Genomic DNA, 131,732 nt, shown 5'->3' with positions numbered 1-131,732 from the left:
AGCTGCTGGCTGCGAGCCTGCGCTCGGGACAGGAATCGGGGCAGGCGGGGCTGCCGGGGGCTGCCAGCCCGTGCTGGGGGTGGGTGGGGCTGAAATGGGACCCGGGACAGGGGCCTCGGCCACGGACGGCGGGAGCGTGAGCAGGAATGTAGGGGGCAAAGCCTGCAAAGGATCCCACTCTTTTTCCTTCTTTTCTTCTTGTTCCCTTCCCTTTTCTTTCCCCTTTTTCTTTTCTTGTTTCGTCTCGGGCATTTCTGATATGTTAAAGATTTTTATTCTCCTAAAATCTCCTGTCCAACATGTGGCATATTCTCTTTCTTCAGGATTAAACGGTTCTTTTGAATTTACAAATATATTTAGAGCCTGACAAATCCAGTTCTCAAAAGAGCCATATCTGAGCCAATAAACGTGGTCAGATCTTATTTCCTTCTCTGCCCATTCTATCATGCAAAATTGTATCATCTTTTCCTTTTCCTTTTTTTTTTTGTACAAGGGTTTTTATCCCAGTTAGCTAACATAATGCCGAGAGGGCTATCTTGAGGTATGTCCGTTGGTAATTTTTTACACCCTTTTTTCTTCCTTGTATCCAACTTACTGTTTTTCTGTCCCATTTTTCAAGATTTTATCTATTCGTCCCCCACCTCTGTTTTTCACTTTCTCTTACAGCCTAAAGACCACTTACTTCTATCTATGCACACACACAAAAATCCCTTCTATCCCACACAAATACAATACACCTCCCTCTAAGGAGATATAACAGTCAACATTACATGTGCTTTCTTCCATCTACTCTTACTTCATTCCTCCTTCACTTTTACACACTCTTTCACACCCTTAGGACATGAAGCCGATCCCTGTCGCCAGAGAATCGTGGCTCTGTGTGGCCCCCCCTCGCCTTGGGTTTGGTCTCTGGGTTCCAGTATAGCTGGGCCTCTGAGGAAGGCCCAGAATCTGGTCGCCTCTGGTGCCGATCCACCTATGAGGCTAATTTGCGTGTCACTTACACTCTTACTCTACGACCCCCCCTCCACACGCCCGGAGGAAAAGGGCTGAATTGCAGGTCACACACCCACGTTTTGCCACAGCCCCCACCCGCCCGGGGAAACTGAGGCAGATTTTTGTGTGACTCTCTCTCACACAACAAAACAACAATAAGGTACCTTTTACTCTCAAATCACCTATTACAAGTTTTAGGTGCTATTGGCCAGTCCTGGTGCTCTTGGATATCCCTTCAATCCAGCTGTGTTGTTCAACCCCAGATGCTCTTGGGCATAACCTCAATCTGGCAGAACCCTGGGTGCTCTTGGACATCAATCCCTCAACCCAGCAGGTTTCAGTCCTGGATGATCTTGGGGCAATAACCCCTCAATCCAGCAGACTTTTTTTGACTTCCTAGGGGTCCCACCCCTTCTCTAAAACTCAGTCTCAGTTTCCCTGGGGGGGTTCTCTCACTCTTCTTATCACTCGCTTCGTCTCTTTACTGGCCGTCTTTCTCGCGAAAGAACGGAAACGCAGCATAGGAGACTCCGCACTCGCTTAGCAGGTCTGGGGTAACCAGCTGCCTCTCATTCACACACATTCATCCCCCCCCTTAACCGCCCCTCCAAACCAATACTTACCTGTCCTTTGGCCTTGGGTCTTTGTCTTCGTGTACACTTTAGTCTTATGGGCTAACTATCGCGGTTTTAGGGAATCTTTTCCCTTTTCTTTGTTTTATTGCCTCCTTTTGTCCATTGATCGTAACCTGCATCTGTCGGTCACAGCAGGGGAACACAGAGCGAATCAGCCAAACTGGGCAGGGCGCGCCGTCCTCACCCTGATTCCACTGAGGCACCGTCAGTGAGGTGTTTTAACCATCCTCTGCTACCATAATTGTGAAAAATGCCAATCATTTGTTTTTAAAATTTTAAAAGTTTAATAGTAAATAAGATGGTTATAAAAATAGAATTAGAGTAAAAAAATTTGAACAATTAGGGTTAGGACAATACGAGACAATAAAAAACAAAGTTACAGAAGTCTGGGTGCCTCTCTGAGCAAAAAAGCTCCGAAGAAGGACCCCTGTTAACAAAGGATTATCTCTTAAAAGCAATAGCCTGTTGAATATTCATACATGATGCATAAATTCCATTCAAACAAAGAATTGTCTCTGGTCAATATCACTTTCTTCTTTTAATCTCCATGGCGTCAACAGGGCTGAGCAAGGCAGGAGAAATTGGTCTCTTGTGTCCGGTTGTGTCCCCGCTCCGGGTGGGAGCTGACCCCCAGCTAGCTCGGGTCAACACAGACACAAAGTTTCCAGTTTGTTTTGGCTTCTCGGCTTAGCAGCTGGACCCAAAGGTGACAGTCAACAGCAGCAGAAGAGAAAAGGCTGGCTCTCAGCTTAGCAGGTTAAAAGATGTTTATTAGCAGAGATCTCCAAGCTCTGAGGCGAGCGGCTGAGAGCTTCCAGGCTGAGAACCCAGCGGCTGAGAGCTTCCAGGCTGAGAACCCAGCGGCTGAGAGAGCCTCTTCCTCCCTCCTACCCCCTATAAGCAGGGGAGGGTCCCAGGGAGGATACAACAAGACAACAAATCAGGGGATTCAGGGGGTAACAAGGTGTGCCCACCCCCAAGCTTCAGACCACTAAAATCCAGAGCCAAAGGAATTTCCCCCAGGCTACCTATCACCTGAAGCCCTCTCCCGGAGATTTCACAATCCGGGAGGGACCCCGGGAGTGATAGGCAAGCTGCCCCAGAGAGGGGGGTTGGGGCAGAGGGGATGTTATATGTCATGTGAGGTATGGGATGATTGACACAAAACACCTTATTATACAGACAACACAAAAGGGATACAGAATTGGGGATACAGTGAAACGAACCATAACATAAACTTCTTACAAAAATCTAATAAAACAGTTCTGCACCACCACAGTCTCGTCTGATAAGGAAGTAGTAATTTTTTTTTCTCTGAAAGATTTATGTTTTCCTTTGGTTGGTACATAAAAACTACATTTTAACTACAATCTTTATCTTTACTATCTTTATCTTTAGCTACCTTTACAGAGCATTGGCTACTATCCACGAATCAGTGTAGAGGTAGAGCTTTGGCTACTTTTCTCTTTTAGCAATGTCTAGGGCCAGTTGAACAGCTTTGAGCTCAGCGAGTTGGCTTGACTCACTTTTTCCTTCAGTGGCTTGTGCAACCTGTCGTGTCGGGCTCTATACGGCTGCTTCCTACTTCTGGTTCATCCTTACGACGCGGCAGGAACTGTCAGTGAAAAGAGCATAGCATGTTTCTTCTGCTGGCAGTTGGTTGTATGGTGGAGCTTCTTCAGCACGTGTCACTTGTTTCTGCTCTTCTTCATCTGTGAGACTAAAGTTTTTACCTTCCGGCCAGTTTGTAATTATTTCCAAAATCCCAGGGCAATTTGGGTTTCCAATGCGGGCGCGCTGAGTGATGAGGGCAATCCATTTGCTCCATGTGGCATTGGTGGCATGGTGGGTAGAGGGAACTTCTGCTTTGAACATCTATCTCAGCACTGGTAGTCGAGGTGCTAGCAGGAGTTGTGTTTCAGTGCTTACTACTTCTGAGGCAGCTTGAACTCTTTCATAGGTGGCTAAGATTTCTTTTTCTGTTGGAGTGTAGTTGGCTTCGGGCCTTCTGTAGCTTTGGCTCCAGAATCCCAGTGGTCAGCCTCGAGTCTCCTTAGGCACTTTCTGCTAAAGGCTCTAGGACAGGCCATTGTTTCTGGCTGCAGAGTAGAGCACGTTCTTCACCTCTGGTCCCGTCTTGACTGGGCTAAGGGCCACTGCATGAGCGATCTCCTGCTTGATCTGGGCAAAGGCTTGTTGCTGTTCAGGGCCCCAGTAGAAATCATTCTTCTTGCGGGTGACTAGGTAGAGAGGGCTCACAATCTGGCTGTACTCAGGAATGTGCATCCTCTAGAAACGTATGGCGCCTAGGAAAGCTTGTGTTTCTTTTTTGTTAGTTGGTGGACACATTGCTGTGATTTTGTTGATGACTTCAGTGGGAATCTGACACTTTCCATCGTGCTACGTTACTCCCAGAAACTAGATCTCTCGAGCAGGTCCCTTAACTTTGCTCTTCTTGATAGCAAAGCTAGCCTTCAGGAGAATCTGGATGATCTTTTCTCCCTTCTCAAACACTTCTATTGCTGTGTTTCCCCACACAATGATGTCATCGATATACTGTAGATTTTCCGGAGTCTCACCCTGTCCTAGGGTAACTTCATGATGCTTGTATCCCCAATCGTCTGTTCTGTTTGTGCTGTATATTGAGTCCTGTGCCTTTAAGACTGGTTCTAAGAGCAAGGAGAAGCGCGGAGTTTGTTTTGAGAAAACTGCCCGACTCCTCCACATTCTTCTCCGGACGGGGTGTTCGGCGGAGGCTTGGAGAGACTGCAGGACAGAGATCTTTTTTTGCTTTTAGTTAGTTTCAGCTAGCTAGGGCAGAGAATTTCCCTGGACTGTTTTTTTTTTTTTTTCCTTTTTCTTGGAACTGTTTAAACCCGCTCTGGACTGAAAACCCAGGGGAGCACTGGGGGCTGCACCTGCGGCCCACCGGGGCCTGGACCTCGGCATTTTCCAGCAGCGCCGGAAAGACTGGGACTGAGGAGACGCTGAGAGAGAGCCGAGCTACACCCACGGCAAGGACTTTCTCAGTTTGCCATCTCACTTCAGAAGGAGAGGATTTATTGTTTCATACTATTCATTCTTTATACTTGTATGCACTTCATTTGTTTAGTAAAATAGTTTTTTCCACTTTTCTCCAAAGAGGGTTTTGGTTTTTTTTTCCGGACCGGTTGGAGGGAGGGGCCACGTGGGTTTGCTTCCTTGGAGGGATCCTATACAGGGGTTTTCTCCCAAATTTGTCCCAAACCAGGACATATTTCGAACTGGTGCCCAACGTGGGGCACGAGAGAGTGGAAAAAACTTGTATTGACTATTATTAACTGCATTTTTTGGTTGTCCTTTGGGTGGGGATTAAACAGTCAGTGGCCATGTTGCTTCTTGAATTCCTAATGTCTCTTAAAATAGAGTCTTTTCTACATTTCTGTTCCCTAAACTTTTTTAAAGTTTTAATACCTTTCTAGTCCCTAAGTTTATTTTCTTACCCAGAAATAGCTCCAATATTGTCCCTAACATACAGCTTTTACACTAAAAATGCACAAATTAGAATAGTTATTTTGCTAAGTTCAGTGATTATAGTTTACAAGAAGCTTATAAAAATACTAGAGTTTGTTCTAAGTATGTTCAGTTTATAGTTTTTTCGTCCTACCCTGCATCCTAGTTCCAGCAACATGTTTTAAAGATTTATCAACAATTGCACCCAGTTTGTTAAAAGAAAAGTAAGAGATGAGGCTCTTCAGCCTCTTCTTTCCTTCTTCTCTTTTGAGTCAGTTACATCACTTTTAAAAAATGTTCAAAGTCTCCTAAATGTTAAAAACACCACCTTCCTAGTATTTCACCTAATGACTTTCCTCTATATAGTTTATAGCTTTTCTAGAATAAGTCACACACCGCTAAACACTGTAAGGCAGCAGATAGAAGCAAAGAAGCAGAGAGATAAATCAGTCACTCAAGCTGCAGCTAAACCAGACAGTAAAGCTAAGACACCAGCAGTTGCTGCAGTAAAAAAAAAAAAAGAAGCACACAGACAAAACCAATCAACCAGTAAACAATGATTCAAGTAAAAAATCCTCAATGCCTCCTGACACCCAGTCAGGAGTCAAACCACCTGACACACCATCAGAAGCTGAAGCAACTGATAATACACAGTCAAAAGCCAAATCAACTAGCACAAGATCAAGAATCCAGCCAACTAGCACACGATCAAGAGCCCAACCAGCTGCTACAACATCAAGAGCCCAACCAACTGCTGCAAGAGCAAGAGCCCAACCAACTGCTGCAAGAGCAGGAGATACTATTGAGTCCTTTTCCCTGAAGGACCTTCGTAGCCTAAAAAAAGATTATACTCAACAACCTAATAAATCTATAATTAGTTAGTTAGTCCGTCTTTGAGATACTGCAGGCAAGGCAACAATACTAGATAGCACTGAAGCAAAGCATCTAAGATCCCTGTCACATGATCCAGTCATCAACCAGGAGATGATGAGAGAGGCTAGTCCTTACAGTCTCTAGGAACAAGTCCTAAAAAGTGTGGCACAAAAATATCTCTGTGCCGACAATCTCTATATGCAGCAAACCCAGTAGAAAACCATTAAACAAGAGATCCAGCGCTTGAGGGAAATAGCAATAGCAGAGATTGTCTTCTCAGATGACATAAACACTAAAAACCCCGACTTAGTACCATGTACACCTATGATGTAGCAAAAACTTGTACGACTTAAACCACAAAAATACTCCTCTGCTTTAGCAATAATAAAGCAAGATAAGACAGAAAAAACCGTGCTTGATATAGCAAAGAAGCTACAAACATATGCAGATGCTGTGCATAGTCCAACACATGCAAGAATTGCAGCTCTAGAAACACAAGTGCAAAGATTAGCAAACAAAATAAAGAAGAATCACAAAAAACTCAAGCAAGACATTCTCCAGATCTCTGCAGTACAAGTTAAGAGCTCTAGCACCACACGCAAACGTTCCCTAGATAGAGAGGGAAAAAGCATCCCACAGGCTAAACTGTAGTCCTTCCTGCGTAATTATAAAGAAAACATAAAAAGATGAAATTAAAAATCTACTAATGCTATAACACAACAGCTGCATAAATTGTTAGATAGCAAGACTATGAGAGAAAGTTCCAGCAAGAAAGAAGCAGCTCCAGTTACCCAGAGAAATAAAAATAATCAGGCTTAAAAGAGCCCTGCCTCTAGCCAAGTAGAGGCTAGAGAAAACCGTGTTTTTTAAACTGTGTAAATTCGTTAGCCTAGCACACCAGAACCACAAAAATATAAGGCCTTAGTTAACACTAGTGCACAGTGCACATTACTTCCATCAAGACATATGAGAGAAAAATCTGTTTCCATTGCTAAAGTAACAAAGAGTTCACAAGATTTTACTTTAGTAGAAGCTGATGTGAGCCTAACTAGAAATGAGTAAAAGAGACACCCTATTGTGACTAGCCCAGAAGCTCCATGCATTTTAAGCATAGACTTCCTCCAAAATAAGTATTTCAAAGACCCAAAGAGATTTAAGTAAGCATTCAAGATAGCAGCTGTAGAGACAGAAAGTGTTAAGCAGTTGAATACCTTGCCTAGACTATCAGAAAACCCATCTGCTGTAAGTCTTCTAAGAGTAGAAGAGCAACAAGTGCCAATTGCCACTTCAACAGTGCATCGCCGACAGTACAGAACAACTCAAAATGCTGTAATCCCCATCCACAAGATGATCCGTGAGCTAGAAAGCCAAAGAGTAGTCAGCAAAACCCACTCACCCTTCAACAGCCCCATCTGGCCTGTGCGCAAGTCTGACAAAAAATAGAAATTAACTGTAGACTACCGTGCCTTAAACAAAGTAACTCCACCATTGAGCGCTGCTATGCCAGACATGCTAGAACTCCAGTACGAGCTGGAGTCCAAGGCAGCAAAGTAGTACACCACAATTGACATTGCTAATGCATTTTTCTCCATTCCTCTAGCTGCAAAATGCAGGCCTCAGTTTGCTTTCACCTAAAGGGGAGTGCAATACACCTAGAACCGACTGCCCCAAGAGCAGAAACATAGCCCCACCATCTTCCATAGACTAATCCAAGCTGCACTAAAAAAAAGTGAAGCTCCAGAACATCTACAGTACATCAATGATATCATTGTGTAAAGAAACACAGCAATAAAAGTGTTTGAGAAAAAAAAAAATCATCCAGATTCTCCTAAAAGCTAGCTTTGCTATCAAGAAGAGCAAAGTTAAAAGACCTGCTCAAAAAATCCAGTTTCTAAGAGTAAAGTAGCACGATAGAAAGCATCAAATTCCCACTGAAGTCATCAACAAGATCACAGCAATGTGCCCACCAACTAACAAAAAAGAAACACAAGCTTTCCTAAGCGCCATAAGTTTCTAAAAGATGCACATTCCTGAGTACAGCCAGATTGTGAGCCCTCTCTACCTAGTCACCCGCAAAAAGAATAACTTCCACTAGAGCCCTAAACAGCAACAAGCCTTTGCCCAGATCAAGCAGAAGATCGCTCATGCAGTAGCCCTTAGCCCAGTCAAGACAAGACCAAAAGTAAAGAACGTGCTCTACTCAGCAGCCGAAAACAATAGCCTGTCCTAGAACCTTTAGCAGAAAGAGCCTAAAGAGACTCAGAGCCGACCACTAAGATTCTAAAGCCGAAGCTACAAAGAGTCCGAAGCCAACTACACTCCAACAGAGAAAGAAATCTTAGCCGCCTATGAAAGAGTTCAAGCTGCCTCAAAAGTAGTAAGCACTAAAATACAACTCCTGCTAGCACCTCAACTACCAGTGCTGGGATAGATGTTCAAAGCAGAAGTTCCCTCTACCCACCATGCCACCAATGCCACATGGAGCAAATGGATTACCCTCATCACTCAGCGCGCCCGCATTAGAAACCCAAATCACCCTGAAATTTTAGAGATAATTACAAACTAGCCAAAAAATGAAAACTTTAATCTCATAGATAAAAAAGAGCAAGAACAAGTAACACGTGCTAAAGAAGCTCCACCATACAACCAACTGCCAGCAGAAGAAACACGCTATGCTCTTTTCACTGACAGTTCCTGCCACATCATTAAAATAAAACAAAAGTAGAAAGCAGCTGTATAGAGTCCCACAAGACAAGTTGCACAAGCCACTAAAGAAAAAAGTAAGTCAAGCCAACTCACTGAGCTCAAAGCTGTTCAACTAGCTCTAGACATTGCTAAAAAAGAGAAATAGCCAAAGCTCTACCTCTACACTAATTCGTAGATAGTAGCCAATGCTCTGTAGAGATAGCTAAAAAAGTAGAAAAAAGCCAATTAGCAGCGTAAAAAAAAACCAATCTAAGCTGCAAATAAGTAGAAAGACATTGCCACTCAAGTAGAAAGGCTACCTGTCAAAGTCCGTCATATAAATGCCCATGTCCCCAAGAGTCAAGCTAATGAAGAGCACCAAAACAACGAGCAAGTAGATCAAACTGCAAAAATAAAAGTATCAAAGATAAACTTAAATTAGCAACACAAAGAAAAGTTGTTTCTAGCTCAATAAGCCCAAGACCAAGAAGTAGATCTAACCATAGACAGTATTTCTCAAGTTATCCATGACTGTGAGACGTGTGCTGCCATCAAGCAAGCCAAGCGAGTAAAGCCCCTGTAGTATAGCGAGCGATAGTCCAAGTATAAGTATAAAGAAGCCTAGCAGATTAACTACATCACCCTTCCCCAAACCCGCCAAGGCAAGCGCTACGTGCTCACAATAGTAGAAGCCACCACAAGATAGCTGCACCTGCGGCCCACCGGGGCCTGGACCTCGGCATTTTCCAGCAGCGCCGGAAAGACTGGGACTGAGGAGACGCTGAGAGAGAGCCGAGCTACACCCACGGCAAGGACTTTCTCAGTTTGCCATCTCACTTCAGAAAAAGAGGTTTTATTGTTTCATACTATTCATTCTTTATACTTGTATGCACTTCATTTGTTTAGTAAAATAGTTTTTTCCACTTTTCTCCAAAGAGAGTTTTGGTTTTTTTTTCCAGACCGGTTGGAGGGAGAGGCCACATGCGTTTGCTTCCTTGGAGGGATCCTATACAGGGGTTTTCTCCCAAATTTGTCCCAAACCAGGACACACCCTTTTCCAGGGCAGCCCGGATCAGTCCATGGCAGATGGTGGGGCTGTGTTTCTACCCCTGGGGCAGTCGGTTCCAGGTGTACTGCACGCTCCTCCAGGTGAAAGCAAACTGAGGCCTGCATTCTGCAGCCAGAGGAATGGAGAAAAATGCATTAGCAATGTCAATTGTGGCGTACCACTTTGCTGCCTTGGACTCCAGCTCATACTGGAGTTCCAGCATGTCCGGCACAGCAGCACTCAATGGTGGAGTCACTTCATTCTAGAAAAGCTATAAACCATATAGAGGAAGCTCACCAGGTGAAATACCAGGAAGGTGGTGTCTTTAACATTCAGGAGACCCTGAACATTCTCCAAAAGTGATGTAACTGACTCAAAAGAGAAGAAGGAAAGAAGAGGCTGAAGAGCCTCATCTCTTACTCCTCCTCTAACAAACTGGGTGCAATTGTTGATAAATCCCCAAAACATGCTGCTGGAACTAGGACGCAGGGTAGGATGAAAAAACTATAAACTGAACATACTCAGAACAAACTCCAGTATCTTTATAAGCTTCTTGTAAACTATAATCACCGAACCCAGCAAAATAACTATTCTAATTTGTGCATCCCTAGTGTAAAAGCTGTATGTTAGGGATAATATTGGAGCTATTTCTGGGTAAGAGAACAAACTTAGGGACCAGAAAGGTATTAAGACCTCAAAAAAGCCTAGGGAACAGAAATGCAGAAAAGACTCCATTCTAAGAGACATTAGGAATTCAAGAAGAAACATGGCCACTGACTGTTTAATCCCCACCCAAAGGACAACCAAAAAATGCAGTTAATAATAATCAATACAAGTTTTTTCCACTCTCTCGTGCCCCGCAGTGGGCACCAGTTAGAAGTATGTCCTGGTTTGGGACAAATTTGGGAGAAAACCCCTGTAGAGGATCCCTCTAAGGAAGCAAGCCCAAGTGGCCCCTCCCTCCAACCGGTCTGGTAAAAAAAAAACCTCTTTGGAGAAAAGTGGAAAAAACTATTTTACTAAACAAATGAAGTGCATACAAGTATAAAGAAGGAATAATATGAAACAATAAAACCTCTCCTTCTGAAGTGAGATGGCAAATTGAGAAAGTCCTTGCCGTGGGTGTAGCTCGGCTCTCTCTCGGACTCTCCTCAGTCCCAGTCCCTCCGGCGCTGCTGGAAAATGCTGAGGTCCAGGCCCCGGTGGGCCGCAGGTGCAGCCCCCAGGGCTCCCCTGGGTTTTCAGTCCAGAGCAGGTTTAAACAGTTCCAAGAAAAAGGAAAAAAAACAGTCCAGGGAACTTCTCTGCCCTAGCTAGCTGAAACTAACTAAAAGCAAAAAAAAAAATCTCTGTCCTGCCGTCTCTCCAAGCCTCTGCCGAACACCCCGTCCGCAGAAGAATGTGGAGGAGTCAGGCAGTTTTCTCAAAACAAACTCCGCGCTTCTCCTTGCTCTTAGAACCAGTCTTAAAGGCACAGGACTCAATATACAGCACAAACAGAACAGACGATTGGGGATACAAGCATCATTAAGTTACCCTAGGACATGTACTATGCATGGAAGGGGGGGTGTAAGGGCTAATCAGATGAGAGCTTGGGTAGCAAGCTAGATTTATGCCACCAGTTAAGGTATTTGGGCTACAGTCTTGCTAAACTCAGCTGCACTGAAATATAAGTGCAGTGTAGGAAGGTGAAAGTTCTCTCACAGACAAGGTTGGAGCTCTGATTACTACAATTGAGTTTCAAATGAAAAACTTTAGTTAATAAATTTGCTCTTGACCCCACATCCAGAGATATCCTGTAGCAAAAGCCATTTAATTAATACACTGATAGTCTTTCTCAAGAGGCACTTTCTCCTTATAGTGTGAAATAACTTTTCAAATATGCAGCAACTTACAGAGTGATAATTTATGAAAGAGAATACCAAAATGTCCCTTTTGAAAAAGAAGGCTTTTTCTTTCTCAAAGGAAGAAAACCCAGCAAATATATTTGGTACATGATGTGACAAATCTATATACCTCAGACTCCAGCATATTTCCTGGTGCCCCAAGACAAACACATCTAAATAAATTTGATTATACCCTTCTTCCAGCAACAATGTCTCCAACAAGGCTCATTTAACCCAGAAAGGGAAAGTTTTCATAGTTTCTCATTTTCCAGTCCATTGTCTTCTCCTTTCTTACAAAGTCTTAATAGGCTCTTCCATGACAATCAAAAGAAGCTTAGGGAGTTACTCTCAACAAATTCAGCCTTGTTTTTTCTAACACTTTTCAGCATAAATGACAGCAAACACTCCAGATCTCATTTTTAGCATAACACAACAGAGGGTCTACAACAGATAACAAAACCTCCAAAAGAAACACTGTTCATGATTACTCATTATTCAGCATGTTGAGAGCTGCCTGCTATCACACATATTGCAATATTTTGAATAATCTTTTGAAAATCACCTGGACTCTGGTGTGCTCATCTAAAAAAAAATTGAGCAACTTTCCAACACTCACCTTTTCAGCTGGGAAACTTCCACAAGAGCATGCTGGCACCCAGCCCACCCAAGTTAGTCAGAGGGTAGAACCTGCAAGCAGGAGAAAGTGTACATAACAACCAGCTTCTCAAGTTCAAAAAAACACCCACCCCAGGCTTTTATCAACCCTGACACCCATTCCAAGGTTTAAAATCCATTTACCTTTTTTATACATGTTTAAGTCTGTACATACTACAGGCAGCTTTCAGACAACAGCATAACATTGGAAAGAGCCCCACACCTCAGAAGTGCCTCCCAAGACACAGCAAAGCCAAGGAGCAGTGGCTGCTCACCTTTCCCCCACAGCCACTGCTGTGGTGGGGTAAGAGACTTATTTTAATTAATTTTTGTACCTTTGTCACAAAGCAGAGAGGGGAGAGCTCCATGTGAAAGCCCCTCACCAGCCCAAACCCTAGGTTCTATACCCCCCAGGAAACCCCCCATCGTCTCTGGCTGCTTATATGCCCCAGGACAGGTGATGGGATTTACAGATGAGTTGGTGGGGAATGAGAATCACCTGCAGGCACCCCACAGGATGTGATCCATTCCATTTGCCTTGTGAAACACCCATTAACCTGGATCACTTGCAATTAATTCCCCTTACTTCCCTAAATCAGTGTTCAAATTCCAATGTGAGATGCTCTCAAAAACCACTTGCTGGCTCCTTCTTCTATAAGTTTGGGTTAGTGTAGAACAAAGAGCTGCCATGTTTTTCATACATCACAAATCTCTGTCTCTTGTTTAAGTTATTTTCCTTTGTCAGGCCTGGTTGCTGATGGGTTTTGCCACCCCACAGCTCCCTGATGTACGTAGCACCCCAGGACCAGACTCACCTTCCCTGTCCTGTCCCTCGGAGCATGGGGCATCCTCACTGCAGGTGCTGGGAAGGCTGCTTCCCAAAGGGTGTCTCCATCAGAATCCTGGAAATGATTATGAAATCCACAATGGTTCCCACTCCCCTGGAAACACTAATGTATATAGGGAAGACACGCAGTTTAGGTTTTATTAATAAAACACAACAGTGGATGTGCAGCAGCAGAGATGCCTGTACATCTCAACAACAGCTTGGTGTGGAAAACCTCCTGCCCTGCCCATGAATGTGGGGCAATTCAAGGGCTCTCAGGGGATTTGAGTCAACATCACCCTCCCCATCCTCTTCTGGGAGTAGAGTGGAGCCAGGAGGGGCTATAATATAGAGTGTAGTTGCTGGCTAACCCCAGCCAGTGTGCAGAAAGTGAAATTTGACATTGGAGAAAGCACAGCAGAGCCATGGATGGAACTAGAGGGGCTGACAGCCTCAGCACATGGACCCATCTTACAGGCTCTGCTCCAGGTCTTCCTGCTGCCTGGATAGATTGATGGTGTCCTGTACACAGGAGGACTTGGCAGTGTTTTTAACACTGACCAAGTAGTGCTCCTCACAAAAGAGCAGTAGGCTCACTCTTCAACTTCCACCCCACACATGTAAATTTTGGTAGTGATAACAGGCATCAGGAAACCAATTGTGCAAAGCAACATCAGTGTGAGGAGGTGGAAGGTGTGTTCCCACAGGCACTTGCTGAAACATCTCTTCATCTCCTCCTGACAGCATACAAACAATCGTCAGCTTTGGCAAAGCTCAGCCAAGTGCAGACTCCCTCCCTCCCCCCATCTCTTTCTCTCTCCACCCTTCAGGCTCAGAAGGACCCAGGCTGTGGAGAGAGCTGCTGGTGACCATGGTGGCAGATGTGGGTGTCTGAGTGAACAACATCAAGAGCTGCAGAAATGCAGAACTCACATGCCACTCTACAGCAATGCAGCCACAGCCCAGGCTGAGGAACCACAACAGTGCTGGTGGGACCAGGCACAACATTTTGCCTACCCTGACACTCCTGAGTCAGCTTCTCTGGAAACTGGAAAAGAAGGACATGCTAGATAATATCCAAATGCTGAAATGCAAAGCAGGGTTGTGTCACTCAGCTGGCTCCCTGTAGAAAATGCTGTTGATACTACACACAGGAGATAGAAAATATGTCTCTCCAGAGCAGTTGCTGAGGCACTGCTTCCTGCTTCTCAGCACATTTGGGGCTCCAGCACTTTCCAACAAACCCGAAATTCATGGGAGGGTACCACATCACCACCATCTTGGTTTTGGTCCCCACTTTACCCTCTACACCACAGAACCCACATCACAGGGAACTCCACCAGACTGAGACAAGGGGTTACTGAAAGTGCTGTATTTACGGGGCAGTATTAACTTCTGCTGTTGCTATTTACAATTTATTTACAAATAATCCTTGTAGTCACCAACAGTTGAATATGGCAGTTAGACAGAACTTTATGTCAGGCTGGCAAGGTAGAGTAGCCAGTTTCTCTTCTTTTCCTGAAAAGGCCCTGCCAAGGGAAGGGTTTTCGTGATTTGCCTTCCCCTGGACCACAAAGGCAGTGCCTATCAGTAATCACAGGAACAGAGGTGACTAACGTACAGTTCAAGTTCTAACACTGTTGCAGGTGTCACAAGAAAACCACCCCGCTACTGACTTCATGTGAAGTGTTTCCAGGGCTCAGGGCTGCTTTCCCGGCCCATGCACCTTGCAGAGCTGGGCAGCACGAGCCCGCTGGCACGGCTCGGTCCCAGGACAGCACAGCTCTGACACACGCTGTGTCACAGGCAGGGTGTACTGGGATGCAGATGTGCTGCTGCTTGTGTCTCAGAGCTGAGCTGAGCACACATCAGGGACTACCTGGGGCAGCAGAGTGCCAGGCTGCCAGTGACAATGTCCCTCCTGGAAGGATGGCAGGATCAGGAGGAACGATCCTGGGGAAGGAGCCTCCAGCAGCCTCCGCCACCAGCTGCCATTGAACTGAAATTTTCACTGACAGGCTGCAGGATGCATAAACACAGGCATCACCTTCCTCCAGTGTGTGAAGAAGGTCCTGACAGCCCTCACAGATGTGGCTGAGGGTTCAACAGGGCTCCTCTGCAGACCACCTGGGACTGCTCTCCCACCTTCACCAGAATGGAACAAGACTGTTCCAGGCAGTGATTGACGGGCCAGGTCAGCCCCTGACCTGCAAAGACAGCTTTCCCAGTGCACAGGTCAATTCAAGAGACAAGCTTTCCCCCTGGGATGTTTGCTCAGATTGTTGGAGTCCAGGGCTCGTGGAAAATCCCTCAAACTGCCCTGGGGGGTCCGAGACCCTGGCTGGGACCCCAGGAAAGCATTGCCTTTGACCTTAGTCCATGGGAAAAACTTCCAACACTTAGAGATTAATTAAAAGCAACAAAGATTTGAAATAAATAGTAGTTTAGTTTGTCACAGGGTGAAAATTTGTAGTTTTGGGTTGTCTTGGTTTGAAAAGACAGGTATCTGCTAGAGAGAGGCAGGGCCTCTCTAGGAATGGGGAATTCCAATCCCTTCCCTCCGTGTTATTATAATTTGGAAGATTAAAAAAAACTTTTCAGTCAGAGCTATGGGGAAAGGAATAACAGTCCTTTACCAGTAAATATAACAGGACAGACAAACAACAACAGCAATTATAATAATAATAAAACAGAACCAAGAACCCCGAGGGGCTTTGTCTCACAAGTCCCGGGCAGTCTGATCTCTTGGGACCCCAAGAGCACTAAGCCAAAACGGTGGAAACTTGGGGCTGATGGCTGAAAATGGTGGGTTGTCCCGGCAGGCAGGGTGGTATCCCAGCAGGCAAAGTGAGCAGTGCTGAAGAAGCTACGGTGGCTGGACCCAGACTGACCCAGATCCAGCAGGGCAGGCGAAGAGCTCTGAACTCCCGGGTGCTCCAGCAGATGATAGAATTCTCAGGACTGAACCCCTCCGTTAACCATGGACTACACGCAGCCAGCTGTCGCTCGACCGTCCTCCCCGGAAAACCGAGAGCAGCGAAAACCACCACCCTCAGCTCCCGGTGTTGCCCAACGAAGAGAAACACAAACCACAAAGTAGTTTATGCGGTGCTTTATTCGGGCCTGGGGACCCGGGGACTAGCGTCCCAAATCAGAATCCCACCGACCCTCATTTTCTTACAGGTTTTATACTATTTCTTACACATTACATCATCAACGTACGTGCTATACATGACATTTCAGTTTAACATTAATCTTCTAATTTCTATAGGCTATACTTCTCCTTATCCCGTTCCCACAACACCTGCTTCCCTATCTTTATTTACACAAAAGGCTCCCACTATAAATTCTATTCTTCTTTGACCACCGTGATCACCTAACCGCGACGTCTTGGTCCGTTCCTCATGCTTCGTTTGTCAGCACATTCTTTCCTTGTACTTCTCCTAGCAACATGGTTAATTTCCAACAAGTCCCCCCTCTTGAGCATTCTTCAATTCCGTTGCAAGGATGCTCAATTTCTTAGGTTTGAGTCTCAGCTACACGAGGTTGTATCACTTCTCTTCGGGAAACTGCTTGTATTACCTTTTTGGTATGAGCCCCTTCTTTCAGAATCATTCCTAAAAGACATCTATATACAATGATCACTACAATTATCACGATTACAAACATTATTACATATTGTACTATAGATGATACCCAACCGGAAACCTGGATCCCTAAGGAGCTCAACAGGGCTCCTACTCAATTATGCTCAGCATCTTTTTGTATCTCCCTTATGGGTATAATTCCCCACGGGATTGGGTCTCCAGCCGCTTGGGGAAGAGGCAGGCAGGCTGTTATTGAAGTTGTATTTTGCATTCTTCTGAAGTCTCGAATTAGTCCTACTATTAAATTTTCCTGTCCTTCTCTTATTTTTAGGGTTTGATTTTTCTCTGGGACTTGTCTGGTAACTCGTATGTCCCTTACTCTTAACGTTACCTGACTGTGACCCCACCAATTATCTCGGGCTATCGAACACCAATATTCTCCTTCGTCATCCTCTTTCTGTACATTAGTAATTTGCAATGCTATTTCCTTTCTCCCTGCTGTGATTTTATACTTTGATCCCGGCCTAATCCTTGTTTCATGCCACCACCCATTCTCAGTGTAATTTTGGGATATTGTACAATGTAAAGCAATATTTTCCTTTTCTACTGCTAAGATTGTTCTTTCAGTTGCTCCTATTCCCTGATCCGGGTTTGTTCTAGCGACCACTTCCCGAAGTCCAAATCCTCCATCTAATCCACACTTAACTATACACAGATAATTCCCTGCCATAGTTGTTGAAGCAAAAGATGTGATATTATACCACCCGACCCCTTTAGACTCTTTCTTCTACTCACTACTTCTTTCTTTCAATTGTTCCCATTCCATCTCTCTCTCTTTCCACCAGCTAATCCTTATTCCTCTTTTGCAATTATTCTTCAAGGTGTATTGACAACTAATTCTCAATGGCGGGCCCAACCAAATATCCTGGCTTGTTCTCAAGGGTGCTACTATTACCGAACCTGCACTGGTATAGTTTTCATTCATAATTTCCAACTCGAAATCCCCATAATCAAAACTATCTTTTATCCATACTATACAGGTGTATCTACCTTCTCCAGAAGTTGTGATTTTAGGAATCCTTAAGGTAGTGTTTCCTGATTGCTGATGGTCATCCCAAAGTGTCATTATTCCTTTACTTACAATGTCAAGGCCTTTTCTCCATCTCACATTAATTTCATGGGATCCAGCTTTCTGGTTGTCAGAAAACAAACAGGTTAATTCAACATTTCCACTTTCTGGTACTAAGACTAAAGGGTCTGGTACATGAATTATAACTGCTGAGGCTACTAACTGAAAAACAATCAGTATCAAGATGATCAGGGCTTTGTTCGGAATGCCATCCGGGTGTCCGTTATTGGCTGCACCTCCCATCTCGTCGGTACTTTCTTCACCCTGGTGTAGTGTATCCAGTTATCAATCCCAGCGACCTTGACGGCGGTATACGTGGTCATCAGCACTTGGTAGGGGCCATTCCATGACTCCTTTAGAGGCTCCATGCTCCAATTTTTCACGTACACATGGTCTCCCGGCGAGATGTCATGAACTGGGTTCTCTGGTGGTAGCGGGCGGTTCCACTGCAAGGCTCCCCGTACAGCTGCAAGAGTCTTATTCAAAGATAACACATAATTTAATAATACCTGGTCTCCTGTTAAATGGGGGTCCCCCTGATAGGTGGCAGCATGATAAGCTTTACCATACAATACTTCATACGGACTGACTCCTATCCTCTCCCTGGGTTTTATTCGGATGCGCAATAATGCTATTGGCAGAGCTTGGGGCCACTGAACTTTGGCTTCCTGGCAAATCTTTTTCAATTGATTTTTCAATGTCTGATTCATCCTTTCTACCTGGCCACTAGACTGTGGTCTCCACGGAGTGTGTAAATCCCATCTAATCCCTAATGCCTTGGCTACACCTTGAATGATTCCTGCCACAAAATGCGGTCCCCTATCTGATGACATTCCTAACGGGATTCCAAACCGGGGGATTATCTCTTTCAAAAGGGTTTTAACCACTTCCTTTGCCTGATTCGTGCGACAGGGAAACGCCTCCGGCCATCCTGAAAAAGTACATACATACACTAAAAGGTATTTATTACCTTGGGCTTTAGGCAGCTCCGAAAAGTCTATTTGCCAGTAGTCTCCAGGCTGTGGGCCTACCTTTAACCCTCCCATTTGAACCTGTTTTCGCACTAGGGGATTATTTTTCACACAAGTGGGACACGTTGCATTAACCCGCTTTGCCATTGTTAACATCTGATTAGAGATTACCTCATTCTTTAAAAATTTTACCAAGGCCTCCGCTCCCCAGTGGCACTTGTAATGTTCAGTCTCCAAGATTTCTCGCATTATCTTTGCAGGTACTACCACCTGCCCGGTTGCTGTTACATACCACCCTTTGTTATTCTTCTGAGCTTTCACCAGGTGGGCCAACTTCACGTCATCTGGTAGGTATGGAGGCTCATCTTTCATGTAGGAATCTGCCGGATTTCCCTTAGCTGGAATAAGAGCTGATTGAATCCTTATTTCCTTCGCTACTCTTTTAGCCGTTTTATCTGCCAATCGATTACCTTGGTATATCTTTCCATCTTCTCTTTGGTGTCCTGGCACATGCATTACTGCTACTGCCTCGGGTTCTCTTACAGCCTCTAACAGGAGTAGGATCTCGTCCCTATGTTTTATTGTTGACCCTTGAGACGTTAACAATCCCCGCTCTTTCCACAGAGCTCCATGTACATGCACCACCCCAAAGGCATATTTTGAATCAGTCCAAACATTGACCCTCTTTCCTTTGCTCAATTCGAGGGCTCGAGTTAAGGCTCTAATTTCTGCTTTTTGAGCCGAGGTTCCAGGGGGAAGAGCCTTTGCTTCTATTACTTGAAGAGTTGTGACTACCGCATAACCTGCATACCTGGTGCCGTTCTCGACAAAACTGGACCCGTCGGTGAACAACTCCCAGTCTGGGCTATCGATCGGTGCATCCTTCAAATCTTCTCTGCTTGCATAGACCTGCTCAATTATCTCCACACAGTCATGGACGAGTTCCCCTTCCTCTCGGTTCGACCTGAGGAATTCTGCTGGGTTTAAATGGGGTGTTATTTTCAGTTCTATATCATCTTGTTCCCGCAGCAACGCCTGATATTGCAACAGGCGGCTGGATGAGAGCCAGTGACCTCCCTTTTGCTCTAAGACTGCAATTACCATATGGGGCACATATACTTCCAGCTTCCTTCCCAAAGTCAGCTTCCTTGCTTCTTGTATTAGCAGCACCGTTGCCGCTACCGCTCGCAGGCATCCTGGCCAGCCGGCACTAACGGTGTCCAATTGTTTAGAGAAATACCCCACAGGCCGCTTTCATGGCCCTATTTTCTGTGTTAGTACCCCTAATGCCAATCTGTGTCTTTCAGTAACATATAACTGGAAATCTTTGCTCAAATCTGGCAATCCCAGCGCAGGGGCTTCCTTTAAGGCCTGCTTTAGTTCTAGGAAGGCTTTTTCCTGTGCACGTCCCCAAGTCCAATGCACTTCTTTGAGGGCCTCATATAGGGGCCATGCCAGCAGTCCAAAGTTCAGAATCCACAGCCGACACCACCCCACCATTCCGAGGAAAGATCGGAGTTCCTGATGGTTTCGGGGGACAGGTATGGCGCAGATAGCCGCTATGCGGTTAGTCCCCAATTTCCGTACCCCCTTAGAGATTTCACACCCCAAATAGACAACCTCTGTTCTTACCAGCTGTGCTTTGTCTCGCCAAACTCGATATCCTCCTTGTCCCAGCATGTTCAGAAGGCTTATGGTTAATTGGGAGCAGATGTCTCGTTCCGTAGCTGCTAGGAAAATATCATCCACATATTGGAGAACCACATAGAACATGCTTGGTACTGTTACCTGGGTTGTCTTCCACTCTTCTAGTTCCCAAGCTAATTGGTTTCCAAAAATGGTAGGGGAGTTCTTGAATCCCTGTGGTAGTCGGCTCCAAGTCAGCTGCCTTCTTCGTCCTGTGTCTGGATTTTCCCATTCGAATGCAAAATATTTCCTACTTTCAAGTGCCAGTGGGATGCAGAAAAAGGCATCTTTTAAATCAATCACGGTAAACCATTCAAATTTCTCTGATACAGATGTCAACAAGGTATAAGGATTAGCAACTACGGGATGAATATCTTTGGTTATCTCATTTATTGCTCTTAAATCCTGCACTAACCTATACTTTCCATTAGGCTTTTTAACTGGAAAAATAGGAGTATTATATTCGGATTCACACTCCTGCAAAATGCCTAAATTTAGGTATTGATCAATAATTGGGGCTATCTCTCGCCTGACTTCAGGTTTGATTGCATACTGCTTTAGTCGTACTGGTTCTTTCCACTCTTTTAGTTCTACTCCTACTGGCTGTGCTGCCTTTGACTTTCCGGGGGTCCCAGTTTCCCATACCCAGGGAACTACAGCTTGCTCAATTTCTTCTCTAATGGGTTGGGGCTCTACCTCCTTAATAATGAACATTTTAGCAATATTTTCTTCCGGAATTTCTAACTTGACCCTACCTCCTTCAAAAATAATTCTGGCCTGTAACATCGACAATAGGTCTCGTCCTATCAATGATTCAGGGCTATTTGGCATGTACAAAAATTGATGATCAAATTCCTTTCCCCCAAACTTTATATCTACTGGCCAAAGAAATTCTCTTTCTTCAATTTTTCCAGTAACCCCCACTACTTGTATCTTTGTGTCACTTAATGACCCTACCCGTGTATTCATTGCAGAATATGTGGCACCTGTATCTATTCTAAATTCTAACGGTTCTCCCTCTACTTCCATAATAACCTTGAGATCCCGGTCTAGTCAGCTCTGATTCTGATATTCCCCCATTACCAGCGCCTGGGCGACCTCTGCCGACGAATTCCCAAACTGCCTCGGAATTCCAATCCCACTATTCAATGGGCACTCATTTTTCCAATGTCCCTTATTTTTACAAAGGGCGCATTGGTCATATCCCAATCTCACCTGGCCCCCGCCACGACCCCTACCAAATCCTCCTCTGCCTCGAGCACGCCCCCTTCCATTACCTCTCCCCACAGCTTGCTGGAGTACTGCCAACATGCTAGCTTGTTGCTTCCTAACCAATTCCTTTTCCCCATTGTTATAGACCTTCCAGGCAACTTCTAACAATTTTTCTAAATTACGGGTATCCTCACCTTCTAACTTCTGCAATTTCTTTCTAATATCCTCCTGGGACTGCCCCATAAAGATTAATGCCAATTGTAACCTTCCCGCTTCCCCCTCTACTTCTAAACTAGTATACTGTCTCGCAGTTTCCTTCAATCGTTCTAAGAAAGCAGAAGGGGAGTCATTCTTTTCTTGTTTCACTGAATAAAGTTTGGACCAATTTACCGTCTTTGGAATGCCTGTTCTAACTCCTTCAATTAACAATTCCTGGTATCCCTTCAATGCTTGGTGTCCCCGTGCTGTATTGGGGTCCCATTCAGGGTCTTCCCTTGGTACTAATTCATTCAGAGTTCCATCCGCCACCCACAACCTTATCATTTCTCTCGCCTTTTCCGTCATAGCCCGCAACACCATTTCCTTTTCAGTAGAGTCCATCAAAGTATCTAATAAAACCTGTAAATCATTCCAATCAGGGTTCTGAGTTTTTATTACCATTTTTACTACCCTGGCCATACAGTCGGGATCCTCCCTATAAGATCCTGCAGATTGCTTCCAGATTATCAGGTCATTCGGGGAAAACGGAACTTTCACCATTACTCGATCTCCCTGGGGTCCCACCGCCTCTCTCAGCGGGGCCATTACGTGTGTTCCCCCCTCCCGGCCCCCTTTCTTAGAGACTAGGTGACCCCTTGTTCATTTAGATATCGGGGTATGCCGTTTATTCTTGCCATCCCCTTTTTCCCTTGTTTCCCCACCCTCTTCTCCCTCTTCTTCCGAAGCGGTTTCAGGTGGGGGAGCACTAGGGGAAACCAGTAGGCATACATCCTCTTCAGGGTCTTTATATTTAACTAGATAGTCCGCCTTTTGATCCCGATTCTCGCAACCCCGACACTTCTCATTTGCCACAGTTAGAACCATTATTCCACATTCCTTCTGCCAATCCGTCCTCCGTCCCAAGTAATAAAACAGATCCAAATATGGTATCTCTTCCCATTTACCATTATCCTGTAAATAATGCATCATTGGAGTAATAATATCATGATTCAGCGTCCCATTCCTAGGCCACTGCATTCCCGCGGTGTCATATTGTGGCCAAACATGATTACAAAAATCAATCAACTTATCTTTAGCTAATTCTTGACCAAAATTCCCTTCTTTCCATTTCCTTATTAAACAACCTAGTGGTGAGTCCTCCGGGATTTCAATCCCTGTCGAGGACATTTTAAACTCTTTAAATGGCATCTTTTGCCACCTTATGTCCTTTACCACCTTATATCCTGCTAGCAGGTATGATCCTACTCAACTTTCGTCAAGATTTACGGTCAATTTTTTTCCACCAACCTGGGACGTCCAAGCCCAACCGTGCGGAGCGTAGGTCCGTCTTAATCGGCAGGCGTCTAATATCCTTTAAGAATAAAGCACCTTTGGGCTTACCTCATAGTTGTCCAACAGGTGCGGGGTCGGGCACGGGTTGATGTCTCCCCAGAAATCACCTGGTGCCGGCGTGGAGTAGATCACCTCGCGAACCACCCCAGCAACCTTCGGAGTCCTGCCGCGGTCGCCAGAAAACTGTTGCCCAACGAAGAGAAACACAAACCACAAAGTAGTTTATGCGGTGCTTTATTCGGGCCCGGGGACCCGGGGACTAGTGTCCCAAATCAGAATCCCACCGACCTTCATTTTCTTACAGGTTTTATACTGTTTCTTACAGATTACATCATCAACGTACGTGCTATACATGACATTTCAGTTTAACATTAATCTTCTAATTTCTATAGGCTATACTTCTCCTTATCCCGTTCCCACAACACCTGCTTCCCTATCTTTATTTACACAAAAGGCTCCCACCATAAATTCTATTCTTCTTTGACCACCGTGATCACCTAACCGCGACGTCTTGGTCCGTTCCTCATGCTTCGTTTGTCAGCACATTCTTTCCTTGTACTTCTCCTAGCAACATGGTTAATTTCCAACACCGAGAGCCTTTCCCTCCCCCACTAAACTAAGTGATCCACTTCTTTTGTACGGGGCAAGCACCCTTTAAGCATCAGTATTTAGTCTCCTAGCAACTTATGGGGGGAAAAATTCCACAGGAAAACTTAACCCCCAACATGGGTTTTTAGTATGGAGATGGATGAGAGCAAGATGGAGGATTTTGGGCAGCGTCTCATCTTCCTTCTTCTTCTTCCTCTTCTTCTTCTTCTTCTTCTTCTTCTTCTTCTACTCCATTTTCTGCTGTAATGGTGGCACAGAGACATTGGTAGAATGGGTTTGATGCAGTGTTGTGATGCATTAATTGGGTTTATATTTCATCGGATTTGTAATGTTTTTCCTATGTATCATGTGATCTGTCCTTGCCCATCAGTGCCCATCCCCCACACTGAAATATAACCTAACTGTTCCCCTCCCATGTATCCCTTATTGGGTGGTGCCTCTGGGCCCTGCCCCCTGGGGAGAAAAGCCACGGCGGGGGAGGGGCCAGCTCTCTCTGGCATCGGCGAGTCACTGGGAAAGGTCTCCAGCAAGCAGAGCAGGACTTGAGAATAAAAGCTGTCATATCCCACCTGGTGCTAGAGAGCCAGACTCTTGCTTTTGCCATCGGCGGCTGTCTAGTCTCATGGGGAATTCTACAATGCAGAAATTGCGTGTTTAAAATAGGTAGCGATTATTGGCACAAAACTGTAAATATAGTACATTTTAAGAGTTAATTGGACTAGAAACCTTTAAAAGACCTTGGAATTCTCTGGCTGGCATTCTTACCAGCTGTGTTTTCCAGCATGGTTAAGCTAGGTGCGGATCTTGAGATAAGAAAACTGAATAAACATCTCTAAAGACCAAAAAGCTGCAAGTTCTGCTCATCTTTTAACCCCAGTACAGGACTTTGTGTGAGAAAAAACTCACAACTCTCACATTTGGCGTCCCTGGGTGGGCACCCAACGGCCAAACTACCACCAACAGCCCACCAAAAGATGAACAAGAGACCATCAAAAGACCTTCAAAAGCAAAGTACCGGGACACTCTCTCTGAAGCTCGAGCAAAAACATAGGAAGACCTCTGGAGCTGCCAAGCTCCAGGTTCTGAGACGGAAGGAGACGAGGACCTAAGGCCCAGGAAATTGTCTGCCATGACCTGCTGGCCAACGAACGGAACAGACTGGAATGAACCTGAGGGCGGCAGAGACCTATATAGGTCAGGGTAAGCTGTCAGATATAGAAACATGGGGGGATCCCTTTCACAGACACAGTTAGACACTTTTTCTGCTCTGGAAAATTTAATTTCGGCCCACCCAGTCGCTGTTTCCAGACAGGAACTGGAGTCCTTGTTAATCTGGGTCCATAATTTATACCCAGATGTCGAGACCCAGGATTTGTTTAAGCCATATTTATGGTGGGATATAAATAAGCAGTTATATCACCGCGCAATGCTCAAAGAGCGCGCTAAAGCTTTTATCTGCAGGTCGAGTATTACTCAAGATAATGTCCCAGAGATTCCCAGAAAACCCTCAAATGCTGCAGGACACGAAGTGGGGGTCAGCTACCCTTCCACCTTCTGGCGCTGAGCCAAGGCACTTGACCACACCCACTGCACTGTTAAGGGAAGGTTTTATCCCGACAGAAGCAGGGGAGGGCCCTCACCAAGGGGCTCAAACAGAATTAGAGCAATCCCAATCTCCAACTCCTGGAAAATTGAAATTACTTATACATCCTTCACATCAAGAAGAATGGGACATGGCATACTTTGAGGCTCGTCCCACTGCGCCTGCGCAGACGCTCCGGGAAGGGGGGGGGGGGGGGGGGGGGACTGGGGAGGCGGGGTCTGGCGGAACGGATCTCCTAACTCCACCTTCCTCCCCTCTCCAATCTCCACCTCAGGGGCAGTCTCAGATGCCTTAATCTACCCCGAGACACACAATCCCTAAATCTACATCACTGGCGCCCCTCGACCCCCTCCATCCAACAGGGGCGGGTCCGAAGCCACGGCTCGGGAGCTCTGTACCATCCTCTTCACCCTGCGTCATGGAGAAGGCGGCGGAGGGGGGAGCGGCACGCCCGAGGGGGCAGAGCCACCGTGCGGCGGGGCAGCGGTAAGAGTCAGCGCGGGGGGAGGCAATGAAGGCGGGGTGGTTCCAACCCGAGCTCAGCGGGACGGGGGTTGGGCTGAAGGAGGAGGAGGGGGACCGTGCCGTGCGGAGACCTGCGAGGTTTCTGGGACACGCTGGTTTGACGGCGGCAGACGCTGGCACGGGGCCAGGAGGGGCGGGAACGGGGCAGGAACAGGGCGGAGGTTTCCCTCTGGGCGCCTCCCTCTCACAGTAAGCGGCGCCTCACCCGTCCCCTCCCATGAGCGCCCGAGGCAGCGGCAGCGGCAGCGGCGCTGATTCCCAGTGTTCGCCCAAAGCAGCGAGCAGACTCAAAGCTGCTTTCAGAAACAACAGCCAGGGCAGAAAATTTTTTCCAGAAACACCAGGCAGTTTCAACCGCGACCGCGGAAATTCCCATTCGATTCCGCTCGGAGCGAAGCTTCGATCCATCGCAACAGATCGATCTAGCTCCAGCGCACCTAGTGACAGAACAGCACAATTGCAGCAGTTTTACCCTACGATTTACAAAAAAATATTTCAAGTCAGGACAATCTCCAAAGCAATTTAACACCGCAGAACAAAGATTTTTGCCAATTTCTGAGGAACACGGAGCTCAAAATATTTGTGCTTTAGAACAGCAGCAGACATATTGCTGATGAAAACATCATTAGAATCGCAGCCTCACAAGGCATTCCTATATCATCTCAAGCCTCATCTCATTTCTGGACCACAGCAACTGGTGCTACAGATCCTCGCATGCCTGGTCCAAGGCTCAGGTTTCCAGAACAACCAGAGCAGAAAGCCAATTCCTCAAGTCATCCACACTCCTTTCCATTTTTGAAAGACTTTATGAGGCAATTTCTCCTTCAGTTAAAAGACTGCGCTTTGGAATTTTACCCACATCTGGCAGCACACTTTCCTCAATTATCCCTTTCAGCACAAGGTGGCCTCTCCTTTCCCACGTCCTCTGTACATACTCCCACATGTCTATGCCGAGGTTACCTGCTGGGTCCACGGCAGTTTCAGCCATGGTTTCCCCTGAGTGTGCTCCAGATGAACTGTACCTCCCATGCCTCAAACAGGAGGGGGAGGGGTGCCTGGGGTGCAAGTAACTCTCGGGTCAGAAAGGACTGCATCAGGGCAAAATGCGCAGCAATTGACTGCACTTTATAGACATATTCCTACAGGTTCATCCAGTATAACAGTTGGGCAGATATTAGGAAGAAAGCATTAAAGGAGAAAGATTTTGAAATAGCAGATACAGAAAGTATCGCATTGCCAGTAGCTTATGGCCCACAGAATGTACACCATAGATAGGAATGTTTAGACCATGAAGTGATCAAAGACCTCATGAAAGCAGTGAAAGACAATGGTTTGGGATCTCCATATTTTAAACAGCTTCTGAAAGGTACATTTAATACTTATGATTTAACACCATATGACTGCAGAGCCATCACTTCAATGATTCTTACAGATTCACAGCTCCTCATATGGGAAGCGAAATGGAGAAGAGCTCTTGGAGAACTAAGGAAGAGATATCAGGGAGGACCACATGCAGCTTTCAACATACCTCAGTTGGCAGGAGACCCACTTTATGACAGACCTGAGGATCAAGCAGAACATCTGCCTTGAGATGTGCTTTCAGATATCAAAGAAGCAGCATGAAAAGCAATTTTACAAATTCCACCAGCTGGAACTCCTGAAGGCATTTATACAGAGATCAAGCAAGGTCTTTTTGAACCTTTTACTTCATTCCTCGATTGTCTCACACAAGCAGTGGACAGGCAAGTAAGCGACGAAGCAGCAAAGCCACACCGGCTTTGGAGCCTTGCATTTGCAAACGCCAGTGTGGAATGCAAACGCATTATCAGTGCCATGCCTGGTCAACCCACTGTGACTGAGATGGTAGAGGCATGCAGTAAGGTGGGCACACCTCAGCATGTTGCAACAATTCAAGCAAGTATTTGGGGAGAACAAGTGGAAAAAATCCTCAAAGCCCAGGATGAAAAATTTTCAAAAACTCTTGCAGCACTGCAACCAGCACTCCAACAAATCAATCTTGCAGAAATAATGGTGACAAAATCTGTAGGAGGATCATGCTACAAATGTAGTAAACATGGGCATGTCAGGAAAAATTGTCCAGAACTTGAAAAAAACCACGAAATCACCAGACCTTTGTCCAAGATGTCGAAGAGGAAAACACCATGCAAGTCAATGTTATTCCAAAAGGGATGTGGATGGAAGACCTCTACCTCTTCCGGGAAACTCGAACAAGAGCGTGAATCGTCAACGCGCGATGACATAAGTGATGGGGATGACTCAAACCCAGATTCCACTGGGGGCGCAACCATCGGGGAGCATCAATTAGACTCCCTCAGCAGGACCATCTGCAGATTCTTCAGCGATCCAGAATTATTGTCACCAGGAGAGCAATGTGATTTGGCAGCTTCCAAAATAATATGCTTCATGGATGAGAATCATGCAGTGATACCCACAGGGGTCACTGGAGCATCATGGAAAAGGCAAGATTTTTTAAACTATAGACAAAGAAAGAAGCAGTATTTTAGGGGTCATTATTTATCCATCAATCATTTCAGCAGACCGCAATGAAGAACTAACAGTTTTAGCTCAACCTCTACGTCCTCCATTGACCATTCCTGAAAATACTTTAATAGCCAAAGCCATTGCTTTGCCATCTCATGCAACAGAACAAGTTATGCCAGTGCTGGATCAGCAAATTTCTCCTTGTAGTGAACATGTTGAAATTCACGCCACATGGGTGATACAAATAGGTCGGGATTGACCCATCATTGTCTGCGACTTGAGTTGTGGTGAGAAGACAATCTCAATCAAAGGCATTGGGGGAAATTCCCTGTGCCTGCAGAGTGAGAACACAATTATTGCCTCAGGGCCAGTAGGAAAGACAGCAGTCATTTGTCCTTTTATTGTGCAGAAGCCTATCACAGTGTGGGGAAGAGACACTCTATCACAATGGGGAATGAAAATAGAAGTGGATTTTTAATTGGAGTAATTTACTATATTTGGGTCTGAGTTATGTTTTAGTGTTCGGTTGATATCAAGAGTAATTTCTGTATGGTTTAAGTTTAGGCCCTGTTAAGTCTCAGATTAAGATTTATAAAGTTTAAGTGATAATAGATTTATATCTTATTAAAGTTTTATTCCACATAGGTTTTAAATTATCCAAAGTTTTGTTAAATTATGCTTACCTAATTTGCAGAGTTTAATTGTTTTTTCTTAGAAATAAGATGGCTTCGACTGAGACAGCTGTGATGTGTTGTAATGCATTAATTTGGTTTATATTGTGTTTCATCAGATTTGTAATGTTTTCCCTGTTCCCCTTGGAAACTGTATCACATGGTTTGTCCCTGCTCGGCTGTACCCATCCCCCACACTGGAATGAAACCCAACTCTGTTCCACTCCCACCTTATCCCTGATTGGGTAGTGGCTCGTCCCTGCCTCTAGGCCCTTCCCCCCTGGGGAAAAAGCCCTGGCACTGGCAGGGGGGTGGTCTCTCTGGCACCAGCGTCCATGGGGAAAGAACTCCAGCCAGCAGGAGCAGGACTCCAGAATAAAGCTGTGATATTCCACCCGGTGAGGGAGCAGGCTCTTTCCTTTTGCCATTGGCGGTCATCTGGGTCTCTCTAAAGAAATACAACAACTGGCACCTAATCGTGGGGCTCGAAGCCACAAGGGGCTCCCAGAAAGCTGGAAGAACCACTCGGAGAGCACGTGGCCAAGGAATCTCACGCAGGCACATGAGTCCCGAAACATAGCCCACCCACGCTGAGACAGACCCGTCAGGCTTTGTGTTCGCTGTGGAGTCTCTGAAACACAGGATTCCACAGGCAGGGCTGTAGTTTTCTCCTTTGGACACAAAAGACCCATCGGAGTGCTGCAAAGAAGCCCCCCGAACAGCAGGCTGCTCCCAGAGAAAGTGACCACATGTTCATGGAAAGCCGACCCTGGGAACCGAGACTGGAAGCTCCTTTTGCACCAAAAAGGGTCTGTCTCAGGCAAAAGGAGTAATTGGGAAAGAAAGGAAAGATTCGTCTGAACGCTGGATTTTTGGTGAGTACCACTTTGGGTTATCTAAGGGAAAATCTTTTTAAGAGGCAGTGATCCTCAGGGAAAAGGGTTTTTTCCTTTGAGGGAAGGTTTTTGCTTTCAGAGTAAACCTTCAGGGTGCTTTAATAGCACATTCCATTTCGGCTGCGTGGGAGGGGGGGGGTGGAAAAGGTAGCTGTTTCCCCTTTGGCTCCTTTTTTTTCTCTCCAGGGAGGGTTTTTTAACTTTCGGTTTCCCAGCCACAGTTAAAGAGGACACAGAAACTTAAAATCTGAGCCAAAAATGGGTGCTAGGCTGTCTGTGTCTCAAAAAATAGTCTATTATCAAATTTTAGGTGCCTTAGATGATAGGAAAACCCATTGTCAAAAGAAACAGTTAAAAAAATTAATCTGGTATTTGTTTTCTCAATTTCCAGATGTATCATTTGATCAAATAAGCTCCCCAGAATTTTGGGAAGCTGTTGCAAAAAAATTGTCTCAATCAAGCTCCTGTAATGATAAGGAAAAAGCAAATTTTGCTCTTTGGAGCTTGCAGATTTTATTTGCAATGCAAAAACAAAATGAAAAGAAAAAAAAGACAGTTCCTTGTGGATTTTCCCCAGTTTCCTCAGTTTCTCCCTATCCCGACCCCAAAATCCCTTCCCCAAAACTGGATATTCCTCAAGAAACCCCTAAACTTTCCCCAAAACTCCCTTCTTCCCCAGTTTGTAAACCCCGGGTTCAGTTTACTTTTGCAGGCAGTTCGAGTGCACAAAACCCCCATCTTAGTGAATCCCAAGCTAGTCTTAGTTCGGAAGGGGGGTCACAAGATGGAGGGGACTCCTTTGTCCAAAATGGCCAAAGCCACGTGCTCTCGAGTCATGAGGAACCTCTCTCTTTGTCTGTCCTTCCTTCCCGCAATCCCTTTTGCAATCCCTTCCTCTCCCTAGACCCCTCCTTCCCTTCGGTGCCGCCCCTGGCACTGCCCTCTCCTCTGACTCTGCCCCCTTCCCTCAAACCTCCACCCTCTGACTCTGCCCCATGTGACTCAAGCCTCCAGCCCCTCCCTGCCCCTGGTTCCCACGGTTTCCCTGCCCACAGTCCCAGTTCCCACGCCCATGAGGGGGGGGAAGGGGGGGGAGTCGAGAACCCGGAAGCAAGAAGTGATCCCGGCTTTTCTGCCACCCCTGTCACATACCGATGGTCAAAAAGGGGGGGGGTGCTGTCCACAGTAACTGGGACCCCTTCCCCCAACAAGTGATTCAGGATTTTTGCAAAGCTCAGGCCAAATTTGGACGTGAAAGTGAATACTTTCGCAGCCTTTTAAAAGCAAATTTAGCAGGGAATCCTATTGTTCCCTTTGACCTCTGGCAGCTTTTTTCTTCCCTCCTTTCGTCCACACAGTTTAGGCTTTGGGACTCTACATGGAAAAAAAGATTAAGATATTTACTTCCGGAGCTTTGGCAAAATCCTGAAACGGCTGTTGATAATACCAATTTGCCAATTCGATTAGAACATCTATGTGGTGATGGTGAATGGGTCTCAGATATCAAGCAGGCTCAGGGAATTCCTTTAGCTGTTTTGGAGCGCATTAAACATGCTGCTTCCAAAGCATTCTTTTCAATCCAGCCCAATGGGCCTTTCCAACCTTACAGTAAAATGAAGCAGCTTCCATCAGAACCTTTTGTAACATTTGTGGAGCGATTAACCCGAGCTATCGAGTTACAGGTTAAGAAAGAAGGAGGCCAAGAACAGGTTCTGGAGGAGATGGCACTGACCAATGCGAACCAATAGTGCAAGGCAACCATCCTCAGCCTCCCCTTGGAACCAGTGCCAACCTTAGATGACATGCTCCACGTGTGTACCCAGAAGGTTCCCTTCATGACAGCTCACCTAAACCACAGTTCCAGAGATGCATTCAGACCACCGCAAAGAGCTGCCGCAGCAGACACCATGCCCCCTGAGCCTGTGCCAAGGCCACCGCCCAAGAGAAGAACGACGTGTCTCCTGTGTGATCAGGCTGGACATTGGGCATCTCAATGCCCTTTAAAGAAGCAATTTCAGGACTTTCGGGACAATGGGGGCGGGGGGTCTCAAGGGTCCAAAGGGGATTTTTCCAAAAACTAAAAAGTGAGCACCTGCTTGCCCAGCATGCCGACATAAATGGGGCAAGTCCGAGGAGGGGGGATGAAAAACTAGAAAATGCAAATGTTAAATTAAATAATCCTGCTATAACCAGTTCTACCTTTCAGCAGAAGTCACCAGATATGACCCTTTCAGATCATGACGTGAGCAGACCCTGTCTAACCACAGAATGTCTCCAAAAGCCTTTTAGGTTGCAACTGACAGAATCCTTGCACCTAAGTGACACAGACTGGCATTTAGGTTCATTGGATCTACAAGTGCTAGGCTCCTGGCAACATGTTGGCAGTAAGTATGTCATCCTTGGGGACACCAAGTACACACTGAGAGAGATCGAGATCCTTCCGGGTCTTGCCTCATCAAACCCTAAACAACTAGTTCCCTGGCTGCGCTGTATCCGCCCACCTTTGTTTCTGCCTAAGGGGCAGATAATAGCTCAGGCAATTCCAGCACCTGACCCGTTCCCTAAAAAAGACATCACAAGGAACAAACACCTTGATGTTTGTCCCACACGAGTTATTGGGAGGGACAAACTCATAATAGGGTGTGAGGTCCGTCACGGTGAGGAAGTAGTAAACCTCAAAGGGGTTTTGGACACAGGTGCGTATGTAACGATTGCACCAGAAAGGATGTGGCCCTCACATTGGGAGCTGCAAAATGTGTCTGGGCACGTAGAAGGTGTAGGGGGGATGAAATGGGCAAAAAAATCAAAAAGTGTTCTGCAAATTAAGGGGCCAAATGGACAATTAGCTACACTGTGTCCACTTGTTTTAGATTATTCAGAGCTCTTGTGGGGGAGAGACCTGATGGCCCAGTGGGGGGTCACGATCAGCATTCCAGATGCCCCCCTGGTTTTTCAGGCTGCGGCCACTGAAGAGCGCCCTACCCAGAAACTCAATTGGAAAACTGATTCTCCAGTCTGGGTAGAGAAGTGGCCGCTCAGTAAAGAAAAATTGAAGGCACTTCAGGAGCTAGTGGATGAACAGCTAGCTAAAGGCCACATTGTGGAAACCACGTCTCCGTGGAGTTCCCCAGTCTTTGTTATAAAAAAGGCAAACAAAGGCAAGTGACGGCTCCTCCATGATCTCCGTCAAATTAATAATGTCGTTGAGGACATGGGTTCTCTTCGACCAGGGATGCCATCTCCACCGATGCTCCCCCAAAATTGGAATTTGGCAATTATTGATATCAAAGATTGTTTTTTCCAGATTCCTCTGCACCCTGACAATGCCCCATGTTTCGCCTTCTCGGTCCCTACCCTCAACCAAGAAGCCCTGAGGAAAAGATACCATTGGAAATTTCTTCCCCAAGGGATGAAAAACTCGCCATCTATTTGTCAGGGGTACCTCTCTTCCCTGCTGTCCCCAGTGCGTGCAGCTGTAGGAGAAGTCATCATCCTGCACTATATGGATGATGTGCTTGTGTGTGCCCCCAATGATGACTTACTGTCCCACGCGCTCGACCTGACACTCGATTCTTTGGTTGCTGCAGGATTCGAGCTTCAGGAGGAAAAGATTCAAAGGATGCTGCCTTGGAAGTACCTGGGTCTGGAGATTGGTAAGCGGACCATTGTGCTGCAAAAATTGGTTGTCAAAAATAACATCAGGACCTTACCAGATGTCCAGCAGTGGTGTGGGTCCTTAAATTGGGTAAGACCTAGGCTAGGTCTGACCACTGAGGACCTAGACCCCCTCTTTAATCTTTTAAAAGGGGGAGAGGAGCTAAGTTCTCCTAGGACCCTTACCCGGGAGGCAAGAGCAGCCCTACAAAAGGTACAGGACTGTATGGCCACCAGACAGGCCAACAGGTGCAAATCAGACTTGCCATTCAAATTCATAATTTTAGGCAAATTGCCAGACTTACATGGGATGACTTTTCAGTGGGAAAGAGTGGAAAAATAAAAAAAGGACAAAGACTTTAGGGATCCCCTCTTAATCCCCCCCCCCTTTTTTGACCATAGGGGCTGGAGGCTTGATTCTCATGGGGCGGAGTCAGAGGGCTGAGGTTTGAGGGTAGGGGGTGAAGTTGGTCGAGTGGGTGGTGCCGGGGGTGGCACTGAAGGGAAGGAGGGGTTTGGGGAGAGGAAGCGGTTGCGAAAGGGATTGTGGGAAGAAGGAGGAACTGACAAAGAAAGAGGCTCCTCATGGTTTCTGCCATTTTGGGGAACAAAGGAGTCTCTGCCATCTTGTGACCCCCCTCACAGAACTGAAACTAGCTTGGGGATCACTGAAATGGGGATTTTGAGCACCCAAACTGTCTGCAAAAGTAAACCGAACACAGGTTTTACAAACTAGGGAAGAAGGGAGGTTTGGGGAAAGTTTTGGGTTTTCTCAAGGAATCTGGCCAGGATTACTTGAGCAGGGAGACTCAGGAATTCAGGGAAAGCCAAGGGAGCTGCTGCTTCCCTGCAGTGTCTTGTGGGCTGCTTTCCTCAGAATTCCCAAGATTGGGGAAGGGATTTTGGGGTCAGGAGAGGGAGAAACTGAGGAAACTGGGGAAAAATCAGAAGGAACTGGCTGTTTTTTCCCTTCATCTTGCTTTTGCAATGCAAGTCAAATTTGCAAGCTCCAGAGAACAAAATTTGCAATTTTTGTATCCTTAGGAGTGCCTGGTTCAGCCAATATATTTGCAACAGCCTCCCAAAATTCTGGGAAACATATTTGTTCTAATGATACATGTGGAAAATTAGAAAACAACCAGTGTATTAATTTTTTCAACTGTTTCTTTGAACAATGGGTCCCCCCCATCATCCAAAGCACTAAAAGTTTGGTAAAAAACTCTTTTTTGCAACACAGACAGCCTAGCACCCATTTTTGGCTCAGATTTTAAGTTTCTGTGTCCCCTTTAACTGCGACTGGGAAACCGAAAGAAAAAAAAATCTCGCTGGAGAGAAAAAATCTGGGAGGAGAAACTGTTACTTTTTCCCCTCTGGGGCTGCACAGCCGAAACCAAATTGCTTTTAAAAGCACCCTGAAGGTTTTCCCTGAAGGCGAGAACCTTCCCTCAAAGGAAAAACCCCTCCCTGAGGTTTAAAGCCTCTGAAAGATTTTTTCTTAAGATTCCCAAGTTGGGAATACTTACCAAAACCCAGCATGGGGACGAAAAACTTCCCAGTCGCTCCCCTTTGCCTGAAACTGACCCTTTGGTGCAAAAAGAGCTTCCAATTTCAGTTCCCAGGGTCGGCTGTCCATGAGCACGTGGTCGCCTTTTCTGGGAGCAGCCTGCCATTTGGGGGGCTTCTTCACAGCACTCTGATGTGTTTTGTAAGTCCAAAGGAAAACCACAGCCTCTCTCTGTGGAGTCCAGTGTTTCAGAGACTCCACAGTGAACACCAAGCCTGACAGGTCTGTCTCTCTGCGTGGATGGGCCACGTTTTTGGACTCATGTGACTGCGTGTGGTTCCTTGGCCACGTGCTCCACGTGTGGTTCTCCAAGCCTTCTGGGAGCCCTTTGCGGCTTCGGGCACCATGCTTGGGCACCACCTGACATGTCTCTCTCTCTCTCCCAGAGCCCCGGCTCTGTTTTTGCCTCGGCTAGCTCGAGAGAGAAACCACAGCTGGAAGGATTTTTTCCTCAGGGCCTTAATGATCTCAGAGTGGCTGGAACCTTTTCCTTTAGAGAGAGTAGGTGTCCGTCGATGGCAAAAGGAAAGAGTCTGCCCTTGGTCCAGGGGGAATCATGTCTTTATTCAGTCTTTCTCCTATGGTCCTGCCCCTGCAGGGTCAGGAGCCCAGTCCAGGCCCCATCCCAAGAGCCCAGAGAGCTTTTTCCATGTGGTCCCCTGGCTTTTATCCAGGGGGAAGGGGCTAGAGGCAGGGACAAGCCCCTACCCAATCAGGGATAAGGTGGGAGTGGAACAGAGTTGGATTACATTCCAGCGTAATGTACAATGTACAATTCCAAGTAATGTACAACAACATCCCTGTACTTCATCCTTCTGCCTGGGCTCTCTTCACAGCAGGGAACATCTCATCCTGGAGTGCCCTGTCCCATGGCACATCACTGCTTCCTTCGGTCTGGTGCACACAAGCCAAGCTTGGAGAAAAAATCCGTCCTTCTGGGCAATACCCCATGGGCACAGACCTGCTGGCCACACCCTTCTCTCACAGCCCCTCATATCGGGGTGCCAGTCAGTCTCTCACCTGCTCATCCCCACTGCACAGCCTCTGCTCACATGCCCTTTGCATAGCAGCTGCTTAAATCTAATATGGATTTAAATTACTTACTCCTGCAGGCTCCTTAATCCTGGTGTGTTGCCATATTATGTAAGCTTCTGTGAATTGTTTACAGCTCTGACTGAATTTTCCCACAGTTTCCTGATGTAAACATCTTGTTTTCCACATTCCTTTCTGATGATAGTCAACTGATGGACTTCTAGCCTGGTCAGTGGGATGAAGAGGTGGTAGCCTTGTCCTCCAATCCCTGATCCTTCTTCAAAACCTATAAAAGCGAGGTCTTTGTAAACAATAAAGGCTTTCTTTCTTCAGCCTTCATTTTGTAGAGTCAAATCTGTGAGTATTTACTCGTGTCCACTAGCGACACTGGTGGGTCGGCCCAGGCCAGTGGCCGCTGGGACACGGCTGTCATGGGACTGCCTCCCACACTGGGTGACATGTTACCCTGTTTTTTCTGAGTTTTTTATAGCCTTTTGATTTTCTTAAATGGAGTCAGATCTTTTTAGTTATTGTACAATATTAAGAGCAGTTTTCTACCTTTTTCCACAGATGTAACATAAACAAATCCTTTGTTTTTCATTCTCTGTCCTTTGCATATTTCTAACCTGAAAACAATTGTAACTGACAGTTGGTTTAGCCACTTGGCTGAGGGGTGAAAAACCCCAGAAGCCAATCTTCTGCTAGACCCACAAATGTATAAAAAGTAAGAAATAAAACAAAGAGGCTCTCTCTACCTGGATTCAGCTTTTGAGCTGGACGGAGAAACCTCTGCTCTGCAAAACCGCTTGTCTGCATGTGGCTGCTTTGTGTGTCTCAGTGACAGTGACACGACACCGACTCATCCACCCCACTGCAGCCTCGTGTCTCCATCACTGGTGTGAGTGGCTTGTGGTGGGGACACTGCCTGACAGCCCATGTGGGCTGAATTAGGGGCTCTTCTAAGAACAGCATCTCTGGCTTCTTGCTGCCTGATCCCTGAGGGGATGTGTTACCCTGGTTTTTCTGAGTTTTTTATTAGCCTTTGGATTTTCATAAATAGAGTCAGATCTTTTAGTTACTGTAGAATATTAGAGCAGTTTTTCTACCTTTCCCACAGAAGTAATATAAACAAACCCTTTGTTTTTCATTCTTTGTCCTTTGTTTGCATATTTGTAACCTAAAAACAATTGTAACTGACAATTCGTCTGGCCACTGAGGCTGAGGGGTGGAAACCCCAAAAAGCCAATCTTCTGCTAGACCCACAAATGTATAAAAGTAAAAGAATAAACAAAGGGGTCTCTTCTCTCCGCTCTTTCAGCTGGGAGCTGGATCAGAGGAACCTCTGCGAAAATCTCTTGTCTGCGTGTGATTGCTTTGTGTGTCTCGGTGACAGGGATGTTTCTCTGCAACCCCTGCAAGGAGCATCCCCTTCACAGTGTGCACAGCTCTGCTGCTCACCCAGGGTCCCCTCTGAGCCAGGCTGGTGGACACCACTGCTCCCTGCTTATATTTTGTGTCCTAGCAAGGCACCGCCTGAGTGGCAGCAGGTCCTGTGCTCCCTGGGCTAGAAACAGCAACCAGCCCCAGCAGAAGCCTGGCTGGGAGCAGGGAAGTGGTGGAGACCCTCAGACCACAGGGCAGAGAATGGAGAAAAAAAAGCCCCAGCTCCTCAATCTTCAGCTCTGAAACTCTTATCTTGCTTCTCAGGTTTTCTGTTTCTTTTCCCAGCCAGAGCTGCCCTCCCTAGCTTGCTGCCACTGATGTATGTGGAGAAGTCACACAGGGATGTCTGAGCTGCGGGAACTCTGGGTGGGGGAAGTGGAGTCAAGAGGGACAAAGACATGAGATCCTTCAAAAGCCATGCCTAGGAGCAAACAGGGAGCCTGCTGGCTCACATCAGTCCATGCTAAACCACCCAGCACCAGCAACACTGCCTCAACCAGCTGAGCACCAACCACAAGCCAAAGATGCTGAGATGCTGCCCTGGCCCCAGGGGTGCAAGCCCAGGATGGGCATGGCCCCATGCCCTCCCCTCCAGCCCCATGCCCTTCTCCCCACCCCACACACTGTTGGGAAGCTCAGCACCTGTCGAAAGGGAGGTGCCCCAGTTCCATGTCATGAGCAAGCAGCCATGCATGGTTAACAGTTGATGAAGTTTCTGGTCTGATATCACAGCCAGATGCCATATTTGGGTGACTGGTCACCCCTGTTATAGTGCATTATCTGGGTTTATATTGTATTTCATTTTTATATTGGGTTTTGTAATGGTTTCTTCTGTACCACCCTGTTCCCATGGAAAATGTATCACAAGATTTGTCCCTGCTTCTTCTCCCCGCCCATCTTCCCACACTGGAATGTAATCCAACTCTGTTCCACTCCCACCTTATCCCTGATTGGGTAGTGTTGTAATGCATTAATTGGGTTTATATTTCATCAGATTTGTAATGTTCTTTTCTATCTGTCCTTGCCCAGCAGTGCCCATCCTCCACACTGAAATGTAACCTAACTCTGTTCCCCTCCTGCATATCCCTGATTGGGTGGTGCCTCTGGGCCCTGCCTCTGGGCCCTGCCCCCTGGGGGAAAAAGCCACGACGGGGGAGGGGCCAGGGCTCTCTGGCATCAGCGAGTCATCGGGAAAGGCTTCCAGCAAGCAGAGCAGGACTTGAGAATAAAAGCTGTAATATCCAACCCGGTGCCAGAGAGCAGACTCTTACTTTTGCCATTGGCGTCTGTCTAATCTCGTGGGGAAAACTACAGGGTAGTGGCTTGTCCCTGCCTCTAGCCCCTTCCCCCTGGATAAGAGCAAGGAGAGCACATGGATCTCTCTCTTGGGATGGGGACTGGACTGGGCTCCTGACCTTGCGGGAGCAGGACCACAGAATAAAGCCTTGATTTTCCCCTGGACCAAGGGCAGACTCTCTCTAAAGGAAAAGGTTCCAGCCGCTCTGGGATCTTTGGGACTCTGAGGGAAAAAATCCTTCCGGCTGTGGTTTTTCTCTCAAGCTAGCCGAGGCAAAAACAGAGCTGGGGGTCCGGGAGAGAGAGAGCCGCATCACACCCCTGTGCTGCTGATGGCAGGGCAGTGGCAGCACCTCCCTGTCCCCATCCTGATGGTCTTTCCTGGTTTGTCCCGTGCCTGTGCCAGCAGCCTGCAGGGAGCAGCAGCAGTGGCAGGTTCACACACAGCATGGGGCTGGGATGCTTTTTGCACAACTAGCTGTATGAGGGCTGAAATGATTCACTCCAAGTGTCAACTCTTGACTGTGTTTAGGGGTGGCACTGTCAGGGGATAGCCCAGCAGGGATTGGAATGTACTGTAACATGACCACAGGTGCTATAAATAGGGAAGTGCCGTGTGTCAGGCAGCCCTGTAGTCAGTGGCTCAACTTCCTGAGGGGCAGCAGGATCTGATCTCCCTCTGGCACCAATGGATTTCCAAAGATCTCTGAACGCTTGGGGTGTCACTGCTTTTAAAACAAGTGTCCAAAATTCCAGGTGAGACTGGAGCTGGGGACAGGGAAACCCCCCAGGAGCCTGAGGCAGCTCCAGGTCACGCCTCCCAATTCACACACACCAGGATCAACAGCCAGGACAACCTCAAAATCCACCCCAAATCTGGTGAAACCCACACTCATCTCCAAAGGTGGCACAGGGGCCAAGCCCACATTGATTTGTGTTCTGCCAGGCCTGTGCTCAGGTTACAAGTGGGCAGCTGGCCCTCTGCCCACACAGCCGACCAGCCGGAGTGCAGCCAGACACCCTCTGCTAGGGCCACTGGACCTCCCCAGGTGGTGCCAGCAGGGACCTGCAGCAGCCATTCTCATCTCCCTGGTGACTGTTGCCAAGTGAGAAACTCTAAGGCAGAATTTATTATCTTGGCAGATAAATGAAGATGTTCTTCACCAGAGCTATAACCGGCACGGTGCCGGGCTGGAAGCTCTAGTGCTGCCAGTGCCAGCAGGAGCCCCAGTGTTCTTTGCTCCCCCACACTGGCACCATCACCCTGTATCAGATGCAGAAGCAGGCAGGAAGCATGCAGGGAGCTGTTTGCTTTTCACCCAGTTCCTAGCACGGTGCTGCCCAGCCAAAGCATACACAAATTTCTAGGAGAGGCTTGGATCTGAGTGCTCTGTTTGCTCCACTCCCTGCTACAGGACAAGCTGCCTCCTTGTTCCTTGCACCATGCACACAGCTCTGGGAAGCCCCTGCAATGGCTACAAGCCCTACCTAGGCTCCTACAGTGGTTTTGTTGAGAGCATTATGGTGCTCCTGCTGCTTTCCTGCATGGGGGAGAGGAGAATATAAACTATTCCTCCTGCCTGCCAGGATGCCCAGGGCACATGCAGGTGCAGCCTGGCTGGGTTAGCACTCTGCCAGGGCTGTATACTCTTACTGCAGGTGGGACCAGGGGAATCAGTTAATTAAAGGTAATTTTAACCCTTCCTGCCTGGTTTAGTGTTACAGCATCACCCACTGCCTGTGCTGGGACTGTAGTCAAGGAGGCATGACTTCAAAATGTGCAATTATTGCAAAGACCCATAAATGCACCCAAAGGTGACTCTGATTTCTTGTTAAAGAATTGAAGTGTGAGGCAGCACTGACATGGCCTGTGCTTTGCCTGCAAGGGTCCTGGCTCTGGCAACACTGAGCCCTGTGCTCAGATCCCAGTGGGCTCAGCACAGCCTCCAGTGAGATTCAGAGGGATGAGATCCTCAGCACAGATACCAGATTCTCTCCCAGCAGGGTCAGAGTGAAGCTGGATGAGGAACTGGAGTGGTAAAAGCAGTCGCATGATGAAGCAAATGGAATAAATATTTCCCCAACCGGAAACTATTCCACAGACTGCTGGGGTAGGAAAAATTACAGCTGAGTTACTGTGAAAGCAATGCAAAATCCAAACAGTTTAGGCTGTGGAAACCAGTAATTTGCAAAGCTATTTCCAAACTAAGTAAAAAATTCCCAGCTCACAGATTCCTGGGAATGTCCCAGCCTGACTGGTAGGGCAGCGTGGCTGCACTGAGGGGACAAAACTATGTCCCCTTCTCACATACCCATCAAGCTGGGTGACACTGTGATTTCCACTTCATCCAGCATATGGGGCATTTTGCTGATTGACACATCTCTACTGTCACTCCGTGCGGTACCAGCTGAATGTTTAATCCCCAGCACAGACTGTGTTCCTGAGGAGCTTTCAGGTCTGAAGTCTGGGAGCTTGGCCATCCCCACACCCCGAGCAGCTGCCTCCACCTCTGTGTGCAGGGCTATATTTGGGAAGGCAGCAGAGTGCTCTTGGCACGTTCCAACAAGCACCCTGGGAGTGGTGTCTGCTCTGGGCCCTAGAGAGGAGAGCTGGGGGAGCATGCTGGCAGCTCTCCCAACCTGGGCTCTTTAAGAGTCTGGCTTGAAGCTCCCTGTCTTTTCCAAACAATTTTCTCTTCTCCTTTTACAGGATCTGAGCCGCCAGGCAGGCATGTGTAAAGCAGACAGGGTTATTTTGAGACTGAGAGCCGGTAAAGAAGCTTGCTCCCACCCCATGTACAGCCCAGGCTGCCACACACAAATGCCCTGGCACATCCAAGGGGCAGGAAAAGCTGCACAGCAAACCCTGTGGTTTCACACTGTGGGCAGCCACCACCGCCACTGCCCTTTGTGCAGTGTGTTGTGTGAACACTGGGTTAAAAAAAAAAAAATGATGGAGGCTGGGATTAAGAAATTAATGAATCTGGGATGCTGTCCAGAGCAGGGCAGGCACTTTTGGAGACAGGAAAATTGACATCTGTATGTGGTAGTGAGACTCAAGCTGGTGCTTTAGGCATCCCCAATGATCCTTGTGGGTCCCCTCCAGCTCAGGAGATTCTGTGATTCTATGATTCCATGTTGCTTCACATCCACCAGCCCATGGGCTGTTCTGCTTCTGGGAGGTTCCAGAGTGTTAGGAAAATTAATCCACGAACACCAGAAGTTTATGTCCAAAAAGGAGACAGAGGAGTCTTTTTACTTTATTCAAATAAAGGGAGAGGCCATGGGGCATTTCCCCTGGGGTCTCTCAAATTTTTGGACGACGCAGCCTCCTTTTTATCCTAATTTCCCAGCTGAATTTCCCTCTCTCTTTCCCCATTGGCTGAGGTACTTGAGAGGTACAGACTTCCCGAAATGCCTAAGACCTAAGATTCCCCTTTTAATGTATAACCCCCTGCTAATTTTTAATTTTTATGGGATTTATGGGTTTTCCCCATTGTTACTTTCATCTTTCGATATCCAATTTCATTTATAAACAAACCTATGGTTTGTTTGTAAAGGCAAATATATATATATATTTTCCATTCATCAATCAGTAGAATCCTTCTCATTGTTTCTCTTATCTCTCAGTGATAGTTTTATCTACTAGCAGACCCAGGACTTGTTTGTAAAGACAAATCTTGTCATTCCTCTCAAGAGTGAGGGCCAGTCAGCAGCCACCAGCTCTGCTGGTCCAGAATGCAGCCACTGTAGAGTGGGGACACCTGGGTAGGATGTCCCCAGCGCCTGGCCCATCCCTGCTGGCCTGTGGCAGCTTTGGTTCAGGCAGTTTCTCTGTGGCAGTGGTGTCCCAGGGTGTCTGTGCAGCCCCAGCTGTGCTGGGTTCACAAGCAGAGGTGTGGGCGCTGAGTTGGCAGGGACAGGGAGTGGCAGGGCAGTGGGACAGGAGCTCTGGCTGATGCTGTGACCTACATCACTTCTATGATCTGTCTGCTGTTTACAGCGCTGAGCTGTGGACAGGTGGAGTCAGGCTGTAGAGGTGACTCACAGCATGAACAACTTGCTGCCTCTCCGTGCTTGGGACAGAAAATGGGATAATAACTGGTGTGGAAAATGCAATGAGGCTTTGTCTCTCCATTCCTCTTGACGGCTGCCAGGGCTTATGGATACAGGACTGGAATTCTTGCTTGCTTAAACAATTGCTCTTAAGTATTTCATCATGAAGCAGGGGAAGCTGAAATTAAAAATATGATGAGTCGAAGCCCAGGCATTGCTCAGCTGAGGGTTTGGTGACCTGCCAGGCTCCTGGGGAATGTTTTTAATTTGGATAAGTGGAAGTTGCATAAATGGTACAAATGGCACGCTGCTTTTGCTGCTCATACAGAGCTGTGGGTGCATTTGGCAGTGCCACAGGATGTGTTGTCACTGGCTGAGCACCCAGCCAGGCACAGCTGCTCCCATGCACAGCTCCCACCCCGGCTGGCTGCCATCACCAGTTGGCCTGGACACTGCTGCCTTCACCCCTGCCAGAGTTTTTTTTTGGAGATGCTGTTTTCCAAAAATATCTTGAAAATATGTAACTATCATACGAGAGCTGAGTGGTCACACATAGATCTCCTGTCCCTGCCAGTCAGGCCAGTCCCCATGACTTGTGGGGTTTGTGGTTTCCCAAAGCAGCTGTTCAGCTTGGAAGTAAAAGCTCTGAGCAGCTGCAGGGACAGGGATTGCTTCTGTGTGGGAGCTGTTGCTGGGGGAGATATGGCCTCCAAAGTCTCAGGCAGTTTTATTCTCAGCTCTCCTGCTGATAAGCCTGATAGCCCTGGTAATGCTTCCAGCCTGGTGAAATGGGGAACTCTTATGTGTGTGGTTTGGGAGGTTTTGTGCTTTTGGCTGGTGTGGGGCAGGTGACTGGACAGTGTCTCTGCTCCTAGTGTGGTGTAAGAGTTGATCTGAAGTTCCCCTCATTTGCCTCACGATCGTCGCAAGGACCCCGAGGACCCCACTGCAGTTCTGGCCTGCTCGAGGTGGATGCTTGCCAATCGTCTGCAGGTGCATTTTTCTGTGTCACCATGCCACGGTACACTGGCTTTGAGCAGTGTAATGGCAATTCTGTACCTGAAGATTGCACCTGCTTCACGGTCCCTGCTTCATGACAATATCCTATGAATTTCCCCACCTCTTGGCCAAGTGGACTTTCTGGGGTAACTTTGGTGGTCTCCCATGGAAAATCCCTCATCTGCTTCACAACCACCATGACAGACGGAGATCGAAGCCCCCTCCCAAGGACTGAGATTGAGACCTCTACACAAAGCCCCTCTCAAGGACTGAGACATGAGACCCCTATAACCCTAATACGGGGGGGTGGGGGCTGACTTAACCAAAGCGAGATGTTTGCCTGCAGGTGTGGTCGTTGGACCAAGAAGACAATGGCTCTCACTTACTGCTGAGAACATGGACTACCTGTCCCCCCTCGGTGGCTTCAATAGATTTACCTGTTCCCCCCGTGATTGAGGACTATAATAAAAACCGCTAAGTTAACCAGAGATTTTGAGAGACTCTCCCCGACGTGACAGGCGGATCCATCGACCGAACCACGAGGACTCCATCTCCACGTTTGGTAACTATATCCCCTCTTTCCTTTCTCTCTTTCTCTTTCTCTTTCTCTTTCTCTTTCTCTTTCTCTTTCTCTTTCTCTTTCTCTTTCTCTTTCTCTTTCTCTTTCTCTCACTCTTAATCCCTCTATTGCATTTGCTATGGTCAATCGATAAAAAGTGCATTTGTTTTGATTAATACTGAAATCCCCTCTGTGTTGTGTTTTGCACTCTGAGATCAGTAAATGAACCATCACGACCCCCACTCGTACGAGCGGATTGTGACATGTGGGCACCTCCTTGTGAGCTGCCTAGCTGCTGAGGGTTGAGCACTGAGAGCCTTTTAAACATGACCTAAAAATTCCTGGTCTGCCTAAACTGGGGAAAATTGACCAATGTCAAACACTCTGCTTTGTTCCATCTGTCCCAGCTAAGCAGCAAGTGCCCAGGCTGGACTGAGTGATCTGGCAGGCAGTGGGTGCTCAAGCAAGAAAGCGTGTTCATCCCACCAGTGCCCACACCACCACTCTTGGGGAAAGGTTGGCAGGGCTGGTGCTGGAGGCAGTGTGTGCTGGGCAAAGCAGGGACTCCCATGGCCATGGAGGTGGGGAGCAGCCCAGACAGCCTTGTGTTCCCACCACTGGATGGGTGATCAAGGTGGGACAGACAGGAGGGATGTGGGGCTGAGCGCTGGGAGGTTTGGCTCTGTCAGCAAGTCCACATATCCCATTATCTTGAGGGTGGGTCCTTGAAGGTGATGGGAAAAGCCCTCTTGCTCAGCTGTAGCACAAGGTCCTACCTGGAAGCAGGAACATCCAAGATGTAGGAGACACATCTCCCATGTAACATAGTTCCCAAATCTTGCTACACACACCAGGCACTCACAGGACCTGAAGGGGTGTCCCTGACACAGCCTGTCTTGCAAGATAGCAAAATGCTCCCGGCCTTGACAACACCCTCCCTCCCACATGCTTCCCCATCAAGCGCAGGGCCATATGGTGCCATTTCTGGGTCTGGAGCTGGGGTCAGGCCCCGGATCTGAGGTGCTGGTGGGTGCAGGCAGCTCTCTGGCAGCTGTCTGATTCAGGCAAGGCTGGCACCCATACTGGCATCCTTCCTGCCCAACAGTGGGACCCCAGTGTCCCTGGGGCTACCTAACAATTCTCCATGTGTTGCTGTACCTTGTGGTGTTGGTAACTGCCAGGAGTTGATTTGGCCTGGACTTGACAGGGGGGGTCCTGGGGAGGGCTCCAAAGTCTCAAGGGCACACACAAGGGGTAGCATGGGGATTGTCAGCACTGTATCTAGGGAATGGGAGTCCCAAGGTGGGTGCTGCAGAGGGCTGCTGAGCTGTGGGTCCTGGCCATGTTGGGGGTCTCCTGGGGAGGCAGTTCCCTCCAGAGATGGGGAGTCCTCGGTAGAAGATCCTGGTCCAGGACAGGGGTGTTGGGGGAGAGGTGCAGGTGGGGTTGTCCTGGGGCAAGGACCTCCACACCATGATGGGGACCAGGGCACAGTAGCAAGGGGGATCCTGGAGCAGGAGGGTGGTGGCCAGGGCAGGGCTGGGGTACCAGGAGCTTGGGGCCCCGGGCTGGAGGATATGGACCCAGTAAGGATGTCTAGCCGGTGGATCCCGGGCTGAGGGGTCGGGGCGGTCCCGAAGCGGTGCCAGGGCCACGGGGCTCTACGGGGCCTGTGCGGGGCTGCCCGTCGGGGCTCGGTGAGGCGGGGGAGCCCCGCCCCGGCCCGGCCTGCAGCGCGGCTCCTCTCTCCGCTGCAGCCCGGGATGGCGCCACGGAGAGGCTGAGCGCCCGGGCCGGGCCGGGGCCACCATGGACAGTCCAAGCGGGGGCTGCCTGCCCGCCGCCGCCTCATCGCGGGTGAAGCTGCCGCTCGGTATCGTCTTCTCGACGGCGCTGTTCTGTGGGGAGGGGGCGGCGGCCTCCGTGCTCTGCCTCTCCTACGGCCACTCCAAGGACTGCTTCTGGCTGGCGCTCACCGTCTTCTTCGTCCTCTGCCCCTCCGTCCTGGTGCAGCTCACGCTCATCTTCGTGCACTGCGACGTCAGCTGCGACCGCCCGCTCGTCCTGCTCATGCACCTGCTGCAGCTCGGGCCCATCATCAGGTGAGCGCGGCGGAGGCGCCGGGACCCCGGGCACCCCCGGCACCAATGCGCGGAGCCCGGCAGGGGCGCGGGCACCAGATGAGAGCAGGGGGCGGTACCGGGCAGGACGGGCACCCCGGGACCGTCTGTCAGCGGCCATCTGCCCGGAGCTGCTCCTGCCAGCTCCCTGTCCCCCCTCCTCGGCACTGCTGCTCCAGGCCCGTGGGGGCCCCTTGCTCACCGGTGGAGCCACGGGTGCTCCTGCTGCTGGGGCCCGCTCCGGGCAGGACGCGGCTCTGCCAGCCTGTTGTATCCCAGCTGTTGGGAAAGCTCTGTCTAAGGTCCGGGAGGCAGCCAGCGATGCACTCAGCCTCGTGGTTTTGCCATCATCGTGCTTGTGCTGGGGGCACAGATGGGAATCCCCGGTGGGTGCTCGAAGGTGAATACTAACATGGGATGGAGCTGAGTCGGGGAGGTTTAGATTAGATATCTGGAAAAGGTTTTACACCCAGAGAGAGGGTGGTGGAGCTCTGGAACAGGCTCCCCAGGGGAGTGGTCACAGCACCTGGCCCGTCTGAGTTCAGCAAACCTTTGGACAACACTCTCGGGTACATAGTGGGATTCTTGGGGTGTCCTGCATAGGGCCAGGAGTGGGACTCACTGGGGGTTATGTGGGACATAGAGGAGAAGAGCTAGGTGCAGGAGTGGGGTTGGCATGGGAACTATGGGGCCACTGGACTGTGCTGGGAAGAGGACAGTGAGGGGGGTGGATGGATGTTGCATGAGCTGATTCCTCATTCCTTGGGAATGCTGTGGTGCCTCCCGGGCTGTCATCACCTTGGGCAGCCTGCTCCAGGAGAACACGCTGCAGGAAGCATGGCAAAGCCACCATCTCCATGGGGCTCCTTCCCCAAGGGCAGGCCAGCAGCCATGCTTTGGGGCTTGCTGTGTCACCCTGGTTTTTCTGAGTTCTTTTAAAGCCTTCTACTTGTTCATAAGATGGAGTCAGTTTCTTTAGTTTCTGCACAATATTAGGAGCAGTTTTCGCTTTTCTCACACATGGGAACATAAACAAACCTTTTGTTTTCATTCCATGTCCTTTGTTTACATATTTCTAGCCTGAAAATAATGCTGCTTGACAGCTAGTCTGGCCAGTGGGGTGAAGGGTAGTAACCCCAGAAGCCAATCCACAACCAGACCCACAAATGTATAAAAATGAAAGAAATAAACAGGCTCGCGCTGTTTTTGGAGGAGTAACTCTGCACTGCAGACCTCTTGTCTCCGTGTTATCTCTTTGCGTGCCGCTACCGCATCGCTGTACCCACAGGGCTCCAAAACCACTGTGGCCTGCTCCACACTTCCTCTGTCACCAGAAACAAGCAGTGCACCAGATGTGTCCCTGATAAACTCTTGGTACGTGTCCAGAGCAGAATGAGACACGTTGTAATAGACTATGAACACGAAGAAAAGTTCCAATAGGAATTTATTACATTACAGCAGGCAAAGCAAAGGCAAATACAGCGCTGGACGGCAGGGGAGTCTCGCTCCACCAACTGCCGTGAATTGGCAGGTTTTTCAGTCTTGCTTTTATCTTGCTTCTTTCCTCCGATGATGTATGTGTGACGTGTTGCTGGGAGGGTCTCTTTCTGTCCCTCGGTGGTTGCAGAGATGAAGGCTGTAGTTGTAAGCTGGAATTCCTGAAACTTAAAGCTGATTAAGCAAGTAGAGAAAGAAGGAATGGGCAAGGGTATGTTTGCCTATAAGCTTAGATAGTAACATAGTAACTTCCTGTTATCTTGAGTTATTTGATCTCCAGTGAACAAAAAATAGTTAATGTTTATCACAATTCCCCCATTTCTCTTGTTCTTACTTATTTTTGTTCACTGTATCTTTGCAGTTCTTGTCTAGCTAACTCTAAAGTTTCTAAATTTTCTTCTTCAGGTATCTGATCATACTTAGTCCTAAGAAGCATAAGATGTGCCGCTTCCAGCTGGCTTTTCACTATAGTAATCAGTTTATTAAATATACATGGTCCAAAGGTAAGCCCAAGTGCCACTAGAATTACTGGCCCCGCAATAGTAGAAAGCAGTGTGGTTAACCAAGGGGAGTGGTTGAACCAATTTTCATACCAATTTTGATGGGCTTCATTTTCTCTTTTCCGCTGTTCTATCTGCTTCCTTAGTTCATTCATAGTATTGATTACTACTCCTGTGTGATCTGCATACGAACAGCATTCCTCTTTTAGCGCTACACAAAGGCCTCCTTGTTGTAAAAACAGCAGATCTAAACCTCTTCGATTTTGTAATACTACTTCTGACAGTGATCTTACTGATTTTACTAACCCATCAATTGCTTTTTCTATTTTACTTAAATCTTCATCTACAGAGATTCTTAGTGCTCTAAATTCTTTCTGTTGGTTGACTAATGAGGTTATCCTTGTTCCAGCTCCTACTCCTCCTACAGTTAGAAGAGTTGCTATAGTCAGGGCGGTGAAAGGTTCTCTTCTCATGAGGTGATGTTCTGGGGTTGTGTGCTGTTCAAGGACATAATCTTTTGGATGATAAGTAATTTTCGGTATAATAGTTACTTGAATACAATAGTCATGGGTGTGATTGAAAATTTTTAAAGATAAACAAGGAGTAATTCCTATACTCTGGCAAACTCATCGAGTATTGGGAGCTGGGAGCAACCAATCTGCGTTTTGTTTTTGCTTGGGGTTTTTCACAGTGATGTTACACAAATGTTCTCTATTAGGGGGAACAGTACCCACACACCGTCCCTGTTCGGTTACTTGAGAGAGTGTTACTCCTTGAGTACTTTCTTTAGTCTTTTTCCAAAGGCATTCTTTTGGATTAGTCCCATTTATTCTTCTTGCTTTAGCCGTTACCCCAATGGCTTCATAAAAAGGAGGTCGGATGTTATAGCAAAGCCAGCATTCTCTTGTTAAATCAGGGTTTGTTCTATTTAGAATGCCATAACTAGCTTGCATTATTTTCCACAGAGTACCATATTTAGAGGCTTCTTCAGGGGCATCAGCCTGAGGCACTGTTAATTCTCCTGATCCCCTGCTATTTGTAGTGTTTGTCCTGCTCTGCCTTACTACTAGTACTGGGTTTGGTCCTACACCCCCCCCCCCCCCCCATCTCTGGCGAATGGGGAGCAGGTTCCTTCTTTATTTGGATGATATTCCCCCTATCTCTCCTGGGTTCCCAATGTCTAACTCCCCAATTTTTACCTAATAGCCATTCTTGTTTCTCTGGTTGGGTGACATTGAGATAAACAAGCGAGCAGTCCCCTATATAGGTAATTTCTCCTGAAGGACCCCTCCATGGCTTTGTGCATCCTGCTGGTCCAAAGTCTGCTTGCAAATATTTATCATGCCCTCCCCTGGGTGTCCAGTCAGAGGCAATTGTTTTACAGCCCCAATATCCACAAAAATATTCCCCAGGATAATTACAATATCCTTTACCGTGATTTGAGCTTGAGCACATGTAAAATCCCGTTAGGTTCAGTACTTTTCCACAATGATCTATGTTGGTCAGATCACACAATCCTACTCTGAAACTGGGTGCTCTTACAGTAGTTACAGTTTGCAAAATCTCATTGTCATCCCATCGCCATAGTGACCATTTAAAGGGTTGGTGTGGTAAATTGTCTAAGGCATTAATCCCTCTCAAGTATAACATCAGCAAAAGAAAAGTAATCGGCTGGGTCACGTGGTGAGCATCATTGGGGGCATAGGAATGGGAGTATATCTGAGGATTGTTCCATTTCATAGACTGCAACCTGTCTCTCTGCCCAGGGTCCTTGCTCTTATTCCCATTCCTGAGGCAATTCCTCAAATATTGTTTTGTTGTCCCACTCTAGGGTTTCTTTCCTCCACAGCTTTTTACCCCTCTGCCTTTCCCGTCGACTCGGTTGCCTCGAGCCACGGGGGGTACTATCTTCTCGGCAGCAGGGATATTCTTCAGGAGGTCCCCGGGGGCGACTTTGTTGCCTCTTGACATAGGAATCCCAGTTCCGATACTTAACCGGGGGTGTATCACACCGGATTCCCTTTAGGCGTGTGCGGCAGGTGCAGTCAACAATTTCAGCTATGAATGGGATGGGTTCATTAGGGTGATAACAATAATATTTTGGTTCAATCCCTAATGCAAAAATCCTCCACCACTCTTTTGATTCTTCTACTAATCCCTCATATTTAACTTTATATTCTAGAATCCAATCAGTTATGTTCCGCTGCAGTACCCAACAGGGGCTGCAAATTCCTCTAGGGGGGGTTCCTCGCCTACAATGAGTCCACCACCTGTCCCCGCAGATTTTACAAATATAACAAACAAAAGGATAACAATTGCACTCTGGGTCTCTACACCTTATCAGAGTTACAAATTAATCTTTCCTCCATGTAGTGTGGTTCTGGTGCATATTCTACACGGTGTCCATTCATTGATGATCTCTCCTCTGGATCCGTAACTTCAGGTCTCCAGGATTGCTTGTCACCTGCCACTCTGGAGTCGGTTTGCTCACTGGCCTTTTAATTCTGCTAGCATGGGTCCATCCCTTCTCTGCTGTTCTGACTGCAGTATCTGTAGTAAGCAATACAAGGTAAGGGCCCTCCCATTGTGGGGCCAAGGTTGCTTCTTTCCAGGACTTTATCATTACTCAATCTCTTGGTTGCACCTGGTGCAGTTTCAAATCTAGTGGGGGTCTCTGAGCTAACCTTCCCTTTTTCTATAGATTTTCCCTATATTTCATTAGGCTGGTAATGTATACATTCATATTTTGATCCCTCAACTTTGGATGATCTTGCGGTTCCTCTATATTGTAGGGCATTCCATACAACATTTCAAATGGAGATATTCCCATATCCGATCTAGGTTGTGTCCGGATATTAGCAATGCTAATGGTAGGCATTTTACCCATGACAGTTTGGTCTCAATCACGAGTTTGGTCAATTGTTTTTTAATTTCTCCATTCATTCTTTCTACTCTTCCCGAACTTTGGGGGTGCCAGGGGGTGTGATAATCCCATTGTATTCCCATTATTGCCATGGTTTCCTTAATTATTTTGGATGTAAAGTGAGGGCCTCTGTCCGAGTCAATGGTTTCCGTGACCCCATATCTGGGAATAATCTGCTCTAATAGGGTCTTGATCACTGTTTGTGCCGTTGCCCTTGCCGTAGGGAATGCCTCTACATAATGGGTTAGGTGATCCACTATTACCAATAGATATTTATACCTCCCAGTCTTTGGTAACTCAGTAAAGTCTAGTTGGATGTTAGCAAATGGCTGGTATGCTGTAGGTCGTCCCCCCATTAAGGTTTTTCTTAAATTGGCCCTATTTACCTTTAGGCAGGTAACGCACCCCCTCACTACTTGCTTTGCCAAGTCATCTGCCCCAATACACATATGTTTGGTGGCAAATTGATCTACCAATGCTTGTGCCCCCCAATGTGTTTTGCTATGTATTCTCCTCATAATATCCATAGCTATGGATTTAGGCAGTACAGTTCTATTATCCTCTGGAAGTCGCTATTCCCCTTCTGGGTCTTTTCTCAACCCCATTCTTTTCATTTTTTTCTTTTTCCTGCATAGTAAAACTATATATCTTTTGCAAATTCCCTCTGCTAGTCTCACGCTCTTTTCTTTCAGCCTTCGGATCTTTCTGGGGGGTAGATTGTGACGTCTGCAAAGCAGCCCTTCTTGCTTCCTGATCTGCTGCATTATTTCCCCTGCTTTTAAAATCTAATCCCTTTTGATGCCCTTTTAAGTGAACAACAGCAATTTTCCTAGGTCCCCTCAAGGCCTTCAGCAGTTTCTTGATTAGATCCTGGTGAACCAGGTTTGGTTTTTTTTTCCCTGGGAGTTTATCAACCCCCGTTCTTCCCATATTTTCTCAAAAGTGTGTATAATCCCATAGGCATATTTTGAGTCAGTATAGATGGTACCTGATTTATCTTTTAACAACTGCAATGCCCGCAGTACAGCATAAAGTTTACAGGCCTGCGCCGACCAAGATCCACTTAGAGGGCCTGATTCGATAACTGCAAGTCCTTCTCCCCCAACTATTGCATAGCCAGAGACCCTTTTTCCATTAATTACTCGCGATGAGCCATCTACAAACAACCTATCCCCCTCTGGGGAGATGGGGTACTGTTTAACCCTTATCGGTGTCTCTGGATCTTTAATGATTACCGAGAAGGGGGGTATATTCAACCTTCCTACACTATCAGGAGTGTACTATACTTCTGAGTTAATTTTTTCCTCATCCTCTACCCTCAAGGGACAGAGTTTTATTTTGATTTCCTCATTTACTACTTCTATATTAATACCTATTTCTATAATTAAGTCTCTCCCTAACAAATTATAATCTGCTTCTGGTACCAGCAGAAGGTTCCCTATTCCCATTTTGGACCTTGATTCCACCAGTACATTCTTAATAACAGGGACTTTAAAGGGGTCCCCCTTCACCCCTACCACTTGAGCAGTTTCCTTTGATATCTTACATCCCTCCGGTAGTACCTGGACTGTCGATCGCTCAGCTCCAGTATCTACTAAAAACTCAAATTCCTGCTGCTGAGGACCTATTTTTAATTTTATCAAGGGCTCCTGATGTTTCTGTGTCCCCAGCAAATGAAGCCCCTGACTCCTTCAGTCCTCTTTGAAGACTCTCTCATCCCTCAGCCGCTTCCTGCAGTTTCTCCGAAAGTGTCCTTTATTTCCACAGTAGAAACATACGCCTCCATCCTTTTTCTCTACCCGGAGAACCCCTCCCCCATTTCTCTGGGCCACTTGACTTGTTTTGGGAGGGGCATCAATTCTCCTAGTTTCCCTTACTGCTGCCACCATCATTCTTACTTGTCTCTTGTGACTCTCTTCATCTCTTCTCACACATACCTTCTGTGCTTCCCTCAATAGCTCATCCAGGTCTCTATCTTGCCAATTATCTAATTTTTCTAACTTCTTTCTGATATCTTCCCACGATTTAGCCACAAATTGTGTTTTTAGTAGTGCTTGCTCTAACGGTGTCTCAGGATCTAAGCCCGAGTACATCTGCAGGTTTTTTCTCAAGCATTCTAGCTAATCCGTAGGTGTCTCCTCTTTTTTCTGTCTCTCATTAAATGCTTTGTTGATGTTCTGCCCCCTAGGCACCGCTTCCCGGATCCCCTGTACTATTATCCCCCTCAGATCCTGCATATTGATTCTGTGATCCTGCTGCTGCTGATTCCAATTGGGATCCTGCAAAGGCCACTTGGTGTCTGCTAAAGGTCCTTGTGCATGTTGTGAATCCCATATCCGCATCCCCGCTCGTCTAATCATATTTCTTTCCTTGGCCGTGAAGAGAATATTCAATATGGCTTGCAACTCGCCCCAAGTATAAATACTGGGTCCCAAAAATTGGTCCAGTCTCTCGGCCACCCCCAAAGGATCTTCCAGGAGGCTCCCCATCTCCTTCTTAAATTCCCGAACATCCCCAGAACTCAAAGGTACTGAAACAAACCCTATCGCTGGGTGAGGTCCCTGGCCCCCCCCACAGGCATTTCTCTTAGGGGATATAGGTTATGCTGTCTAGCCCGACCTCGGGTTATGGGTCCCTGCACTTCCTCGGGGGGCTCGGGATTACTTCCTGCTTCCTGAGGCTCCATTGGAGGTGCATCCGGAATCTGGGGGTTCTGAGGGGGTATGTAAGGGGGTGGGATTAGTAAGGCTTCTTCCTCTTTACTCCTGTCTTTCTTTCGTCCTCCCTCTTTGAGGGGAAACAGGAGCACTTCACCCCCAGGTCTTGTAACCCATACATTAGCATATTCACTTTCTTCCTGACTAAAAGGAATTTAGTGTTTACCCACAAGTTGAGTTTTTGCCTCACCCAATCTTTTGATGATCCAAAAATAGGCTAAAAAATATTCCAGGAAATCTCCTTTCCACCCCATACTACCACACAACAATGGATCATTTTAGCTTTATCTTTACCCCCTGTGTTAGGGTAATGTTTCCAATTGTCTAATATGAACCCCAGTGGGCTATCTCTAGGCACCAGGGGGAGTTTTATGGGAGTAGAGGGCCTGCTCTTCCCCTGTCCCATCTTCTGGAGTGCCCTCACACAAGTGTGGTGCAGAAATCACTCGCTTCCCCTTGTTCGTGGCTCACGCCCTCTCGGACAATGAGAACCGCACTACTGAGGGTCCACAATCGCTTGGAGAATCCGAGCTGCCGGTTCTCCTCTCACACACACACACACTCGCAGCACTCCAGGATACCCAACCCAGACCGAACGGAATCTTCCACACAGATACTCACGCGTCTTGCGTCTTCGTCCGGACCTTTGTGCACAAAGTTTATAGGGTCTGCCGGCTTCCTTTGCCTAATGCTTTGAATTTAGGTTCGTCGGTCCAACCGAGACAGGAATCGGGTCTACCAGGGCCGCCGACTGATCGGCGGGGCGACCCCGAGGCAGAACCAAAAGTCCTATCTCACAGGTGGATCCGAGTCACGGCACCAAATTGTAATAGACTATGAACACGAAGAAAAGTTCCAATAGGAATTTATTACATTACAGCAGGCAAAGCAAAGGCAAATACAGCGCTGGACGGCAGGGGAGTCTCGCTCCACCAACTGCCGTGAATTGGCAGGTTTTTCAGTCTTGCTTTTATCTTGCTTCTTTCCTCCGATGATGTATGTGTGACGTGTTGCTGGGAGGGTCTCTTTCTGTCCCTCGGTGGTCGCAGAGATGAAGGCTGTAGTTGTAAGCTGGAATTCCTGAAACTTAAAGCTGATTAAGCAAGTAGAGAAAGAAGGAATGGGCAAGGGTATGTTTGCCTATAAGCTTAGATAGTAACATAGTAACTTCCTGTTATCTTGAGTTATTTGATCTCCAGTGAACAAAAAATAGTTAATGTTTATCACAACGTGAAGATTTATCAAGTCTCTGAGGGTGTCTAGCACTTCTCAGAATAGCTTAAAATAATACCGAGACAACTTCTCTGGACAAAAGGTTTTAATAAATGAAGAAAATAATAAACATAAACAAACAAAGAAATGTAGGTCGAACACAGTGTAGAGAGCATTCTGACACTAGTAAGGCAGTCCAAAAATCCCTTGAGTTCTTTTGTGCAGTCCCTTTAGTACTTAATGGTCTAGGTGGGCTATTTGGCACTGAGCCCAATGAAATTGCCAACAGGCTTTGAGGTACACTTCCAAAGTCCAATAACTGCTCCTGTGCTGGCACTGAGCCAATACTCATTGTGAAAAATGTATATTATATGGCTCTATGCAAGATATTTACTATATGTATTATGTTGTATTAATTGTTAATGTTGTATTAATGTTTTGATAGTATAGTAAATATAGTTTTGTAATTAAAGTGTAGTTTTTGTATGACAACCACAGGAAAACGTAAATCTTTCAGAGAAAAAAAAGAATTTCCTACTTCCTTATCAGAAGAAACCAACTCCTCCTGCCTCTCTCAGCCTTGAGAATGCCACAGAGATTAAAGGAAAAAAAAAGTGATGCTAACCAGAGACGGTTCTTTGTTTAAATAGAGTTTATGCATCATGTATGAAATATATGAATATTCAACAGGCTATTGCTTTTAAGCGATGGTCCTTTGTTAGCAGAGGTCCTTCTTCAGAGCTTTTTGCTCGGGGAGGCACCCAGACGTCTGTAACTTTGTTTTTTATTGTCTCGTATTGTCCTAACTCTAATTGTTCATTTTTTTTACTCTAATTCTATTTTTATAACCATCTTATTTACTATTAAACTTTCAAAATTTTAAAAACAAGTGATTGGCGTTTTTCACACTCATGAACAGAGAAGAGCACAGAACTTTCTAGTTTGGTTTCTTTAGATGTTTAAGGTAAGCTGAAACCCTTTTCCCATACAGAAATGCTCACTCGGGGGTGGGGGGTGCATTACAACATCTCACCCTAACTTATTACAAACATGAAAGAAAAAAAGGCAGAAAAATAGTTACTTTGAAAAAATTCTCACTCTTGTTAATAATTATAATTGTGTCAATAATTCATGGCTGCTTAATAATTTGGTTCTATAATCAAACTATAGTTTTGTGAATTCAATAATTTTGAATTTGATACCCTCTCTTCTTTTCTAGCTAATTATTTTAATTATTAGTATTTTAAGATTAAAATTTAGTCTCTAATTGCTTATGAATCTTATTTTACTTTTTGTTTGTGGAGATTTTTTCAAGTGAACTATATCTTCTTTATTGCACAGGATTTGGGCTAAGAAACTTGTAAACTTTTAACATTCAGTTTAAGAACAAGATAACATTAATATGCTAGTGATAACTTATAAAACTTTCTTAGTACAAAGAGTACTCTTTAACGAGTCTGAACTTTACAAAGACTCAGTCTCTGCTTTGAAAATGCTCTAATGTCTATATTGCTGGGTTGTGTCAAAGCGTAAAAGTGTAAAAGTCTTTTTTGGAGACATGGTCTGTGGTCACTCTGTCTTTGGTGTGTTCTTCAGATGTGCTCTGCTGTTCTATCTTTCTTCTGTTGTAGCTCGACCTCTTTTGCAGGAACTCAGAGTTTGTACCTGGGAAGACAAACACAAACTTCTCTCCCAGCCACAATGGACAGGTTCTAAAATTGTCTTGTTTCTGGATTTTTATGAATATGAGAGATTATTTTATATATATATATATATATATATATATATATATATATATATCTTGGTTCAACTTTTCTATAATAGCACTCCACACACTCCCCCCATTTTTATCTTTTAGGGAATGTGTTTAGTTATTTGTGCATTTTTTTATAATAGATTGGTTTTAGAATGAATTAGTTATATTGTGTGGTAAATTTGATATGTTGAAAAACTTGAGTTATTTTGAGAATTGTACGTTTAGGAATGAGAAATGCTTATTTTTGGTCTTTTCTCCTTTATGTGTTGAGGTAGAATTTGCTCTAAAAAGTGTGTGGCTCTGCTGCTATTAATGGCACAGCTAGTGTTTGGTAGTTTGGGTATGATTGCACAACTGCTTTTGCCTGATTTTGAGATATGTGAGATACTTTTTACAAGTGCTGATGTATTTTGATGCAAGATGCATGGTTAAAGGTTTGTCATTGCATTACTATTTTCTATAAAACTTAAGAATTTAGTTTGATTTAATGTATGTGACAATACAGCTGCTATTGAGAAAAAGGAAAAAGATTAGTATTTTTACAATTGAGTAGAACTTTTTCTTGAGTAGAGATGTCTTTGCTCTCTTTCCTAAACCTGTAACATATAAAGAACTTATTAATATGAAATATGAATTTTAAAAAAGATGCAGATAGCTGTTAGTTTTATTTTGAGATACGGCTTTTAGACTTTCTTAAAATTTGATTTCTATTTTTTGGTGTTTGGATTTTGCTATATGGCTATGATGTTCTTAGATTTCCTTGAGTTATTTATAAAAACAAATTATTTTTAGGGGTATAATACTTTTAAAGTTTCTAAATTAATTTAAAAGATTAATAATTAGAGATTTTTCTTGTAATATTTATAAGGGTAATTTGCAAAATTTTTTTCATTTTGAATTAACTATTTTAATTAAATATATGGGCAAGTAAAGTATTTCTGCAAAATCTTTTCCTGTAAAACCTCTCTTTCTGAAGTGAGATGGCAAATTGAGAAAGTCCTTGCCGTGGGTGTAGCTCAGCTCTCTCTCAGTGTCTCCTCAGTCCCAGTCCCTCCGGCGCTGCTGGAAAATGACGAGGTCCAGGCCCCGGTGGGCCGCAGGTGCAGCCCCGAGTGCTCCCCTGGGTTTTCAGTCCAGAGCAGGTTTAAACAGTTCCAAGAAAAAGGAAAAAAAACCAGCCCAGGGAACTTCTCTGCCCTAGCTAGCTGAAACTAACTAAAAGCAAAAAAAATCTGTCCTGCAGTCTCTCCAAGCCTCCGCTGAACACCCTGTCCGCAGAAGAATGTGGAGGAGTCAGGCAGTTTTCTCAAAACAAACTCCGCGCTTCTCCTTGCTCTTAGAACCAGTCTTAAAGGCACAGGACTCAATATACAGCACAAACAGAACAGGCGATTGGGGATACAAGCATCATTAAGTTACCCTAGGACATTCCACCCCTTATCCCCATATCGTCAATTTCCTAAAACTAATATATACTCCAGCTCTACATACACATACATCTATATAAAAAACAATATGCAATATACAGCTACATACAGTGGCAGTACTATTTAGCACACAGTGATAATTACACATGGTTCTCACCCAACAATCAAATCTCCCTGGGGTACACATCGTGTGGTTCCATCTTTCTGCATTACCCAGCATGTGCAGCCTGGTCCCTGAGCAAAGACAATCCCATGGATGGGATCCTCTGTACCTGAAGCAGAATTGATCCAAACTGTCTTCCCTAACAAGCCTCTTACATGTACTACTGGGACTTTCTCTCTATCTACTGTATGTAGGGACTCAGATTGGGCAGGGCCTGCTCTGTTGATGGAACCTTGGGTGTTAACTAACCAGGTGGCCTTTGCTAGATGCTGCTCCCAGTTTCTGAATGATCCCCCACCCAGTGCTTTCAGGGTGGTTTTTAGCAGTCCATTGTATCTTTCTACTTTCCCTGAAGCTGGTGCATGATACGGGATATGGTACACCCACTCAATGCCATGTTCCCTAGCCCAGTTGTTGATGAGACTGTTCTTGAAATGAGTTCCATTGTCTGACTCAATCCTCTCAGGGGTACCATGCCTCCAAAGAACTTGTTTTTCAAGGCTTAGAATGGTGTTACGGGCCGTAGCGTGAGGCATGGGGTAGGTCTCCAGCCATCCTGTGGTGGCCTCTACCATTGTGAGCACGTAGTGCTTGCCTTGGCAGGTTTGGGGAAGGGTGATGTAGTCAATCTGCCAGGCTTCCCCGTACTTATGTTGCCATCACATTCATCTTATTCAATAAACTGTATTAAGTTAGTAGCAAATGTTAAGAATTGACAGTAGTTGACATTAGTAGTAGTAGTCATGCTAAGGCTTGGTAGGCCGCATGTAACCTGCAGATGAACTTTATAGCAGATTTTGTAATGTAAGCAGTGTAGCTAAGGAGTATATCCATTTATCTAGGGAATGTACCTTTGGCAGAAACCTAAATGTCAGAAAGATAATTGTACCAGGTGGTAAAAGTGAAGTAAGAATTTGTAATGATGAAGAAATCATGTAAAGAAACATATAAAAACCCCGTGATTTTTCAGTAAAGATGGGGTCTTGTCTTTGGACGCTAGTCCACAGACTCCCGGGCCCTCAATAAAGCACCGCATAAACGACTTCGGTTGTTTGTGTTTTCTTCGGATCGGGCAACAGTTTTCTGGCGACCCAGATGGGACTCCGAAGGTGGCTGGGGCGGTTCACGTTCTGATCCACTCCACGCCGGCACCGAGTGATTCTCGGGAGTCATCGGTTCGTGCCCGACCCCTGCGCCTAGTGGACGACCACGAGAGGTAAGCCCGAAGGTGCTTTATTTTCTGGTTCTGGGTGCCTGCTCATAAGACGAGGCGGCGATCCTCGCAGAGTTGGGCTAAGACGTCTGGTTGGTCTGGGAAGCCTAGGCGCCGGCTGTCAGACGCGGCGAAAGCTGCGCAGGTCCGGCACTTGCCCTTCGCGGCGTCGAGAAGCGGCAAGTTGGTTTGGTCTGGTATTTATCTGGTATTTATCTGGTATTTATCTGGTGTTTCTCCTGTTAGGCTGTTAATATTGCTTGTGGTTATTATTGCTTGTATATTGCTGGGCTGATTGCTGCTGCTGCTGCTGCTTTTTGTTGTGCTCGTTTGTGAAATTGCTGTACAGTTGAAAGTGAAACCGGTTCAAAATGCCGCTTGAAGTATTTAAGTCTATGGTTCAGTCTGATAAGAATATACTGGGAAATACCCCGTTAGGATGTTTATTGAAGAGATGGAAAAGTGAAGGGTTTTTCCAGGAGATGAGTAGGAGTAAGATGATTGATTATTGTAATCATTGGTGGCCAGAATATGAACGAGAAGGGCCGTCTTGGCCAGAAAATGGTACTATAGATTATGATACTCTGAATTCATTAATGCAGTACTTAAAAGATAATGAAAAATGGGATGAGGTACAGTATTTGGACTTGTTTTATTTACTGCGCCGTAAAAAGGAGTGGCAGACGGAATGTGGAATAATGGTATTAGAAACGAAAGAATCTGGGTGCGGAGGCTGTAAGGAAGGGTCTAAATGTGTCCAATGCTTAGCATTAACCTCTCGACCAGAAGAGGACTTGTCCTTAATGGTGTCACCCTGTACAACTTCTGCTACACCCCCCTCTTCTGCTGTCTCACCCTCCCTTGCTTTTTCACCCCTCCCCTCTGTCTCACCTCATTCCTCTTTGTATCCACCGTTACCAGAGAGCAGTTCAGAGGAGGAGGAGGAGATAAAGCCAAGAAATACTAAAAAGGTTACTATACGTTCTCCAACCTCTTCCCCTGTTTCTTCCCAAAATCAGCGAAATACTCCGCTCGCGGCACGAACGAGACAGGGACGTAAGAATTATGGGGAACCCCAGCTTATCGCCCCTTTAAGGGAAGCTATGGGGCCCCAAGGAGAGAAAGTGCTTGTAAAAGTACCCTTCTCCCCAGGAGATCTGGTGATTTGGAAACAGTCAGCAGGCAGTTATCGTGAGAATCCTGAAAGAGTGGCATGGGTGGTTAAAATGATTATTAAAACCCAGAATCCAGATTGGAATGACATGCAGGTTTTGTTAGATACCTTAATGGATTCCACTGAAAAGGAGATGGTGTTGCGGGCAATGAAAGAGCGCACTCGAGAAATGATTAGACTGCATTTAGCTGGAGGAACGACCGTAAATGAACTAGTACCAAGTGATGATCCGGGATGGGATCCGAACGGGGTTGCAGGGAGGGAAGCTATTAGGGAATATCAGGAATTGTTAGTAGAAGGAATCAGGACTGGAATGCCCAAAACTATAAATTGGTCAAAATTGTATACAGTTAGACAAGATAAGAATGAATCACCCTCAGCATTTTTAGAGCGACTTAAGGAAACTGCTAGAAGCTTCACTGATTTGGAAATTGACAGTGAAGCAGGAAAATTGCAGCTTGCCTTAATCTTTCTGGGTCAGACACAGGAGGATATACGTAAGAAATTGCAGAAATTAGAGGGACATGAAACTCGAGACTTGGATAAAATGTTGGAAGTGGCTTGGAAAGTTTATAATAATAGAGAGAAAGAAACGGCCAAGAAACAGCAGGCGAATATATTAGCTATAATGCAGCAAGCTGGTGACAGAGGAAGAGGCAGAGGTGGTTTTGGGCGCGGTCGTGGCTTTGGACGCGGCAGGGCAGGCTTTCAGAATATTGGATTCGGAGGACGGGGGATAGCCCCTTCTGGCCCCCAGCAAGGAGGGATTGCTCCCAATCAGTGTGCGTTCTGTCGTCAGATAGGACACTGGAAAAATGAGTGTCCAGTAAAAGCTGGACTGGGAGGAATGCCAGGAACGCCAGTGAATAGTTCAGCAGGTTACCCCATGAATCCAGAAGGTGTCGCCCAAGCATTAGTTTTGGGAAACTATCAGAATCAAAGCTGACTAGAGCAAGATATAAAAGTCAGAATTGACATTGATGGAGAACCAGAAGAATTTATTGTTGATACTGGGGCATCATATTCGGTTTTAAATAAAAGACTGGGACCTATTAGCAATACTACCATACAGGTAGTGGGAGCAACAGGACAATTGGAAGAAAGACCCTTTTTACAACCATTAAACTTGAAATTTGGAGGAAAGGAGTTAGACCATCAGTTTTTGTATATGCCTAATTGCCCCAAACCATTATTGGGCAGAGATTTATTGTCATTATTGAATGTCAAAATCATATTTGAGCATGGAAGGGTAAAATTAGAAGTTCCGGGAGAAGAAATTGCTAAACTGTTTGTAATAAAAGAAATTGATCCCTCTCCTATTCCCATTGAAGTGGATCAGGCTGTAGTACCTTGGGTATGGGAGACGGGGAGCCCTGGTAAATCAAAGGCTGCTTAGCCGGTGGTAGTAGAATTAAAGGAAGGAAAAGAGCCAGTCAAAATAAAACAATACCCAATTACATTAGAAGCTAGGAAAGGTGTTGCTCCTTTGATAACTCAATTTTTAACACAAGGGATTTTGCAGGAATGTGAATCAGAATTTAACACTCCTATTTTTTCAGTTAAGAAACCAAATGGTAAGTACTGGTTAGTGCAGGACTTAAGGGCAATCAATAAGATTGTAAAAGACATTCACCCAGTGGTTGCCAATCCATATACTCTATTAACATCTGTGTCAGAAAAGTTTAAATGGTTTTCTGTTGTTGATTTGAAAGATGCTTTCTTCTGCATCCCTCTGGCATTGGAAAGTAGAAAATATTTTGCATTCGAATGGGAAAGTCCTGACACTGGAAGGAAGAGACAACTCACCTGGTCTCGCCTGCCTCAAGGTTTTAAAAACAGTCCAACAATATTTGGAAATCAATTGGCAAAAGAATTAGAAGAATGGAAGACTACCGAGGTAAGAGAGTCACCTCTCTCTTATGTCATTCTCCAGTATGTAGACGATATCTTTCTAGCAACAGAAGAAAAAGAAACGTGTTTGAAATTGACTATTGCTCTATTGAACATGCTGGGTCAGGCTGGCTACCGAGTGTCAAAGGATAAAGCGCAGTTACTAAAGGAAAGTGTAATCTATTTGGGATGCGAAATCACCCAAGGGCAGAGACGGTTGGGAGTCAATCGAGTGGAAGCAATTTGTGCTATTCCCCTTCCCAGGAACCATCAGGAATTAAGGTCTTTTCTAGGAATGGTGGGGTGGTGCAGGTTGTGGATTTTGAATTTTGGACTTATAGCTAAACCATTATATGAAGCTTTGAAGGAACCACGGCTAAACTGGGATCGACAGAGGAAAAAGGCCTTTGAAGACCTGAAACAGGCCCTGAAAGAAGCTCCGGCGTTAGGCCTTCCCGACTTAAATAAAGACTTTCAGTTATACGTGAATGAGAGGCAGAAATTAGCGCTGGGAGTGCTAGCCCAGAGACTCGGTTCATGGAAACGTCCAGTAGGATATTTTTCGAAACAACTGGATGCAGTAAGTGCTGGTTGGCCGTCATGCTTGCGGGCAGTTACGGCCACAGTGATCCTTATCCAGGAGGCCAGGAAATTGACTTTGGGGAGGAAAATAGAGGTATTTGTGCCTCACATGGTACTGGCAGTTTTGGAACAAAAGGGGGGTCACTGGCTTTCATCCAGCAGGATGCTACAATACCAAGCAATTCTGAGAGAACAGGATGATGTGGATTTAAAAATGACTAATCATATTAACCCAGCAGAATTTCTCCGCAGTGAGCAGGAAGAAGGAGAACTAGCACATGACTGCATGGAGGTGATTGAACAAGTGTATGCCAGCCGAATGGATTTGAAGGATGTCCCAATGGAGAACCCGGATTGGGAACTGTTTACTGATGGGTCCAGCTTTGTGGAAAGTGGTACCAGGTATGCGGGATATGCAGTGGTAACAGCTACAACCGTAGTAGAGGCAAAGGCCTTGACCCCTGGAACCTCTGCTCAGCGAGCTGAAATTATTGGACTCACTAGAGCCCTAATGCTGAGCTCAGGAAAGAAAGTAAATATATGGACTGATTCTAAATATGCCTTTGGGGTGGTGCACATTCATGGTGCCCTGTGGAAGGAACGAGGGTTGTTGAACTCTCAAGGAACTGCTATCAAATATAGAACTGAAATTCTAGCCTTGCTAGACGCAGTACACCAACCCGAGAAGGTTGCGGTAATGCATGTGAGGGGTCATCAGAAGGAAGAAGGGAAGATCTATCAAGGAAATAGACTAGCTGATATCACAGCACGAAGAGTGTCCAGAGAAGTATGGACCCAAATGGCCTTGATACCTACCAAGGTGAGTCCTGTAACTCCACATTTGATCCAGGAACCAAAGTATTCTCCAGATGATGAAAAACTAGCCTCACTGCTGCTAGCGCAAAAGAATGCAACTGGATGGTATGTAACAAGTATGGGACAAGTTGTAGTCCCCACCCGAATTATGAAAACTATTTTAGAAACTGAACATAACAAATGCCATTGGGGAGCAGAAGCATTAGTAAAATTTCTAAAAAGAGAAGTAATTTCTAACCAGATGTTAACATTGGCAAAACGGGTGAATGCCATGTGTCCAACTTGTTTGAAGAACAACCCAATAGTTAGGAAACAGATCCAGTTAGGGAAATTACAAGTGGGGCCAGAACCAGGAGATTACTGGCAAGTAGATTTTTCAGAATTACCAAAAGCACAGAACTATAAGTATCTTTTAGTGTATGTATGCACTTTTTCAGGCTGGCCTGAAGCTTTTCCTTGTCGAACAAATCAAGCAAAGGAAGTAGTCAAAACACTGTTGAGGGAAATCATTCCTAGATTTGGGGTGCCGTTGGGATTGTCCTCAGATAGAGGTCCACATTTTATAGCAGGAATAGTACAAGAGGTTGCTAGGATGCTAGATATATCTTGGGACCTACACACCCCTTGGCGACCTCAATCCAGTGGCCAGGTAGAGCGGATGAATCAAACAATTAAGGGACAAGTTAAGAAAATTTGTCAAGAGGCAAAAATACAATGGCCACAGGCATTGCCATTAGCATTGCTCAGAATCAGAATTAAACCCAGGGAGCGATTGGGAGTTAGCCCATATGAAATCCTATATGGGAAACCATACCATGCTAACGTGTTGAAAGGAGATTTGCATGTGCAAGGGGATCAGACAATATTTAGTTATGTCATGTCATTAAACAAAACTCTTAATGCCTTAAGGGGAGCCCTGCAGTGGAACCGACCTATGCCACTAGAGAACCCGGTGCATGACATTCAACCAGGAGACCGAGTATATGTGAAGAATTGGTCCACACATCCCTTGAAGGAAACATGGGACGGGCCCCGGCAAGTGATCCTAACAACCTATACGGCAGTAAAGGTCGAAGGAATCGACTCATGGATCCATTACACTCGAGTCAAGAAAGTCCCTGCACAATGGGAAACCCAGCTGGTCTCCCCAACGCAGATGATTTTTCGCAGAAAGTAGCATTTTTGATTATATTGTTACTGGTAATAACGAAACCAATTCTTATTAATGGTTCTGTTGTAGTTGCAGCTACCGAACCAGTGGTGGATGTCATAAATGGAATAGATGTGAACCTGACCTGTTCTGTAGCGAATGACCAGAATATACAAGCAACCTGGAAGAAAGGTGCCAATATAGTCACGGTTTGGGATAAGGATGCACGAAGAGCAAAGGTTCAGAGAAGAAGAGTGACAAGGCAAGTAATGGAAGGGACGGGACAGCCCGAGATAGAAACGGATCTAGATAGGAAAGGTCATGAGAACCTAGTAGTAGGATTAATCAGAGATTTTGGAATGGTGCAAAACGTATCCCGAATTACAGCATGCTTGCCACTCCCAAAAGCAGCAGGAGAACCAATCCCATGGGGAATTGTTCCTGTGGGACAATTGCCGAATGCCACTGTAAATGTTACGTGGAATTGCAAAGTTGAAACCAAGGAAAAAGGGGAATGGGTAACTGTATGTGCGATCTTAGGTTCGTCTAGGGTATCCAAAGAGCAGTGTGAACAGATGCCAGGTTATTATGCATGGGATCACCCACAGATACCAAGAAGGTGTTTAGTAACACCTGAAAAGACAACGTATCCTTGCCAAGTATCTAGGGTATGGAAAAACAGATATGAGAAAGAAGAGGTATGTCAAAATGATACTAAAATAACCACCATGGAAGAATGGAAAAGTATTTGGGGACCCAGTTTGTTAGAAACATATAGTTACTTAGGAAAGGTAAACTGGTGCATAGAATGGAAGGGAAAAAGAGAACAAGACTATGGAAAGAAATCATCGCAGAAAGACAAGTTTCGCCAGAAGGGGAGAGCAGTAGGGTTATGGAATTGTTCTCAAGTTCTTACTTGTGATACTAAAAATCAAATAGGGATAGAGCCAGTAAAAATTTTGTTACAATGGGGATGTGAGTGTAGGGGATATAACCATTCACTTAAAGGAAAGATTAGGGGCCGATGGGATTGTAAAACTACTACTGTAAGAAGTCCCGGGAACCTAGTCTGGGTGACAGGACATGGACATTGGACTACTCATATGCCAGTAGACGGGCCGGTAACCCAGATAACATTAGGGGTTCCCACATTATGCCCCTTTTGGAAAGAGTCAAATTTAACTTGGGAAGAAATTAGAGGAAGAATGAAACGGGAAATTGGAGATGACATACCAATTGAAGATGAATGGCACGAACCTGACGCTGGAGTTGCAATTGGGTGGGTTCTAGAATCACTCTTTACACCTGTAGCTGCTTTTAGGAACAGAGAAATGCTGTACAAATTGCTGGGGCAAACTGAAAGATTAGCAGCAGCCACTAAGAAAGGATTCAAAGATATAAATTCACAATTGCAAGCCACATCCCGAATGACTTTACAGAATAGGATGGCTTTAGATATGCTATTGTTAAAAGAGCATGGTGTGTGTCAGTATTTAAAAACAAAGATTGACCATTGTTGCATCCATATTCCAAACATGACTTTAGAAGTAGAAAAAGATATTTCTCAATTAGAAACAATTGAATTTAAAACAAGAGACATTGAGAAGGAGGCACAACACAATTGGATTGGAGAAATTTTTAAATCTTTAGGACTTTCAGTTTCTGGATGGGTGTCATCAGTGATACAGAATGTTCTGTTATTTGCAGTCTTACTACTAATTATTTGGTTAGTGTATAAGTGTGTTTTAGGAGTCATTGAAAGAGAAACAAGATGCACCAGAAGAGTGATGAGGGCCTTAACAAGAGATAATGAGAAGTACTCGCCTCCTCCGAAGTATGAAATTGCCGTCGGGCGAGAAAATCCAGCATTTGAAAGACCCAACGATAACTAAGAGTTGAGCATTCTTGCAGAAGACTGAAGAATGCTCAAAAGGGGGGAATTATGTTGCCATCACATTCATCTTATTCAATAAACTGTATTAAGTTAGTAGCAAATGTTAAGAATTGACAGTAGTTGACATTAGTAGTAGTAGTCATGCTAAGGCTTGGTAGGCCGCATGTAACCTGCAGATGAACTTTATAGCAGATTTTGTAATGTAAGCAGTGTAGCTAAGGAGTGTATCCATTTATCTAGGGAATGTACCTTTGGCAGAAACCTAAATGTCAGAAAGATAATTGTACCAGGTGGTAAAAGTGAAGTAAGAATTTGTAATGATGAAGAAATCATGTAAAGAAACATATAAAAACCCCGTGATTTTTCAGTAAAGATGGGGTCTTGTCTTTGGACGCTAGTCCACAGACTCCCGGGCCCTCAATAAAGCACCGCATAAACGACTTCGGTTGTTTGTGTTTTCTTCGGATCGGGCAACACTTATACTTGGCCCATCGCCTGCCATACCATAGGGGCTTCACCCGCTTGGCCTGCTTGATGGCAGCACACGTCTCACAGTCATGGATAACCTGAGAAATACTGTCCATGGTTAGATCCAACCCTCGGTCTTGTGCCCACTTATAGGTGGCATCTCTGCCCTGATGGCCTGAGGCGTCATGGGCCCATCGAGCTAGAAACACCTCTCCCTTGTGTTGCCAATCTAAGTCTATCTTTGACACCTCTATCTTTGCAGCCTGATCTACCTGCTCATTGTTTCGGTGCTCCTCATTAGCCCGACTCTTGGGGACATGGGCATCTACATGATGGATTTTGATAGGTAGCTTCTCTACCCGAGTGGCAATGTCTTTCCACTCATCAACAGCCCAGATAGGTTTTCCCCTACGCTGCCAGTTGGCCTTTTTCCACTTCTCCAGCCATCCCCACAGAGCATTGGCCACCATCCACGAATCAGTGTAGAGGTAGAGCTTTGGCCACTTCTCTCTTTCAGCAATGTCCAGGGCCAGTTGAACAGCTTTGAGCTCAGCGAGTTGGCTTGACCCAACTTCTCCTTCAGTGGCTTGTGCAACCTGTCTTATGGGACTCCATACAGCTGCTTTCCACTTTCGTTTCATCCCAACGATGCGGCAGGAACCGTCAGTGAAAAGAGCATAGCGTGTTTCTTCTGCTGGCAGTTGGTTGTATGGTGGAGCTTCTTCAGCACGTGTCACTTGTTCCTGCTCCTCTTCATCCATGAGTCCAAAGTTTTCACCTTCCGGCCAGTTTGTAATTATTTCCAAAATCCCAGGGCGATTTGGGTCTCCAATACGGGCGCGCTGAGTGATGAGGGCAATCCATTTGCTCCATGTGGCATTGGTGGCATGGTGGGTAGAGGGAACTTCTGCTTTGAACATCCATCCCAGCACTGGAAGTTGAGGTACCAGCAGGAGTTGTGTTTCAGTGCCTACTACTTCTGAGGCGGCTTGAACTCCTTCATAGGCGGCCCAGATTTCCTTCTCTGTGGGAGTGTAGCTGGTTTCAGACCCTCGGTAGCTTCGACTCCAGAATCCCAGTGGTCGGCCCCGAGTCTCCCCAGGCCCCTTCTGCCAAAGGCTCCAGGACAGGCCATTGTTCCCAGCTGCTGAGTAGAGCACGTTCTTCACCTCTGGTCCCGTCATGACTGGGCCAAGAGCCTCTGCATGAGCGATCTCCTGCTTGATCTGGGCAAAGGCTTGTTGCTGTTCAGGGCCTGTCCTAGGGTAACTTAATGATGCTTGTATCCCCAATCGTCTGTTCTGTTTGTGCTGTATATTGAGTCCTGTGCCTTTAAGACTGGTTCTAAGAGCAAGGAGAAGCGCGGAGTTTGTTTTGAGAAAACTGCCTGACTCCTCCACATTCTTCTGCGGACAGCATGTTCGGCGGAGGCTTGGAGAGACTGCAGGACAAAGATCTTTTTTTGCTTTTAGTTAGTTTCAGCTAGCTAGGGCAGAGAAGTTCCCTGGACTGTTTTTTTTTCCTTTTTCTTGGAACTGTTTAAACCTGCTCTGGACTGAAAACCCAGGGGAGCACTGGGGGCTGCACCTGCGGCCCACCGGGGCCTGGACCTCGGCATTTTCCAGCAGCGCCGGAGAGACTGGGACTGAAGAGAGACACTGAGAGAGAGAGCCGAGCTACACCCACGGCAAGGACTTTCTCAATTTGCCATCTCACTTCAGAAAGAGAGGTTTTATTGTTTCATATTATTCATTCTTTATACTTGTATGCACTTCATTTGTTTAGTAAAATAGTTTTTTCCACTTTTCTCCAAAGAGGTTTTTTTTTTACCGGACCAGTAGGAGGGAGGGGCCACTTGGGTTTGCTTCCCAGAGGGATCCTATACAGGGGTTTTCTCCCAAATTTGTCCCAAACCAGGACAGGGCCCCAGTAGAAATCATTCTTCTTGCGGGTGACCAGGTAGAGAGGGCTCACAATCTGGCTGTACTCAGGAATGTGCATCCTCCAGAAACCTATGGCGCCTAGGAAAGCTTGTGTTTCCTTTTTGTTGGTTGGTGGACACATTGCTGTGATCTTGTTGATGACTTCAGTGGGAATCTGATGCCTTCCATCGTGCCACTTTTCTCACAGAAACTTGATCTCTCGAGCAGGTCCCTTAACTTTGCTCTTCTTGATAGCAAAGCCAGCCTTCAGGAGAATCTGGATGATCTTCTCTCCTTTCTCAAACACTTCCATTGCTGTGTTTCCCCACACAATGATGTCATCGATGTACTGTAGATGTTCCGGAGCCTCACCCTTTTCCAGTGCAGCCTGGATCAGTCCATGGCAGATGGTGGGGCTGTGTTTCCACCCCTGGGGCAGTTGGTTCCGGGTGTACTGCACGCCCCTCCATGTGAAGGCAAACTGAGGCCTGCATTCTGCAGCCAGAGGAATGGAGAAAAATGCATTAGCAATGTCAATTGTGGCGTACCACTTTGCTGCCTTGGACTCCAGCTCATACTGGAGTTCCAGCATGTCCGGCACAGCAGCACTCAATGGTGGAGTCACTTCGTTCAAGGCACGGTAGTCCACAGTCAATCTCCATTCTCCGTCAGACTTGCGCACAGGCCAGATGGGGCTGTTGAAGGGTGAGTGGGTTTTGCTGACCACCCCTTGGCTCTCCAGCTCACGGATCATCTTGTGGATGGGAATCACAGCATCTCGAGTTGCTCTGTACTGTTGGCGATGCACTATTGAAGTGGCAATTGGCACTTGTTGCTCTTCCACCTTCAGAAGACCTACAGCAGATGGGTTCTCTGATAGTCCAGGCAAGGTATTCAACTGCTTAACACCCCCTGTCTCTACAGCTGCTATCCCGAATGCCCACCTAAATCCCTTTGGGTCTTTGAAATACCCATTTCGGAGCAAGTCTATGCCCAAAATGCATGGAACTTCTGGGCCAGTCACAATAGGGTGTCTCTTCCACTCATTTCCAGTCAGGCTCACATCAGCCTCCACCAAAGTAAAATCTTGTGAACCCCCTGTCACCCCAGCAATGGAAACAGATTCTTCCCCCACATGTCTTGATGGGAGTAATGTGCACTGTGCACCAGTGTCAACTAAGGCCTCATATTTTTGTGGTTCTGATGTGCCAGGCCAACGAATCCACACAGTCCAAAAAACACGGTTTTCCCTAGCCTCTACCTGGCTAGAGGCAGGGCCCCTCTAAGCTTGATTATCCTTATTTCCCTGGGTAACCGGAGCTGCTTCCTTCTTGCTGGAACTTCCTCTCACAGTCTTGCCATCCAACAATTCATGCAGCCGTTGTGTCATAGCATCAGTAGATTCTCCATCCCATCTTTTCATGTTTTCTCCACATTCACGCAGGAGGACCCACAGCTTAGCCCGTGGGATGCCTTTTCCCTCTCTATCTAGGGAATGTTTGCGTGTGGTGCCAGAGCCTCTGACCTGTATTGCAGAGATCTGGAGAATGTCCTCCTTGAGTTCTTTGTGATTCTCCTCCATCTTGTCTGCTAATCCCCGCACCTGTGTTTCCAGAGCTGCAATTCTTGCATGTGTTGGACCATGCACGGCATCTGCATATGTTCGGAGCTTTTTTGCCATATCAAGCACGGTCTCCTCTGTCTCATCCCACTTTATTATTGCTAAAGCAGAGGAGTATTCTTGTGGCCCAAGTCGTACAAGTTTTCGCCACATCACAGGTGTACATGGTACCAAGTCGGGGTTCTTAGTGTTTATGTTATCTGAGAAGACAATCTCTGCCACTGCCATTTCCCTCAAGCGCTGAATCCCTTGTTCAATGGTTTTCCACTGGGTTTGCTGCATATAGAGATCGTCGGCACACAGATATCTTTGTGCCACACTTCCCAGGACCCGTTCCCAGAGACTGCAAGGACTAGCCTCCCTCATCATTTCTTGGTCAATAACTGGATCATGTGATAGGGATCCCAGATGTCTTGCTTCAGTGCCATCCAGCATTGTAGCCTCGCCTGCAGCATCCCTAGGACGGACTAACCAACTAATTATAGATTCATCAGGTCGTATAGTATAATCCTTTCTTAGGCTACGAAGGTCCTTCAGGGAAAAGGACTCAATAGTAGCTCCTGATCTTGCAGCAGTTGGTCGGGCTTCTGATCGTGTACTAGTTGGTTGGACTCCCAATCTTGTGCCAGTTGGTTGGGCTGCCGATTTTGTATCAGTTGGTTTGGCTTCTGACTGTGTATCAACAGTTGCTTTCGCTTTTGATTGTGTGTCAGTTGGTTTGACTCCTGACTGGGTGTCAGGAGGCATTGAGGATCCTTCACCTGAATCATCGTCTACTGGTCAATCAGTTTTGTCCGCGTGCTTCTTTCCTTTCTTTATTGCAGCAACTGCCAGTGTCTTAGCCTCACTGTCTGGTCTAGCTGCAGCCTGAATAGCTGTGGGATTGGCTGCAGCCTGAGTGACTGATTTATCTCCCTGCTCCCTTGCCTCTATCTGCTGCCCTACAGTGTTTAGCAGTGTGTGACTCATTCTAGAAAAGCTATAAACCATATAGAGGAAGCTCACCAGGTGAAATACCAGGAAGGTTGGGTCTTTAACATTCAGGAGACCCTGAACATTCTCCAAAAGTGATGTAACTGACTCAAAAGAGAAGAAGGAAAGAAGAGGCTGAAGAGCCTCATCCCCTACTCCTCCTCTAACAAACTGGGTGCAATTGTTGATAAATCCCCAAAACATGCTGCTGGAACTAGGACGCAGGGTAGGACGAAAAAACCATAAACCGAACATACCCAGAACAAACTCCAGTATCTTTATAAGCTTCTTGTAAACCATAATCACCGAACCCAGCAAAATAACTATTCTAATTTGTGCATCCCTAGTGTAAAAGCTGTATGTTAGGGACAATATTGGAGCTATTTCTGGGTAAGAAAACAAACCTAGGGACCAGAAAGGTATTAAGACCTCAAAAAAGCCTAGGGAACAGAAATGCAGAAAAGACTCCATTCTAAGAGACATTAGGAATTCAAGAAGCAACATGGCCACTGACTGTTTAATCCCTGCCCAAAGGACAACCAAAAAATGCAGTTAATAATAATTAATACAAGTTTTTTCTACTCTCTTGAGCCCCGCGTTGGGCACCACTTAGAAGTATGTCCTGGTTTGGGACAAATTTGGGAGAAAACCCCTGAACAGGATCCCTCTAAGGAAGCAAACCCAAGTGGCCCCTCCCTCCAACCGGTCCGGTAAAAAAAAAACCTCTTTGGAGAGAAGTGGAAAAAACTATTTTACTAAACAAATGAAGTGCATACAAGTATAAAGAATGAATAATATGAAACAATAAAACCTCTCCTTCTGAAGTGAGATGGCAAATTGAGAAAGTCCTTGCCATGGGTGGAGCTCAGCTCTCTCTCAGTGTCTCTCTTCAGTCCCAGTCTCTCCGGCGCTGCTGGAAAATGCCGAGGTCCAGGCCCCGGTGGGCCGCAGGTGCAGCCCCCAGTGCTCCCCTGGGTTTTCAGTCCAGAGCAGGTTTAAACAGTTCCAAGAAAAAGGAAAAAAAAAACAGTCCGGGGAACTTCTCTGCCCTAGCTAGCTGAAACTAACTAAAAGTAAAAAAAATTCTCTGCCAAACACCCCATCTGCAGAAGAATGTGGAGGAGTCAGGCAGTTTTCTCAAAACAAACTCCGCGCTTCTCCTTGCTCTTAGAACCAGTCTTAAAGGCACAGGACTCAATATACAGCACAAACAGAACAGACGATTGGGGATACAAGCATCATTAAGTTACCCTAGGACACTCTTTCTCTCTCTCATGGGCCTGCTCTGAGCTGCGGCTGGCAGCTCTCATCAGGGCCCTTTCACTCACGACCTATGCAATAAACCACATGCTCTAAGACCAGCCTTGACTCCAGAGATCTCTCATCACCACCTGTCCCATCCAGCCACACACCCAGGAGACTCTTACACACACCCACCCCACAGCCGTGTGGAGGGGCTGGGGGTGCCCCTGTCCTTGCAGGCATGGCAGAAAGTCACACCCCCTACTCACACGTGAGGGCCTGCAAAGAAGGGGCTGCGGAAGCGCTGCCTTATCTGCCCATGCCTCACACGGCTTCACCCTGCACTCTCCCTCCTGCTGTCCCCACCAGGGAGGAAGTGTGGAAGCCTTCTGCTCAAGATGAGAGATCAAAGAAAACTGATATTCAATTCTGATATTTCAGTTTCTTTTGCCTCTGCTTAGAGGAAGAAGTTTTTGCCAGTTGGGAAAACAGAACCCAAGGGCGATTAACACCTTCCTGTAGCTGTAGCTCCCAGCAGTCACTGCTTTGTACCCTGGATGCTGCACCTCTTTCAGCAGCTGTTTCACCCCTCGATGGAGCAGTTGTTGCCCCTCTGCTACACATGATTCACCCTGAATGCTGGAGCAGAGGAGCAGCCACTTGGCATCCCCATGGTCCTGGTGTGACCAGTCAGGGACTGCCCACAGCACTGCTGGACAGTTGCCCAAAACAGTTGGGCTGCACTCAGCAGGAGTGGGGTCTGGCCAGCACCAGGCAAGGTGGGGCTGGAGGTGCTGGCAGTGAAAGACAGCAGGAAGGCTGGTGGGGTGACAGCTCCTGTGTCCCCACAGGTGTGTGGAGGCCCTGCTGGTGTACTGCTGGTCAGGGAGGGAGGAGGAGCCCTATGTCACCATCACTTGCAAGCAGCGGCTGTGGAAAGGCTACGCAGCCTACGAGGTGGAGATGGAGCAGGAGGTAGGCCACTTGGAGCACCACCTGGCCACACACCACAACGCCTTCAAGTGCATGGCGATCATCCAGGCCTTCTTGGGCTCCACCCCGCAGCTCACTCTCCAGCTCTACAGCAGCGTCTTGGAGAAGTACGTCCCTGTTGCCCGAGGTAAGGGCACCTGGCATGCGGGCTCCCCAGGAACCCCACTGGAGCATGGTGGCAGCTCCTTAGCTGCTTGTGCTGGTGTGACATTCAGGCAATCCAAACAGTCATTCCCGGGGACACAGCTTCCACTGGACTCCCCTAAATGTGGAGCACAACCCACAGAAGTTGGGCAGCCATCAGCTCTTTTTTCCTGTTTGCAGTGATGCAAAGTGGGAAAGAGCAGGCATGACTGAGGTGGCAGGCTCTGCTCCCCGCCCCGTGCTTGTGAGTATCTGCCCTCCAGAACCAAGCCATCCACCCAGTGCCATGTCTCATAAGAAGGTCAGGTCCCTACTCTAACCTGCTCCAGTCTCCATTAATTTTTTTCCATCTAGCTACAGGCTCTGGCTTCCCTCAAGTCCCTCCACTGTATCTATTTCTGCACATTTTTCAGCAGCCAGAGCTCCCAGCCCAGCACTCCTACTCTGAGGCTCCCTTGCCTGCTCCCAGGATGTTTATGTGCTTGGGGGTGGACATGCCAGAGCAAACTTTTAACTCCCATTTTGGCATGGCACTGAGCTGGGCACGCAGGTGTGCTCCTGCACCATTCCAATTACTGTGGTGGGTGAAGGAGCTGCCCTCACCCACCCGCTCTCCCAGCAGTGCTGGGAGCCCAGACCTTGTCATCTGTGCCCACAGCAGGTGCATGAAAAGGGAAGCACAGAAGATGCCCCATAGAAACCCCCTAATTTGCCACAGCTCTCTGCAAAGGCATTTTGGGGAGTTGCAGACACACAGGAAGAATGAGTACCAGTGCTCCTCTAGCAGTAGATGCAGGAAGTAGATACCAAATGATGTGTTTTGGGTGATTCCCTTGCAGCTGGCAGCCACCATAGATGGGACCAGCTGCACTCTTCTATTTTTCTCCATGGTATTCTTGGCTGTGCTGAATGTGAGCAGTTGCTGGCATTCCCTATAAATGACCTTGGGTTTGCAGCCCTCGGATGGGGCTGGCTCTTGGGATGCCTCTGGGGCTACGAGTGGCGTGGCTCTTGGCTGGGATGAAGGCAGAGGGGCCCTTGCAGTACAGACTGTGCTCCACTTACCCTTGAGCAGCATTTCCTGCACAGGGCAGGTGCCGAGGTGGATGAGGCTCCCAGGCCCTTGCCTTGGAGGGATGTCCCTTGAATGGAATGTGATAAGCTCATCTCAACCCCTCCCTGGGAGAGAGGACCTAGATGAGGCAGTTCTCTCTCAGGTCAGAGCAAGGCACCCATAATACTTTGATATACCTCCCCAAACCCATTGGTTCTTCCCCTTTGGTACCACCCCTGCTTTCCCCCATAAATACCCCAGAGTTTACCCTGCTCAGTAGGGAGCTGCCATCCCTGGCAAACCCTTCACAGGATAATAAAAGCTACCTTGTGGAATTGCTACACAGCGCTTCTGTCTCTTTGTCCCTTGAGTCGGCCTGGGATAACCTCACAAGGCAGAGCTGAAATCACTGCTAAGAGCTGAATCACTTGCAGCCCCTGGCTGTGCCTTGCCGAGGCTGCCCAGCAGCTGGAGACTGCCTGAGACCCCCGGAAAGGCTGTCTCTAGCGGGACTTCTCTCTCTGGGAAGATAGCAGCTATCCGGGTCGGATTACAGACTCCTCGGCAGTTCACAGGCAGGGGCATTGGGGGCATGGTCCAACCACAGAAATGGCTTTGGTTTGGCCAAGGCTTGTGTTTTATTGGTGTAGGGAGAATCTGGGTTGCTGCCAGCAACTTCCCCCACAGCCACCTCATCATGGGGACTATCACCACCATCCGTGAGCTGTTCTGGCAGTGCTCATGCTGAGCCTTCTGCTGTGAGCTCAGGCATTTGGCACCCTGTACTTCTCACCCAGGATTGGCACCCTATGTTTCCCACCTGGGGTTGTCACCCCACACTTTGCACCCCAGGCAGTTGTGGTGGTGCAGAACTGTTTTATTAGGTTTTTATAAGAAGTTTATGTTATGGTTCATTTCACTGTATCCCCAATGTTGTAACCCTTTTTGTGTTGTCTGTATAATAAGGTGTTTTGTGTCAGTCCTCCCACTCCTCACCTGACTTGTAACATCCCCTCTGCCCCAATCCCCCTCTCTGGGGCAGCTTGTCTATCACTTTGAGGAGCCCTCCCAGGTTGCGAAATCTCAGGGAGAGGGCTTCAGGTGATAGGCCCCCTGGGGGGAATTCCTTTAGCTTTGGATTTTAGTGGTCCAAGGCTTGGGGGTGGGCACACCTTGTTACCCCCTGAATTCCCTGATTTGTTGTTTTGTTGTGTCCTCCCTGGAACCCCTCCCCCGCTTATAGGGGGTAGGAGGGAGGAAAAAACTCTCTCAGCTCTCAGCCTCTCAGCCACTCAGCTCGGAGCTCTGAGCCTCTCTGCTCCTCAGCTCTTGAGCTAATAAACATCTTTTAACCTGCTAAGCTGAGAGCCAGCCTTTTCTCTTCTGCTGCTGTTGGCTGTCACAACACTATTGGGTCCAGCTGCTAAGCCGAGAAGCCGAAACGAACTGGGACCTTCTGTGGTTGTGTTGACTCGAGCTAGCCAGAGGTCATCTCCCGCCCGGTGCGGGACGGAACCAGACACAGGCAGTGGAGAAGCTGGACACAGCCCGGTCTCCAGCACTGCCTGATTCCCCTGCTCTCTCCCTCTGCAGCCATCCTCATGGCCATCTGCCTGGTGTCAGTCACCTACAGAGCACTCATCTGCAACATTCTGGCCATCCAGGTCAAGTACAATGACTACAAGGTCCAGCTTCAGCCACTGGCCTTCCTCTGCATTGTGCTGTGGTGCAGCCTGGAGATCTCCACCCACATTGCCTTCCTCATGCTCTTCAACACCGTCTTCAAGCACTGGATCATCCCCATTGCCCTGGCTAACCTCCTTGTAGTCTTCTTCTTGCCCTGGGTGCAGTTCTGGTGCAGCAGCAACTGCCTGCCTGACATCGAGAAGAACTTCAGCTGCCTGGGCACAGTGGTGGTGCTCTGTGACTTCACCCTCCTCTACTCCAGCATCAACATGTTCTGCTGGTCAGCTGTGCAGCTCAAACTGGCTGACCAGGACCTCATCGACAAGTCGCAGAACTGGGGCCGTCTGGCCATGTACTATGTGGCCTGGCTGGTGGAGAATACAGCCCTTGTCATCCTCTAGTACTTTTTCAAGACTGATGTCTATGAGAAGGTCTGCACCGCACTGCTGGTGCTGCAGCTCCTCCTCGGCTACTGCCTGGGCATCTACTTCATGCTCCTCTCCTTCCAGTACCTGCACCTCTGCCGCCAGCTCTTCCAGCACAATGTCGCTGACTTCCTGCACTGTGTGTGCTGCCGCCAGCACTCGGCAGGGACCCCTCTGTGCCTCGAGGCACCCTTTGATCCCAGCGTGAGGTACAGCATTGTCTGAGCACCTGGCTCCTCCAGCCAGCTACAGACATGGGGACGGGCAGCACAGGGCTGTGCCAGCAGCCGGAGGATGCTTGTGGCACAGGCCAAGTGCTGCCTGGCCCTACAATGGCAGCGGGTCCCAGTGCATCCCCACGGTGGCAGGGGGACAGGAGTGTGCTTGCCTGCTCAGGACCACTCATGAACACGAAGGAGGGTTGATTTGCATTGGACATAAGGAAGTTTTTTACAATGAGAATGTTGAGGGACTGGCACATGTTGCCCAGAGAGATGGTGGATGTCCCGTCCCTGAAAACATTCAAGGCCAGGTTGGATGGGCTCTGAGCAACCTGGCCTAGTTGAAGATGCCCCTGCCCATCTCTGGAGTTGAACTAGATGGCCTTTAGAGGTCCCTTCCAACCCAAACTCTTTTATGATTGTACAATTCTACAACTTATGGGGTGCCCAAACCAGTTGCCCCTGCAAACTGCCTGCCACATGGTGCACAGACCCCGGGGTGCCCCGACACCCCCTACCTGCTGCTATGGTGCATACGGTGACCTCAGGCTATGGGTGCCACTGGGACTGTTTTAAGCAGTAAAGAAACTTTTCTGTGGCTGCATGTCTGGGTGCTGGCAGTGACTCATGCAGAGGGTGGGGACCATCCCACCGGGGCTGGCATGGGTGCACACACCTGCTGTGCACGTAACCCTCTCGTTTGCAGGCACCAAAATGGGGCTGTGCCAACGGGAAGTGGGGATGGGGGGGAGCCCCTCCATGGAGCCCATAAGATTCAGGAGCATGGTGGGATGGGGGCTGGCCTCATCCTGTGCTTCCGTCAGCGAAGCCATGGCTGCAGGCCAGGAGAGAGCAGCATGCCAGCAGGGAGCAAGCCTTTCTGACCTGTTCCTCCAGGCTCAGGGGCCCAGAACAGGCTGCTGTTCCCAGCTGGAGCACTGGACACCCCAGAGCTCAGGGCCCTGCAGTGGAGGGCAGGCAGGAGGGGAAGGGTGGCTGGCACAGCAGTGGCAGTGGGTGCTGATAGGACCCAGGCATCCTGGCCCCAAACCAGGAGTGTGACACCCTACCCCAGCACCTATTTTTGGGATCAGCTCTGGCTGCTGGACTGAGGATGCCCATCAGCCCTGGGGGGGCCATGGAGGTACAGCACAAGTGGTGCTTGGTCTTAAATCACCTGCCCTGTAATGGATGCCTGGGCTGGATCCTGGCACCGGTGCAGTGCTGTGACCCCAGGATGCTTCTCTTCCTTTGGTGGTTTCCCTGCAAAATGGGCAGTGGAGGCTGGTGAGGGAGGCCAGGGAAAACAGAGATGTTGAGCCAGGCACAGGATGGATCCTCCCCAACTTCTTCCCAGGAAATTCCTACCTTACAAAAAAATCCCCTTTTTGTCCTCTGAGGTTGCAAAACCCCAGGAAAGCAGCCAGCCACCCTGTGTCACCCAGCTGTGGGGCCACAGGGGATCTCTCAGTGGGGAGCTATCCCTGGCCAGCACAAGGGCCTCATTTTGGTGTTGGCCGATTGGGTCAGCCCTGCCTTCCTGGAAGGTGGCCTTTGAAACCACCAGCATTTCCTTAAAGTCTTCTCAGGGGAAAGTCCCTGTGGCACTGTTCCAGCAGCCGGGACTGTCACACTGCCTGCTGCCTCCATAAAATGTCAGGCAGACACGGGTGGGTGTGGGCAGGCAGTGGCAGATGTGGAGACATCGCACCATGGGCAAGTGGCTGGTCAACCACTGGTTGTCAGCTGCCATCCTCATGAGTTTGTGGGGCTGGGGGCTTCTAGGAGAGTGTGGGGATGGCGATGAGAGATCTCTGGAGTCCAGGGCAGCTCTTGAAACATGTGGTTTATTGCACAGTTCGTTGGTTCAAGAGCTTTCCTTAAGCTGCCAGCCACAGCTAAAAGCGTTCCCGAACAAAGAGGGCTAAGTTCTTGTTACAATATGCATTATATCTCCTTCTGTGTTGAATATTCTAGTTCACACTAACCAACCAGTACAAGACACAAATCCTACAGAATTAACATACAGCCTATAGGAACTACTACATTACCATACCGCGCCACATTCCAAACCCTAAAAGCTAGTTTCTACACTCCCTTTCCCTGCCACCTTGGCAGGGCCCCTCCCCCTTGGACTCTTGGCATCCCTTTGTCTGCTAGGGGTATTGCTCAATCAACAGGGATTTTGCCTTTAGTTAATCATTGTCTTCAGGCTTGGCACCCTACATCTCAAAGCTTGTGTTCATTTCTATTTTGCTTATAGGTTTCATATTCTTTGAATTGTTTGCCAAGCAATCATATTTGTTAGGCTTTCCTGTTTCATCCTCTCCAACAGGGGCTCAGTGGGATAGCATGATGTGGGGGTACTCTGGGGGCTACGGGCCCTGGGGGGGGGCTCAAGAGGGGAGATGGGGACTGATGAGCTGCCCTGGGGCTGGGCTGTGGGGAGAGACAAGCATCCTCTCTGCTCTTCCAACCCGTGTACCCTGGCAGCCAGGGGAGGGATGGGCTCTGGAAAACTGAAGTCTTGGGGAAAAGAGCTCACAGGAATGGGGGTCCTGGAAAACTTTAAAATGCTGCTGCTTTGCCCAGCCACTTTGGCCAGAAGCCTCCCATGTGCCTCTTCTCCCCTTATGAGAGGAGGAGGATCCTGTGAGAACTCGTGGCAGGATGAGGAGCTGGCACCAAAGGGACCATCTGCCACTGCCGTGCTGCAGCATCTCTGGTGTAACAGAGCTTGCCTGGCCAGCACCTATCAGCTGCTCAGCACTGTGTGAGAAGCTGTGAATGCATGGGAACATGGGGGTTTACAGACAGTTGGGCTATTTTAATTTTTTATGTTACTTAAAAAAGAAAAAGAAAACAGCCAAAAATCAAATACACTGCAGGGTGGTTTTTTTGGGACCTCTGCAAAAATTCAGTGGCTGTGAGAAGTGGCAGTGTAGGGTGCACTGGGGTTAGGCAGGGGACAGCAGCACAGTGGGGCCAGGTGAGCCAGCTCCCCGTGAAACTTCCTTCTCCCAGAATCTTTCCCACACAGTCCTGACCACCCTCCTGATCTGCTTTCCCTCCCGTTACACGGGCGTTTCTTGCTCCTGCCTTTCCTCCTTCCTCATGCATGGGTGATGCACAGGGCAGTGAGTGACAAGATAGCAATTCTGTAAGACTTCTACACCTCTCCCCACCTTTGGTCATGTTCCAGCCCTGTGCATGACAGGGCAGCTCATAAGGAAACAGGACCGAATACACTGTTCTGACACCCTATGGCTGCACCTGGCCCTGAGTGCTGCAGAGTGAGAGGCTCCTGGGACAGGGTCCCTCATGAGGCTGTAACTTTCCCCCGCAGGCAGCCTGGCTGGGCATCAACATCTTCACCTACTACTTTCTGTTCTTTGACCAGGACGAGTAGTATTTCTACACCAGGGCCATCCTTGGGGAAAGGTGCTCCCCCATGGCACCCTGCCTGCCCAGGCAGACCCTCGGGACCCTGCTGCAGTGGGGTGGGGGCTGAAACATCCCATGCCCCTTTCACGTTCTGTCCTCTTCCAGCCCATCATCATTCCGTCCCACTCTGTGGTCTGGCATTGCACCATGCTAGTCCCTGTCTTGATCCCTGTCTGGTCTCAGCCCAACAGCATCCCAGCCCAGCCTAGCATCTCCTCCTCCCAGTCCTCTCCTAGCATCACCCCTCCCAGTCCCCATGCCAGCCCAGCATCTCTCCATCCCAGTTCCCAGCCTAGCATCACTCAGTCCCAGCTCAGCACTGACTGGCCTCATCCTGACCCAGTCCTGGCACAGCATGACAAGACAGTGGTGCTCACCCCTCTCTTCTCCCCAGTCTACCTTGGCGTGGGCTCAAGCATCGGCCAAGTGCCTCAACTTCAACAGCATGCTGATCCTGCTGCCCATCTGCCGCAACCTGCTCTCCTTCCTCCATGGGACCTGCTCGGTGAGTGTCCCACGGCGGCACAGCCGGTGTGGCTGTCCCCATCCCTGTCCCCATCCTGACACCGCTGCCTCTCCCTGCAGTGCTGCAGGCGGACATTGCGGAAGCAGCTGGACCACAACCTCACCTTCCACAAGCTGGTGGCCTATGCACTGGCTCTGCTCACAGGTACCCCTTGGAGGGGGATGGGGCAACAGTGGGGACTGGGACCTGTCTGGTGGGTGACTGTCCCCTGTCCAGCTGTGCATACCATCACCCACCTCTTCAACCTGGAGCGCTACAACCAGAGCCAACAAGCTACTGACAGCAGCCTCCCTGCTGTCTTCTCCAAGATGCACCTGCAGGGCAGCAAATGGCTGAACCCCATCCACTCCAACCAGACTGTGAGTGTGGCCTTGGCATCCAGCAACCCACCATGACCTGTCCTCTGCTCCCCTAACCCACCCTGCTGCCCCTGCAGACCACTGAGTATGTGGCTTTCACAACCATCCCGGGGCTGACGGGTGATCATCACGCTGGCACTCATCCTCATGGTCACCTCCTCCACCAAGTTCTTCCACAGGAACTACTTTGAGCTCTTCTGGTACACACACCACCTCTTCCTTGTCTACTTCGCTGGCCTCATCATCCACGGCATCGCGTAAGGCTCCTCACCACTTCCCAGGGCAGCACAGCGAGGGGCAGTGGACACAGACCTCTGGTGGGGCATCCACGGGCAGAGTCCAGTGGGGCTGTGAACTGCCATTCCCAGGGTGGGCTAGCCCAGGTGGCCTCACGCAGTGTGGCTCAGCCCTGGCTGGGGGCAGAAGCTGGCCCCTGGGCTCATCCCTCACCTCCCTGCAGTGGGCTGGTGTGTGGGCAGACAGAGCAGAGCATGGCAGAGGTGCACCCCTATCACTGTGCTGAGTACCTCACACAGTGCGACCAGAACTGCACCCACAACTGCTGCAAAGACCCCGAGTTTGGGAGCATCCCTGCCGAGGTAGGGCAGTGATGGGATGGCTGTGGGGGAGAAGCTCTTCCCTTGCCTTTGGGATGCTCTGGCCCTGGCCCTTCCCAAACCTTTGCTCTCCTCCATCTTCACAGTCCTGGAAGTGGGTTCTTGCCCCCATCATCCTCTATGTCTTTGAGCAGATCCTGCGGGTCTGGCGTGCGTAGCAGAAAGTGGTTGTCACCAAGGTGGGTCGTGCAGGAGCTTGTTCTTCTGCCAGCTCCTACCCTTGGAGTCACCGGTGCCACAGCTCCTCGCCGTGGTGGCCATGGGGAGGCAGGTAGGGGCCACAGTCACAGCCCTTTCCTAGGGACAGGGGCCAGGCTGGGTGCTGAGCCCTGCCAGTGCCCCCAGGTGGTCATGCACCCTGCCCACGTGCTGGAGCTGCAGATGCAAAAGAAGGGCTTCTGCATGGAGGTGGGGCAGTACATCTTTGTCAACTGCCCCACCATCTCCCCACTGGAGTGGCACCCCTTCACCCTCACCTCTGCACCTGAGGAGGACTTCTTCTTCATCCACATCCAGGTGGCCGGCGACTGGACAGAGCATCTCATTGACACCATCCAATTGGAAACACCCAGGTAGGCTGGGGAAGACCCAACAGGTCATGCCAGGGATTTGGGGAGGCCATACCTCTCATCCAGGCCCTGCTTTGGCCAGGATCGAGGTGGATGGTCCCTTTGGCACAGCCAGCAAAGATGTTCCAGTATGAGGTGGCCATGCTGGTTGGAGTGGGCATTGGCGTCACCCCCTTCGCCTCCATCCTCAAGTCCATCTGGTACAAGTTCCAGCAGGCTGACCAGACCCTCAAGACTAAGAAGGTATGGACTGTCCCATGGGACCAGCTGTGGGTTTCTCCCTCTGGCTCTGCTCCACCTTGAGCAATCCCTCTCCCCCTGCATCCCAGATCTACTTCTACTGGCTCTGCTGGGACACAGGAGCCTTTGCCTGGTTTAATGACCTGCTTGCCTCACTGGAGCAGAAGATGGCTGAGTTGGGCAAGGCAGACTTCCTCACCTACTGTCTCTTCCTCACTTGTTGGGACACCAGCATTGTGAGTCAACCACAGGCTGGCATGGCTGCAAGAGGGGGGGACACAGGGTGGCCAAGCTGGGCAGGAAGGGCAGGGCAAGCATGACAATGGCTTTTAGGCACAAAGTCCAGGCACAGTGTTTGGTGGGATCAATAATGGATGCTCCTCTGTGGTGAGGGACTGGAGGGGGGCCCATGGGTGGTGCCTGGGGTTCTCACCATCCCTGCCTGCCCAGGCCAACAATGTGGCGCTCCACTTTGACACCGCTATGGACACAGTGATGGGCCTCAGACACAAAACCATCTTTGGGCGGCCCATGTGGAACATGGAGTTTGCAGCGGTGGCTGCAGCCCACCCCAGGTGAGAGCTGAGCAGGGAATTCAGGATGTTGGAATTGGAGGCACCTCCTCTACCCTGGCACTCAGCACTGGGCTGGCTTTGGGAGAGGTGTGCTATCCCCTGCAGGGAGCCCAAAAAGCTTTTGAATCACTTTTCCCTGAGTTGCCCACCCGGCATTGACCTCCTCGTGCTGTTTGCAGGTCAGTGGTCGGTGTGTTCTTCTATGGGCCAGAGGCCCTGGCAAAGAGCCTGCAGAAGTCTTGTCACCAACACTCCAGCCTGGACCCCAGGAAGGTCAAATTCTACTTCAATAAGGAAATCTTTTAAGTGGCAGCCAGGCTGGCACCACAGCGGGCAGGGATCTTGACAGTATTGCCTCAAGCCTTTTCCACAGCAAGGTGAGGGATAAGCATCTGTGCATGCACTGAAGCCAGGCAAGACACAGCAAGGTACTCCATCTCCATGAGAAATTCCAGGTTCAAAGACTGCTGCCTGCCTGTCCTGGTGTACAACAGGTCCTCATTGAGAGGAATGAGATTTGTCTTTACAAACAAGCCCTGAGTCTGCTAGTAGATAAAACTAGCACTGAGAGATAAGAGAAACAATGAGAAGGATTCTACTGATTGATGAATGGAAAAGAAGATACTTGCCTTTACAAACAAACCAAAGTTTGTTTGTAAATGAAATTGAATATTGAAAGATGAAAGCAACAGTGGGGAAAACCCATAAATTCCATAAAAATTAAAAATTAGCAGGGGGCTATACATTAAAAGGGGAATCTTAGGTCTTAGGCATTTCGGGAAGTCTGTACCTCTCAAGTACCTCAGCCAATGGGGAAAGAGAGAGGGAAATGCAGTTGGGAAATTAGGATAAAAAGGAGGCTGTGTCCTCCGAAAAACTGAGAGACCCCAGGGGAAATGCCCCATGGCCTCTCCCTTTATTCGAATAAAGTAAAAGGACTCCTCTGTCTCCTTTTTGGACATAAACCTCTGGTGTTCGTGGATTAATTTTCCTAACATCATGGAGCAAGTGGGCCTGTAGCTCCACTCAGTCCCCTCACTGGGAAACCAAAGGCTCATTCTGTGATGCTGCTGGAGCAGTGGGAAGCAGTGGGATCCCAGTGGGTTGGGCAGAAACACAGGATGGGGATGGGACAAGGGCATCCACACAGGTGTCAGGGGCCAAATGTTTCCCTCAGGGTCTAAACAGTCTTTTGTATAAGAATAAATTAAACTTCCTTTTCTTTGTAATGAAAGCCTCTGTGGTGACTAAACTGTGCAAGTACAAAGGAACCCATTCTCTGCCACCTTGTAGGGCTGCAATAGAAGAGCAAACCCTCTGGGGTGCAGGATCAGACACCCCTCTGCAGGGGCTCGCTGCCACCCTGGCACCCCTGTCTTAGGTTGGAATGTAAAATGTGCCCAAAGTACGTATTCTATCACCATCTACGTGAGCTGTTGAAACTAGGTTGGGCAGTGTTTCCCATGCCCCCTCCCTCCGGACTATCTTCTGTAAATGGCCCATCAATGCCCTGCTGCATGACTCATAGGTAACTCCCTCCAGCAGCTATCTCTGTTTAATGGGCAATCAAGGACCCATTACAAAACTGATAAAATGATATCAGTCCATTGTGAGATGCTCCGCCCAGGGGGAGGAGCCAAGCATTCCCATCTGGATATAAACTGGGATTTGGGACAGCACAGGCAGCCTTACCCACTGGATTCCCAGAGGACAAGAGCTACCAGACCTTTCTACAGGATCACTGCTTCAACAAGACCACTTCATCTGAACTGCTACCACCACTCTGTCAGTGATCTTTTGTACTATTGCATTTGTTTTATTTTATTTTACCTTTTTTTTCTCTCCTAATAAATTATTTCTTTCTGACTTGGAGTCTCTCGCTGGTTTTGCCTTCAAGCCAGCACAACCCCCCCAGAGCCAGCCTGCACCCAGCACACATCTCAGCTCCCACTGAAGCTGACACCAGGTTCTGCTCCCATGTATGGAAAGAGGGAAATCCTGAGCAGGCTGGCTCTGGTAAGTGATACTGCAACCGGATGCAGAGCCCTTCCTGCCCTGTCAGCAGAGATAGAAAGCCAAACTCTCTGTCCTGCCCTTCCCCTACACCCCTGTAAACAGCATGGCACAAGAAATTCCATTACTAGTTTTTACCCTGGTGTGGGGAGGAGGGAGGATGGCATGTGGTTTGGACAAGACTGGAGCCAGGCCATACTGCTCCCAGAACCCAACACTCCCATCCTGGCCTCCATGAGAGACCAAACAAGGCAGCCAGGGACATGGATTTACTCAAACCCTCCTCCTGTGGCAGCTCTTTAGAGAGACACAGATGTCCATCGATGGCAAAAGGTAAGAGAGTCTGTTCTTTGCTCTGCAGGGGAAATCACAGCTTTATTTTTGGGGGTCCTGCCCCTGCAGAGTCCGGAGCCCAGTAGCTCCTTCCTCGTCCTGATCCCGTGCAAAAGAGACTGCCCCGCCTCCATCCCAGGGCTTTTATCCAGGGGGCAGGCCCTAGAGGCAGGTATAAGCCACTACCCAATCAGGGACAAGGTGGGAGTGGAACAGAGTTGGGTTACGTTCCAGTGTGGGAGGATGGGCACGGCCGAGCAGGGACAAACCACATGATACAGTTTCCAAGGGGAACAGGGGATACAGAAGAAAACATTACAAAACCCAATATAAAAATGAAACACAATATAAACCAAATTAATGCACTACAACATCCTCCCACTTTATTTTCAAACATCATAAAATATACACAGGAAAAAAAAAAAAGGATGAACTGGAGGGAAAAACCTCTTAATCTCCCAAAATGCACCATCAGTTCAGGCAGCAATGGGAAGCAGCTGCCAGGGAGCATCACCTCTATCCAGCCTCATGGCATCTTCATCTTGTGCCTGCCAGAAAGAAGGGGAGGAGGGTGAGCCCGGCACAGAGGGAAGCAGGGCACAGTCCCATCCTAGGCAGCTCTGTTTTACTGGAGGGGAACAGGCATAGTGTGAGACCAGGTTAAGGACATCACCTGTCAGGGTGCCCCCGTGGATTTCTGGATTTGCTCCTTCAGAATGAGGATGCTCTGCCGCTGTTCTGGGGGCAGCATGGCAATCTGGTCTGCTGTCAGCTGCAGGACCTGCATGATCAGTGCTGCCTGTGGGGAAAGAGGGGTCAGAGACCAGGCTGCGCTCCCTGCCAGAGCAGCCACAGCATACCAAAGCCAGGGAGGGGCTGACCCTGCCACAGAAAGGCACACAGGAAATGCTGCTCCTACTGTTTCACCCTTTCCCTTTTGTTCTCTCACCTTCTCGTGATCCTGGGGGGTGACCTGGCTCTGTCCAGGGCTAAAGCCTCCAGGCTGACCGGCTCCTTGGACTCCTGCCCCAGGAATGCCTCCTCCCTGCATGCCTGCTCCAGCCATGTTAGGAACCTGGGGGAGTAAAAGAGGAGTTAATGACTGAGGGGTCTCTGGACTCAGCCATACAAATCCAGGAAGGTAAAACAGATGATCAGATGGATGCCCTCAAGGACTGCTTGAAGATGCCTGAGCACAAAGAGAGAGTGTATTTTATGTGCTCTCCTCTACTAACTCCTGTGCTCCTTCCTGCATCTCAGGAAGAGGTGGAGAGAGGCCTGAACCTTGTCCTGTCCCCAGCTGATGGGCAGTGCCTGGGGAAATGGGACAGATGCCCTGACCCCTCAGAGCCAGTGACAAAGCCTGGTGCTTCCCAGAGCTGCTGCTCTGTGGGACACCCCCCACCCAGCCCCAGCCTACAGGATGCTGTCGGTGCCCGACCAGCTGAGCAGACGTGTGTACCTGGCGGGGCCCCTGCGGGCAACTGGCTCCCATGTTAAGTGGTCCAGGACCCTGTATCCCACTAGGTATTGGGCCACGTGGGTTGGGACCAGGCCCTCGAGGCTCCAGGACCCTGGCCTCCATGGCCCTGGCTTCCAGCACTCGTGGCTCCAGGCCTCGCACCTCCATCACCCGGGGCTCCAGCCCGCGCGGCTCCAGCCCTCGGGGATCTCTTCCGACTGCAGAGAAAACACAAGGTAAGCTCTTGAAGGAAGCAGTGCTGCAGGGAGTGTGGGATTGAGCCTGCCTCCTCCTTTGTCTGGGGGCCAGCAAGTACCCAAGAGGTGCAGGGCTGGGAGCAGAGGGGACATGCCTGGAGAAAGTCCCTTGCACCCTGGGACTGTCCCTCCTCGCCTGGAGTCAGTCATTTCACTGCCCAAACCCCCTTCCTACGCCTTGGGTTGGGGCAGCTGGCTCCACTCTGACTTCTTGCCTGCACAATCCAAGCCACCCAGTATTTCATGCCCCCTCTCTCACCTCGAGCATCCATCAAGGGCCCCCGTGGCTCTCCCATCAGTGGTCGGGGTTCTCCCATGGGTCCCCCCCTCATCTCATGGGGGGGCCACGGCTGTCATGACCAGGCATATGGTGCATAGGGGCTCCCTGGTGGGGCGGCCCAAGATAACCTCTGATGCAGAGAGACGAGGAGAGCAAAGCAGGAGGAGGAGAAAAAGCGAGAGAGTGTGAATCAGACACTGGCATGGCACGGTCTGGGCAGAGTGCTGGGATTTCCCCCGAAGACGGCCGCAGGGGAGGAGGGCAAGGCTGGCACAGGGATGGGTGATGGTGGCCCCATGCCACAGGGCAGCTGCCATCACCCCGGGGATATCCCTTCCCCGGGGGAACGGGCCGGCCCCCATGGTTGGCAGCACACAGGCCTCCAACCAGGCAGCAGTGACTCCCGGAAAGCTGGTGCCATCCCTGTCCTCAGCGAGAGGTTACCCTTGGGCAAGGGACAGTGCCAAGGGCTCCTCTCCTTCCCTCTCCCCTCACCTGGGCTCCACTTCTCCAGTGACTGAGAGCAGGGTCCCTCCGCGAGGGTCATTCGGGGCATCTCCCAAAAGGCCTCGAGGCGGCGGGCCACTAGCAGGTAGAGGTCCACGCTGCATAGAGGCCCTCGGGTCTGGCATGGGCACTGCCAGGGAGACACACAAGAACTTGTGAGGATCTGCATGACCAGTGCCGTGCCAAGACTGTGTCTGGCGCTCTCAGGCTGGGTGTGGGGCAGCCACGCTGCTCCCCTGAGCTGTGCTATCTGCTGGGGACACAGCCCCACACATGAGGCTGGAGCACACCAAAGCCTCTTCCCTGGCTGCCAATTTTATTCCTCTCTTTCTTCTCTGGTTTTATTTCAGGTTCCTTATGGCACCAGGGGCCAAACCAAGCATGGGTGCCCCCATGGCAATCCCTACAAGTGTGGGCATCAACACGCTGCTGACACGGGGCCAGGAGCAAAGCAAGACATGGAAGGCTGTTGGAGTCCAGGGCATTCCTTTGGTTGCCCTGGAGGGTCAGGGACCTGGGCAGGGGGGTCTGGGACCCCAGCCCAGAGCTCAGAGAGACACTGGCTTTGATTTCAGTCCATGGGAAAAACTTCCTATATTGAGAGAAGGTTTACATGCCACAAGAATGTGAGAAATAGTTGTTTAGCTTATCACAGAATGAGAAAATACTAGTTTTAGGTTTCTAGCATTGAAGTGAATGGGGACAAGATGGAGAATCTGGGGCGTTGTCTCCTTCTCCTTCTCCTTCTTCTTCCCTCACTCCATTGCTGCATTGACGTGGCACAAAGTAGTTAGTGAGGATTGGGTCAAAGTGAAGATGACCTTTTTAGTAATAGTGATAGACATTGGTAAGAAATAGTAAATAAGAAATACGTAGTAATTAGTATAAAAGATAAGGACAGCCCAGCTCGGGGGGAGACGTGAGGAATCCATGCAGCTGCGAACATCTTGTCGGACTCCGAGAAAATTGTAAGATAAGAAACAATAAACGAAGTATGCAACCTTGAAAAATCTAAACCTGAGAACTCCGTCTCTTCCTTCGGCTCGGCTCGGAGCTGTGCAGGGGAGCAAGGACCCTGAAACCACCTCAATGTTGGGGTAAGCCCCCGACAAATGGCGTCCCTGAGTGCGCAGAAATTTCTGGCATCCCTGAGAGTGGACAGAAACATCTGGCATTCCTGACTGGCACTCCTGAAAAGGAACGCTGAGAAGGGTCGCAGCAACCTCTGCAGAAACATCAAAAAGCTCCCAGAACATCAAACAGCCAAGCCAACAACTCCGGAGAAGAAACACCTGTCTGGCCAAAACACCAGCTCACTCCAGTTCGTTCCAGACGACGGCTTTCCACTGGGCCCAGGAACCCGTCACCCTGATATCTGCTGGACGGAGATCGGGACACCTCTGAAACGAATCGGACCACAGCTGGGGAAAGTTTCATTTTGGTAAGACCTGTGAAATTCAGAACACACCGCGCGATGGGGGGAACTAGCTCCCAAGAGAGAACAATAATATTAGAAAATCTAAAAGAATTGATATCAAAATATAATGCAGCGCTGAAAGATAAAGAGCTCGAAGCCCTGATGTTATGGGTCAAATGTAATTATTCACAGTGTGAGACCCAGTCTCTTTTTGAGCCAGGTTTTTGGCAAGAAGTAAACAGAAATCTTTATGATAAGGCCACACGAAAGCAGAAAATACCCGCAAAGCTTTTATCAGCGGGAAGAATTATGTTAGAAGTTATAACAGAATATAGTAGAGAGAGCTGCAGGATTGGACAGCAGCCAAGCAAACAGAAGGAGTTTGGCACACAGCCAGGACACAGAGCTATGCCAATTCCGAGGTCGGTACCTCCCCCAAGGGAATGGGAAGGGGGAGGGGAAAGAACACAGGTATTTCAAGGTCCAACAAAAACCTCGTCAGAAACCACAAAATTAGTGCCAGGAAAACCCAAACTTTTAATACATCCAAGGGAACAGGAGGAATTTGACATGCTTTTCTTTGAAGCAGTCCCAGAACAAACCCCTCATTTGTATAGGGAGGGGGAGGGGAGAATGAGTCCACCAAGGAGTCCATTTACTCCTCCGGGGTCACCGCGCCCATGTTCTCCTCAGTCGCCGTTGCTCCTTTCCCTTCCCGTGGAAAAACCGGGTGCGGGGGAAGCAAGCGGGGGGGGGGAAAGAGGCGGGTCAGGCGCCGTTGGAGCAGCGGGGGGGCGAGGCTGCGCGGGGGATGGAAGCCGCGCGAGGGACCGAATCTAACCTATCGCGTCGAGGTGCAGCGGGACGCGACGGGGCGCGATCGCGGAGTGCGTCGGGAGATATAGACGCGGGTCGCGAGGAGGAGGAGGCCGCGGGCAGAGCAGGGGGGATGAGAACAGAGCAGGCAGCTCGGCGCGCGCTGATGACGCAAGCTACGGGAAGTGAAACAGCTCAAAATATCGCGTCGCGGAGCGCCGGGAGGGACGCGCTGAGAGCGGAAGTGTCAAGCCGAGAACTACAAACCCCAGAAGGCTCAGCGGCCGGTTCAGGCGCATGTGCGGCAAGGGCAGGTAGAAGCCCAGGGCGCGTTTCTATTCGGGGGGAGTCTGATTCCGATGACGAAGATGACGGGGCGGACCTTGAGCGCCGGACAGGACGGGGTATCCTGTCGGATTCCGCGGGGCCGGGGCTGGCAGGGGCGGAATGGGCGGTGACGGGGCGTGGCCGAGGCGGGGAGAGTCTCGAAGGCACCACCCCCAGGCAGCAAGGGCTGCGGAGCCCGACTCCGCCCACAAGCAGCTATGACCTTGAATCGCCGGCGTGCCGTGATTCAGGGACAGCTGCCGAGGTGTTACGGACGGGCGCGCGTCCAAAAATTTCTCAGATTTTACAGGCTTTTCCAGAACTTAAAAGATACTTGAGAACTCCGAGCCCACAGAGGACAGCTGCCAGCGTGCCGTCGTCACTGAGAGGCGGGGCAGAGAGGCAGCGAGCACGGAGATCATCAGTTGCATCCACCGAAGGATCGGTATGGGAGGATGTACCCACATTGCATCGTTTTTTTCCAATTTCATACAAAAAATCAACTTCTTCAGAACAGCGATTCAAACAGAAGCCAAGAGAACCTTTGCCAATGGTGAGGGATGATGATGTTATTGATGAGGACCATGAGATGTCAATCACAGATGAAGATATAATCAGAATCACAGCATCAGAAGGGATTCCTGCCAGGAGAGTAAAGGCACTTGAGTTTACACGACAAGCGTCGTCATTTTTATTATCTGAGGACTTTATGAACAAATTTTTTCGAAGGTTCACTGAAACAGCATTTCGCCATGATCCCACGTCTTCCTTCTCTCAGATTTTTCTTCCAGGGAAGGAAGTTTCAAAAAAATTTCAGGATGCTCAGCAAGCTCTGATTCCTGTTCAGCAAGTGAAAGAAAAAGAAAAAGAAAAAGAAAAAGAAAAAGAAACAGAAAAAGAGAAAGAAAAAGAAACAGAAAAAGAAACAAAACCCGAGGAAGTGAAGCCTCCAAAACAAGTGGGTCCTGAGAAAGAAGAAGCAGCAGAGAAAGCAAAAACAAAGGAATCAATTTCAGAGGCAGGCACTGCACAGGCTTCTGCCAAGCCAAAATTTGATCCAACAGACTGGACAGAAATAAAGAAATTTGCATTGAAAGGGGATACACTTTCAATGGATCCAAAAGGCATAGTTATGCCAGTGACATATGATGCACATGATGCAAACCCAAAATGGGAGAGATTGGATCGTGAAGTCGTCAGGGATCTGATGAAAGCCGTTCGTGATAATGGATTGGGGTCTCCATACTTCAAACAACTTTTGAAAGGGACATTTAATATTTATGATTTAACACCATTTGACATCCGATCTCTTGCAACCATGATCCTAAGCGATTCACAATTCATTCTCTGGGAAGCAAAATGGAGAAAAATTTTAAATGATTACAGAATCAAATACCAAGGTGGAGCGAATGCAGGCTTCACAGTGGCACAAATGGCCGGTGATCCACCACTTGACAGTGCAGCTCGTCAAGCCAGTTTTCTTCCTCGAGATGTTCTGACAGACATCAAAGATGCAGCCAGAAAGGCAATGGTGCAGATTCCACCAGCAGGAGTCACAGAAAGTCTTTTTACAGATGTAAAGCAAGGTCCTTCAGAACCCTTCGCTTCATTCATCGATCGTCTCACTCAAGCAGTGGACAGGCAAGTCATTGATGAGGGAGTGAAGTCACACATGATCCGGTGTCTTGCATTTGCAAATGCCAATCCAGAATGCAAGCGAGTCATCAGTGCAATGCCAGGCCAACCCACCATGGCAGAAATTCTAGAGGCATGCAGCAAGGTGGGGACACCACAGCACGTTGCAACAATTTTAGGAGATCAAGTGGAAAAAGCTGTCAAAGAAGCATTTGCAAATTTTCAACAAAGACAGTGTTACAAGTGTGGCAAACCAGGGCATTTCAAGAAGGACTGCCTACAAATTACAAACAATGCAGACTCATCAGATCGTTGTTCGGCATGCGGGGGAAGGAAACGTCGTCCTGCGAGAAACAATGCAAGTGGAGGAACTCAGTCGGGAAACTCCAGGAGGAGCGCGGATCGTCAACGCGCAACGACACAAGTGATGGCGATGACTCAAGAGCAAGCTCCGCAAGGGGGACAATCATCAGGGAACAGCATTCTGACGCCCTCAGCAGGACAATTTGTAGGATCCCCAGCGATCCAGAGTTATTACCATCCGGGGCGCAATGCGATTTGGCAACTTCCAAAGTGATATGTTTTTTGGATGACAATTATGCAGTGATACCCACTGGTGTCACTGGATCCTCGTGGAAGAGGCAGGACTTTCTAATTATAGGTAAGGACAGAAGCAGTGTTTTGGGACTTGTTATTTACCCTTCTGTCATTTCAGCAGATCACAATGATGAGTTGACAGTTTTAGCGAAGCCTCATCATCCACCATTGATCATTCCCCCAAACACCTCAATTGCCAGGGCAATTGCATTGCCACCCCATGCTGCAGAACAAGTCTTGCCAGTGCTCCGGGAACAAGATCCTCCTTCAGGCATAGGGGGGAACACCTTGTGTCTGCAGAGTGAAGATGCGATTGTTGTCTCGGGGCCAGGAGGTAAGACTGCAATCATTCACCCATTTGTTGTGCAAAGACCCATCACAGTATGAGGAAGGGACATTTTAGTGCAATGGGGCGTGAGGTTGGAAGTGGATTTTTAGTGGGGGTCACTGTGGCACTCACCACTTTGAAACTGACCTGGAAAACAGACAATCCTGTCTGGGTGGATCAGTGGCCCCTTGAGAGGAAAAAATTGAGTGCTCTCAAAAACTTGGTCAGGGAACAATTGGAAAAGGGACACATTGTACCGACAAACAGTCCCTGGAATTCCCCAGTTTTTGTCGTTCGCAAGAAAGCCCCTGGCTCATGGAGATTGCTTCATGATCTCAGAAAAATCAATGAGGTCATTGAGGAAATGGGACCACTTCAGCTGGGGCTTCCATCTCTCTCAATGATTCCGAGAGATTGGCCGCTGGTGATCATTGATCTCAAAGATTGTTTTTTCAGCATCCCACTTCATCCAGATGATGCTCCTCGATTTGCCTTTTCCATCCCAAGCATCAACAGGGAGGAGCCTCTGCAGAGATACCATTGGGTTGTTCTTCCTCAAGGTCTCAAGAACTCTCCGACCATCTGCCAATGGTTTGTTGCACGGGCACTGTGTCCAGCTCGAGAGAAACATCCAGGAGCAAAAATCATTCATTACATGGATGATCTGCTCATTGCTGCCCCGACACAACAGGAATTGCAGAGGGCTCGTGACTGTGTGATCACAGAGGTGCAAAATGCAGGTTTGGAAGTTTCCACTTCAAAAATCCAGGAAATTGCACCTTGGAAATACCTAGGATGGAAAATCACTGAACAAACAGTGAAACCACAGAAAATTGAAATTAGAACAGAAGTTAACAACTTACAGGATTTGCAACAACTTTTGGGAGAGATCAACTGGATGAGATCCATCTTGGGGATCACAAATGATGAACTTGCGCCGTTGTTCAATCTTTTGAAAGGGGACAGTAACATCAAATCCCACAGGAGCCTCACTCCTGAGGCTCGGGAAGCCCTTGAGAAAATTGCTGGAGCCCTCCAGCAGAGACAGGCACATCGTTTTGTAACATCTTTACCTTTCTTTCTTGCAGTGTTGGGGGAAAAAATACAGTTATATGGGTTGATTTTTCAGTGGGATTCATCACAAAAAGACCCATTGTTGATTTTGGAGTGGATTTTTTTATCTTACAGGTCTCCAAGGACGATCCTCTCAAGTCTGGAAATGATAGCTCAGATCATCATCAAAGCTAGGACCAGGCTGCAAACAATGGCAGGCAAAGACTTTAAAACAATTTACCTGCCTTTGAAAAAAGATTATTTTGATTGGGCATTGCAGAAATCAGAGGACTTGCAGATTGCATTGTTAGATTACCCAGGTGTTTGTACTATTCATTTCCCAAGCCACAAGCTGTTGAAAGCAAAATTAAGTTTCAGAGAAAAGCCAAAAATAAGTGAGGTGCCATTGGATGCAATAACAGTATTTACCGATGGCTCTGGAAAAACTCACAAATCAGTAAGTACATGGCAGGATGACATCACAGGGGAGTGGAAATCAGATATAAGAATAGTACAAGGGTCACCACAGATAGTGGAATTAGCAGCAGTGGTCAGAGCTTTTGAACTGTTCCAGCAACCTTTTAATTTGATCACAGATTCAGCTTATGTAGCTAATGTGGTCAAAAGACTTGAGGGTTCACTTTTGAGAGAAGTTGACAATGAAAATTTATATTCATATCTATTGTGCATGAGGACATTGTTGCAGAACAGAAAACATAAATATTTTGTCTCGCACATCAGAGCACATTCTTCTCTTCCAGGTTTTTTAGCAGAAGGCAATGCACATGCAGACAAATTGACCATGCCAATTTCAAGGACTTTACCGAACATTTTTGAACAGGCAAAATTGAGTCATGCATTCTTTCATCAGAATGCTCAAGCACTAATGGACACTTTTAACATTTCCAAAAGTCAGGCAAAGGAAATCATTAGTGCTTGCCCTGATTGTCAGCTTGTTCAACCTCCTGCTTCCATGGGAGCAGTCAATCCAAGAGGATTGCACAGTTTGCAGTTATGGCAAACTGATGTCACAAAATATCCATCTTTTGGGAAACTCAAAAACATTCATGTTTCAGTTGACACATTTTCAGGTGCAGTCTTCGCATCACTGCACACAGGTGAAACAGCACAACATGCTTGTCGACATTTCTTGCAGGCATTTGCATCTTTGGGCGTGCCACAAGAAATCAAAACAGACAATGGACCAACATATATAGGGAAAGTGCTTGACAAATTCCTGAAGAGGTGGGGTGTCCATCATACTTTTGGTATCCCACACTCTCCAACAGGTCAAGCAATCATTGAAAGGACACATCAAACATTAAAATCCCTTTTGGACAGACAAAAAAGAGGAGAAGCAGACGCAACACCATACATGCGCTTGAATAAAGCCTTGTATGTGTTGAATTTTCTAAATTGCTCTTTTGCAGAGCCAACTCCACCAATCATCAGGCATTTTTCAAACAGCACAAGAGCGAAACTGAAGGAAAATCCTTTGGTTTTGGTCAGAAACCCAGAAACAGGACAAATTGAAGGGCCATTCAAATTAATAACTTGGGGCAAGGGATATGCTTGTGTCTCCACAGCAATTGGACCAAAGTGGCTGGCGGCGAGGCACGTGAAACCGTACCGAGTCCAGACGCAAGCAGAGACAGACCCCAAGACCGGAGGAAGAGAAGTGGGCACGCAGACGTGAGCCGGTGTCAAGACAGCAGACATCCTTTCGTTCTACGTGCAAAAGAGACTTTGGGACTTGTTTTCTTGGGGACTTGGGTGGTGTTGCATTTCTAGGGATTCCCAGGGAAAAGAGGGCATTGAAAATGAAAGAACTATCCTCGTGCCTCATTCTCTCCTTGGTTGCCTTGAGCAATGCGGCAGTTTTGCCCGTGGCTCAACCAAAAGAGAATGTTTGGGAAACTCTAGCCAATGCATCAGGTTTGGATACCATCTGCCTGACTCACTCAAGACCAGGAAAACCTTTTTCAACTTGTTTAGTGGGGTTGCCAGTGAGCAAATGGCCGATTCCAGAAAACATCCCTCCAAAGATTTCAAAGTCCATTGTAGATCCAGTGGGCCAATGGGATGTTTGGACGAAATTCCTTCCTGCGGCTCCTTTTGAACCTCAGGAACTGGAAATTCTTGGATCGGTCCAAATGCAATTCTGTGTGAAATTTGGCCTTTCTGGAGTGACAAAAAATAGAACTGTAGATGTCACCCCGAACCTCAATTTTTACAGAAATTCATCATCTTGGTGTAATTACACTAAGATGCTGAAGAAACCATCCAATCATGTTCCAGCTCAGTTGCCGAGGGGAAATTTTTTCATTTGTGGGGACAAAATTTGGCCCGCAATTCCTGCAAACGCCACAGGTGGTCCTTGCAGCATTGGAATGCTTTCATTGCTAACACCCGACATGACACTGATGAGAAAACTAAAACAGAGAGGGAAAAGATCGGTTCAAATGTATGATCCAAATTGTGATGATGATGTTCACACATGGAGCAAGGCTCAGAGAATTGCAGTTGCAATTTTTTCACCACAGGCAGCGTCAGGAGCAGCCTTGACACAATTGGATCACGTGGGTTGTTGGCTGAGCAAACATGCCCGAGCTGTTTCTCTTGCACTGAGTGACATGTTGTTAGACATTGATAGTGTAAGACGAGCAAGTCTCCAAAACAGGGCAGCGATCGATTATCTTTTGCTGACCCACGGGCATGGGTGTGAGGAATTTGAGGGAATGTGCTGCATGAATTTGTCGGATCATTCCAAATCCATTCATGAAAACATCAGGCAATTGAAGGAGAGTGTCAACAAACTTGGAGAGGTAACTGGGTCATGGATGGATGGTTTGTTCAATTTGTTTGACCTTTCACCATTGTGGAAGGAAATTTTGAAAATAGTTATATATATTTTAGTAGGGCTTGTAATCCTTCTCATGATTTTGCCGTGTTTGTTTCTATGTATACGGCAAGCCATGGACAAGGTGGCCAAGGAGGTGTTTTTGGTTCAAACAGGAGGGGGAGATGTTGGAGTCCAGGGCATTCCTTTGGTTGCCCTGGAGGGTCAGGGACCTGGGCAGGGGGGTCTGGGACCCCAGCCCAGAGCTCAGAGAGACACTGGCTTTGATTTCAGTCCATGGGAAAAACTTCCTATATTGAGAGAAGGTTTACATGCCACAAGAATGTGAGAAATAGTTGTTTAGCTTATCACAGAATGAGAAAATACTAGTTTTAGGTTTCTAGCATTGAAGTGAATGGGGACAAGATGGAGAATCTGGGGCGTTGTCTCCTTCTCCTTCTCCTTCTTCTTCCCTCACTCCATTGCTGCATTGACGTGGCACAAAGTAGTTAGTGAGGATTGGGTCAAAGTGAAGATGACCTTTTTAGTAATAGTGATAGACATTGGTAAGAAATAGTAAATAAGAAATACGTAGTAATTAGTATAAAAGATAAGGACAGCCCAGCTCGGGGGGAGACGTGAGGAATCCATGCAGCTGCGAACATCTTGTCGGACTCCGAGAAAATTGTAAGATAAGAAACAATAAACGAAGTATGCAACCTTGAAAAATCTAAACCTGAGAACTCCGTCTCTTCCTTCGGCTCGGCTCGGAGCTGTGCAGGGGAGCAAGGACCCTGAAACCACCTCAATGTTGGGGTAAGCCCCCGACAGAAGGCTCCTGGAAGCACAGTGTCAAAGGGGACTGGATCTCAGGCAAAAGCCTTTTCTAAACAGGCTCTCCTTTTCCACTGGAGGCTCTGTGCATGGTTCTAGCCTGTTTTCTCCTGTAGCCCTAGTCAAAATCCTGCCTCCTTCATCTCCTCTTACTGCTGTCAGGCTACAAGGAGTGACATGCCAGACCCCGGCCCTGAGAACAGCGGGGTGAGAGATGCTCTCTGCACACTCCACAATGAGCTCCATGGGAAGAGGGAGATGGCGGGTGCCGGGATACCTTGAACGCGTTCGATAGACGCAGGCCTGGCAGGTCCCACGGGCGAGAGCTGCAGGTTCCCTGGGAAAGCAGCAGGAAAAGAGGGAAAGAGCAGACACGTAAAATAGTGTATGCACACATGCACCGACCAGCTTTGGGGACAGTGCTTCCTGCAGGATCACACTCCCTGAAGTCCCCAGGAAAACCTACAGAGAAAATGCTGCAAGTCTGGCTTTATCAACCTCTTCCATTAACACCACCTTTGTCATCACAGGCAGGACAGCCAGCGTGGCACAGTCCTTCCCTCACTCAAGGAGAGAGGCAGGGAGAGAAAACATCCTGCCGAGAGATGTGGCATTCCGTGGGGCCACGCTGGCCCCATAATGCACACCCAGCTTCTGCTCTCCAAAACCTTTTGGGTGCCAAGAACTATCAGGTAGCTTTCAGGAAGACAGTGCCCACCCCAAAGAAAATGAGTCAGCTGCCCTTAAGGCCAAAGGACCTCAGACTAGGTTTGCCATGTTGTTGAAACAAGGCCTAGGACAGAAGTCAAGGCAACAGAGGTAACAGGTGTCTGCATGTGTTGTTCCTGGGAGAACAGGAACACCTGGGTCATACTAACCTATGTATGGCAACATGTGAACCATAAGGGATCGGGCCCCAGGGCTGGGCCGTACAGACTGTGCCTTCGGAGGAAGATCCCAGCCGTCACTCTCCGGAAAGTCCCCACCAAGCCTCAAGCCAAAACGGAGACCCAGCTCCCTCTGCTGGGCACAGCACGGGAGGATGCAGTGGCTGCCCCAGCTGCTTCCCAGCACCCAGGCAGCAAAGGAGCAGGACAAGGACCAGAGAAGAGCAGGCTGTGCCTGCCCGCACAAGCACAGGGACAGACACGGACTCACAGAGATGGAAAGCACAGGCACATCCCACTCGATGGAGACAGGCAGCTCTCCTGGCTTCCAGGGCACAACTGCACAACATGACGCAGAATGAGCTGGGAGCCAATCGGAGCATGGGCTGAGCCCTGGGAGCCAGGGAGCTGCTACCACAGCCTTGTGCCTCAATGAACAAACCCAGACACAGCCCCGGGGCTGGGCACAGCCAGGCTGCAGGCAGCTGGAGCACAGCACTGCTCACTGGAGCGAGGCTCACACCACACACAACACTACACACATCTGCTTTACCTTGCCCACGCTCCAAGGGGATGGGCCCTGCACCCGGCATCCCAGCTTGTGGCTGCATCCCACCTGAGAGGAGATAGGCAGAGATCAGACCCCTCCTCAGCCATCCCTGATGAGTAACCTGTTCCTTTAGCCCCAAATACCTTCTCGCTCACAGCTCCTGGGGGAGCATCTGGAGGTTTATTCCCTTGGTGTTGGTTCCCCCCAGTGATAATCAAACTTTGCAGCCCACTTCTGGCAGCAGCACAACCACAATGTACAGTACAGGATTATGTGTGGTCTCACAGGGCCAAACCCTCTGGTTAGGGGGAGGGCAGAGGGGGGTGTCTGCAGGATCCATGTGCTCACAGATGGGGCAGCTCAGCCCAAACTCACCGCCTGGAGACATGCGGCCAGGGCCTGGGCCCTGCACAGGGGCTGCCATCTGTCCTGGGGCTGGCACTCCCCCCTGCATGGGTGGCTGCATCAGAGGAGGAGTACCGTTGACGTGCATCCCGCCCTGCTTGGGAGATACACTGGATCTCAGGACCACCCCAACACACAGGCATGTGCCCAGCTGAGAGAGCTGGAGCTGGCAATGCCCATTTCTCCTGTACAGCTCATGTGTTGTGCAGGCTCTTACTATGGGCTGTGGCTGGGATGATGGGGTGTTCTGTGGGTTTAGCTGTGCATTGGGCCCAGGCCCCGGCCCTGGCACTGGCTGCTGGTTGCCTGGGATCAGAGGAGGAACACTGGTCTGGCGATGCAGGATTTTCTAGGGGAGGAAGAAGGAGAAAGGAGTTCTTTTCCACTGCCACTCTACAAAGGCTACCACCAATATCCTCCCAACCCTGGATGAGCAGCAAGGGACAAACCAGCGCAATCTCTGGGTCGACAATCCTCATGACCACCTGGGCCTGCAGCAGTGCATAAGCCAGCTGTGGGTTCTGGAGCAGCATGTTCCTGGCTTCCTGGGGGCTGTTCTGGACACACAGCTGAGAAGATAGGCACTGATCAGAGCTCTGACAAGGTGTGACAGGGGCTGGGAGGAGGCAGGCAGTGGCGGGAGGAGCTGTACTCACACAGGGAGCATGACCCTCCTGCACTCACCTTCATCTGCTTCATCAGCTCAAACATCTGCTCAGGCGGCAGGCTGGCCACTGCCCGGCTGATGGACTCAGGGGCATCCTCTGGGTTGACAGGGTCCCCATAGGGTGACTCTATGATGGGTGCACCTGTGCCCAAGCCTGCAATACAGTTGGTGACTTCATATTGCAACACGAACAGCGCATGCAACAGGCTCATCAGGAGGAGAGCACCAGCCCATCAGGGGGAAAAGGAGGCAGTGACAACATGGAGATGTTAGGAGGAATTTCTTCACAGAAGGGGTGATTAGGCATCAGAACAGGCTGCTCAGGGAGGTTGTGGAGCCACTGTTCCTGGAAGCATTTAAATAAAGACTGGATGTGGCATTTAATGCTCCAGTCTAGTTGATGCAGAGGTGTGTGGTCAAAGGTTGGACCATGACCTTTAGAATCCTTTTCCAAACTAAATAATTCTGTGATTCTGTGATCATCTGGGAGTGAAAACACAGAGCTGAGCCCATGCATCCCTCTGGGGAACTACTCACAACACCCCTCAGAGCAGGTCATCACTGTCAGCCTGGCAGAAGAGACACGCCCTGCCAAGGCCGGGCTCAGCATGAGACTCCCAAAAGCCCAACTCACTCTTGAGCTCCTCCTTGTTCTTCTCGCTGGCGGCATTGTCAACGCGCAGGGCCCTGCCGCTGAACTCGCGCCCGTTGAGGTTGCGCATGGCGCTGAGCGCCGTCTCCTGGTCCTGGTACTCGCAGAAGCCATAGCCCTTGGGCTTCCCTGTCTCCCTGTCGTACACCAGCCTGTGTGGTGAGCAGAGCAAGGCCGCTGCTGAGGGCAGTGTGGGCATACCACTGTGCCCATGGCTCCCACAGATCCAGAGGGGATACTGGGCTAGAGAGTGCTGGGAGCAGAGTGAAGGCTCCTGAGTCAGCCCAAGGCACACAGCAGTCAGGCCTATGCCAAAGCCAAAGGGCCTGCCAGCTCCTGGCATGGGTGTTCCCAAAGCTGTGGTGTGCAGGAAGCCCACCAGTGCCAGTTCTGTGCCTGCCATGATCCCACAAGGCATAGAATGGGACTGGGTGCTCCTGGAACTCCCAAAACCTTAACAGAGCTCTCCAGGGCCTGGTGCCAAGCCTGGAAAACACCTGGGAGGCACAGGGATGGAAGTGAGGAGCACAGAGCCTGACCAGGACCTGAGCACTTATCAGCCACAGCAGGATGGTTTCTCCAGCCCAGAACTGCGTGCCCACATCCATCTGCTGTGCTCAGGACATTGTGCTCCATCTCCAGGTGACCCTAGCACAGACACTCAGTCCCTCTGCCCTGAGCACAGCTGGCCCAGCCTCACAATCCCACAATAGATGCTGGGGTTGTGTTTCCTCATGCTCTGCATGAGGAAATAGCCTCGAGGTGTCCCGTGGAGGTTTAGATGGGATATTAGGCAGAGTTTCTTCACCAAAACGGTTGTCAAGCATTAGAACAGGCAGCCCAAGGCAGTGGCGGAGTCACCATCCCTGAAAGTGGTCAAAAAGTGTGTGCATGTGGCACTTGGAGACACGGTGGGCTTGGCAGTGCTGAGGGAACGGTTGGGCTGGATGGTTTTAGAGGCCTTTCCCAACGTTAACGATTTACGATTCCATGGTTCCAAGGCCGGCTCCGTGGAGCCCGCGGGGATCGGTCTGCGCCGAGCAGGGGGACCCGGGGGAGGCCTGCGGCCGCTCTCACCTAAAGCTGACCACGGGCCCAACCTCCGAGAAAATGTCCTTCAGCTGTTCCTCCGTGGCCTCATACGGGATGTTCCCCACTGCGGAGACAGACGGTGCTGCCGGTCAGCGCGGGGGGTATAGACCCCGACGGCGAGGGGAGGAGATCCGCCGGCCCCCCGCCTGCCTCTGCCCCTTTCCCTTTGCAGGTCGTGGTCCCGCCCCCGCGGCCTCACCGAACACGGAGCGCAGGGACCGATCCACGGCGGGGTCCCGCACCGACAGGCCCGCCATCGCACCGCCCGCACCGCTTCTGGTCCGTGCGCCAACCGTTCCCCCGCTTCCGCCCGCGCCCGCAACAAGCATGGCAGCGGCGCACTTAGAAAGCGCTCCGGCGGGAAGCGCGGCACCGGTGGGAGCGGGGTGGGGGTGCCGGGACCCTCCGGGACACCCGAACGGAGGTGCTGCGGCCTCGGGGCTCCCCCGGCACCGAGAGCCGGCCTCCGGGCAGCCCCACTGAGACGTTAATTTTGAGGAACTAAGGATTTTTTTTGGAAAGTTAAGATAATAAGTTGCTGAACTAGCTGAAGTAGATAGGTAATCTTTGTTCGCAGTTAACAGAAGCCGGATCTTAGATAAGCTACCCTGGATCTTGTAACTCATTTCTTGTCAGGTTTATGTTTATGTAGTTGTCCTTGTCATGAAAAACAGAATGTGGTAAATAAGACATAAGATAGCTGCAGATTTCCTGCTTAAAGGATCCGTTGAACACAGGAAACTGTAAGTTCTACCAAGGAATCATTTGTCACGAATGCATTGAAAAGGTAGAAAGGTCAGGACGAGGAAGACTCATTTTACTTCCTCATTTTAGGTGACCCCTCCCCAAAATAGACCCCCGACTCATTTTAAGAAACAAAGTACGCATGCTTAATAGCCTTTTTGCCAATTAGCATACGAAGCGAGGAATGGGAGGTGACAGGGGTATGAATATGCATTTGTATTTTGGATATTCAACACTTTTGTGAATAAAAGACTTTGTAATTACCTGTGAATTTCGCAGTGCGAATTAGGGAACTATCCCGCGTGCTGCCCGGCCGTAATAAACATACACTTTCTAACTTTGAACTGTTAGAGAGTTTTTGTCCGTCACAGTTGGGTATCGATACTAGATCAATACCCGTATTTCTTTAATAAATCATTTTGGCGAGCCAGGCAGGAGACTGCTCTCTCTGGCCGTGGGGCCAGCGGGGTCCAGGACCCCTCTGGGCGCCCACCCGGAATTTTCTGGGAAGAGGGCTCCTGCGGTCCTGCTGACCACCCGGGGAAAGACCAGAACCTGCTGGAACTACGGACAAAAGGTATGTTTATATTTGAAAATAGGTACCTTGGTATAGGCGGTTGGTAAGACACTGAGAGACGTCTCGTGCACAACATACGCCTCTTGGGTTTGTTTGTAAAAGTTGTGTCAGCTCTGCGGAGCTTGGTATCAGTGGTTTGGTAGTCCGTGTCCCGTAGTGGGGACAGCGGCAACCTTTGTTGTGTCATCTTGCAGTTTAAAGGTGCCTTGGTAGTCCGTGTCCCGTAGTGGGGACAGCGACAACCTGTCTTTGTTGTGTCATCTTGCAGTTTAAAGGTGCCTTGGTAGTCCGTGTCCCGTAGTGGGGACAGCGGTAACCGGTTTTTTTTTGTTATGTCATCTTGCAATTTAAAGGTGACTTGGTAGTCCGTGTCCTGTGATGGGGCAGCGGCGGCAGTAAAATAACCGGTGTTGTTGTTGTGTATTAGGAGCAGCGGTGGCTCCGGTTACAGTTTGTGGTTCAAAGGTACCTTGACAATCCGTAATCCGTGTGGCGAGCCCGTGCTGGGACGCGAAGGGTCCCGTTGTGGGTCGCGGAAAATCCCGATTGCGGCCCCGAGTGCACGGAGTGTGTGTGGTGTGAACGGATCCGTGTTCTGTGGTCTCGTGGTTTTGTGTGTTTGTGTCTTCAGGTGTGGAAGAATTATTGGTGCACCGTATGTATCGTGGTCTGTGGGAGTTTGTGTAAGCGTTTTGATTTGTGTGATTTTGGAGTGTGTTAGTAATCTGTGTAAATGGTTTTAGGAGTTTTGCAAGCTTGAAGTTGTAAAAACCTTTTGAATTCCCCGCCTGATCAGTGGAGGGATACCTCTGTTTCCAAGAGCGGAAGGATTTAAAGTGTTTGTATTGTATCCAGATTGTGTGCTGGAGGGGAATTAGGCTGTGTGTGAGCTTGAACAGCGTGTGCTTTGGAAACAAAATTTTGCTTACGTTTTGTTAGGTGAAAAAAGTATTTGTGTAAGTTTAAATTGTTTGTTTTTGAACTAAAAGGAGCAAGCGGCGTAAGGAGGTTTGAAACCTGAGCCAGCCCCAGGAATTGGGAGGGGGTGATTTGTTTCCCCGGTAACCGCGGGGGAATCCAGGCTCTGCAGCCTCGGGCCGCGTCTCTAAACTCCCTCTAAAACCCTAAGAAGTTCTTTTGGCGAGTGAGTGTTTTAGTTAAAGGGAAAAAGGTTTTGCTTGTTTGTGAGGCTTGCAGTTGCTAGAGTGTGTGTGGCAATATTCTAAAGTCCTGGTGGTGTAGTCCTTAACCACAGAGTGGAGAGGCAGCGTGGGATCAGGGTTGCCCCCCCACCTCCTTCTCACGGAGGGATTTGTGTGTGGTGTCCCGGCCAAAATCCGTAGGATTTTTCGGCGGGACCTTGTTGAAACTTCTGGTGGAGTGTGTTTGGGGTCGTGAGGGACCCCTGGCTATTTTCTTTGCGAGCCTAAATCGGTTGGTGTTTGGAGTTGGGTCTCTCTAAGAAAAGGCTTTGATTGTGTGCAGAAAGCAGAGAGCCCAGAACTTATGCCCAGAGCTAGCAGAAATAGCCGATAAATTTTTGGTGCTGAGAAGCGTAGTTGAAGTAGTCTACTTTGTGTTTTGTAACATCTTGGACCAAAAGGGATTCTAAACATGGGGGCAAATGAGAGCAAAGAGATTCCCAGAGGAAGCCCTTTAGGGTGTATCTTAACACACTGGAAGGAACTGGTGGGCTGTGGTGGTACCGAAACTAAGAGGGAGCTTGCTAAGCTTTGTACACAATGGTGGCCATTATATAAACTTGATGAAGGTGTGAAGTGGCCAGTAAACGGTACACTGGACTATGAGACATTATTACAATTGATGCTTTTCCTTCGGCGTGAACAAAAGTGGCAAGAAGTAGCTTATGCTGATATGTTTTTCAGTCTCAGGAATCATCCCGAGTGGCAAAGGGATTGTGGAATGAGGTCACCATCTGATCCTTTAGTATTAGCCCTTGAAAAGGATAATAAAGCTACTAAAGAGAAGCCCAAACGGTGTTGTAGTACCTGCTCGATAAATCAGAGGTGCACCCATCCTGACAAAGTATACCAAGCAGAGGCTTTGGAACAAGAGACAGAAGACATACTTAAGCCAGCCCCTAGGAGGCAGGAAAGGAGGAGGGTGGTGGGGGATGCAAATTCAGAACCATCATTGACTCCAACCCCCCTCACTTCATCTTTAGCTTCATCTTCCTTTGGGAGGACAGCAACTGAAGTAGGGGTTTCTCCACCCACTCCTAAACCCCGGGATCCATCACTGCCTAGCAGTGACAGTGAGTGGGATGAACCTGAACCCCTCTCACCACGTCCTAAGGTTCCCTCACGAGGACCTATAGCATCAAGGACCCGAAAACAAACCAGAGTTGTTGTACAAGCACCTCTAAGACAAGCAATAACCTCTGATGGGGAAACAAAACTGATTAAGGTTCCCTTTTCCTCAATTGATTTAGAAATTTGGGAAAGGATTGCTAAGGGCTATCGAAGTGATCCTATAGGGATTGCTAAAAAAATAAAGTTTATAGTTAAGCAGCATTCACCTGATTGGGCAGATCTGCAACTGCTACTTGATGCCTTAACAGAAACTGAGAAGCAATTAGTTTTGAAAGTAGCTGGGGATCTGGCTAAAGATGATTGTGGGACAACACAGGAGGATGTTAAAGATGTATTTCCCCTTCAAGACCCAGGTTGAGATCCTAATGATGATGAGGAATTAGGGCGGTTAAAGAGATACCAAGAACTAATAGTAAAAGGGCTAGAAAGAGCAATCCCCAAAACCATAAACTGGTCAGCCTTATATGCTATCAAACAGGGCCCCTCTCAAACACCTTCTGAATTTCTAGATCACCTGCGAGACGCAATGCGCCGACATACCACCCTGGATCCTGGATCTGATGAAGGAATGCAGCAATTAATAAATTTATTTTTAGGACAATCCACAGGAGATATCAGGCGGAAACTCCAGAAGATCCGGGGCCCAAACAGCCGGAATTTAGAAACTTTATTAGATGAGGCCTGGAGAGTTTTTAGTAACCGGGAAGAAGGGTATAAACAAGGGATGAAGAAACTAGCAGCAGTAGTAAAAGAAGGAGAAAAAGGGAAACATGGGCAAGGTCCACCAAAACAAGGACCACCCCGACTAGGAAAAGATCAATGTGCATTTTGTAAGAAATTTGGTCACTAGAAAAACCAGTGCCCAGAATTAAGAAAGGGTAATGAACATAGAAAAGGTGATCAGAAAAGGGAAAAAGTAGTTGCTCATGTAAAAGAGGACTGAAGGGGACCGGAGGGCCCTACCCTAGGGGACCCTCTGGTTATAGTTAAACTGGGGAACAAAGAAAAAGAAGTGAAATTTTTGATAGATACAGGGGCAACATTTTCAGTGTTGAATAAGGCCCTAATACCTGTAACCAATGACTATGTTATGGCAAAGGAGGCAACTGGCCAATCTGAAAGAGCTTATTTTTGTAAACCATTGAAGTATAAATTGGGAAAACAGTGGGGCATCCATCGATTTTTATACATGCCTAATGCTCCATCTGCACTTTTGGGCAGAGATTTGCTAGAGCAGCTGGAAGCAAGAATAATATTCAAAAATGGGGAAATTAGTTTGGAGGTAAAGGATCAACAATATGTAGAACTGTTAAGCTTAATGCTAATAACCAAAGAAATTGAAGTGGCAAGTGAAAAAGAAAATTTTAGGAAAATAATGGATCAAGTATTTCCAGGAGTGTGGGCCTCCAATATACCAGGTAGAGCAAAGAATGCACTACCAGTGCAAATCAGGCTTAAAGAAGGAGGACAGCCAGTAAGGGTTAAACAATACCCCCTAAAGAAAGAAGATATAGAAGGGGTTAGCCCAATTATTGAGAACTTTCTGCAGCTAGGACTACTGAGAGAGTGTCAATCTGATTTTAATACTCCTATTCTGCCAGTAAAGAAACCTGATGGGTCATACAGATTAGTACAAGATTTAAGGGCTGTTAACAAGGTAACTGAAGACTTGTATCCAGTGGTTGCCAATCCCTACACCTTGTTAACCCGTTTAACACCTGAACTAACTTGGTTTACTGTTCTAGATCTAAAGGATGCTTTCTTTTGCCTCCCTCTCCATGAAGCCAGCCAGAAAATTTTTGCATTTGAGTGGGAAAGCCCTAAAACTGGAAGAAAAACTCAGCTCACATGGTGTGTGTTACCGCAGGGGTACAAGAACTCCCCCACTATATTTGGGGAACAGCTTGCCAAGGATTTAGAGTCCTGGGAACCTCCACCAGGAGAAGGACAGTTACTCCAGTATGTGGATGAACTCTTAATAGCCACCCAGACCCAGGAGACATGCGTGGACTGGACGGTAAGCCTCCTAAACTTTCTAGGCCTGCAGGGGTATCGAGTATCCCAGAAAAAAGCCCAAATGGTGAGGCAAACAGTTATTTACCTGGGTTACGAAGTAAGTGCTGGACAAAGGACTCTGGGGCAGGATCGCAAGGAAGCAATATGCCAGACGCCAAAACCTCAGACAGTGAAAGAACTAAGAACCTTTTTAGGCATGACAGGGTGGTGCAGACTGTGGATTTATAACTATGGGTTGCTTGTTAAACCTCTGTATGCCTTGATCACGGAAGGGAGCAGAGATCTTCAGTGGACAAAAGAAGCAACTCAAGCCTTCGACCAGCTAAAGAAAGCCCTTATGTCAGCTCCAGCCCTAGGACTTCCAAACGTGAGTAAACCATTTTTCCTGTTTTCTCATGAGAAGCAGGGGATTGCCTTGGGAATATTAGCACAGAACTTAGGCCCGTACCGGAGGGCAGTGGCCTATCTTTCCAAGCAACTGGACACAGCAGCTAAAGGATGGCCAGGGTGCCTCAGAGCAGTTGCAGCAGTAGCAATAAACATCCAAGAAGCACGCAAATTCACCCTAGGCCAGAAGATGACTGTGCTAGTATCTCACACAATGTCTGCAGTCCTTGAGGCAAAAGGGGGACATTGGCTCTCCCCACAGAGATTTCTGAAGTACCAAGCCATACTAGTAGAACAAGATGATGTTGAAATTGTGGTAACTAACATTGTGAACCCAGCTTCCTTCCTCAGCGGGAGTATGGGAGAACCAGTGATCCATGACTGCCTGGAGACCATTGAAGCCACATACTCGAGCCGCCCAGATCTGAAGGACACTCCACTTGAGGATGCTGACACCTGGTTTACTGATGGAAGCAGCTATGTCGTCAGTGGAAGAAGGCATGCTGGGTATGCAGTTACCACAAGCAGAGAGGTAATAGAGTCTGGGCCATTACCAACTAATACATCTGCACAGAAGGCTGAAATAATTGCCTTAATCTGAGCCCTAGAGCTGGCAAAAGGAAAAGAGATCAACATCTACACGGACTCAAGGTATGCATTCGGAGTGGTTCATGCTCATGGAGCCATCTGGAAGGAAAGAGGACTGCTGAATTCACAAGGCAAGAGTATTAAACACGCACAAGAGATACTGAGGCTATTAGATGCCATACAACTACCTGAGAAAGTAGCCATAATGCACATCAAGGCACACCAAAAAGTGATCTCTGAATTGGAAGAAGGGAATATGCTGGTGGACAGAGAGGCAAAAGAAGCAGCAAAAGGTGAGGTACCCGATAAGGCTGTTGAGGCAGCATTGATTCCAGATGGAAAAGTTTCTATTGAAGGTAAGCCAGTGTACAATAAGAAAGATAAGAAACTTATCAAGATAGAAAAGGCAAGTTATAATCAGGAGGGATGGGCTGTAACAGAAGAAGGGAAACTTGTAGTACCCTCCTATTTGTTGTGGTCATTAGTACAGAGGGAACATGAGAAAACACACTGGGGAATAGATGCCCTGTATAACCATTTGAAAGAAAGAATCATGGCCAGGAAATTGCAGGGCACAGTGATACAAGTAACTCGTCAGTGTAGTCTTTGCCTTCGAACTAACCCTAAAAATACCCCAAAGCCTAAGGTGGGACAAATTGGGAAAGGTTGTGGACCTGGGCAACAATGGCAAATTGATTTTACAGAACTGCCCAGGAAAGGAGGGTATCGTTACCTATTGGTGTTAACTGATACCTTTTCAGGATGGCCAGAAGCCTTTCCTGCCAGGACAGCTAAGGCCCGAGAGGTGACCAAAGCGCTGTTGCAAGAAATAATACCACGATTTGGAGTTCCAGCCACCATATCCTCAGATAGGGGACCACACTTTATTTCAAAAATTGTGCAGCAAATAAGTCACCACCTGGGAATAGACTGGGAATTGCACACCCCATACCACCCTCAATCTAGCGGCCAGGTGGAAAAGATGAATCATTTGATTAAACAACAAATTGTAAGACTGGGGCAAGAAGCAAATTTGCCCTGGCCTCAGGCTCTCCCATTGGCCTTGTTGCGAATTCAGACAAAACCAAGAGCAAAAGAGAAACTAAGCCCTTTTGAAATATTGTATGGAAGGCCATATGCAGTTCAAGAGGGAACAGCATCCATTCAAGTAGGGGAAGAAACCCTACATGGATATATGGTGGCCCTAAATAAACAACTTAGAGAAATTGAGAAGTATGTGGCTGGAACTCAAAACAGAGAACTAGATGGGCCAGTACATGATGTACAACCTGGGGATTATGTGTATGTTAAGTCTTTTGCAGAAAAAACCTTAGAACCACAGTGGGAAGGACCATTCCAGGTGCTCCTCACTACCTTCACTGCAATCAAGATCCAAGAACAGAAGGCCTGGATCCATCACTCCCGAGTGAAGAAAGCCCCAGAAGGAATTTGGAAAGCCACACCAGGCGATAACGAACTGAAGCTGAAGCTCACTCGGAACAACGAATAAATGGACTAAGAGTTATTTTGGACATTATGTGGAAAGTTGTAACTATTGTAGTAATTACCTTAACCATAGCAGGAGTCAACACAATACCACGAAGGTATAATGTGACTGGGATATACCAGTGCCAAGGAAGAGCCTATGATCCTTACTCTCGTAAGGCTTTAAACAAGATACTAAAAGTCACAAATGCAAGCTTGTGGGAGGGAAGAAATGTTTGGGGATGTAAGTATGCATTCGTACAGGATGGGTTCCACGAGGCTTACCATCCACCCATGAAACTCATCAGGGTTAGTCCTGAATGCTGTGATAAATGCTTGAGTACATGTCTAGAGTTTAGGCTCTAAATAGAAGGGTGTGCGTTAAGAGGGTATGACATTGACTTTAACATCACTCAGGTATGTACTGAGTACCATAAGAACCAGACCAAGATCACTCCACCAGTGCCAAGAAAGGCTGTGATCACCAAGATGCCAGCTATTCCAGAAGTGGAGGAACAAATAACTCCTGTAGTTACCAAAATTGGGCCATATGCTATTAAGAAGACAGGAGTTCAGAAGCTGATAGTTAACCCAAAGTGGTCTTTAAAACGAGTAGAAATGGGAGTACAGGTAAATGCTTCACACGTTCGGCCAGAATGTGCCCCATTTCTCAGGAACTCCTTTATGGACTGGACTACTTGGCTTCAAAAAAGTATGCCTCCCAATTTTAGGAACAAGAGGGATCTCACTGGATTGCTAGGAACAGGACTGGGAGTGCTGAACACAATAGATTCAGAAGTGTTACTGAATAAATTAACCACAATAGGGAGCGATTTAGTCAAACTACAACAACCTTTGCAATCCTCTCTACTAGCACTAGGTAACAATCACTGGAAATTGACCAAGATATTACCAGAATGGGAAGACACAGAGGAGCGAGATCATGAAGTAATAATTAATGCACTAGGCACAGCTAGTGAAAACATCTCGTTGGCCCTAGGGTGTACTCAGGCACAACTGTGGATGCAATCAGTGGCTGCCGCAGTTATCAGGGAAGGTGGAGAAGGAATATTCCCTGCTGAAATTCGCAAAATTGTCTGGGATAATGCCTCTGATATGGAGAGGGAACTTCAGTCCTGGTGGGTGTTGGTCAATTTCACCTATAACCCTGTGACTAGTGTAGTGACAGCCTTTGTTTTAACTATACACGATGCCTCAGTGGACTTAATACACCCAATAGTCCCCTTAGGATTAAACCACGAGGGAACTGTATTGTACCCTTCTGAACACAGAATGTGGGCACGAGAAATTAAAGGAAAGTGGCAAACTATTAATCTACAGCCCTGTACTGTGAGGAGACAATTAGGATACATATGTGAAGGGACATTAGAGGGTGACAAAGACACTTGTTTAGACACAGACCAAAGTATTTGTCACTTTGAAACACATCCAGGCGAACAGACAACTTCACTTGTGTATATAGGACAAGGTTGTGTCTGTCTTAGGGCAGCATGCCCCATCATAAAGATAGACAACCAAATCGTGAATGAGACTCAATTCAATTTGCGTGTTTGCAATTTTGTTAGAATTAAGGGATGTGATTTTTCCTATCGAGTACCCGTAATATCACATCAATATATAAAGGCCAACCTAGCCACTGTGCAGAAGATACTGCCTGTGCCCATAAGAATGAATTTGACTTTAGTTGCTCAATTGCTGAAGCATCATGAATTGAGAGAAATCTTAAAAGAAATTAGAGATGAAGGGAAAAAGACATTAATTACCATACACCATGATACAGAGACCATCAAAGGGGTTTTGAAAAGGCTTGAGGAACATTTGTCTCATCATTAGTGGGATGTGCTTTTTGGGTGGTCACCAACAGCAACCGAAATATTGAATACCTTAATCCACCCTATAGTTGTGTTGCTTATTTTGGTCAGCATAAGTTTAGTGTTATCCATTGTAATACTTGTTTGGAACTGGAGGATGCTACGACGAGTGGCAGCTTTAACATCACTGTCAAAGGCGTATGGCTTGGTCTTGAGAGACACTAGCTGTACAGCTTGGATAGATGAGGAAGACTCTGTATACTGAGTAAAAGAATTTACTCATTTCAAAGAAGAAGTGGGGAATGAGACGTTAATTTTGAGGAACTAAGGATTTTTTTTGGAAAGTTAAGATAATAAGTTGCTGAACTAGCTGAAGTAGATAGGTAATCTTTGTTCGCAGTTAACAGAAGCCGGATCTTAGATAAGCTACCCTGGATCTTGTAACTCATTTCTTGTCAGGTTTATGTTTATGTAGTTGTCCTTGTCATGAAAAACAGAATGTGGTAAATAAGACATAAGATAGCTGCAGATTTCCTGCTTAAAGGATCCGTTGAACACAGGAAACTGTAAGTTCTACCAAGGAATCATTTGTCACGAATGCATTGAAAAGGTAGAAAGGTCAGGACGAGGAAGACTCATTTTACTTCCTCATTTTAGGTGACCCCTCCCCAAAATAGACCCCCGACTCATTTTAAGAAACAAAGTACGCATGCTTAATAGCCTTTTTGCCAATTAGCATACGAAGCGAGGAATGGGAGGTGACAGGGGTATGAATATGCATTTGTATTTTGGATATTCAACACTTTTGTGAATAAAAGACTTTGTAATTACCTGTGAATTTCGCAGTGCGAATTAGGGAACTATCCCGCGTGCTGCCCGGCCGTAATAAACATACACTTTCTAACTTTGAACTGTTAGAGAGTTTTTGTCCGTCACAGTTGGGTATCGATACTAGATCAATACCCGTATTTCTTTAATAAATCACCACCGCCTCAGGGATGCCGTTTCGGGCACCGGCCCCGAGGCACAGCCCCTGGCGAGCATGACACCGCCTGGGGCTCAGCAAGATGGAGGCCACGGACGTCCCTATCCGTGTCCCTGCGCTGGCCACAGAGAGGAGGTTCGCCCAGCGCCTCAGGTAAGGGGCAGTGGGAACGAGAGGGGATGGGAGCCCTGTGCTGCTCCGGCAGGACGGTCAGAGGCCCAACCCTGCAGCAGGAGGGTCTGCGGGGCTGTGAGGGGTCTGGCTATGCCTTGCCTCGCAGGGAATGTCTGGAAGAGGACCAGCTCTCAGACGGGTGTTGAGACATTAATTTTAAAGAATTAAGGATTTTTAAGAAAGTTAAGATAATAAGTTTGTGACGGGTTGTTATAAATTGCACGACTCAAGATTTAGTCCCAATTAGAATTTTATTAATTACAGCAAGCGGGGCATAAGCAAATGCAGCGCTGGGCGACAGGGGGTCTTCACCCCGCCAACTGCCGCGCGGTTACGGTCTTCCAGTCCCGTTTTATACAGTTTTTTATCGTGTCGGTTTCACAATGTGTGTTATCTTGTTGCTAGGAGGCCGTCTTCTATCTTCCGAAAACAGTTACAGTTCCTTTTCCTGAAACTTAAAAGCCTTGTTAAGCAATAGCACATGTGTCTAAAAAATCATGAGTCATCCTGTGTTTGCAAGTTCAAAGGTTCTCTTAAAAGTCGTGAGTCATCCTGTGTTTGCAAGTTTAAAAAGTCATGAGTCATCCTGTGTTTGCAAGTTCAATGAACAAAGCATTAACCCGTTACAGGGTTAATGCTTTGTTCATTGAAATTGCAAACGGAAAGTGTAGGACTAAAAAACAGGAAATTTCATGTGCTTTGTTCATTGAAATTGCAAACGTAGGACTAAACAACAGGAAATTTCATGACCTTCAATGAAATCCCTATATGTTATTGCTTAACAAGCGTTTGAGTTTCAGGAAAAGGAACTCCTATACCAAATAAGGAGACGAGTCGCCTAGGGGACATCTGAGGAAGACTCACTGCCTTCATCCAACAACCACCAGGAGGCAGAAAACGACCCCCTAGCAACAAGATGACACATGCGCAGAGTGCTATGAAATAGACACGTCAACAGGAAAAGGAACTGTATAAAAAGCGACTAAAAACCTGAAAACCGCGCGGCAGTTGGCGGAGCACAGACTCCCCTGTCGCCCAGCGCTGCATTTGCTTATGCCCCGCTTGCTGTAATTAATAAAATTCTAATTGGGACTAAACCTTGAGTCGTGCAATTTATAACAAGCTGGTGAATTAGCTGAAGTAGATAGGTAAGCTTTGTTCGCAGTTAACAGAAGCAGGATCTTATATAAGCTATCCTGGATTTAGTAACTCATTGCTTGTCAGCTTTATGTTTATGTAACTGTGCTTGTAATGAAAAACAAAATGCGGTAAATAAAAGATAACTACAGACTTCCTGCTTAAAGAACCCATTCAACACAGGAAACTATAAGTTCTACCAAGGATTCATTTATCACAAATGCATTGAAAAGGTAGAAAGGTCAGGATGAGGAAGACTCATCTTACTTCCTCATTTTTGGTGACCCCTCCCCAGAATAGACCCCCGACTCATTTTAGGAAACAAACTACGCATGCTTAATAGCCTTTTTTGCCAATTAGCATAAGAAGCGAGGAATGGGAGGTGACAGGGTTATGAATATGTATTTGTATATTGGGTATTCAATACTTTTGTAAATAAAAGGCTTTGTAATTACCTGTGAATTTCGTAGTGCGTATTAGGGAGCTATCCCGCCTGCTGCCCGGCCGTAATAAACATACACTTTCTAACTTTAAACTGTTAGAGAGTTTTTGTCCATCACAGTTGGGTATCAATACTAGATCAATACCCATATTTCTTTAATAAGTCAGCGTTACCAGCTGCAGTGGGTGCCAGAGGGCCGCGTGGCCCTGCCCATGCTGGAGGAGAAGCTCTCCCAGCTCTGCCTGCCCCCGGAGATGCCCTGTGAGCTGGTGCAGATCCAGGTGGGCCGAGCTGTCTTGCCCCGAGCCCTGCGTAGGGCGGTGGGCACTGAGCCCCACTGCCACGTCCCTGCTGCAGGACCCTGTCCCCTCCAGGGCCACCCACCGGTGCACGCCTGCCCAGAGGCTGCGGGATGAGCTGCAGCGGCTGCTGGGTGCGAGCTGGTTGGAGGAGCTGGAGTGGGATGTGCTGCACGCCTGGCAGAGGCACAGGGACCTGGTGCTGCTGACCAAGGACAGCTTCAAGGCTGTGCCCTGGGAGAGGCTGGGTAAGGGCGAGTAGGGCCTGCCCACCCCGCTCCTGCCCGCTGAGCTGCCCACATTGCCCGAATCTCCCGGGATGGTGTGTTGCAGACTCGGTGCTCTGGGAGACAGTCACCTCGGCTTTGGGGGCCCATCGGGTGGCCAGGCGAAGACGAGTAATGCCGGATGGGATGTGGACCCCCAGTGTCACCCTGTTGCTGGGCCAGCACGGCTGGGTGGAGCACGGGATCAGATGGGCAGAAGCTGCAGGATGCAGCTAGTATGGGAAAGGGACTGCCCTCACCATCTGGGCGGGGTCTTCCCAGGTACATCTTCGATGTGACCAAGTGCACGTTCTCCCTGGGCAACATCATGGAGAAGTTGCATGTGGCCCCACTGCCCTGCTCCGGGGAGGTCCTGGTGGATCTCTATGCACGTAACAGGGATGGAGGATGTGGGGAGGCAGGTGCTGATGGCATCCAGGTAGACATGAAATGACACTTCTAGCTTGGAATGAAAAATACTCAGGCTTAGAGCTCCTGTCTTGTCTGTGAGCCCTTCACCTCTCCTGGCACTGCTGTCCTGCCTGTGTCCCTGCAGCCTTTGGGCACTTAGGATGTCCTGTACTCAGACTCTGTACCTAGTGCTCGTTTGGGGAATCACTTGGATCCAGGGGAAAGATTTGCCACTGTTTGTGCTTAAGGAAGTTAGTGCTTCCAGTTTGTGCCACACTGAAAGGATATGGCACCCACAAAGCTGATCTGGATTAATCAAATTAAATGGTAATCTAGACACTTCTGCAGAGCTGGGCAGGTCTCAACCTGATGGCCAAAGACTGAAGGTAAAATAAGCTTCTCTAAACATTTTTCAAGACATATTTTGCTTTTGCAGAAGAGGAAGGGATAAATTTCCATTTTTCCAGTGTTTGGGCTTTTTCCAACCCAGAGCAAAGAAGACTTGGAGAGCCAGGGTGGCAGTGTGCATCCTGCCCTGCTCTCAGGGAGGAGTATGGATCTCTGGAGGTCCCTGCCCTCAGCCACTGCTACCTCCTACCTGCAGGCATCGGCTATTTCATGCTGCCATTCCTGGTGCATGCAGGAGCTGCCTTTGTCCCTGTCTGTGAGCGGAACAGCCATGCCATGGAGGCCCTGCATGGGACCCTGGTGCTGAATGGGGTGCGGGATTGCTGCCACATCCACACCGGGGACAGCTGGCAGGTGAGCACTGCCATCTGGCCACGGACCCCCCTCCCCGCTGGTATCCCCTCACCTCCTCTCCTCCCAGCTGCAGCTGCGGGATGTGGCAGACAGGGTTGTGATCGTGGCACGCCAAGCAATCACATGGAGACAAGAGACTTGCAGGGCAGAGTTGCTCCTCAGAGCGAGAGCCCAAGGCCAAGCCTCTCTGCCTGTTTATTTCTTACTTTTTATACATTTGTGGGTCTGGTTGTGGATTGGCTTCTGGGGTTACTACCTCTCAGCCCAGTGGCCAGACCAGTTGTCAGTTACAATTGTTTTCAGGTTAGAAATATGCAAACAAAGGACAGGGAATGAAAAACAAAAGGTTTGTTTATGTTCCCATGTGTGAGAAAAGTGAAAACTGCTCCTAATATTGTGCAGAAACTAAAGAAACTAACTTCGCCAACCACCTGGGCAGTGACATGGTGTGGCTGTCCCTGCGGCACAGGCCAACAGGTAGGGGTGCCACAGCGATGCCTTCTCCCGCAGCCCACTGGGGTGCTCCAGCTTTCCCCAGTGCACCTCTGCCCACCGTGGAGCTGGATGGGAGCAACTCCTGCTCCAGGCAACGAGTTCGCAGCAGTGTTCCTCCTGATGCCTCTCTCCTTCCAGCAAACAAAAGAGAGACTGTGGGACAAACCCTACTCCAGAAAGCCCAGCTGAGCAAGCCTAAAAGCTCCTCTGCAGTCTGGCAGCCGAGCCCCTCTGCACCCCGGGAAGGGTCCAGGTAAGAATCCCTGCCATCCCCCATGCTCCAGCTCTCATCTGCTGTGGGTTTGAGAGGAATCTGATGCCCCATGCGGATCATCGGTGGCGCAGAAGCTCTCTCAGACTGACCTCCTTGCCAAACAGGACATACCTGTGGTTTTGCTTGTCTGCAGTTCATTTCCAGATGCCTCAGACCCTCGGGATGGCAAAAGCAACACAGAGTCCATGGAAAACATGAGCCTAGACAGCTACAGACCTAGTTCTGCTGATGTGGGGGTCAGGTGAGAGGATCCCAGGGTGGGTTGTCCTTGGCAAGACTGGCTGGCAGAGGATGGGACCTTCATCTGAAGTGTGTTTTTCTCAGTCTAGTGAGGGAAAGCTGGCTCCTCTGGCTGGGCTGATGCCTGTCCCTGGGCAGGAAGGTCCTCGGCTCCTAGACTGCTACAAGGCAGCTCAAGTAGCACTTCCTGGCCACCACTTGTTCTTCCAGCTGTGCTTGTGGCCTGGGACAGACCTTTCTGTGTCTGCCACAGGAGGAACTCCCTGGAGAGAGCCATCCCTGGAAAACAGGTTGTTGCGCCAGCAGGACCTGCTTCCTCCAGCCTGACCTTCCCTCTCTGCTCCAAAAATGCGTTCTCTGACAGATGGATGTGTGATGCTGCTCCAGCAGGCTCAGCCCTGTCCTGGGGCATGGAGCTGGGCACCCCACAGGGCTCCTAGCCCTGCCCTGCTCTGAAGGGACTCTTCTTCCCCAGGATGCCATCGTGGGGACCCGCAGCAGCACCTTGGTGGACGAGCACGAAATGATATTCAAGAAGAACCCCCGGCGGGTGGTGAAGCCTGTGGGTGAGAGATGTGCGGGTGCTGTGGGTTTGGGTGCTGACAGTTCCTCCTCCTTGGGCTGTGAAGGGCTTTCAGTGCAGATGGGAGAGGCTGGGGGAGCCTCTTGGTGAGGGAGCAGCAGGGCTCTGCTAGTCCTGCTCCATGCCGCTGCCTCCTGCTCACCATCTCACATGCAGACTACACCAAGTCTGTGATCAACCTGTGCCCTGAGGACCCTGTGGGGGAAGGTGGCTCTTTGGGGGATAGGATCAAGTCAGTCCCTGGTCTCAACATGGAGCTGGTGAGACCCTCAGAGGGCTCCGGAGATGGCTGCCAGCTGGAGGAGCTGGGTGTCTTGCCAGCTGTGCCTGACCACTCCCCACACAGGTGGCTTGTCTCTCTCCTTGCAAGAGGAGGAGGAGGACATCGATAACCTGGTGGAGATCCACCAGCAGCGGGTGGCCTGGGGCAGCATGCGCAGCGGCATCTCCTCGGTGAGCTCCTGTGGCATGGCTGTGCTCTGCTCCACTGCAGGGAGAAGTGATGGAGAAAGGCAGTGCTGATGGGTTGGGTGGGAGGGAGGCAGGGCAGGCAGCTCCTGGAGGGAAGCTGGAAGAGCCTTGTGTGTGGGGGCTTCTTCCCCTAGAAGGGAAGCAAAATGCAGAATCTCAGCTCTCTTACAGGGAGCTGTGGGTGGGTGGGAGGCACTTGTGGCCATCCCTGGCCATGGGGAGGTGAGTGGGGCTGTGCAGAAGAGGCACAGGGAGTAACTTTGCTGAGGATGAAGAGGAACTGTCAGGTGATCTTGTGCCAGCTCAGCCCTGCCATGTCTTCCAGAGCACGCTGGGGAGCATGGTCAGCATTTACAGTGAGGCTGGCGACTTCGGCAGCGTGGCTGTCACTGGGGTTGTCATCTTCTCCCTGAGCTATGAGCAGAAGACACAGACCCTGTTCATTCACGTGAAGGAGTGTCACCAGCTGGCCTATGGGGACAAGGGCAGGAAGCGCTCCAACCCATGAGAGCCAGGGGGGCGATGGCTGCTGGCACCACTGGTGGTGCCCAGCTGAGTTGTGGGGTGTCCACCAGAGATGGGAGCTGTAAGTGGGAGGGTCCTGGTGAGGCAGAAGGTCTGGGGTTGCCCTGGGGAGCTCAGAGGATTAATTGTGGGGGGACCTTGTTGAAGTGCTACCTGTTCTCCCTTCAGGTATGTGAAGACCTACCTCCTGCCCGACAAATCCCGGCAAGGGAAACGCAAGATGACCATCAAATGCCACACCATCAATCCCCTTTACAGTGAGCTGCTGAAGGTGAGTGGGGATGGGCTGGGGTGCAGATACTCAGAGGATGCTGCTGGAACAAGCAAGGGGAGGGGTGAGCTCCTAACTCTGCAGTGGGTCTCTGCAGAGGACCCATGTACAGAGACTGCACCCTGAAAGCTGCAAAATCCCTGCACTCCCAGCTGTGCTCTGGCTGAGCTGCCAAGCCCCAGTGCTACGATGGGGTGGAGGCACAGCTGCAGATATGACCGTGTCACAGGACATGCCCCTGGTTTCTGTCATTCCCCAGAGCAGGGGCGTCCTGCTTACCCTGGATATTTCCTTCCAAGGTGAAGGCTTCCTGGCCCCTGGAGGCAGGTTACAATACCAGGAAGGAGGTCAGCATGCCACAGGGGCAGAAATAAGACAGTTTTGGGCCCCAGGGCAGAACAACTTGGCACTGCCTTTCACCATCCCTGCTGGCTGACTGTCCCTGAGTCTGGCAGCGTGTTACCTCTGCTGAGGTGTAGCGACCTGGTTCAGGAACGACACAGCAGCCACACCCAGGCTGCTCGGTCCATCAGCTCACAGACACCAGTGTGGTGGACGGCTAATGGCGTTTATTAACTGGTTACATGGGGTTATAAAACCTCTGTTTGCTACATCACATCCGTCTGCTTACGTTACAGGTTAGGCATTGCTTATCTTATCAAGGACACTGACCAACTAAGAGTTGAGGGAGGGGTTCTGTCTGCCCGTACAGCGCGATATCTTCCGACCGCTTGTCCCTAATCTCCCACATTTCCCCCCCCTCTCATGACTAAATAAGAAAGTATAAAAGTATAAAAGTATAAAAGTATAAATGTTATAAAAGTATAAATGTTATAAAAGTATAAATGTCAAAAATACAAAAGCTGTTAAAGTTAGTATAATAGGATACAAAAATAATATAAAATGTTAGTAACAAACACACTTCACGGTAATTGCATGTGTTCGACAAATAGGATGTCGACTTTCTCTAAACGTCTTCTAACAAACGATACTAACTTGTTCAAAATGCAAGGCCCAAAAATCAATGTCAAGAGTATCATGGTGAGAGGGCCTATTAATGTGGGAACAAGGGTGGCTAGCCATGGGGACTGATTGAACCGTGACTCGAACCATCCTTGTTGGGCCTCTCTCTCTCTCTTTCTCTGGGCCAGTCTTCCTCTCAGTTCGGCCATGGAGTCTCGCACGACTCTGGTGTGGTCTGCATAAAAACAGCATTCTTCTCTCAAGGCAGCACACAGGCCTCCTTGCTGCATGAGCAAGAGGTCCAATCCTCGCCTGTTTTGCAGGACGACTTCCGAAAGCAAGGAGATAGATCTTTCCAGAGAGGAGATGGATTTTTCAGTTCTCAGTAAGTCTTCGTCAATTGTCATTTGCAGCTGAGAAAGTCTTTGATGTTGGGTCACGAGAGCTGAAACACCTGTGGCTGTGCCAGTGGCTCCTAGGCCAAGGAGCATTGCAATGGTTATACCTGTCATTACTTCTCTTTTGCGGAGCAGGATGGTTTCTTCTAAAAAGCGATACATTTCTTCTTCTTGGTGATACAGGACTCTAGGAACAATCAGAACTTGGACACAAAAGTCAGCAAGGTTATTGAATTTGCTAAGGTACACACAGGGAGTTATTCCAATTTGTTGACAGACCCACATTCCTGATAGGAACGGAACTGCCCACTTATCAGTCTTTTGACTAGGTTGGATGAACTCAGTACAGATATTTCCCATCTGCTTTGCTACGGTTACACTGCCAAAGCATTTGCCTCGGCCTGTGACTTGACTCAGGGTAATTTCTCTCCGGGGTGTGTCCCAATTACAGTTGTGTGGATTGTTTGCTGCAGAGTATTCAAAAGGAGCATCAAGGGCGACACCCTCATAAAAAGGAGGTTCTGCATTATAACATAACTAGCATGATTTTGTAAAGTTCGGATTGGATTGGTTCAATGACAAAAAGGTAGCATTTAACACACTAAGAAACAAATTGTAAGGATCTGACTTAGGTTTTTGGTAGATAGCTAAAGGACTGAATGAGGAGGAGGTGCCAGATGTGGCCTCTCTCCTGTGTCTGCATGCTGTGAGAATCTGATAGGGTTTGAATGATTGGGGCACTGAAGGTGGGAGTCTGATAATTTGCACGTTTGCCCAATTTAAATGCCTGGCTGCATTTAAAGCATGCCATTTTTATCTTCTTCCAGTCTGTGAGGGGAGTTTGTTCTGACTTCCCCTCAGCCCAAGTAGAAACATTGTTGTTACTGATTTTATATACTGTTTCTTCTTCTTTGTCAGAGCCGGAGTCAGAGCCGGCTGCAGAGGACTGGGTGTCCCAGTCCCAGCTGAAGTCCGAGTCAGAGCCGGAAGTCGACTGACTGGCTGCTTCCGGGCTCTGGAGCCTTTTGGTTGGGCTCCGACCCCGTCCCTTTCCCTCAGGGCTGGGCCGTCCCTTCCCCCTGGGCCCCCGCCCCTTTCTCTCGGGGCTGAGCCACTCCTTCCCCCTGGGCCCCCGCCCCTTTCTCTCAGGGCTGAGCCGCCCCCTGTACCTGCGCTCCCCCCGCCTCCTGCTGTGGGAGCTTCTTGCCTTAGAAAAACGCGCTTTTTGGCAAAGATTGGCTTCAGCTCTCTCTTTGCACTCTCTTCCCTTTTTCTGCTCGCGCGCCCCCGCATTAGCAAACGAGCTCTCTTTGTTTTCAGCGCTATCTTGAGGCGCATAAGGTGGAGGTCCCTCCCCCACTTTTTCAGCATTCCTAGCTTCTTCAGCTAGACCGCTGTAAAATGACTGCATCTGTTTTATCTCTTCAGTGAGCAGCCTTGAGCCCAGGGGCCTCGAAGCAAGCTCTTGACCTTCTGATCCCGAGCCCATACATTCAGCCAAACCGACTTCATCAACACTCTGAGCATTATCACTAACATTCAGAGTACATTCTTTTACATTCTGAAAATTCTCAACAACAGTTCCCTCTGAGAAAGTTTGCGTTGCTGCTGCGATACCTAATTGGGGGGAAACCTTTAAACAATTTCGCGCAGCTCTCCAGGTGTCCTGTTCATGCAATGCCTTCTGTAATGATTTTACGACCCTCCCCCATGCTTTAAGATATTTCCCTGAGCTGGAAGACATTGTGTCTTCGGCAAGAGCTTTAGTACATTGATCCCAAACATCTGGGTGGAGGATATCCACCGGACGATCAATAATACTAAGTTGCAAAAGCCTCGTCACTGCGAGGGTAAAATCTTTTGCTTTACAATCAATTCCCCACTGCTTATGAATCTGAGAAACGACCTTCATGAGAGCTTCCATCCTCTGCGTGGGTCTGGAGGCGTCCCTCCCGCCGAGCTGGACCAGCCGCTCGGCCGTCGTTCACCCGTCCAGGCGACTCCCGAACTCTAGGGCGACTCCCGGGTTTTTCGGCACCACTTGTTACCTCCGCTGAGGTGTAGCGACCTGGTTCAGGAACGACACGGCAGCCACACCCAGGCTGCTCGGTCCATCAGCTCACAGACACCAGTGTGGTGGACGGCTAATGGCGTTTATTAACTGGTTACATGGAGTTATAAAACCTCTGTTTGCTACATCACATCCGTCTGCTTACGTTACAGGTTAGGTATTGCTTATCTTATCAAGGACACTAACCAACTAAGAGTTGAGGGAGGGGTTCTGTCTGCCCGTACAGCGCGATATCTTCCGACCGCTTGTCCCTAATCTTCCACAGCAGCGCACCTCTGAGGCCAGGCACTCTTGCACAGGAGGAAGTAAGAGCTGTGGTTTGGTTTTTAGGCTCCCACAGCCAGGTTTGCTGAGGTCTTGTGCTCTGACCACCTGAGGCTTGGTGGGCTGGCAGAGCTCAACTTGTGGTGGGATGGCCAGATGCCATGAGTCCTGCTCCGAGGACCATCCACTGGGAGAGTACAGGCTCCTGCACCATTGCCCTGGACTCTGAGGTTCCAGCAGGCATGGAAGGAAAGAGGAACAGGCTCTTGTGCACATCCATTGCTTCTCAAACCTGTCTCCTCTCATGCTCATGAGCTGTAGCTGATGGAATTTTCCAAGCATGCCCCTGTCCTCTGCTGCCTGCTCACCAGTGGTTTTCCTCTCTCTCCCCAGTATGAGATTAACAAGGCCCTCCTGCTCACAAGGATGCTGCAGTTCTTGGTGTGGCACCATGATAGTTTTGGCCGCAATACATTCCTGGGGGAGGTGGAGGTCCCACAGTATGCCTGGAACTTCGAGAGCCACCTGGAGGAGTTCCTACCCCTGCATGGCAAGGTGTGCCCCTGCTGCCCACAGCCTCCCTTGCCTGGTCCTGTTGGGGGTATAGCCTTCAGTGGGCAGAGGAGTATGGAGACCTCAGCTGAGCATTGCCAAAAGGCTTGTGCCAAATCAAATACTTGGAGATATGGCAACCCCAGATGCAGACAACAGTGCTGTTGTAGTAAAAAAGGGCACATCCGCCTTGAGCCTAGGTCCCCTCCTCCTTGTCAGGTGATTGGGCCAAAATAAGATCCTAAAGGAGCTGGGCTACACGGGTGTGCTGGCTTGAAGGCAAAACCAGCGAGAGACTCCAAGTCAGGAAAAACAATTTAATAGGAGAGGAAAAAAGTAAAATAAAATAAAATAAAACAAATGCAATAGTACAAAAGATCACTGACAGAGTCAGAATACAACCTGACACCATGGTGGTAGCAGTCCAGATGAAGTGGTCTTATTGAAGCAGTGATCCCATAGAAAGGTCTGGTAGCTCTTGTCCTCTAGGAAGCCAGTGGGTAAAGCTGCCTGTGCTGTCCCAAATCCCAGATTATATCCAGGTGGGAATGCTTGGCTCCTCCCCCTGGGCAGAGCATCTCACAATGGGCTGATATCATTCTATGAGTCTTGCAATGGGTCCTTGATTGCCCATTAAACAGAGATAGCTCCTGGAGGGAGTTACCTATGGGTCATGCAGCAGGGCATTGATGTGCCATTAACAGAAGAGAGTCCAGAGGGAGGGGGCAAGAGAAACACTGCCCAACCTAGTTTCAACAGCTCATGTACATGGTGATAGAATACATAGTTTGGGCACATCTTACATTGTAACCTAGGGCATAATCCACCTCTTATTCTATCACCATCTACATCATACCCAAATTAATACATTCTTACAGCTAGATAGATAAATATACACATACTTATACGTACACATGTACATAAATAATGAAACCTTACACCCAGTTCTCACTTAAAATTAGGTCTCCCTGTGGTACACAACTGGTTTCCCCATCTTTCTGCATTACCCACCAAGTGGAACCAGGTCCTTGAGCAAAAACAATCCCATGGATGGGTCTGCCTTTGTCTGAGGTGGGATTAATCCAAACAATCTTTCCTAAAATACCTTTCATGTGTACCACAGGGACTTTATCTCCATCCACTGTGTGCAAGGGTTCAGACTGGGCAGGACCAGCTCGACTGATCGACCCTCAAGTGCTGACCATCCAGGTGGCCTTTGCTAAGTTCACTTCCTAATTTTTGAAGGTCCTCCCGCCAAGCGCCTTCAGGGTAGTCTTAAGTAGTCCATTGCACCATTCAACTTTCCCAGCAGCTGGTGCATGATAAGGGATGTGATCTATCCATTCAATGCCATGTTCTCTAGCCCAGGTGTTTATAAGGCTGTTCTTGAAATGGGTCCCATTGTCTGACTCGATTCTCTCCGGGGTGCCATGTCTCCACAGGATTTGCTTTTCTAGGCCCAAGATGGTATTCTGAGCAGTAGCATGAAGCACAGGATAGGTTTCCAACCATCCTGTGGTGGCTTCCACCATGGTCAGCACCTAGCGCTTTCCTTGGCGGGTTTGAGGAAGGGTGATGTAGTCAATCAGCCAGGCTTCCCCATACCTGTATTTCAACCATTGTCCACCGTACCACAGAGCCTTTACCCACTTGACCTGTTTGATTGCAGCGCAGGTCTCACAGTTGTGGATGACCTGTGAGATGTTTTCCATAGTAAGGTCCACCCCTCAGTCACGAGCTCATTGGTATCTTGTATCTCTCCCCTGATGACCAGATGCATCATGGGCCCTATGGGCTAGGAATACTTCTCCCTTGTGCTGCCAGTCTAGATCCACCTGTGATAGTTTCACCTTGGCAGCTTTGTCCACCTGCTTGTTGTTATGATGCTTTTCATTAGCCCGACTCTTGGGTATGTGTGCATCCACGTGTCGAACCGTCATGGTCAGCTTCTCTACTCAGGTGGTGATGTCCTGCCAAATCTCAGCAGCTCAGATGGGTTTCCCTCTGTGCTGCCAGTTGGCCTTTTTCCAGCGATTCAGCCATCCCCACAGAGCATTAGCTACCATCCACAAGTCGGTGTAGAGATAGAGTCTTGGCCACTTCTCTCATTTGGCAATATCCAAAGCCAGCTGGATGGCTTTAAGCTCTGCAACCTGACTCGATCCACCTTGTCCCTGGGTAGCTTGTGCAACTCGTCGTGTGGGGGTCCATACTGCAGCTTTCCATTTCCGATTAGCACCTACAATTCGGCAGGAACCATCAGTGAAGATGGCATATTGTCTTTCAGTCTCCCGTAGCTCGTTATATGGTGGGGCTTCCTCAGCACGTGTCACTCGTTCCTCTTCTTCTTCAGAAGACAATCTGAAAGTCTCACCTTCGGGCCAGTTTGTTATAATTTCCAGAGTCCCAGGGCGATTCGAGTTTCTGATATGGGCGCGCTGAGTGATGAGGGCAATCCATTTGCTCCATGTGGTGTCGGTGGCATGATGCATGGAAGGAACCTTTCCCTTGAACATCCACCCCAGCACCGGTAGTCGGGGTGCCAAAAGCAGCTGTGTTTTGGTGCCAATTACTTCTGAGGCAGCTTGAACTCCTTCATAGGTGGCCAAGATTTCTTTCTCTGTGGGAGCATAGTTGGCTTCAGATCCTCTGGAGCTTTGGCTCTAGAATCTCAGTGGTCGGCCCCGAGTCTCCCCAGACACCTTCTACCAAAGGCTCCAGGACAGGTCATGGCTCCTGGCTGCAGAGTAGAGCACATTCTTCACCTCTGGTCCCATTCTGACTGGGCCAAGGGCTACTGCATGAGCGATCTCCTGCTTGATCTGGGCAAAGGCTTGTTGCTGTTCAGGGCCCCAGTGGAAATCATTCTTCTTGCGAGTGATCAGGTAGAGAGGGCTCACAATCTGGCTGTACTCAGGAATGTGCATTCTCCAAAAAGCCAATGGTGCCTAGGAAAGCTTGTGTCTCCTTCTTGCTGGTAGGTGGAGACATTGAGGTGATCTTGTTGATTACTTCTGTGGGGATCTGGCGACGTCCATCTTGCCACTTGACTCCCAGAAACTGGATTTCTTGAGCCAGTCCCTTAACCGTACTTCATTTAATGGCAAAACCAGCTTTCAGCAGAATCTGGATAATCTTCTCTCCTTTCTCAAAGACTTCCCCTGCTGTATTCCCCCATACAATGATATCATCGATGTACTGTAGATGTTCAGGAGCCTCACCCTTTTCCAGTGTGGTCTGGATCAGTCCATGGCAGATGGTGGGGCTGTGTTTCCACCCCTGGGGCAGTCGGTTCCAGGTGTACTGTACGCCCTTCCAGGTGAAGGCAAACTGGGCCCTGCACTCTGCTGCCAAAGGAATGGAGAAGAAGGCATTGGCAATATCAATGGTCGCATACCACTTTGCTGCCTTGGACTCCAGCTCGTACTGAAGCTCCAACATGTCTGGCACAGCAGCGCTTAGTGGTGGGGTGACTTCATTCAGAGCACGGTAATCCACTGTCAGTCTCTATTCTCCACTGGACTTACACACTGGCCATATAGGGCTGTTGAAAGGTGAATGAGCCTTGCTGACCACCCCTTGGCTCTCCAGTTTACAAATCATCTCATGGATAGGAATCACAGAGTCTCTGTCGGTGCGGTATTGCCGTCGGTGTACTGTTGTTGTGGCGATTGGTACCTGTTGTTCTTCAACTCTCAGTAGTCCCACAGCAGAGGAGTCATCTGAGAGAGCAGGCAAGGTATTCAGTTGTCTGATGTCTTCTGTCTCTACAGCAGCTATCCCAAAAGCCCAGCAATATCCTTTTGGGTCTTTGAAATATCCATTTCTGAGATAGTCTATGCCGAGGATGCATGGGACCTCTGGGCCAGTCACGATGGGGTGTTTTTGCCACCCATTCCCAGTTAAATTCACTTCGGCCTCCAGTAGAGTCAGCTGCTGGGACCCTCCTGTCACTCCAGAAATAGAAATGGATTCTGTTCCTACATACCTTGATGGCATCAGGGTACATTGGGCACCAGTGTCAACCAAAGCCGTATATTTTTGTGGGTCAGATGTGCCAGGCCATCGGATCCACACAGTCCAATAGATCCGATTGTCCCTTTCTTCTACCTGGCTAGAGGCAGGGCCCCCCTATTCCTGGTCATGGTACACATTGCTCTCTTCCTGTAAATATGTTCCTGAGGTCCCTTCAAGAGGATCAGTCATATCATCCTTCCTATACTGTCTGGAGTTCTGTGCCTGAGAGACTGGAGCAGTGTTGACTCTAGATGAGCTCCTTGTGGTAGGTGTCTCTCTAAAGTTCACGTACCCGGGCTGCTAAGGAGGAGGTGGGTTTTCGATCCCACTTCCTCATGTCTTCTCCATGCTCCCAAAGAAAAGACCAGAGGTTACCCCGTGGAGTGTATCCTCTCTCCCTGGCTGGCGGATACCTGCTCCTAATGGCCGAGACTCTTGTTGGTTCTGGCGAGATGTGGTAAATTTCTTCCTTAAGTTCCTTTTTCAGTTTCTGATGGCCCTCTTCAATCAAACTCCGGACTTGCTCAGCCAGCCTTGTTTCCACAGACGAGACATGGGTACGAAATGGGGCGGTGACAGTGTCCTCGTAAATTCTTAGTTTATTGACCAAGATGCCCACCTTGTACTTACCTTCCCTCCATTGCAGCGTTGCCAGGTAACGGGAGTACATCTCAGGTCCAAGCCGTGCGAATCTCAACCACATCTGCGATGTGCACTGGACATCATCTGGGCTTTTAGGAAATCTCTCGTCTTCTGAGAAAATGATCTCCAGCACAGCCAATTCCCTCAGGCATCGGATACCTTGTTCCATTGTGCTCCATTTTCCTTGGTGCACCTGGAGGTCTTCTTTACAAAGGTATCTGTCCCTCACACTTGTTAGCAGTCGCTACCAGAGGCTGAGAGTTTGTTGGGTTCTCCCAATCCCCTGGTCAATGACCACATCCTGGGACAGCGATCCCAGTTGCCTGGCCTCACTTCCATCCAAAATGGTGTCATTGGCTGCAGCGTCCCAGATGCAGAGCAGCAAGGTCAGGATGGACTCGTTTGTCTGGCGGGTGAATTCCCTCCGCAGGTCACGCGGTTCACCCAGGGATAGAGAGCGGGTGATGATCTCTGGCTCTGTCTCTTCTGCTGAGTGTGAAGGTCCTGCCACATCCTCACCAGTCACTATGCGGACTGATTTGCTCTTTGATTTCTTCTTCTGAACAGGGGCAACTGCTACTGGTTTAGGCTGTTCTGCTTCAGTGACAGTTTGTGTGGAGATGCTGATGGCACCTTTGGTTTCTTTCTCCTCTGTGACAGCTTGTGTAGGTACTGACATTGTTGCTTTGTTTTTGGTTCCTTTCTCCTCTGTGACCGTCTGCATAGATGCGGATACTGTTTTCTCTGTGACAGTTTGTATAGACACGGATGCCGTTGTTTTGCATTTGTTTCTTTCTCCCACTTCCTCAAGGAGATGCTGCACCACCCCATGTAGTGTTTGATTTCTAAGCATGGTGCAGGCCGTGCAGAGAAGACAAAGCAGAACTAACAACAATATTATGCTGTCCTTGGTACCTAGAGAGAACTCAATACTTTTGAAAACTGCAGTGCCAGGCCTAAAAAACTGGAAAAAATCATTCTTTACCCCTCCCCACAGGGGCTGGGTGTGACTGTTGAGGCCCCACATGTAGCATTCTGGACCGGGACAAGCAAACAAAATAGAGTATATATTCCAAATGATGCTCATTGCCTCAGAGGTTATCATACAATAGACATAATAGATCAATAAAGCAATTTTGGTACCATACCCTGGTCTACACATGAGCATTAAGACCGGCAGATACTGCCCCATGTGCGGGAAAATGTAGAGAGCTAGGTAAAAGATATATGAAAGCATGTTGAGCATTATAGCAAACAGCTGGTTTTTTTTCTCACTACAAAATAGGAGAGAAAAAAAAAAAAAAGGTAAAATAAAATAAAACAAAGCACATGCAATAGTACAAAAGATCACTGATAGAGTTAGAATACAACCTGACACCATGGTGGTAGCAGTCCAGATGAAGTGGTCTTGTTGAAGCAGTGTTCTCGCAGAAAGGTCTGTTAGCTCTTGTCCTCTAGGAAGCCAGTGGGTAAAGCTGCCTGTGCTGTCCCAAATCCCGGATTATATCCAGGTGGGAATGCTTGGCTCCTCCCCCTGGGCAGAGCATCTCACAATGGGCTGATATCATTCTATGAGTCTTGCAATGGGTCCTTGATTGCCCATTAAACAGAGATAGCTCCTGGAGGGAGGTATCTATGAGTCATGCAGCAGGGCATTGATGTGCCATTAACAGAAGAGAGTCCAGAGGGAGGGGGCAAGGGAAACACTGCCCAACCTAGTTTCAACAGCTCATGTAGATGGTGATAGAATGCATACTTTGGGCACATCTTACATTGTAACCTAGGACATGGACACCCCAGGGGGAGGCAGTGATGGAGGATGGGC

At 48.3% G+C, this 131,732-nt stretch overlaps 2 protein-coding genes and 2 pseudogenes across 6 annotated transcripts; 3 read left to right on the top strand and 1 right to left on the bottom strand.

Annotated features, from left to right (window-relative positions):
• Positions 1-24,907: 24,907 nt before the first annotated feature.
• Positions 24,908-68,114, top strand: LOC120764858 (uncharacterized). Of its 5 annotated transcripts, XM_058423918.1 has the most exons (6): positions 24,908-25,034; positions 25,718-25,929; positions 27,401-33,690; positions 44,428-44,643; positions 46,398-46,742; positions 65,540-68,114. In XM_058423918.1, exon 3 carries the CDS (start codon positions 32,031-32,033, stop codon positions 33,201-33,203), a length of 1,173 nt encoding a protein of 390 aa, XP_058279901.1. In that variant the 5' UTR covers positions 24,908-25,034; positions 25,718-25,929; positions 27,401-32,030; the 3' UTR covers positions 33,204-33,690; positions 44,428-44,643; positions 46,398-46,742; positions 65,540-68,114. The 5 variants fall into 5 exon arrangements, with proteins under 5 accessions (XP_058279901.1, XP_058279903.1, XP_058279902.1 ...); XM_058423920.1 differs by lacking the exons at positions 44,428-44,643; positions 46,398-46,742; positions 65,540-68,114 and adding an exon at positions 36,092-37,640 and having other exon boundaries at positions 27,401-32,421; positions 33,625-33,690; XM_058423919.1 differs by lacking the exons at positions 44,428-44,643; positions 46,398-46,742; positions 65,540-68,114 and adding an exon at positions 36,092-37,640.
• A 12,020-nt stretch (positions 68,115-80,134) lies between these two features.
• Positions 80,135-85,058, top strand: LOC120764836 (NADPH oxidase 1-like; annotated as a pseudogene).
• A 2,397-nt stretch (positions 85,059-87,455) lies between these two features.
• Positions 87,456-103,990, bottom strand: LOC120764837 (cleavage stimulation factor subunit 2-like). The gene is given in 16 exon segments (XM_040088915.1): positions 87,456-87,646; positions 87,772-87,897; positions 88,048-88,173; positions 88,561-88,769; positions 89,020-89,163; positions 89,166-89,227; positions 89,593-89,734; positions 99,728-99,787; positions 100,891-100,953; positions 101,263-101,386; positions 101,510-101,641; positions 101,742-101,861; positions 101,977-102,113; positions 102,594-102,763; positions 103,689-103,767; positions 103,903-103,990. Coding segments are annotated over 15 exon segments (1,749 nt in total). The 5' UTR covers positions 103,961-103,990; the 3' UTR covers positions 87,456-87,646; positions 87,772-87,774.
• Positions 103,991-114,732: 10,742 nt separating this feature from the next.
• On the top strand, positions 114,733-125,485 carry LOC120765010 (synaptotagmin-like protein 4; annotated as a pseudogene).
• The last annotated feature ends 6,247 nt before the right edge of the window (positions 125,486-131,732 follow it).

This window comes from Hirundo rustica, chromosome W, assembly GCF_015227805.2.
Source record: "Hirundo rustica isolate bHirRus1 chromosome W, bHirRus1.pri.v3, whole genome shotgun sequence".
NCBI classification, from domain to species: domain Eukaryota; kingdom Metazoa; phylum Chordata; class Aves; order Passeriformes; family Hirundinidae; genus Hirundo; species Hirundo rustica.
The sequence above is the reverse complement of the archived record's forward strand: the minus strand, read 5'-3'. Positions and strand labels throughout refer to the sequence as shown.

Bases quoted from the DNA above. Each gene is read 5' to 3' on its own strand.
- LOC120764858 (XM_040088974.1), top strand. From the start codon at position 65,651: ATGGGACGGGCCCCGGCAAGTGATCCTAACAACCTATACGGCAGTAAA.